The following is a 113,523-nucleotide window of genomic DNA, read 5'->3' as shown; positions in this document are numbered from 1 at the left end:
GTAGACTGAGTGGACATTACCTCTGGCTAAACAATTTCAGGCACAAGCATTCTTCAAAAATGATATTACGCCCACACTCTACAGCAAACCTCGCTGCACTGGGAAGCTGACTGCTCACGTGTAGAGAGGTGAGTGGATTGAGTTTGCCGAGCTCACAACAAGGCGGATGCTTGACAAATGGAAGTTACCAGTGTAATTTTTCTCCAATGATAATTATTTTCGCCCTGTGACAGAACTTTTACACGCTTAACAAAATTTAGGACTATCAGCGATTAATTTTCAACCTAATAGCAGGGGTGCCAGCAGAAACACAAAGACGCGTACACAAGAACGAGGAAGTCGACACGGACAGACGTTGGTGTACGCGTCTTTTTGTTTCCGCTGGCACCCCTGCGATTCCGTTCAACATGCACCAAGTGGCCAAAGAGCTCATGTTATTGATTAATGTTCAGTAACGCTAAAATTATTGTTCAGTAACGAATCAATAGCTGCGAAGACATCGTGAAATTCTGCGCTTGGTCGCTCTCATGTTCTGGGAAAAAATTTGGAAGGCTGAAGATTTATTTATCATTGTAATTATTGTTGAGAACATGCAAAGCAAAATACATGGGTTACCACCAAAACAGGTGCCGGATATCAAGCTATCCTGGAAGAAAGGGAGTTCCTCTTATCATGGGACTATGAATTAGTATTTGTTCCCGAACTACATACCGATGGTTAAGCCCCTATGAAGCTATTTTACTCCCTTGTCAGAAAAAACGAGTTTGCTCGTAAGACAGCAGACACGAAACGTGATTCTAATGATTTAATGGCGACCAGTGCACACTGGTCTATATGCATTATGTAATATTTCGTGGATCAATTGCTGGAAATATTTGGTTTTCAAAGGTTCGAGCATTTCTCTATAGCGAAATGCGTTCACTACCACTGTTACGGATGCGCAGGTTCCTCCAACGAAAAAATAAGAAAGAAGAAAAGAAATGCATATATGGGTTTAAAGCGCCATGCGACATCGGCTATATGACGGATGGTGTAGGGGTGGGCTTCGATGTCGTTGACCACGTGGGAGTGTGTACCGTGCAGCTAAATCCCACATCCGAGGAGCACCTTTCGAAATTACCGAGATCAAACCCCCGTTTTCGAAATCAGCAGTCGAGCGGCCTATCACTGGGACACCGTGACACAGGTTTAACAGCAAAGAAAAAAAAAAGAGCGGTACTGAGACAACTCTATCGTGAATGCAGAAGGCACAGAGTGGCTTGTTAAAACTGGGGTTTGCTCTGCGGTCTGCGGTCGCATGTTTCAGTAGCTGCGGTATTCCCAACATAAACGGGAATATACTATTTTTGAATTATTGCATTAAGCTGCATTCACGGCAGCAACCTGTTTTGCTTTGAAACAGCGCCTAATGACGGCACCGCTTCGTTTGAGATACCGCTTGTCAAAGAATCTCATGCGCCGAAGACCGCGAGTGATGATGTCCTTTCCAGCACGACATTCTCGATATGGACCATTATTACTTTTTTTTTTTATGAAGCGTGGGGTGATAGCCTGTTCCTATTTATTTTGCATGAAGCAGATAGGAAGGCAAAAGCGCACAAGAACTGCGAAACAAATAAAAAGCACGCTTGTACACGTCGCACGCGCACACGTAAATCACTGCGGGCTGGCACGCTACGCGAACATACCTCCACACTAAGTAGGTTTCGCGCGCTATGCCGCTACGTGGCAACTCTGCTCGATCTCGAGGCCAATATTTTGCAGATTTAAGCTAGCCAACTGCAGGGAGCTTTCTGGACAGAAGTACCGATGAAATACGAGTTAGGCGACCGCGGCCAAAAGAGGGGAGTCGTGCGCCTATCCATAACTTATTAAAAAGCTTTCGTGCAGACAGTAACCACTCGGTACATTGCTATATATTGCCTCAGATATATGTTACATAACTGACCTCTTAAGTACAATCCCCATCATTATTGCACGCACAATGTGCTTGAAGTCCTGTTTTGAAAAAGTACTGCCTTAATCGAACAGACTCTTACTTGCAATAATACTTTTTTCGCGTTCGGGGAATGCATATATGGGGGCAATTTAAGCTTCACCCTATGCTATTACCCTAGCAAAAATGAGGTCTGAGAAACACTTACGCAGTGTGTGGAGTTCGCTTCCTCTCAGTTTGCTCACCTTTTCAATCACCTGGAGCGTTAGTATTTTTTATTCTTGTTAAATTCGAGAGTGAGTACCTTTTCTGGCGCTTGACAACTTGTATTTGCTTTCCCCATCATAAAGTGCTTTTCGTTCGCAGTACCAGCGATTCAGCCATTATTATAATTAGCCGGATTATACCTACTGCAGGACGAAGGCCTCTCCCATATTCCTCCACTTAACACGGTTCTGTGCGGCTCCACTTAACCCGGTTAACCCCTGCGAACGTCTTAACCTCATCCGCCCACCTAGCTTTCTGCCGCCCCCTGCTACGCTTTCCTTCCCTTGGAATCCAGTTTGTTACCCTCAGCGACCATCTGTGATCCTCATTTCGCACTACATCTCCTGCTCATGCCCATTTCTTCTTCTTAATTTCCACTAGAGTGTGAGTAGTTATTTCTCCGACTCACTCTGCATGCTTTCTATCTCTTAATCTTAAATGAAGTTGTAGGCAGGATTAATAACGTGATTTCTTTTAGAACACAACATGGGCTCGGGCCAGGCCTGAAAATGACTGTTTTTCCGGGCTCGGGCCGGGCTAGGGCTCGACGTTGCTGACCCTGGCCAGGCTAGAGGTAGCTGTGTAGTCTTCTTTTGGAAATGAAGAAATCCCGGCATTAAAATCGTTCCAGTTGTTTATGAATAAACCACTAAATGTGCATTTGTTAACGCCAAATGAGGGAAAGCTCATGTGTAGACCCAGTTTAATCAGCGGCATCGGTTTGCCCAAGTTACTTTGCGCGCACACGCCTGTTTAACGGCACAAACGAAACAGTTAAAACAAAATACCCAAAACCTTGCAGTGCGCTCTACTACGGTATAGGTCTCATGGACCGCGAAATGCATGATACAAGCATCGTTTATACGAGCACGCGCCTACAAAAGTGGGAATTTTCAGCAATCAATGAGCACCAAGGATGTTATATAGAACTATATAACCTCCTGGGTCAACACACTCCTTATTAGGTCTGCATAAGTTCATTGCTGAGCACACTTCATCGGATCTTGCAGAGGACAATGTAGTATCTTCTCGATTATGTGGTTGAGTTACCTTAGTGAGTGGCAATTTGAAGCCTCAAGCTTTACAGGCAGCCGTCTTTTCAAAGATAGCCTTTCTCTGCCTTAGCCTCCCCCCCTCCCCCTCCAAAAAAAAAATCAACAAAAAAAAAAAAACTCTGCGCTACGATAAACGGCATTGAATAAGCGTGTGCAGCAATAGGATTATTCGGGTATTCAAACACAAATGCATCCACAATAAAGGGGTGTTTTGCTTTTCATCTCCATAGGGATGCGGCGTGCGGCATTGAACACTTCACAAGAATATGTGTTCTTTTTATTCTCCTGCCCTTGCTAACACAGGTTCTTGAGGCATAGTTGCCGTGGACAGCCTGTGTGACTGAGAAAATAATATGCCCAAGGGCTAATTGCTAATAAGAAGCTAAATTCGAAATTCCTGTAATCCATAGCACGTTCAAGCCTTGAATCTTGATTTTTGATTACGAAACATTTAAGCAGCACCATTTATTTATTTTAAATGTACCATCAGTCCTATTCAGGACTGAGGAGTGTGTTGGCTACATCAAAATTATAGTCATAGTAGTAAACTAAGATAGTACACATGAATTTTGTCAAAACCGAAGGAAAAAAAATCGAGAACAGCATACGTACAAGCGCTAATTCAGCAATTCGGATAACATAGAGAATTATGGCTCTTAGCACATAAAATATTATTGATAAATTTATCACAATCTCTCTTCAGACTTAGTGTCTATAGAGCACGTGGAAGGTGCATACAGAAAATAGGTGGGCAGTTCCTCGTATGCAACTATACCCTAATCTAGCGACCAACCAGCTCAGATAAGAGCTTTGATAGTACAGTCTCGCGCTCTTTCGATAACAAAGGAATACTTCATGCCGTCTGTTGGAATTTTTTTCTTCTGCGCGCTTCGTTTCGTAACGCGTTATTTGAATTTTGACTCTTTTATGTATTGTTGCGTATAAATGATGACTAAATCATTTTTATGATAAAATTCATGAAATGGAAGCATTTCTTTTTTCTTCAGAACTGTACATTTTTAAAGAATCCGCTCAAACTGACTGCTGGGGCCTGGGGAAAGGCGAGACTTTGTAGAGCGAGCCCGGTTCGGGTCAGCCTGGGCCCTGGCCAGGCCTAGACCTGGAGCAATGAGCGCGGGCTGGGCTCGATCTTCAAACAATGGGCCCTGGTCGGAAAATTATGCCTGCGCAGTACTCTGGTTCATTTCCTATCCTTCTTGCAGCCGTCATTAGGTGCTGTGGAAACTTAGCACACCACGCCGCCTACATGAATGAAATCTATTACTCAGCTTAGCGAACCATGAAAAAAAAGAAAAAATCAAGAAGCTAGGAATACAAAATTCATATTTCCGGCGCCGCTAGGTTCCACGGCGTCAAGTCAGCGCTTTGAGCTCGCGAGCGCGCGGCTGAAACGCCTGGCGCCGCCGGCAAACGCGTCGGCACGGTGAAGTTTAGTTTGACTGCAGTGCCACTCGCTGCGCAAGGCAGCGGTATAGTGCTCTAGCAGCGGCCCGGAGTTTTTAGACTTAAGCTGGTTCTAGTAAGGTTGGTTCAGAGTCCCGTGATCGCAATCACTCGCATCAAAACATGGGACTCTGTATTCGCTCGCACCGGGCCATACGACCGGGCCCATTCAAAACGAAAACATGACATATAAAGGAAGGTAATCTTGGACGGCAGCCACCCCGGCGCCGACTCGCCGATGGCGGACGCGCTGCAGGCGGGCGTTGACCGCTCAGGTTATAGTAGCGCGGTGCAGCCCAAGGCGCACGTTCCACGTGTGATTCAAGCAAGGGGCACGGGGCCACTGCCCAGGCAGGAATTTCCGACGCAATAAGTCAACTGCTAAAAAGAGCAAGTTAAAATCATAAGAATCCTGGGACTCTTCCTTCAGCCGAAGATGAAGAAGGAAACACTTTTAGAAAGACTCAAGACAACCGTACGCATGACAGTAAGACTTATTAAACGAATTGCGAGCGAACGGATGGGGACGAAAGAAGTCTGCAAAATAGTGCAAGCTTTTTTATAGGTTCCGTACAGTGAGCAGGGGGCGCTGTGGAGAAGCACCGCATAGAGTCACCGCGCCGCACTCACGTCGCCGTGACGAATTCCGCGTTTCGCGGTACAGTCAATCTCGAGGGGCGCGCGCGCTTCTCAGGAAAGAGAGCTCGCTCCCCCTCGAGACAGGCTGTGGCCGATGATGCAGTGGTGCCGGTAGGCTGCCAATGGCCACCTCCCGGCGTTTGTGCACGACTAGCGGGTGCGATTGTTTGTTTTGGCATGCACTAGCCTTTGCATTGTTGCTGTAGATATTCTGTATAGGCTTCGATCTATTAAGGGAACTGAGCACGCGTCTAAAAATTAGCGCATTCCGCTTCGTCTTCGGTTTGCGAGGTCTTTCGTCTAATGTTCAATCTGCCAATACCGAGAAGGCAAGAAAGAAAAAGATAAAGCCGAATCGACACACTCAGCCGCTTAATGCGAAGGCAATAATAGAAGGTGGACTGGAAATGAGGATATGAGGGCCGTAGTGGACAAGAAATGGATAACAGTGTATAATGAACCTTCAACTTCCTCCTACGTGTCGTCACCGCGACGCGTACGCGAAACGACGGTGCCCTAATAATGCACCGCTTCGGGTTATCCAATCTTCCACTGCATGTGTGCAAGAAGTTCACAAGTTCTTCAGTTCACAAGGTATAATTTTAGCTCAAATTTAAACGTTCTTCCAGAACGCATGAGGAGCTCATTAAATGAAATATCCTGCTGTGCAAAAACAGTCAGTGTTGTTTTCTGTATAGCAAACCAGCCAAAAGCAATGGGAAAATACCAGCGCGTCTGTAACAATTTGTTTTCTCACTTTTATCTATCACAAGTAAATGGTCAGCACGAGACGCTTCTTTCATTCGTCGTATCGCATCAATATTCATGAAAGAGGCTGTGCAGCTTCTAATGTGCTGAAAACGTCTTCAGCAGCTGTCATCCGACTAGGAAGGGCTGGATGTTAGTCAGATTAGTTATTAATACAGGTATGCGTAGTATTGGCGCTCATCGCTCATGGTAAATAAATAATTTCAAAAATGGCGATTCAATAAGAATATATTCTTAATTAGTTTATTTACACTTGACTGGAACTGAACTTGAACCGTCTAATATTATGCAAGCCTATATGTGTGCAATGGCTTTAGGGTTATGTTTTTTTCTTTCTTGCAGTATCCTTATTTGACGTCATCTCATGCAAGCAGCGATAACAAGCTATGCCTGAATGTCGACAAGCAATGACTCAGAAGGTACCCTCAATGGTTCAACTGTGCCGTCTCTGTTTTTCTTGTCATGAATTTCAGACTGGATGCCCAAGAAGAGCGCGGCTCAAGGCATTCCCCGTTTAATTCTGTGCAAAGTTCCAAAGCCACTGCCAGTACTGGCCTGTACTGGCAGTGGCTTTGGAAATTTATTGCTACAGAACATTTAAGCCCGGGCTGTTTTGCTACAGAACATTTAAGCCCGGGCTGATTCATTCTATTGCAATAAAAAGCATTCATTGAAATTTGTGCTTGTAATTCCATTTATAATTCACTTTGGAACACAAAGCTCTAACATTAGGCTTGTGTGGAAGTGCTGCATTTAAAGTAAGCTCCCTAATTATGTGAACTATAATTTTTGCATAGTTAGACAACAAACATCGCAACAACGGGGACAAAAGAGAAGAAGAGACCAGCGGTGACTACAAACAGAATATTTTATTGGAAAGAAAACAAATATGTACTCCATTTCCAACCAAGAGCAAGCATGAGCAGAAAGAACTAGCATCACCGATACCTGACAACTTGAACCTTTACGATAAAGATACCGCAGTTCACAATCACGAAAAAGAACAGATGGGGTGCTAACGCATGCGACGCAGTTTTTATGAATGTGAAATGCTTCGCTGATTACCCTGGTCAATTTATCGCGGTGCTTGTACAAGTTTTTAATAACCTTAAAGAGCGGACTACATGGTTCTGGGTTGGATATAGAAGGGTTAAGGTGGCATTCTCTGTAGTGCAAGGCCAAGTTTCGAGGATGGGATCTCATCAAAAGAAGTATTGTGCTCACGTATGCGGGTATTTACTCACCTTCCCGTCTGGCCTATATATCGTTTTCCACACGTGAAGGGAACATTATACAAAGCACGCGTGGCACAATGGTCAAACATCACGCACGTCAGGATTAATCTGGCATGCTATCTTTGTTATTCCTCTTTTTTGTCTTCATTCTTTTTCTTCCCTGGATATCCTATACCTGACAAAAATTCTGCCTAGCTTATTAGTTGCAGAAAAAAGAACATCTACACCATACCTGCTGCCTACCTGCTTTAAACGATGGGACAAATGGTGAACTTAAGGCAAGACAGCGATTTTCTTTTTCTCTTTACTTGAAGGTTCGGGGGCTTCATGCCGACGCGCTAACTTGATCTTTTTATTATCTCATTGCATGCCAGTACTATGGCTTTATCTGGTAATCAGGCCTGCTGCCCTGAGCTTGTGAACTTGAGGGATAAAACTTGGACCGACAGCATGCACACAAGACATCAATCGCAGACCCTCGGCAAGAAAGAGCTATTCCACGTTTGACTATCTTAGAATGCCCAGAACGGTGACTGGGGAACGAATTTTTCGACCTCTGTACGAAAAAATAACAATCGCGGTCCTGCTGCAAAATCAATTTTATATCGTGGAATTGCAGTACTTTGTAGTCCGCAGCTTCAAAGGTGAAATTCAAGCCTTCTGAGCAATCCTGAAAAACTCGAAATCTCATCTACTCTCCCTGAAGGTCACAGTTGTCAACTAATACCCAGTAACCATCTACATACCTAAAAAATCTGTTTTGTTGGGGTACTAAAATGATCGTTAATGGCCTTGTAAACGTAACTAAAAAGAATTGGCGGTAGTTTAGCTTGTGGGCAAACCTGGAGTTACGCGAGAGCTATCTGCATGGCTATACGGTTATGTTCGGCTTGAAAGTAAAGACATGGCTTTTGCACATATTAGTTTACTCTATGGTTTCAGCTTTATTTAAGCCATAGGGGCACTATTGACCACTAAAGTGCGATGAGGCGAAAGCCTATATCGCACGGTGGTCCGAAGCAATCCACTACGGCACATCGTTCTCTGTTTGCACTCCCACCTTCGCGATTACGCGATAGCTTAAGCTACCAGCTAACATATTGCCAGCTGACGGTTCGAGGTAGCGCTTGAAAGACGAAGAAGTTGCAGACTCTAGCTAGGACTGTGGACTCTTGAGCCTGTGTCTCTGTGTTACCGTTTCCCGTGAACCCCTGTCTCTGCCCCTGTTGCCGATTCCCATAAATCCATGTCCTCGTGACAGTTTTGGTGGAGGTGCTGGGTTATTGTCCTCTCAATGGCGCACACCCCTCCGCGAACCAATGACATCGAACTTTTGCCTGTGGACACGCCAGTTCATCGCGTCAGCCAGAGGAACCTGGGCTTTCCTCCTTTAGAGCCTTTAGAGTCCACAGTCCTAGCTAGCCGAAGCGCGCGAGAGTCTGCAACGTCTTCGTCTTTCAAGCGCTACCTCAAACCGTCAGGTGGCATTATTCCCCCAGTTGTGCAATTCGTGCAATTGTACGCGAGGAACTGCAGAAGGTTTGTGGCACGTTCCAACCCAGGGGTGATTCTCTCGCACACATAATCTGCGAAGAGATTCAGCAACTCACGCAGCCATCTCTGCATGTTGCTGAAGCTCAAAGTACCCCTGTTCCTGATTATTCTTGTCCGACTTACGCTGACATTCTCCGACGCGCAGTTCCCGTCCAAGCCCCGTTATCTACATTACCACCAACCCAGTGCATCCCCGTCCAGCAGCCAATGCAATACATTCCTGCACGACAGCCAACGCGGTACGAGCGGCCACTGCGATCAAGCATTCGACGAACGGACGTCTGGCGGGCCCCTCGGAACCGCCGCGTTTGCTACCACTGTGGGGAACCTGGTCAAATTTTCCGGTGGTGCCCTTATCGGGAACTCGGACCGGAGGGGTTTTACACCAACGCACCTAGACGCATGTTCGGTCAACTACCTCGTGACAATATATTTACCTGTGCAAAGCAGATTTAAAAGAACGCTTTAAAAGGCAGCACAAGCCCCCGCCATTCACTACCATGGACCCTTCCGCGCCGCGCCTCGAGCGCAGGCAGGTTCAGCGTGCCGTGCGCAGCGCTCCCGCCGGTGGGAGTGTGAACTCAGAGAATAATTGAGGAGAAAAGCAGCCGAAAGGAGGAGAGTGTCGCTACTTTCCAAAAGAGGGGTTTTAGCATGGTATAGTAAGACGCGCCATCGTGCGAGAGGTCACAATAGCTTAGGCACTCAAACCAGCCAGCCCTGGAAACAGCGGGGGCAGTACTATTCAAACTATTTGTCCAACAGCGAGCTTAACTGCGTGTAAACCTGCAGAACTCCATAGCGATTAAAAGTAAATAAGCTGGTGGCTTCTGAAAAAAAAGATGTAAATCCGTTGCCCCGTATCGACGATTCGCTCGATCGACTTCGCAACGCCAAGTTCGTTTCCTCCATTGATTTAAAAAGTGGTTAATGGCAGATGGAAGTGGATGAGCGCGATCGGACAGCGTTTGTGACATCCGATGGCTTATATGAACTTAAAGTACTGTCTTTCGGTCTGTACCTAGCGCCGGCGCCGTTCCAGAGAATTATGCACACCGTACTTGCTGGTCTTCGTAAGAAACACGACGCCATTGTGTTTTGAGAAACACTTGACCAACATGTTAAGCGGCTGCGAACGGTATTTGACGCTCTTCGCTCGGCCGATTTGACACTCAAACCGGAAAAATGTCACTTTGGATATCAGCAGCTGAAATTTCTCGGTCATGTGGTTAGCGTAACGGAGTCCGGCCTGATCCTGACAAAACTGCCGCTGTAGCCAACTTTCCCATCCCTTCCACGAAGAAAGCAGTCCGACGTTTTTTGGGCCTGTGCGCGTACTATCACCGTTTCATTGCCGATTTTGCCGAAATTGCAGAACTTTTGACCCGCCTGACACGTGATAACGTCCCGCATGTCTGGTCTTCCGAGAAGCAGGAGGCATCCACCAAGCTGCGCCAACGGCTGCACAACCCTCCCGTTCTTGCACACTTCGATGAGGACGCTGCCACCGAAATTCACACCGACGCCAGCAACGTCGGTGTGGGTGCTGTTCTGGTCCAGCATCAGCAAGGCGAGGAAAAATTGATCGCTTATGCCAACCGCACCCTTTCTCGGGCAGAATCAAATTATTCAACTTCTAAAAAGGAGTGTCTCGCCGTCGTTTGGGCCACAATGAAATTCCGACCCTACCTCTACGGCCGCAAATTTAAAGTTGTTACAGACCATCATGCTTTGTGCTGGCTGGCTAGTCTCCGAGACCCATTAGGACGTCTTGCACGGTGGAGTCTTCGTATGGAGGAATTTGATTACTTTATCGTTTACAAATCTGGGCGTAAACATGAAGATGCTGACACACTGTCTCGATCACCCGTGGAGTTGGCCCATGACAGTACGGATGAAGGTGCCCATTTCCTTGGCATTATCAGTTCCTCTGATTTAGTGGCCTGGCAACGGTCTGATTCAGACCTTAAAACTTTGATAGATCATCTGGAGGGTTTCGATTCTACAGTATCTCGACTGTTTGCTAAGAACTTGTCATCCTTTTGTACGCGCGACGGAATCCTCTACAAGAAAAGCGCCGGCAACAGTGACCGAGCCTATCTTCTAGTCATCCCTGCAGATCTCCGGGATGAAATCCTTCATGCTTGCCATGATGAGCCCACCGCTGGACACTTCCGCACTCTTACCAGAGTGCGCCAGACCTACTACTGGCCCAGATTTGCCGACACCGTTCATCGATATGTTAGAGGTTGCCACGAGTGCCAGCGACGCAAGACATCGCCATTGAAGCCAGCGGGTTTCCTGCAGCTTATTCCCCAACCGCTAGTACCATCTGACGAAATTGGTATGGACTTTCTCGGCCCTTTTCCTCTATCGTCAGCCGGCAGTAAGTCGATTATCGTCGCTACAGAGTATCTGACACGGTATACGCGGAAACTATGGCGTTGCCATGTGCAACATCTTCCGAAGTGGCACAATTTTTATGACGCAGATTGTCCTCCGCCATGGCGCCCCTTCATACGTCATCACTGATCGTGGCAAGGCATTTACAGCGCGTCTTCTTGAAGAAGTTTTCCAACTAAGCCAGACACATCACCGAAAAACTACTGCTTACCATCCTCAGTCTAAAGGCCCGTTCACACTCGCGACTAGCAGCGGCCGCGCGACCGTTTTGGTCGAAAAGCGACAGTCGCAAATGGTCGCATCGGTCGAAAAGCGACCGCCGTGGGCCGATCGGACACTGCTCGAATATCTAGTCGCGCGACTACTAGTCGAAAACTATTTCACCAATCAGCGAGGTCCCGGAGTACTCGATCGAGCACCTTCTCAATGCAATTAACTAATACCCCTACCTTTTCAACAAACGGCACCCGGAATTCAAAGGCAGGGAGAAGGATATGGCCTGGGAGGAAATTGGAAAGATATTCAGACTATCCGGTCAGTACTATGAACTTTTGAGAAATGGTTTTTTCACGCAGGCGCAACATTTTATATTGACACGGTTTGATGCGTCACTTTCACGGCACGTCTTCAGAAGACCCATCAGAGCAAACTTGTACAGTTTTCAGCCATCGTGTTTATTCCTCGTTGGAAGAAGGTGGACAGCCTGGCTGCAAGTGCTTCGAGCTGCAGAGGGTGAAGATTTGTGATGACGGCTCGATCGCCGTCGTTACCAGAGATATCCTGAATGGCCCTCTCGCCGGCCGGACTGCAGGCAGGGTGGCACTTTCGAAGCGTTACACGGCTGAAGCGGCGCCAGGCCGAGGAACGATGCTCACGTTCGGCCGCGAAAGCGCCAGAAAGTTTATAGCGCACCTCCTCTCCAACTCACCTCACTCAAGTTTCATCGCAACGTCCACCGGGCGGGCCCAAAGCCCGATATAACCGGCGTGACGCGAGCGCCCTTACGTGACCAGAATGTCTCGTTAGCGGCGGCGGCCGTAATGGCCGCTATACACCGCCCGTCTGCGACACCAGAGAAGGCGGTGGCCCGCGGAACGCGGCATTGTTGCCACTTCGGCCGTTTATTGCCCGCTCTCACACCTCACGACGCTGTGGAGGCTCTCCTGTTTATCCGCCGTGGTGCCAACGCCTCCCCCCCCCCCTACCCCCAGATAAAGTTCTCGCGGTAGAACACGCGCCGCCCGCTTTTGTTCTAGTGACCTCATCGCTTTTAAGGGTCATGAGGCGGTGGTTGTTAATGATGTCATGCTACTTATTTATAGTATCCGAGGCTTGTATTAGCCCCTTAATGGTACTCTTCATTTCAAAATAATATCAGTGACGCCATGCAGTTAACTTGAGCAAGCTCGAGGTATTAGACTGCCCCACGTAACTTGATCGCCTGCCGTGGGATTGAGAATTTCCCTGGCACTTGGGATACTGATCTAATACAGCCACTGCGCTGTCATCCCGCTCTCAGCACGTATGCTGAATCGACTTAGAAAAACAATGGAGAAATTCGATTAGAGCTATGGTTTATATTGGTGTTTGCTATTGCATTTCTATCAGGAAGTTGTGATGAAATAAGTCTGCGATTGCACACCGGCGCTAGTGCGTCGTGCCTGTCTTCTCACTACCAGTGTTACACGTCTTAACCACATTAGCTCATGTGTCTCCTCAGCTAAAAACACTGCGGTTTATTGCATATTCCAGTTTCCCAGCGGAGTAAATCATAAAACTGATAGCTACCTTGACAGCGCCTTGCCGCTGCGGTGTGCATTGTTGAAGCTCGAAAGCCAAGGTAGTTGCCTCTGTCAGCTGTGAAATATCGACGCATTTCACATTATCAGTTTTCTTCCTGGTCAACAGCTGGACAAGGCGAACATTTCCGACATATAGAACAAACTCCAAAAAGAACAATATTTCTACAAAAAGTGACAGAAGCTGTAGGCAGCATATGCCTAGAGCTTTTGTTCATAAATTTCATTATTTTGCTGTAAAGTGAAACAGCTTATAGCGCTGTGCTTTGAAAGCGCATATACGCGATACCGTTTAAGCTTTTTTTTCAGGCGCTCCATTCCATCCCTTGAATGTTTTCTCTCATTTAGGGTACGGTTCTGGCACTCTTGGACTAGACGGAGACGTCCGCGCCTAGCCGCCTTTGCAGCGTTTCCACTAAAGTAACTCCCATCTGGTTCAGTTCAAAACTTCATATTTAAGAAACAATTATGAATCCGAACCTTCATTTTCGTAACGAATAGTGTGCCGAGTGCGCATGGTTGAGAATAATGCTTTCACAGCTTCCTTTTCTTTGCGTGCACACTGGACAGATACGCTTTTCAAGTATTTTTACACTGACGGCAATTTAGCAAGCCAGGCACCCCCAAACAAATTTAGTCGATAACAAAAAGTTCGAATCTTGGCTTTGCTTCATCGCTCTACTTTTCGTCACGAGCTTTGACATCCGTATTTACCGAAAAAGTTCGTTTATAAACGGTTTTTCAATATGAATAAATTAAAAATAGATTTAACGTTATTTAGTTGGTTTCTGAAACACGTTATTTATCTCGAAGTTCTATGCATTGCGGCATATGAAGGAACATCTCCGCGAGGCCGTTCACACAGGGGAACATCTTAGCTGGCACAAATACAGCACATTGATTGCATGTTTGGCTGTATCTCATTAAAAGTCATAGTTCCCCAGCCAATTTTTCAGAAAGCAGCGTCTAAAGCCTTACCGATTCTGCACGTACTTGCCTCCATCGTTTGTTTTTAGCAAACGATGCCACCCATCAGCTACCACGACTCAGTTACCTCCCTTTTTCCTTCCAATAAAACGTTTTCATTATCATTAGCGTGCTTCCAAAATCTTCCAATTTTAGCGCGTGCTAATATTTAATTTTCTTCCTTTCCGCTATTCTGCTTTATATTGTTACAATAAGAATACTTTCCATGATTTGGCCTCAGTGTCTTCGAAGCACTCAGCGGGATTCCGCATAGACGTATAGGTGGCACAACCATCGGTACTTCAGACATACTTGCCTCCGCACACAGCCTGCGCTGTGCCGATGCATGATGGTGGAATTGTCTATATAGGGAGGAAGTTACTGAAATAGTCACCATCAATCGTTCCTTACTTCAAACCCCTTCCTCGTTACATTTATCAAATACGGTGCTTCTTATTATACGTTTGCCCTCTTTCAATTGTTGCACTATAATTAGAACACAGAGAGCTTCTATTTATACCCGCCTTGTCCTATTGTAAGCCCTATTCCTAGCCGGCTATGCTACCTGGCTTTTCAGCCATCGCTGTCGACGTCAAGCGGGGATCTAGGTAGAAGTTTGGGCATGGTCATTTGACATTCTGGGTACAGAGCAAAATACCGGGATTAGTCGAGGTGACAAAACAGTGATTGTGTATTCGTCTCGTCCGCGTCTTTAGTGCTGTACCGATAATATGTACCGGTGCGGGCAAAAGTACACGAGCACGTTATTTCCTTATAAAATTCTTCAAGCATAGCGCAATTGAAACTGGCAGTCGTGGTATGTGCAAACCGGTAGTAGTCGGTATTGCCCTTTCATATGGACCAAGATTGTTTCTTCTTTTCTAAATTGTTTTCTTGTCTCCAGTGCAGAAGGCACGATTTTAATTTGAACGAAAAATGGTGGTCCGCCATGTCCGCACCTGTAAATTCGTCTTTCGAGTTCCGAACTACTTGCTGAAAGATCCAGCTTTCTGCTCGGAAACGAAGTATCTTGATGATCATACGACTTTGCAAGCTCCTGCCATCGTTTACTTTTAGCGGAGGATTCTAACCATCAGTCACCACGACTCATTTCTTTCGCTGTGACGCGGCGCGCGGGCGTTTATCTTCCGGCGTAAATGTAATACTAAAGACAGATTACACAGGTGCGGAATAAAACTCTTTTTCGCGAACGGACCGTGACATGGCTGAATGCCAAGCGTTTTGCAAAGGTCAGTTTGGCGTCGCTATACCGTTCCTGTTCGTAAAGTTCTTCCATGTTCCAGCTCACTGAGCTCGTAATCAGACGAAAGCGTTTGAAAAAACATTTACAAAAAGTATTAGCTGCTCAAGCACACAGCGATTCATTTCCGACTCTTTCAGGATTTCGCGCCGAATAGATCGTGGAACCGGTGAAAAATAATTGAACTGCACGAACAAAAAATCCATGCTTAAGGCTCTGGATGCTTCTGTGTGTACTGATCAAGGCAAGAAAGAGAAGATGTTATATTTCTAACAGCTGCTTGGAAACCAGCTACGGAGCTTGTGTAATTGTTTAACACACGATATCGTTTGCAGGAACACGCAAGGTACTGAACGCGCACAGAGTCTAACTCGATATGGCCAACGCACGGCGCTCCTTTGCAGGGGACTGTGCTGGTATGCAGAACTCCTGCACTGCCCGAGGAAAGTCGAATTCCCGATTCCTGTCAGCAAGTAGTCCGGGACTGTCTGAACCTGAACTTGAACGTACCTAACGATAACTGGTCTTGTCTCCAGACACGTTTTTCAGATGACACTTTCTCACCACGATGTCACCCGAATACTTATAGAGTTTACCTGAGTTTCACACTTAGGTAGGAAAGTCGCTTCTCATCGGGACATCTCTCTACCAAGCGCTTTCTCGCTGGTTTGATTTTGCTTCTTCCCCATCCTCAAGATATCGCAGTTGCAAAGAATTGCGATTGTCACGGACATGTGCAATTTCAAGGCGCTGGATGGCCTGGTGAAGTTAAACGGTGATATGATCAACAAAGACACATGCTTCCAGATTGTGTTCAATTAGCGCAAAAATTCAGTACACCAGAGGTGTGAGTGATGATGTCGAAATAACGTTTCTATATATTTTCTTTCCTGTGAAGATATCACAGGCAATTTTCTTTCCTGGCTGGTCAATGCCAGGAATCTAGGTCTTTTCCTGGACCTGAAAACAGAAATCAGGCACTCTGTTATAGGGTCAGCCTACCGAGAACAACAATAAAAAGGAGATTATTATTGTAACCCGCTTTATAATTTGTAATGATAGTGATTTGTTTCGCTTTCCGATGAAACAAGCTGTTGCACGCCCATCATATAAAGGATTCAAAGCGTTCGTTGGGTTCACCGGCAAAGAGCGGTGAAACACGTGTCGCAGAAATTTATCGCTTAGAAAACATTTGGATCCTAAATGCCCCTCGAAAGGTTTTTTCCTGTCGGACGAGGCGACTGAAACCTTGTCTGCATAGTATTAAATTACTGCCACTACAAGTTTCAAGCAGGCTTGCGCTAAGGAGGCTACCTATCCAATTTACTGAAAACGTAATGAAATATTGATATGGGAGCAACACAATTCCTGTTATTGGTTTGTTTCTGCCATGAAATCTCCGCACCCGGCCGACATAAGAGGCTGCGATGGCACGCCCACTTTGTAGGATATTGAATTGTTCATCTGGTCTACAGCGCATTGAGCATCGTTGAAGTGAGGCTTTATCACACTCATTGAATTATACATCATTTGTTCTTGCCCCCGTTTTATAGTGTTTTTGTAGAGTCCATTAAGAAAATAATGACGATGTCGATGGCCGCTTTCGTTCAGTGGACTTCACGTGTTGTGCTTCACCTCAATATCTTGCATCGTGGACATTCATAATCAGCCAGAGTAGCCTTGCTGGTTATTATGTTAGCTGGTTCTTATGTTATCAAGGCCGAAATTCAAGAGAGTAGAGGTTCAGGTGACACATTATACACGCAGTCTATTGAGAATAGTCATCCCAGTGTCGCCGCTCAGCAATCAAAGCGGTTTTTCTGAGATCGCACCCTCCGTCCTACATTTTTCAGACGCAGTGCTTCTCCTTCAACGTGTGCCCTCTTTCGATCGCCTTCAGTAATTAGAACATGTACAGACAAGATTGTATTTCTGCAACCCTTTTCCCATCGTAAGCGCTGTTTCTACTAAATCTAGCTGGCTATGCTACCTTGTTTTTCGAACAACCTTCTCTATCGTCGTCAAGCGAGGATATATGCTGAAAGGAAGTCCCTCAATACTGAGATGATTCCACTTAATGTAACGAAGATTTTTAAAAAGAAAATCAAGTTTTTCAGGCACACGAAACGAACTAAGTTACGAAGAGATCCGTGCGACCTAGGCAGCAGTTTATTTTTCTGTCTGTAAAACTGTTAAAGACAGAATAGCTAAAGTTAAAAATACTTAAAAATACCTAATTATCTCGCAAAACTCCTGCTGATTTTTCAGCAACAACGTACCGGTGCTGACAAAAGTAAACAGAGCACGATATTTCCTCCTAACAATTTTCACGCTTTTAACTGGCAGTGATGCTGTATGCGAACCGGCAGTAGACGCCAGTGCCTTTTCACCTGGACATATATTGTTTTTTAAACTCCGGTGCTGAAGGTGTGATTTTAATCTAGACGAAAAAGCATGTTCAATTTACTTATAGTATGCGCATCTGTACGTACCGTTTTCCTGGCTTCCTTTATCGCCCCGCCACTAAGAAAGCAAGCGAAATTGAAAACGTACTGTTTGACAGTGGTAATACTTGAGCGCACTAGATGCGCTGCTGAGCAAACAACTCCGGTTATGTTTTAAACGCTAACAGGATGCTTCTTTTTCACTGTACGCAGAATATGCTTAAATTAGGTTCTGTTCTCTCCAACTAAGTGAGGCGGTAGATTTTGACTTTCGCTTGTTGCGTAAAAGCTACGCTTGCCTCCCGTCTTTGGATTTCAAAATTGACCTACAACCTAAAATTGAATAATTTTCATCCAGCCTCTTCTTAGCGGTTGAATATCATTGCAACACCAAAATAGAAAGAACAATCAGAGGATACGATTTGACTAGCACTTCATTCAAAATTTGCTTGCAGGAGCTGGATGCCGTGAAAATGCATTAAAATTTGCTTGCCGCAGCTGGATGCCGGAAAAAATCAAGTAATCCCTAAAATTTCACACATCTGCTGAGAATAAAAAACAAATGCCGCGTCACCCGGGTCAGCACACGGAGAGATGCTTTGAAGCTCTTGAGCACTAGCAGCGCGTTCCGTAGCACCGAACACGAAGTTGGCATGTTATCCAGCTAGCTATTCTAGATAACTGCTTCGTTTATGTTCCTTAGTTCCACATTGTGCAAGATTAAAGTATTTCCCGAGATCACAAGAAAAATACACAGTTTGAACACATTGTTCACCTAAGATTTGCTGCATGCAGCGTGAGGGACATACCACGCATTTTTTGATGAACTTCTGCCGGACGTAACTTTCTCTTAATTAGCAACCATGTTAAACTCTGGCAACCAACGCAGTCCCCATATCTCCTTTGATGGCGCTGGCAATAGCGTAAATTCGTGTATAATCTACACGAAAGTGTAGTGTCCTGTTTGCAAATGTTTATCTTGAGATGCACAAATTTTCCAGAAAAAAAAAAAAAGATCTTTCTTACTCGTCCCTGGCTACACTCCTAACGTTCCCTGAAAATTCCAGACTTCGTTGAACAGGTTGCTGTGTCCGGAGGGCAACTTCAGGAAGAGGTCATCAGTTACAAGGCGCCACACAAGGTTCGGCTGGAAAGAAGAAATATGCAGCCATGAAGCATTTTACACGATTATTTTATTTTTAGCAAAGCGCTGGTCACGGTAAAAAGTATAAATAGAAAATGACGCTCTACACATTAGCACACTTAAATCACCCGGTGATGATCGCCTGCGAACGCTGAGCAAATGTTGGTGGTTAAGTTATTACGTCTTAAATTTACGGTTTGGCGGAGGCCTTGGGGACATAGAACCACAAGCGGATCATCCAGGGCGTGCGTCTTGTCTTGCATCACCCAGCATGCAGCCCGACAACCCCTGCTGCAGAGCGCATCCACGACAGGCGAGTTGGCGCCGCGGTGCATGGGGCTGTGCCATCCGTGTTTACCTTTGTTTGTCATGCTTTGTTTTGAATGGGCCTAGTGCGCAGAGAATATGTTTGGTGCAATTGAGTGCGATCACGGGACAACACGAACGACAGTGCGCAGTAAGTCGTCAACGTGCGCCAACGTTAGACGAGGAAATATTCAAAAGTGCGCGATAAAAATTTAAATTATAACCAGTTAAATTTTTCAATATACCCTTTGTACTTTTTCAACTTGAAGAGGCATGCGGCCTTGTGAAGTTGTCATTTTGACAACTTTTTCTGCTGTGCTCCCTCATTCCGTGTACACATTTGGTGTAAATAAACATCATTATTATCTTTTATTTGTGCGTTCAGTGTTTCCTTTTTTGTTTTTCCTTTTTTTCTAACACAAACAGACTTGAATTTTTTCGTTGAAACTGTGTCTGTTTAGATTTTGTCCGCTTTAAGATGCTGTAACGTGTACAACGTGTATAAGCCGCATGAGGTGCGGACTTGCAGAGCAGTTCGTGACATGTTTAATGAAAAATATTAGTAAGGTTCAACATGGTCAAACCAACTTTATCCGGTGCAAGCTCCGATCTGCACAGTTTGGCAGTGACCAAGCAATGGTGTAACAACATTGTTCTTGACAGTAGCTGTCCAACTATTTACTGTAGTATGTACAATGCTTGAATGTAAATAAACTGCGTTCTTAATGTCTTTTATCAAGTGCGTAACAATGAGGTTATTGTTGATCTCAATACAGCGGTCTAATAATACTGCACTATATTTTGTCCGCAGAATTAATTGCACTGAACAATCATTCCTAATTACTACCAGATTATACATTCCTTCATAAGCAACTACTCAACGATGTATCACAGCGTTCGCCATAAAATAATATTTTAGATGCTTATTAACGTTTAACTATAACTTAATTACCTTGTCACTAATTAGTAACGATCTTGTCTGCCTGCCCTCAACTCTAACTGTGCTGTTCATTTCACACTATAGTCATATGACCACTTACTTTACTCGTTAACCCCCCCCCCCCCTTCTTATGTAATGCCCAGCCCAGGGACAATGAATGATGATGATATATACACACAACACACCTGGCTTAGGCGACTTTACAGAGCGGTAGTCCATTTTACCCCTACCGGATTTAAGGGTCAAAGCAATAAGGTAGGCAGCCGATTTCCGAAATTGTAGCCATGGGGTGTGGAGATCACGTTCTAACAAAACACATAAGCTAACCTGCTTCAAGAGCTTTAATGACAAAAAACGATATATCGGCAGTTATACTGCAGTTTTTGGCATGCTTGACGTGATCCAACTCAGAAACAGATCTCAGAGCAAAGCTAGAGAGTCGACAAGCACATCTTGCTGCGTAGCGGAATATATATTCCCTCCTAAAACTTCAGGAATTGTGCTCTAGATTGCTACATCATTAGAGAATTATTCACGTTACTCTTACATTATGATCATAAAACACAACAAAGAGTGTGGCGTTAGTATTTACAAAATGCCGTGCGTAGTGCAATGGTTCTGCTGCCTGTCGGGAACCCCTTGAAGCATACGCGAGCTGCCTCTGCAGCGTGTTCTTACGACCTTGTTTGTCTTAGCAATGCGCTTGTTTAAGCTATGTAAATACATTACTTCGCGTGGGTCATGGACCAGTAGAGAGTTTTATGTTCCCACAGGCATTTACTGCTGTAGAGGAAAGCGGTTCTGTGCAGGTGGTGGCTCGAAAACAAATACTTCAACTTAACGATAAACCTATAACCAAAACTAACTAAGGCCACATATAACTGAACTAGTCGTTGTCGCAAGATTTCTAGGAAAATGCCCGCCAGTGGCCCAGTAGCCTTGGCTGCATAGACACTGAAAGCTTTCCCCGAATATAGACAGCACATAAATGGGATGGTCATTGGTCGATGAAACTGAATCAACAAGTTACAACCATTCAGCGATAGTATAGGCGAATGTTGAAAGGTCGTCCTTGTCGGCGAGTGTATAAAGTTTCATTTATATAAATAAAGATGACGCAAACACGAGGTGTTTATAGTTGATAAAGGAAAGGCAGTGTACTTTGGGAACATGTGAGCTGAGCAATTTCTAAAGAATGTGTTTAATGCCTGGCCGCTCATATAAAAATATACAGCCGCCTTCGATGTTCAACATACTCAGTGGGTTATTCGGACCCCCTTTACTACGTTAATGCATTGGGGGGATAGGAGGGGGGGAGGCTCCAGTAGAGTTGTGGTTGAATGATCTGGCTAGTCGGTAGTTAGCGGCGTTATAGTCTTTCATTAGTTGCGGGCGCACACGTTTCGTCTGCTAACTGTTCCTGGGTGAAATGTTTAGCGACATGAATTGAATTATTCAGTTTTTGCAACTAGATGACTCACACTTGCAATGTGCATCGCGCCCCGCATAGCCAGTAAAGTCTCTTATGTGAAACCCAAGAGTGAGATACCAGATTCCACAGCCGAGCAGACACACATCTGCGCTCATTAGGGCAACCTTGACGAAGTGTGTAGTGCACACACTAGTTTTAACGGTAACTTATAGTTGCTTGGCTGAGGATCGGCAAACGAAATGGGAGCTGGATATCTTTAGGTAGCTAACCTTGGAGTGTATAAGCAAAGCATGCTGACCACTAGGCTTACTTAGTTCCCGACTGAAATTTTTCCTGCATTGCGCATTCGCACTTTCTGTTGTAATCATAAGGAAGTAAACTGATTATATCAGACTTATTCATAATGAACCACCATAACTCATGCACCCAAAAAAATATTTTTTTAGGGCATTAAAGCAAAAAGATTGCGCAAAATGGAAAATATTTTGCTTAACAGATTTCAAATTGTGTTATTGTCTTTTTATTATATCTCTCACTGAAACGAATGGGTTGAAATTGAATGATTGAAAGGAAGACTCCACAAATGGATCCCGACACAGACCATTGCATTTACGGCTTGAATTGTTCCGAATATTCGAATGCGGCAAAAAATAATGTTAGCCATTCTTTTTTCAAGCGTCATTACATAATAGAGATAAATACAAGTAGCCCAGAGTATAGATGGAGCGTTCAGCGCCATACCTGAAACTTTTCACCCAGACATTCTTTGCCGCCGTAGTGAACCTTCCAAAGCTCAACTTCGCGCCAGCAGTTATCTGTGTTCATTGGGTCGTCCATGTAACCGCGCCGTGCTATCGAGCAGTCAACCGCCTGGCTTGGGTCCGACGCGTCGGTCTGCTCCTGGAGACACTCGGAGAAAAACTGCAGCGAAAAGAGACGCATCTGGTAAATATGGTAGGGCTCAAAAAAGTGGCTAAAAAAAAAGACTATTGCATTTCATGTTTGCAAGACCAAAGGCTATTGTGCAAAAAATGTGTGACGAACTTCCGCTCACTGGCAAATCAAATTTTCCCGCACTGGAACACTTCCATTATCACAGAGAGTGGTCTGGCAAATTGGCATATAAGCATAGAGTTTTACTGTATGTTTGTTTATCCCATCAGGTGGCGACGCTGAGCTCGCGAAACACTGAGTCAAGCTCGCCATCAGGTTGCGAAAGAAACCGGCGTCAAATGCGAGATTCAGCCTCTTAGACTGAGGATTTTTGGAAGATATAAGTAGCGATTAGTACTACCTCGCGAGTTCTAACAGTTTCACTTATTCCGAGCGTCGCTGATTATCCCCAAGCACGCAGCGCCTAATCGGGCTTCGATGTCAAGCTAGACGTAACCACGTTGAAACCCTGCAATTTTTTATTCGCAAAAAGACGTGATAGTTTACAGCTATATGCTATTACGTACTTGTGAGGGAATGGATTCGCGAATTAAGGAATCAGTGATCAATCGTGTAGCAGAGTGCATGTGATGCACATGCACTTTGAAAACACTCAGTCACTAATTCACTAACGAGACTCCGCAAAGGGAGTGAAAACTATTGTTTTTCGAGGCATGCTTTGCTGTCGCAGCGTTTCCAGTTGTGCTTAAATAAGAGATCGCGATTTACTTTTGGGCTCTCGTGACGTTGTTTGCTAAATTCTTCCAATTATTTAGGTATACTGAACGCAGATATGTGCTTAGAATGCAATTACCTTTTTCGTCGTAAAATTTTATTGCGCGAAAATCTGATTAACCTAGGTCACTTACCGCTTTGACCTGGTTTTCTGTTTTAATCGGCGCACCTTCAAGGATCTTGAAGCAAACCCGCATCACATCATCGTACTTCTGCTCCCCAGGTACAAAATCCTGCAATGTAAACCGCTCATGACGCACATACTTGGACTAAGAAATTACCATACGTAAGCCATCTGTAAACATATTTCATGGAAAGTGCAGCACAGGATACTCTGCCACCAGAAAAAAAAAATGTGCATAGCAGAAAATCGTCTCCGGTAACACACTTTAAAACAGTCCCCCTTTTGCCTAATGAAGCCCAGACATTTACAAATTCTTTCGCCGCTGCCGTTTATTGCCAACAAATGGCGGATAGGATTTAGATTTTAGATTTAATTACTTTATTCAAAAGTAAAAATAATCTGGAATCAATAAAATGTGTAAAAATTGCTTCTTTTTCTATTTTAAGCTGTAAAATGAACACCGCAGTGTTATGAGTTTTGGCGTATACAATACTTAACGGTACTGACTGCTGGATATTAGTAAATGCAACTTAGTTTGTACATTGTAATCCGATCAATATCGGCTGCCATAGACATAGGCGAAAGTAGCTGCTGGCAGATTCATAAACAACGCGTTCATTGAAATCTTGTGAATTGTGCCTCTCAATGGTAGTCTATAACATAGAAGTATTGTACAGAAGCCTCTAAAGCGAGCCTAGACGTGCTATAAAATATTCGGAGTGTAGTTAAAGTGGACGGAATTCGCTCTCGAGCCCAATAAATGGCGCAAACGTGACGAATGAGCTTTTTCGTCTACTCGTATAGCTAAAACAGAGCTGCAGAATGGGATGATGTTTGTTGTAATGCAGTGCATTCGTTTTCCATGAACCTCGGCTAGGAGGACCCACATGGCAAGAAAGAAATAAGAAGACATAAGGGGGTTGCACCTGTTAGCAGCCGCTAGTTGACTTTCAATTTGCACATATCAATAGGAAAATACGAAAGCGACGTAGCCTCTCTCTATATAAAGATGACTTTGAGCGGAGCGCGCAATCGGAAGGCAAATGATTGATGTTCATTAGTCCAGATAAAATATTGATTGTCTGTAAGTCAATACTATCGCTGAACTCGGGATTCTCTCGTGAGTATAGTCCGGAAGCTCAATGGAGCAAACGCACAGAAGCTTCATAATGCACAACATTTGAGCAATGTTGCGAACAGCGCTAGAAATAGTCTAAAGAGCTGAACAGAGTGCCCATAGTTCATCAAAAGAAAGGAATACTAAGAGGTTGATAATAAGGTAATAAAAGCGGTGTTGTCACTGCAAACCATCACATTCGCGGGCAAGCCTCAGAACGTTTATCAATCTGTCCGGCAATGGCAAATCGAAATGATAAGTGGCTGCAATAAAAGGCCGACGTAAGATGTAGTTCATGAGCATATCATTCATGTTGCATTATAGAAACGTCCTCTGAAAATACTGTGCACAGCAAATTGGGAGCAGCTATGCGAAGGCATTCCACAATGTGATAGAGGTATATGGGCCCAGGATCCTTGCGTGCTCTCAGGTCAGTGGAGGGCCAGCGCCATTCGCCTCTGGTTGCGTACCGCCGAAGCCGGTATAGTGTTGCTGGTAGATGCAAAGTTATGGACCTTGGAACGAAGGTATGCTTTGGTGCCGTTGGGGTCTTGACTACAACTTCTCAGGAATAACTCAGTGCGGTCGAGCCCAAAGAAAGAAGAGAACCCGGCAACTTGGACACAGTTCCTTCTTCCTCTTTTTTCTACTTCTACTTACTGTTCTGCTACTGCTTGCAAATGCCCACTGTATTTTATTTCTATTCACATCATCACATACTCCATCTGTTTACTCGGTGCCCCGGGATACCGATGGCCTCATGCGGGCACAACACGCTACGATCTCCATTTGATTACTAGAGGCCTGTGCAATACTCACCCCAGGCAGCACAAACTGATCCGTTCGAAATATCCTCATCAGGGCGATCTCAAGCCCTCTTCCTTGCGATAACGCCGATCGGGACTTTTGGTACCTGAAAAAAAAAAAAAAAAGAGAGCAGCTTTAGCTAGAATAGTCTGGCTTCATTCAAAAATTCAGACACTTAAGCTGCGCCATTAAGGGTATGACGCGACAATGCCACCGGCTCCAGTATGCAGCTCCTCTTATGGGCTAGTGTACGCGCACTTTGCTACTAACGGACCAACTAATCAATTGTTTTAGGCATCCTGATAGCCTGATTCTGCTAGCATTCTCATTGGCCCTTAAGCGTAAGAGCATTTTTCTTTTCCCTAAAGAAATCCCAGGGCCGTTGTTTAATCAAGTGTTCTGCAGAGCTACCACGCAAAATGGGACACCAGCCGCTAGAAAATAAGTTTCCCTTGGTGGGTATAGTTGCAAGCCGAGATCCGAAAAGCTGGCAACTTGGTCTGGTCCTGCTCATTTCACAGCTGAGATGGAATTGCATGTCGTGACTTAAGGTTGGTGCGACCGTTCTCTTAGAAGAACACCACTATTGAAACCATGAAATCTATTCGTAAGGTCAAATAAATATTGTGTTGGCTTGCCCGCACATTCCTATATTACCTGGAAAGATTGTCAAGAGTGATAAATTTTCATATTTCTTACTATACCAATATTTCTGGCGATTCCACAGAAAAATATTTGACCATCCTAGACAAAGAAATGAGCTTCAAATTATTCGGCAAAGTGCAATGAGTGGTGGAGTGGTAGTCGCAGTGTCCATTAAGATATGATCGTCTATACAGCCAGTACGTCAGTTTCTTTTTACAATCTCATGATATCTTATAATGCTGAATACGATGGTGCCCAAATTCAATCATGCACACTGACATTTAAATATTGCTCCTTCCCTTATATTGCTTATATCCGCTTATATGAAATCATAGGTGAGTCACAAGCTATGTAAAACAGGTGTTTGTCTTTCTGCTCGTCCTTTGCAGTTAAGTATTTTCTCCACATTTTTAACGTTATAAGATTTCACCGTGTGTTCTTTACGTGTTACCCTAAGCAAAGCAACTATCTATTCCTCAATGATGTAATGAAGGGGACTACGCTCAGGTTAAATTATCTTAACACATGCGCTATAATCCATAAATTAAATGATTGTAGGAGGCAGATATAAGCCATATGGTTCGTATTCTCCCTAGTGCGAGAAAAAAAAAGTGTTGCTACCTGGAGGACAGAGAAGAGTCTTGTTTTGTGGACACATCGGTCATGCTATTGACCAAATAGAGGAAGTGAACACTACCTGCTGATGATGAACAACACGTAATGGTTCGGCCCCCAACGTGGAAGGGCACCTTTTCCTTTCAAGCCAGTTCGTCCAGCAGGATTTCTGGAAAGAATAAAACGGCATGTATAAGGCTTCGGGGCTAAAGCATTTGGGGCTGAAACCGAGGAGACAAGGGGTGGCGACCGCAATGTAGGGCAGACGCTGCTTTTGTAGTGCATGTAACTGCTAGAAAAATCCTAAAATATCAAGATCCTACGTCAGTAACAACCAAATCCTGTTTTGCAATTGTGACGATTCCTAAAGCTGTGTTCCATGTGTTTCCCGTTGCCATGAGCATCTTCTCCACGGCACCCGAACCGGTCAGCGTGGCGAAGAAGTGGAAAGGATAAGTGCCAGTGATCAAGGGCTTCGAAATCCACTGACGCTGTCAATGTTCCTTCTTTGTATCGAACTACATGTGCACGTACAAGCTTAAAAACGAAAACGCCGCATATCTGTTGAGGCGAAATGCATAGCGCCCGCGCGCGTAGGATGTCACTGTACATTCGAGAAGTCCAGGTGCTCGACGTTATTCGAGCAATCCACTTCGTTGTCCATCAAAGCCTGAGTTGGCTTCGGGTCGTTATATCCTATCGTTCCGCTCCGCAATGACAAGGTCATTCAGGTGCCGAAGTCGGCGTATCACGCATAATGAGATAATAAGCGAAGGCGGCTTGAAGCATGCATATATCAGAGAAAGCGTTTTCGGTGCTTCAATAAGGGTGAAAACAACACAGGAGAATATGAGCCTCCACCTAGCGAACATTACACAGTGAATACAACTGCCTTTCGAACTATATTTATAATGCTTTCATATATCACTATGATGCCTCGAAGGTAAACTTGAGTCAATACAACAGTTACTAATGAATACTTACAGCCTATGTCTGTTGTAATCAGCACAAAATCTACTAACTAGACTTTAGATGTTTCAAAAAATGACATCTACGTCATAATATTTCCCTCGCTACTGTTTACCACTCCCATTTGCGATTTATCACCGACACACTGCGTCACAGAGTCCATGAATCAATTTGGAGAGAAGCCCAACACAGCAAACCTTACTACTGCCCTACTAGAATAAAACGACCAGTAAGAGCGTTACCTCCAACGTGTTGCGCTTGTTGCGAATTCTCACTACCCTTTTTTTGTTCTCTCTTCGTCTGTGTTGCTTTAGAGCTTCCAAACATGGCATACCATGCAATATAAAATACATTTGTGAACAGCACATTCATTGTAATTCCCCAAGACAAATACCCAGTTTCAAGAAGCAAATTCGACGCAGTTCGATTCGGACTTCTCTAACAGTTCTGTTGGACAAATATCTGCCCTCTGAAGGTGTATTGCTTTTTCTAGAGAGTGGCAAGGTGATTTCTGTACCTCTGAGCAGCAACTGTCACAGGCGCCACATCGGCGATACTTATATACGTAGCATTCAGTGCTGGAAAATGCCACCTTCAATAATATATGAAGACAGATTTCGATTTTAACTGCGTTTTTCCAAACAGAGCAGCGGTGAGAAAAACTATCATTTTTAATCTTAAACTTTAAAATAAAACGCATTTGATTACTAGGCTCACCTTATAAGGTATGAGAACCTGTACGGCTTCCGCCGACACATCGTCTTCTCGTATTCCTTTTTTTTTTTGCGAGCTAGAGATGTTTTCTAAAATGTCATGCGTTATGCTTCGACGTATCGCAATTTCATACTTTACCTCTGTATAAAGAAACCTGATTATATTCTCAAAGTTTGAGTTCCCTATAATAGACGCTACGTATATTAAGAAAAAAAAACAGGAGTGATATATTCCACCCAGAAGAAAGTAACACTTAAATGCTTGTTCAGCGTCACAAAGGCTTAAAACCGCAGCTACATCCACACCTTGATTTCGGGCTGTGAGGTCACCATTGTGAAGAGGTTTTATTGAAAATATTAGAATAAAGGTTGCGCAAACCGCGGAATCTTTCATTCTCAGGCGTCTGAGCTACGGTGGCGGAAAAAGACGATTCAGAGAGAGTAAGACAAAACAAAAGGAAGTCGCCGTGCTGAATTCACTGACTACTATTAGAACTAACGCAAGTTTTAGTTGCCATGAATAAGGCCCACGTAAAAGAGGCCCACTGGACTGGTGCGACACCGACGATTGATTGATTAAAACTTTAATTTCCACCGATTTAGGAGGCCCTGGCTCCCCGCTCCTGGCACGCAGGCCTGAGGAACGGGGGCTGGAACCTCCGCGACTAAGGACTGGCGAATATACTCTGGTTATTCGCGGCCTCAGCCGCCAGGCGGACGGCTTTCTGCTGGTCAGCGGTGACGTCGCTTCGCAGCACATATTGGACTGACGTCATACGTCGGTGATGTCGGTTATCTGCGTACCGCAGGTCCACGAGCGACACCAGGCCAACCGAAGAACGCGTATTGTAACCCGACAAATTTATCCGGCAAGAAACGTGACGAGAGTGATCAGTGACGGTCGCGCGATCTGCTTTGCCTGCATATTCGGTGGCCGAGTGAAATCGTCACGCACGACCAGGCGATAGCTTGTGTCACTGTTTTTGTCTTTATCGTATGCACATGAGAAACAAAGTGAAGCTATCTGCTATATATTCGTGTTCATTCTTGAAAACTAAAAGACATGAATTTCAGCTGGCTTTAGAATTCATTTGTCTTTTATTTATATTTACTTTTATAAATAAAATAAATGATTTAATGCAATTATTTTGTCCGCGCCGGCCCAGTGGTCCCTTCCTACAGAGGAGGCCTCGGTAGGCAGCACAATATGTGGCGTAAAATCCGGGGCGGGATTTAGCCAGGGTCCTTTGATGAAGTAGCACAACGCCTTAACTGAGGAGCACCCCAGCTTCAAAATCAGTGATTAACTTGGTTCAAAGTGTATGCTGTAATAGTACCGCGTAAACCCGGCTATTTACACTCCCTCTAGATTCTTAAGGTCAGGGTCCCAAAAGAGGAGAATCACCGAGTTGGTAATTTCGTGTACTATGTTTAGGGAATCCAAATTAAAAGAAAAAAAAGAAAAAGGCAGAAATGTGACGCTTTTCGCTCTACCGCCGTCGACGATATGCATGCAAGCTGCTTAGCATACTAAACAACGTCCAGGTACGGCGATGATAAAAAATTATTCCATGATTAAGCTGTTCGCTAAAAAGGAGAAGACAATTCACTGTCATCTATTGAACAAAATATGTTTAAATAATAAAACGATGGATTTCAGGTATAGGGTATAAAGTCGAATGAGGTACATACAATATATTGCAGAATTTGAACTTATGGTCTTTTTAATGTAAGCACTACATTAATAATGCCGAATGAAAGGGAAATAGTCACCTCGGAACTCCCTCGTTCTCCAAGATGTAGATAATGTTGGTGCCATCAGGATCCTCAATCCATGACCTTCGGTCTATGCTAACGCCGCCAGGGGACGTAGACAGGCAGTTCCATTTCAGTGTCGGCAGACTCTTCGCGTTCTCGTTCGTGGTGATCCTACATAACGCAAAGAGAAATAACGCTTTACAAGTGTTTATTGCAACCAACGAGACTTTAAGCTTTATAATCTGTCAGATGTCAATCCGGCATGAACAGTGAAAATATTTGGAAAATCCGAACGTAATCTGCTTTCGCAGAATATGTCACTATATTTCAATGCTCAGTAAATTAGACGCTTCCTTGGGGCTTTTCAAGGAACATTTCACGACAATGTACAATGGCTAATCAACAGTCGCACAAGGACAGGAACTACGTCACCTCCAACGACAGGAAATAAGTTCTAGAGCCTTTAAAATTCTCTTTTATTTATCTTTTATCTTTATCTTTATCTTTAAAATTAGCGAGTTTTTTAGTCTGGAACATTGTGAAAAGAATATGCGTCCTAAATACTACAATTTTTAAGAGATTGCATTTTGCCCTGATTATCGTGGTGAGTCGTGAGTGGCTTTCAGCAGTATAATCCTCAGGGTTATGTTAAAACCGAATATTCGCAGTTGTCTCCCGATAGTGGCCAACCGCATTAGTTGGCATTATGCTTGACGAACATGATAAGCAGCTCTCACAAGAGGATGTCTTCGTCCACATAGACCTGCAGCGGGCCCGGGAACTGCGTACGAGGCCTCGTGTAAGCCACCGGGTCGTAATCGAGCCACATGACCTCCCAGGGAACAAACTTGTCCGGAACGGGGAAGCGTTGTATCTTAGTTCCCGGGTAGGGAGACTGCCGCGAGATGTAATGTAGGGTCGTCTGCTGCTGCTGCATGGATGTCCCCATGGACATGGGATCTGCAAGAGGAGTTTGTAAAGGCTCTTAGCGGGGGCGATTCGATATCAGACTTGATCAGGTGATACTGACGTCTTGACGCATCAGTATTAGAAGACAACCCCCAAGAAGTGCAGCTCAAAACATTCCAGTACAAGGGGCAAATGAGTGGGACAGGACGGCAATGTTGAAATAAAGCGATCAAGTATACTAACTGTACAAATCTGGCTGGCCAGGCACTACAGCCTGCTTAGATACTATAAATATCCGAGAATAGACTACCACCATATACTTCGTAAAGAGTAAATTTAAGTGTCGTTAAAGCTTGCTGTCGGCAGTCCCTGAGGCTGTGATCAATGTCTTCATTTTACAGTTTGCTTAGAGTTGTTCGAGTGCACTTTACTTAAAAAGCCAAAAATGATTACTCCTTCCAGATACGTTATCCTTCGCAATTTGAACCTTATTATTGTTTTTGTCCCTGGCTCGTATATAATTTTGTAACAACCGAAATCGCAGCTCCAATTTCCACAGAACATACAGATATTAACAAATGTTGGGATTGAAGTAAGGAAGACCACCCGAATTAGGATTCCGATTTCATAACGGTTTTGTTTAGAAATTTACGTATTCATTCGATCCACAAAGAAAGCAACTTATCGCGCACATGGGTGTGGAGTCGCCCGCTACACAGTCTCAGTCTACTATCCAATCTGTCCACCACGAAAATCGTCCGTTTGAGGCTCCCATCGGCTGTTCATTTTGTTTGCTCTTGGCAAGAATTGCAATCTTGTGTTTACAATAAAAAAAAAAACGCGCTTTGTATCCTGGCCAACCATGAATTTGAGCGTAAAACGTGTATGATCATCAGCCAAAAGAACAATTCTCACCTCCTTTCGACGAGCACGCCTGCTTCAGCGTCTCCAGATATATCAAGGATAGAGACAATTTCCGCTGCACTTCCTCAACTTGGCCTCGAAGCTGGTCCAGTACGGTGCGCTGGTAGTCCACATCTTCCAGCATCAAGGTTAGGCTGTAAAAAAAGAAAATATTTGGGATCACCCAAATAGTACCTGCAAATGTACCCAGCATAGTTTTCCCATCAAGCCCTCTCTCACCACCGACCATACGAAGGCGATCATGAGCGACTCGCAGAGGCGCCTCTTGATAGGTAAAACTGCAAAGCGGCCGCCCACATCATGAGAAATCAGTTTGTTTGCACACATGATGGACACTCCTGTCGTAGCATTCTACGGATCTCAACCCTCGAAGGCAAATGTGGCAATAAGGCGGCTTAGAGGATAGCTGCAGGTCATATATTCAGAGCCCCGTCACCGTGCAACTCCGAACCTTTGTCTCCTCTAGCATACGGCGAGATCACAGACTACCACTGACTAAGGCGTAAGAAATAAGCAGTCCCCCCCCCCCCAAAGACCTATATGAGGAAACATAGCAGCCCGCACTCCGCACCCAGCCCGACACTAAGATTTGGCACGCGCAAAGCCCCGAAAACTGCATGTCCGGTCTGCGGAGAGATTTCCGGCATTCTCGACAAGGTTTGAAACTGGGCCTAGCAACATAAGGGGTACAGATTACAGGAACACAGCTATGAGCAGGCCTGGAAGGCAGTATTCGCCAGTGGTTCCTCAGACCTGGGTGAATCACTCGCGTAATTACTTTGTCTTAATAAAATTTATTCTCTCTCTCTATTTTGCTTATAAGCTGTAGTTCCGCCTTCCAGCACGGACGGCTTTGCCGATGCATGATTGTAACTACGGGGGAATCTTAGGAGCAACAATACTGTGGGCTGGAGATAACTATTCGGTCACGATTATGACTGCAGACTTACCGTACTTATTCCATGCTGTCCCAGAGACTATCATTGAAGCCAATTATTAAAAACTGGTACCGTGAGAGGTACATAACGAACTGTTCTATTTATGAAAAAAAAAAAATGACATCAAGGCTGTCGCTTTCCCCGGTCCGCATCCGCTTTTACTTGAGCCTCATTTGCCGTTACAACGCAAGTTTATTTCTAGTTGGTTATATCAGAAGTGCAAGATGCCGGGCTAGTTGGCACTTCATAATGAAATAAAACAGCGCAAGCAACGGGACGAAACTCGAAGGAAGGGAGAAAAAGACACAGGCGCTGACTAACAACTGTTGTTAGTCAGCGCCTGTGTCTTTGTCTCCCTTCCTTCGTGTTTCGTCCCGTTGCTTGCGCTGTTTTATTTCATTATGGTTATATCAATACAAGGCCTTCTAAAAATGACGCGGTGGCTTAGTATCTATTGCGCTCATATGCTCAGCTCTTTTAAGTGGATAAGCGCTCCAAACCAGGCTATGACAGCCACATTTAGATGGAGGCGAAATGAAAAATCCCTATTTCCTATGCGGTACATCAGTGCAAGTAAAAGACCCTACCATGTCGAAGATTTCCTGGAGCCCGCTTATTGTTATGTTACCCTTTTTGTTATATACAGCTTTGAGAGGTTAGCCATCACGCATGCCCATATTCAAGCTGTCTAGCTTCCTTCGACATGGGCACGCCGATAATATGACATGTGGTAGCATCAGGAATGAACAAAAGAAAGGGTGCCTTAGACTCCTCCTCCCCACTCCCATCAAGCAGGCTCCCACAGGCAAAAATCACAATCCACATTTAATTTCATTGACATGTTATTTATTGCCCTTTTTCAACGAACAGGTAATAAAACGGTTGGTAAAAAGGTATACATAATTGAGAATTGGAAACAGGGAAATTTCAGTAGAAGAACCGAAATGCGTCGCTAATAAGAGACTATTATGACAAAGGACGGGTAGTACAAAAAGCACGGCAATACTAATCCTGCTATTAAAAAGAGTTGACTTATACGTAACACTAACCATGGCAATGCACAAAATACGCGCTACCCATTTTCATGAAATGTGACAATCATAACGCAATCAATCCTACAAATCAATCAATTTTCTCTGTATTTGCGTTATGCGTAGTCGAAGCTTACAAATTCCTGAAAAGTGACCACTCACAAGCGTAAATGTAATATTCTCGTTACAGGCTCCTAGAGGGCTCTACAAAAGCACTTGCAATGACCCGACAATCACATTAGGCAGATCACGACAAGCTAGCACGGCTGTCGCTGGCCGAGCGGAAGGACACTTTGACTTTGATACCATTTCCGGAGAGATGTGAGCGGCGTCGTACTGCATGGGTTATACAAGTTAATCATCTTGAGGTAACAGCGCGGAACGTGGACGGGAGCACAAGATGCATAACCAACATGCCCAAGCTGCTATTCAAGTTAATCATAGTGCTGAACTCAACTTCCTGGAGGTGTCTATGGCTGGGTGTAAAAGACTGACTTCAAAGAAGGCTATTTCTAAACACTTATGTTCCGGCTATTGCGTTAACAATTATCGATATATAATTGCCAAAGTAAATCCCATGATAAATATCCTCGAGAGCCGAGACAGAGTCGTACTTGTCGGACATCTTCTGGCCAACATTCTCGCTGCCCGAGTCCAGACTGGTGCTGTACTCAAGCGCCTTCTGCCTCCAGTAGTGGTAGTCTCTCTCGGATAGCTTCTGTCCTTTGCTGCTGTCTTTCGCCATAAAGTGCACCGTCTGATGCTGCAAAAACAACATGGACAAGCGTTTTACGCGGAAACAATACAAAAACAACGACCGTCAAAGGTATATGATATGGCGGGAATGCAAAGCACAGCTTGGAATTATTTTTCAATAAGGCGGAGCGCACTTTTGAGCACCGCATGGTTACCGTTTTAGAAACATTTCTGAAGAGCACGGCACCTAGAATTCAAACATAGAAACTTTCTAGGACTAATTCTTAGCAGGAATGCGACAGACGGTGTATACATAGCCCGCCCTCCTCGAAACGTATAGGATGCGGCAAATCATTGGAATTGTAAGGCGTTGTCGATGTCTGCCCACAATAGCACATTATTCAGAATACCACAGGGAAAAACATGGTCCTGCTGCAGTCATATTGCGAGATGACATTTACATATTTCGCGCAATTTCTCACAGAGACGCTGTTCAGATACACAATGTAATACTGAACAGCATGCCAGCCTGCTTTCTCACATTTGAGCATCCAAATTAAAGACGTATTTCCGAAAATTCGGAATAAAGCTTTCTAAGACATTCTTTTGGTAGGAGAGAAAAGGCATTTGTATTGAACACGTTGTTCGGAAACTGTGCTACTGGCTTGAAAGCGTAAACATCATAGTCGGCACCACAAAACACATTTTGGTGGATTCGATAAAAATATGGACGCTTATTTTAAATAGCCTGCCCGATGTAAAATGAAGCCGTTTCGGATGCTCTACAACATAATTTCAATAACCTGGAAGCCAAAGCGGAGAAACGCCATCGCTCGAACCCACTGCGAAATGTGGGGGCCATGCATGGCATGTGTGCGTTATTGGCTTCTATCTGCGGCTCCCTTTTGGGGATGCTCGTTCGCCTACATCCATTGTTCAGCTAACTTTAAAACTGATCTCACTTAATTCGTGCTCAAGAAGTACTTTGGCTTCGGCTAACTGGTTCATAGCTGATGTTGATATTAAGGAGGACGCGAAAGGGACGAGGACAAAGAAGTAACACGAAAACAACGCATGTGCTGTTGTTTCCGTGTTCCTTCTTTGTCCTCGTCACTTTAGCGCCTTCCTCAAAATCAACATCAGTTAATTTGTACCTTCTAATATCATATGCTTATTAGCGTATACTCGTGACCAACGGAATTATATGAATAACCACCTGACAAATCCTCACTTTAACCGATCCGTGCTGACATGCCTACATAGCCCAGGTTTGACTTGAGTCAAACAGCTTAAAAGAGCTGCCCCCTCTCCCATGTTCTGTGGTCTCTTAATGTCACACAACCCGCTGACCAAGCCTCGCCTGGGCACATATTGATCAACTACCACCTTGGAGAAGCACACTCTTTATTTTTAGCTCACAATGTCTACAACGTCGATTTCGGCTTTTCTAGAAACATTTTTAATGCTACTGTGAGATTCGGTGATATTGCGAACTGCGCATTAGACTGAGCAAGCACGTGAAATTGTTTTTTTATATATATTCCATGCCACCAAAGTCATTCTCTCCTTCGTGGGTGTGAATGACGATTGTGAAATATATCGCAGTACTTTCTCAATACTGACCACTGGCATGTTTGGTGCTCAGATCATTTCGAAGAAGTGTTTAGGAGGAATTTCAATTAGACTGTTGATAAGGCACTGCATTACCATGACAAAGAGGATATTTGTACCAAAAGTAAGCTTTCACGCACTATAACTTGCAGAAAATGACGTATAAGTATGCCAGTGGTCAGTTTACCATAACAGCCCATCTTCGACAGTTTATTGAGCGGATCCCAGCGATCAGACAAGTATATATACTCCAGGAGCAGAGAAATAATTTTTCACTCAGATTAACCAAGTATATTTAGTTGCATGTAGTGCGTGTGAAGTAGTCACTTGAACCTTGAAGAGGGTAAGATATATCTGTCAATTATTGATGTCGCTTCTCAGCGAGAAGAGAGTTCAAGTATGCAACCAGGCTTGTTTAGGTCCAAAAACTGAAATGATGCACTCTGTAGGGTTGCTTAATGATCTAAACCCTGTGTTTTCCTGAGAAACACATCGCCACATATAGCTTTACTCAGCCAGTGCAGAGCGAGATGGGGAAGAGAAAAAGAGCAACTTGGATGGAAGAAAACATATACGTTTCGCCATATTAAAAAGGCAGAGCCCCGCCGCGGAGATGCAGTGCTTAGGGTGCTCGTCTACAGTGCCCAAAGATGCGGGAATGAATACCGGCCGCGGCGGCCGCTTTACGATGGAGGCCAAACGTATGCGCCCGTGTGCTGTGCGTTTTAAGTGCACGTCTTCCACTACTGCCTGTCTCATACCTTAATTTGGTTTCAGACGTCAAACTATAAACTGAACTAATTAAAAGGGTAGATTAGTTTTAGGGCGAACGCACTACTTCGCTAGGTCTAACACGCTCACCGATGCGGTACCTCGCTTGATCTTTAACTGACCTTTTCTGCATTGTAACAGATAAACGGAACAAAAAACGTCGTCAGAGCGGAGTTGATTCGAACCCAGGAAATATCGTGGGATCGAGCAGGGACCTCGCAGCTATTACTGCAACGGAACACCCTGCGTGGCTTATACTGCCATTTTCCCAGCTGTGCATCGCACGTCGTCTTCTTCATCAAGTTCCCAACACAAAGCAAAACGATTAGGCGACAAAGCTAAACACATGTTTTTGCTCGCTCATTCGGCTAACTATACTTTAAATCCTTGGGCAAATTTTTTCCTATCAAGCATTCAACTTGAAAGTAACAGCTGCAGTATTATTAGAACGATTTTATTTCGTTTCCTTTTGTATGCGATACGCTGTTCGCACAGACTTGTGCAAAGAGGGAGAAGGGAGAATTTACTTTGTGGTGCACCTTTCTTCAAACCATAAATTGCAAGCCGGATTGCCGCGTAAGGGATAGCTTGTTTTGTCGCTGGCCCGAGGCGCGTCAAGCATTCCATGAACACAGGGTGGGTAGAGCCATAACCACCGACAAATTCGAAAGGCAAGTGCACCCCAGCAGCCTATTCACAACTGCTGATTGGCGATAAAGGGCCAGCGAATGAAGCTGCGAGCTTAGATCTGAGTCGAGCCACATGGTGTCCCCTCGCCAGTTTACCCAAGCTCATGAGCACAAGTCCATTTGCTGACACTTTATTGCCGATCCCTGTCGCGACGTTCGCTGCTAGGAACGAATGTGGTGATCCGGCCTTCCCATATTCACGCTGGTGACGTATAATTAACGCGGAGGTTGTACGGCTTATGTACATTCAAAAACCTAAAGCTCCGCAGAGCCTGCACTTGACAAATGTGAAAGCCTGAGTATTGTTGCTGCTGTTGCGAGACTAGATGCGCATTCGTTTTTTAAATATATTTTCCTTTTTAGTCTGTCTTTCTAGTTATTTTTTCTTTCCATCAACACTCTCAAGCGTTCTTGATTATATACGTTAATAGGAAGTCGACGTATAGTGTATAGCGGCACAACGAATGATGTTAGTCCAACTCCAGCTGGTGGAAATGATTTTTCTTGGTAATGATTTGTAATTTGAGCGGTCACACTCTGCTGACACAAACTGTTGACATGCTCTCCGGACGCTAATGAGACAAGATATGCTTCGGATTAAAAGACAGTGAGATGTCACCTTACTTCTCGAGTCAGCAGAGGAGAGAAGGTTAGGTTTTATTGGAAGCATAAAGCATGCAATTTATCCTTGATTGTTGCACTTATACGGCCAGATTACGCCCGTTTTAGTGCTACGTTCTAACATAGCATTATTGTCAATCTTTAATTAACTAGAGCACCTAAATGGACACTATTGAAAATGTGTCTAAGCACAGAAGGATTTCTACTAAAAGAATACATTTATCTAATATCGGATATGCCTAAACGCAATGACCGCCAAAGAAAACGTCTGTAAGCTGATGAAGCATTCACGTACACGTTTCTTCCTCTTCAAAGCTCGCCAGCACACTTTTAAGCCAGCGGCCACAATGAACCACACGTAGGCGATTGCATTCAGAGGGGGAGGTAGGCAGCGTCGCATGGCAAAGTCCATGACAAGCTCGTACCGCTGGAACTTCCAGATGACGTCAGATTCAGGAGTGACTTCCGCCGCCGTGTTACTGCAGAAACGGCATGCAGGACGCACCCGCAGAGAATTGACCGGTTGCACGAGAAACCCAAGTGATATAAAGTATACATTTTCGGTACTGTACTCTAGTTAATGGCAGTCACAAGTTTTAAAGAGCTGGCCAATGCATAAACGTAGGCCCTCTGAAATCGTTTGCATGCCAAAACACTCAACATGGAACTACAACAACACACAAATGGGACTGACCATGAGTGTTGACCTATGAGCACTCGTAAATAAAGGTTGTAGAAAAACTGCCGGAAAATCATGTGCAAAGAAAAATAAAGAAGTAGATAAGAAAATTATGACCGAGCCATAGACACTTTCAGGAATTCCCAATGAAGCGAACCGCACCTGTCAGAACTACCTTTAATGTTAACAGGAAGATTGCGAGCAAGCCTTAGTCCCATCGAACGAGAAAAGCAGCCTGTTCGGTAAAACGCTGCCGCTTCCTTTAATGCATGCTCTGTACGTGTTTAGTGCGTCATGAGGACGCCAAGCAACCGTCCCAAAATTATGTTTCTTATTTTGGGGGATATAAACCTGTTCGAAAATTGTCCGTTTGACCTGCTGTTTCTTTGTCAAATGCATGATCTTATAAATGAAGTTATAAAAAACGCGCGATAATCCTGGCTAAGGAAAAAAGCGTGCATTATATTTGCAGAGATGGCCTTGCTTAATTAACTGACAGAACCTTCCGTTAGGGGAACTGGGAAATACTTTCTATTACAATTTTAATGCATCTAGAAAAGAAGCCAACAGTAATAGAATGTGAAGCGTAAGGAGATATTTTCTTTTAAACGGGTTATTATTCAAACGTTGATAGCGTCATCTTTTGATGCTTGCAAAATCATTTGTCAGTAGAGCAAAATATAGTGAGATGTCACCGGTGCTCTGCGAACCGAAAATTTAAATTGTGGATTCGGCTGCCACCGGCGGAATTCGTTCTTTTTTTCTTCTTCAACTTTAGAGTCCTGTATGTTGAAGCCTTGAACTCATTACACTGTTAAAATATTTTCACCAAATATCGGAAATAAAAAAAAATTGATTGTGCTAATCTCTATCCTTTCCTTTGTTTGGCGTCAACAAGCTCCTTTCCCTCCCGCGGCCTACTCAATCATCCAAAATATGCGTCATGCAAAGCAACGTTTGTGCCATCTTGATCAGGACATTGATTCTGCAACGTTCTATATAAGCGGGTTCTGATTGGATCTATATTCTTCGATACCTTTTCTTGGCAGTGAGAGTAAAGCTACGAATGTAGAACATCTACAAATGTCTTCCTCCGCCACGTAGCTCGGACGGTCGGCCTCTACGGACTGAATTGTTTTCATTACAGTTTCCGTTTTGTTTCCGCGGCCACAGAAAAGCGCCTCATAGCATCGAGAGCAACGGGGTCATATCAATGAAGCCACGCCTTCCAATCTATATAGTTTTTTTTTTTTTTTTTTTGTTAACACAAGCCCAGATGATGACTTCAAACTACTGGGCTTGGGAGATTACAAACCATACGGGAGACAGCACGCTTACTCACTCTGATGTGCTCACTAACTCTGCGGCATACGGATTGAGATGGAATGATGGAAGATGGAAGCTGATTACTCCTTATGCCAGCATACCATCTCTTTCGCCTGCTCTGACTGCCATGGGGTTTTCAATCGCACATGGACATCCTTTGGCGAAAGGATGTATGGTTTCGAAAGAGAAGACGCGATTGTGTTTTCAGAGTGGTGAGCGTCTCGAGGAACCATGAACCGCGGGAAAGAAAAACGCACTTCACTGCCAAGCTCTAACACTTTAGCAATTTGTGTTAAAAGTGAGCTGAAAATAAAAAAAGCTTTATCATTTAGGGTTTGTTTTAAGGCAGATCTACTAATTTCTATATTCAGCTGCGCAAAGAACTTATGCGTTTCAGCTCCGTAGGCTTCCGGGCACTGCCGAGAAAATTTGACGTGTAGTATAAATGGTGCTTTTGAGAAAATGCAAAGCTGTTAGAAAAACTTGGAAAGTAAAACCTTCGACAAGAGAAGTGTGTAGACTTCAGTTGGTAACACACTGATCTTACGAAATTGTGGGTTTAGAGTAGAATTCACCTAAACAATGAGCACAATCTCTGTAATTTCGTAAACAACTTTTGTAACATTCGTAAACAACATTCGTAAGCAATTAAAAGCAAATGTGTATTTCGTTTCGTCGTATTTCGTGGTCCTCACCAAATATACTCTGCTGTCATTGAAGCGAGAAAAATCTTGATCCCGGCGGGCACGCACCATTCATTCCAAGAGCTGATTGATTGAGCAATGGTAAATGTTATAATTTAGAAACTTATGCTGTAGTGCACGTGTGTGCACAACGCTGTAAGCGCTCACTGTGTAATGTGAAGAGAACGAGTAGGGCCCTCTCTTCCATAAGCGCATCTTCTCTCCTTCACCAACGACTGTCCCCAGTGTGCGCAGCGAGCGACAGCGGCACAGGTTGTGGGGAAAAGGCGATGAAATAAGGTTAGGTGGTTTGTCTGTGAGCGCATGGGGGCCGAATCGCTAGTTGCTGATGCGCACATTTTATCGCGGAAGGCCGTCCACGTTGAAGCCAGCGCCGCATACGATCATTCGATTTAGAGGCATTGCCGTTGCCCAAAAGTCTTAGTGGTCTGCCGGGCAGTCCAGTTTTGCTTTTCTTGTCTTGCTTGTAAGCTTGAAAAACTAAAAACTTGCGCATTTTATAATCTGTATACCATGCTTCCCGTTTTGTATTTCTATCAGATTGAATCGGTTTACTCTTTGTATTATTCATTCGCCTCCTTGTCGAATTTGGAGTTATGTGTGACTGTTAAATACCCTATAGATTCTTTAAGTCCTCTGTTCGTTTTCGTCTTGCTTAGTTTCAACCTGCCAGATACTAAAGGCTTCCTTCATTACAATTGCCTCACCAGGTTCCTGAATCTTGCGCAGGCTGGCCGACGTGAGCAGTATAAAAATTGTCCATGCGTGCTTTTAGCTTAGAGGTAAGCGTAAAGCTGGCTCTTTGCGTCCAAGGTTTGCATGTGACAGTCGATGGTCGAGCAGTCCGGGGTAATTATACTACGCTCTATATTTTCAAACTTTCCAACATACGGTGCCAGAACAATGCCTCACCTACAAAGCCGATTGCTTCCAAAGAGACACAGCAATTATTTCATGAGCAGGATATGTAGTATAGTTAGAATTAACAAAAATTATGGAAGAAAAACGTTCTGCTTACAAGAACAGGGCGACCAGAACGGTGAGAAGTATGAGCTTCAGGTGAACGAAGTACAACACAGCAAAAATGTATGGCCAGAGGCCTGTATTCGGGCAGCTTTCATCCGAGTCTGAAACAGATTTTAAAGAAGAGTGATTTTATGAAGCTCCTTTTATCTGGAGAATGAGGAGTGCGGCTAACAGTCATTTGCTGAAATTGGGTTAACTGCGCAAAAAAGAAGGACAACAGGAAGAAACACATACGACACTTAGAAGCGCACTGTGCTTCTTATGTGTTTCTTCCTGTTGTCCTACGTTTTCGTGCAGTTAACCCAATTTCAATATGAACCAACTAACCCGGCAAATCGTATTTGCTGAGAACCCATCCATAGAGAATTTCACGAAGTATAATATATCTATCATCTCCCTAATTGGCACCAGACCACTTCAGTGAAATGAAATAGATTTCGCGCATTTTATAGCGTTTGAGTTCCGCTGGCCGACGGCGCGGAGATCACGTATTCGTGTAGTTGCCAAAAACTAAGGGTTTTGCCTGCCCGAAATGGCGCGCTGAGGAAAAGCAGCATTTAACAGAGCGCAGACAAGAGGCACAGAGGTCAATTTTATCGTATTTACTGTACATCTGTAGGGTTCAACTTTGGACAGCAGATCATGCTTAGCTCTCCTAGTCTACTTGCTGAATGGTTCCTGGAAATGTAACACTCTATGTTGATCATTTTAATTTAGTTACAAATTAATTATGATCGCAAAGTTCAACGACGTTTATGAGCCTAGTTTCTCGTTCGACTGAAGAATAGCGGTTGCAACTTCGAACCCCATCAGAGGCGCTTCTGATTACTTGTGGTTGAAAGTCTAGGTTTGCATAGTTTTAGCATATCCTGTGCCAAACTTTGAATAACCTCGTTTTGCAACTTAATATCTATTCTTGCCGACGCATTTTTGTCCCTAGCACACGGGGTTTTTTACAGGGTCAACTAGGCTATTTTATAGAGTGAAAATAAATAAATAAAAAATTTATAAACTTATTATAGACATAATTCTGCAGAAGCAGAAAAAATCTACTTTTCACTATTTGCATGCGCCCGATGCACACCATTCACTCTACGCCGAGTTATATTTGCCATCCTTTTTATGTAACAGATACAATTCACAACGCGTCCTGTTGGCTTCTGGAGTGAAACGAGAAGCATGTGGCTCCACTACATATTTCGTAGCTTCAAGACCCACCCATGGATGTCTACTGCACACCTTACGGAACCGTCTCACTGCGTTATGGTTTGCTGGAACTGGACCAAAATGCAAGGAATACGTACATCGACTGACAAAGCATCCCTTGGCCGTGTCTGGGGGAGTGGTTTGAAAACACTGCTTGTCCCCTGTAAAGTACAGAATTAGCAAAACTAAAGGTCACGTTGTAGGAGCAGCAGCTAGTCCCCGCTCAGGTTCACACTCCTCATTTCAGGAAGCTTTTCAGTTCCACCTTTACTCTTGTTAGTCCCCATGAAACTACGAGATTCGCTGCGTTACAATTCGCGATCATGCTGCAGCACTGTTGAATAGACAATTTCAAGCTCAGATTAGTGTAACTTGCTGATGGCTAAACCACCTATTTGGTATTGTCTTCTATATTAGAAATGGTAAGAAGAGATGAGGTATAGGAGATGCAAATATGCATTCCTGGTCTTCTGTGGCCTTAAACGAAACCGTACCTCTTACCTTTATTCGAACTTACGTGCAAATGTTTTTATGGCTATCTGGGTGCATATGCAGCCCTTCGAATATATCAGTACTAAACAAGAACGGCCACAGGTTAAATGTGTATCTAAGAAACCGTCTCGCCAGAGTCAGTTCAGGGTTTTGGTTAGACTTTTTGCTAGCAGTATATGCCTTGGTTACTTGTCACAGAAAACTGTGTCCATGTAGAGTCTAGCGTTATTTCTAGTTGTCGGTCAATATTTTGTATACAGGTGTTATCAGACGTGAAGCCAAGCTAGAATCAAGCACTAAGGAAACTTCAGAGTGACGTTGGAAGGTAATTTGACGTTATATGTTTACAATGTCGGGCATCCATCTTTTAATCGTTGTTCTTCCTTCCGCCGACGTTGTGTCAAGCCTATGTGTTCGTTCAAATTATGAAGTTGATTCACTAAGCGGTTTCCTCTCTTGATCTTCTTCTACGTCTGTGGAAGCTTACGGTACCCATAATGTTATAATATCCTCAGTAAATGACTGCCAGCAAGCATATTCATCAAATATCCCCTGATTCGATATGCGCGTGTCTTGTTCACGTGGATGTACTTTTGAGGGGCTTTCTTTACTATACCGCGCAAAGAATAGCGAAAAATGTGGAAATGACCTTACCTTCCAGGTCCTCGATAAGGGTGAGAAAGAGGGAAAACCAGGCCTTGTGGAATATCCTGCGGAATAGCTCCACCGTGATGGGGTAGTCCGGGTAAAGGACGGCGTGGGTTACGATGCCTCCGCATATAATCACCAGTAACGCCATGCGCATGAAATTGGCGAAATCACGCAGAACCTGCAAAATACCACATGCATTGTTCAAAACTTGCTGTTCAAATCAATGCTGTGCGCCGAGTTTACTCAATAGAAAATATGTACCTTTGTGGATTCGGTATGATAGAGCACTTGACAACGGTAGAGGAGGAGCCTCAGTTCTCAAGCAAAGGAACCGTTAATTTGCACAAGCAGATTAGCCTTCTTCTAAGCCCAGACAAAAGCAAGTCTCCTTGTAGAAACTTTGGCTTGGCTTGAGAACTGACGCTCCCTCTTAACCTTTTCAGGGCCCTTATATACTGTGTAGCCATCATCGTTCTCTCGTTCTGTGTTCGTGGGTTCAAGTATAATAAGTTGATTCAGTACTTTCATACCTCTTCAAGGTTTCCTAAGCAACGTTTATACCCGCAATGTGATACTAAGGGCACAAAATACGGTTAGGTGAGACGTTTTTAACTTTCCCGAAACAACTGGGAATTAAATAATTTCTAATATAATAAACAATATTTTATGCCCATCGCTTCCTTCGGCAGACAGTGACACTGACGTTTGGATTAGGTTGGTTGATTGATTGGTTGGTTCACAGGGAGGGAAAGGCGCAGTATCTGTCACACTTGTTTCTGTGGACACCTGAACCGCGCCGTAAGGGAAGGGAGGAAGGTGGGAGTGAAAGTGGATAGAGAGAAAGAGGAGCCGTAGTGGAGGGCTACGGAGTAATTTCGACCTCCTGGGTATCTTTTACGTGCGCTGACAACGCACAGCACACGGACGCCTCTTCGTTTCGCCTCCATCGAAACGCAGCCGCCGAGGTCGATGGAGGCGAAACAAACGTCCGTGTGCTTGCCTATATGAGGAAAATTGGTATATGAAAAGATAAATCCCAAATTTAACTAAACTGAACACGTGACCATAGCCTGCGAATACCCGCAACAGCCTCTCTTACAACCTCATTATTTAAACTTCCACAAGCATCATCTACCAGCCGAAGTGCGCTTTTAGAGGAACATGTAATACATGTTTCAGCAATTGAGTTATTTTGCCCGTTCACCGCGATGACTCGTTTGCGTCATGTCACTGATGTACGCTGCCGCGAGACACGAAAGCGCAATTGAATTAATTCGTATTCTCCCACCACGCTGACCCTATGGTTAGGGCGCTAGAATGGTGAGCCCAAGGAATCTAAATGATGACGATCACGGCGGACGCTTGTTAATGTAAGGAAAACACAAGGAAGTAGTCATTTTTAAGGTAAAGGCGCCAAAACAACACGCGCCGACGCACAGACGAGGAGAAAAACGGTACAAAACTGGGCAGAGTGGGGACAGTGTGTGTGTGTGTGTGCGTGTGTGTGTGAGTGAGCGCGTGCGAGGCGCCTTTAAATTTAAATTCATCAGCTACGAACTAGTTTAAGAAGTTCTCTTAGACACGTTAGTAGAGTACTATGCAATGTTAATGCACTATAAAGAGATCCGTGAAGTCGACATGCTGGTTCACTACGGCGTCCCACCCGACTCCTGTCGCCTTGGGGCGTTAACCCGCATCAACGAAAGCCAAGTTTAAATGCTCGACGTGATGACGGCACATCGTCGTTCACAAGACCTCGTAGCGGGTGAGTGTAATGTGGCCTTCAATTTCGGTGAGCGACTGACTTTAGGACGAATGAGGGCGACCGAATGGAGTGAGTGAGCATCCAGTCCCTTTTGAAACAAACCAGAAGGTTTTGACAGCCTTTGGGAAGAGAAATAAAGTTATCACGGTATTGCGGAGTTGTTCGTTTTCTGCTCTCTAAGACAGATTTCGTTAAGCTAAGTCACCCTTCAGAGACGCTGGAAGCCAGCGCGTCAGCTCGATTCATGCCTGCATGTGGTCGTGGTCAGCTGTCATAGCATATTTCTTTGTCGGTACAACGATTGGGGTCAGCTCCTTGAGTTATATTTAGCTGTTGCTAACCATAAGTGTCATCGCGAAACAACATTTTCCAACTGGTGCAGACCCGCCGCGGTGGCTCTCTTGTTAATTCGCCTTGCTACCCGGTTCAGTAGCAGAGAAAATTTACACGACCTTTCTTAAGCAGCGTTCAAGGTGCCGTCACAATATTTCGCTTCCCACACACCTTTTATCTGCTACTCAAAGCAGAGACTAGTTCCCAAGAAGGATTCATACCGACGAGATATGTTCCTCCAATTGTACGCCATTCCTTGCCATGTGTAGGTATCCAGCAAGATGTGAGGCAGACAATCCGCTTACCTTCCTCAAAAATGAAACCACCTAAAGACATTCAGCATTTTGCCAAACTCGACGCCAGTCTTTCAATATCTATAATTCGCGAAACGAAAAGCCGGTGATAAAGGTGCAAGCGCGTCCACTCTTCAAGCAAAATTTACGTCGTCGTAATTTTATTCTGAAGCACCTGTGCGGTGGATGTATAGATATCACTTGGCGATGACAGTATATTTACTGTGTTACGACAAATCAGTGCAGAGATGAGAAGACGCGCGGCACAATTCTACGAAAGGGCGAGGCTGCTGCCTAAATAATATATTTTCTTTTGGATCGTAGTGTGGTTATCAGGTTGCTCTTTGAATTATCTCCTGAAAATTACAAACGATCTGAACGCATGTAAGATGTTCACATCCCACGTTTTGAACTTAAAACCCATTCGTGACACGACGTTTTTACTAGTACAACTTATAAAGGCCACAAAAAGGGCGAAAGAAAGAAATACAATACCATTAATTTAACTGTGTAGAGAAGCGGCCCCAGCTGTGGAGATATAGGCAGGTAAATGAGCGTCTGTCGGTAGTAGAAATAGAGGAGGCCAACGCAGATTAGCACTTTCCCGTTGTACGGGTCCTCGAAGAGTCCGATCTTAAGGAGCCGTGAGCACAAGTACGTGACACCGAAGAAGGTGATGAGGAAGACTTCGATGCATTTAGAAAGAAGCGGGACGTTTGAGTTTGTCTGGAAAGAAAATATTCGGCAGCGTATGCGATTAGTGAGTTTTGTTCAGCGGTTTATGAATAGTGTTTGAAAGATGCAGTGGCTTACAAGGTGCAACCGGTATGTTCGATCGAACGTCTCAATGGCGATTAGGAAGATCCAGACGACGCTAATCGTGTCGAGCATTGGTAGCCCGCAAGATGGCCACAATACCGCGATGCTCATTGTCCCCAAAAATAGTATGTAGAATATCTGCAACCAAAAAACGTACAATCCAGAAGCTTCCTAGACACATGCGTCTAAATTCTTTGCTTTACATCACTCCAGTGAACTACTTCCCTCATTTAGGTCTTTTTGGCAAGATTTTACAATATATAGGCGACAAGAGAAAGTGATACGTGCGATATAAGTTTCATGTCCAGGTCTAATTATTGCATAACATTACACCAGAAAACAATGTTCCTCAATGAGATATTTTCGGCACTATTTCGCTATACTGAGGCGCCGAAAATGAAAACGAGATACCAAATCTAGGTCAGATTTAGAGGGCACGCTTTGCACAGGTATCAGTTAAGATTCTACTTGTTCTCACTACGGGCTATCAAGACATTCACCTATAATTTCGCCCACACAATGTCACACAATCCTTAGTACAAACGTAACATCAATGTCTAGCGTTCCTACACATATGACTAAAGGTCCACTATACCTTAACGGATGGAGTGAATAGCCTCACCTGGTAAACCCAGAACTTCGTGATTGGGGCATTCCACATGACATAGACCATTTTGTAAATGGGAGGGTTCTGGTGTATAAATATGCCCTCTTGTCCCATAGTCACTCCCGAGTCATAGCGCTCGCATTTCCTGCGAAGACACTCATTAGTTTAGACATGTCAGTTAGTCTATCGTACGTAAACATCACATTTACTAACGATCATGACAGGCTATAGAATTATACAACTGCTGTGTGCTTTCTCGCTAAAAGTGATGGCCCGAGCTGATGCGGCTGGAACTATCGTCTAAAATGTGCAATGCGTCATAACACACAAGAGAACGATGAAGTTTTATTTTATTCCCCATGGTTACATGCTTTATTCCTTGCAGCAGTGGGCACAAAAGAATACCCGCGCATGGAAATGTAATTGGAAAAAGATTTACAGAGGGAAAACAGCCCTACCGGCTTCCTGGTCTTAGGGATCGGCATCACATAGGAAAAGCACACAGTGTCCTTGAAAAACAAACTACCAGTTTTATTTTTATTTCAACGGGATCGCTACGCCGATTACAGATTACCGTAATCAGAGAGGTGCGTTTTATCAGTTACAGAACTACGAAAACGGGTTTTCTGTATTTTTCTTTATGGGTTACAGGACAGCTCTTTCGTATATAACTTCTAAAACGCCCTTCCTGAGTCTTTGTGACCTATGCATCGGCCAATATTGACCAAAACATCAAAAACGCTCGCGATGTAATGTCCATTTCAGGAGCAGTTATTGCTTGTAACTATTATATAGGTAGCTTTATGGGTTACGAGGAATGGAATGCCATACAGATGGCTACCGCAATAAAAGGAAGGCGTTGTGAGAGTTCAGATAATGATTTCTCCTATTTTGGGTGAAAAGCGTTGTGTTTATATTTTCGGAGTAGACTTTTTTGAAGCACAAGTTTTACGACGACAGTTTTTTTAAATGTGTAGCACAACAGGCTAATTCCATTCATGAAACTGGTGATCCGTATTATAGTGCATATACCACTACATGCCACAAATGCTTGAAACATTTTCACTTCATATCTTTGGAATGGTGGCCTATGCTGCAAGCCATATTGTCAGGATATCAAGCCCACGACAATATCTGTATCGTGAGAATTGTGAAATGTCTAATGACGTTTCATTCAAGGAAAGCTCAACAGCGTCAAGTCCTCAACAGACCTTCAGTATGCAATAATGCCAAGTGATTCAGGAACCCCCCGCCCCCCCCCCCCCCCCCCCCAATTATATTTTGCAAGCCACAGCGCAATTGGTATCTGCGTTTTCGTAAGCATAAAAACAGATAGTGCCTTCACACAGACGAGCTGAAACGCATTAATAAACATGAATGAGTATCTGTAATAGATAAAGAGTTGGCTCATATTATGATCATTGATAAAATGAATATTCTTGAGGCGGGCTTAGGGAAAAACCTGGTATTACCATATACCGTCTGTGTGTAACTTCAGTGCATTTCTAAGGAAATAAGTGGATGTTGGAATCCCTGCAGCCGTGCAATGATCGCAGTGGGATGTCGTAGAGAAAGAGATGTACCTAGAAAATTTACTTTTATTATTTTAAAGGATGATGCCAACTTTTCGTGGCATTTCACAGAAAATTCCAAACTCCTGATTAGCGACGTTTCCCACTATGCATTTTTCAACCAGGCGTTTTTCTTCTGTCGACTAAACAAAATGAAAAATGGCAGAAATGCATCAAGGCCCACTCGTACATTTCTAAACGACGTTTTTTTTTAATATTTTCTAAACAAAGATCCATCCCACAAAGAATACATTGAAGAGAAATTCCAATTATTTTAGTGCAATTTCGAGCTTTAAATATGCAGAAAACCGATATTGGGAGAGAATTCAAACTCCCGTTTTCTTTCCTATTTGGCAAATGGAACTGGAGAATATGCATTTGTAGCCCCGAGTTATTCACAGCACAAAATGATGTCACTCTTAAAAACCATGCCGTTTTTTCAGGCCGCTTTAGCAATCAGATGGAGCACAGGCAAGCTACATGTACTCTGTCGCGCTCAGCGTTCATCTCAACCGCTTGGACGATGCCTCCTGCATGTGTTTGTATATAGGCTAGCTGGCCACGCATCACTTCTGTCGCTACCAGTTACGGATTCTAGAATGCAAAAGTAAACAAAAATTAACAATACTTACACATTCTCTGTTATGTTCTTAGAGCTGTAGTCCTTTTCCGCATCTTCATCTAAAAGAAGAAATCAATCGGCACACTTAAATCAGCACACTCAAGCTAAGCAGCAAAGAAATTCTCTTACCCTCGCCGTACTCCATCTGATGAGGATCACTCTTGAAGCGCACCCAGATGTACATTGGGAACACTGTGAAGGCACAGAGGATCACCTGAAATACAAAGATGATCTAAGTACTGGTATTTCGAGTGTTTGATCAGTGCTCGTTTAATGCGTTCAAGAAGAATAAACACGGGCAATATATTGGATGTTTACAGCGATTGCATGTACGTTAAAAAGCCAGATGGGCTGAAATATGAACGGAAATGTACAGAAAGTTAAACATCTTTTATTAATTTTTCGTCGACCAAAGGCTTTGGATTTGTGGTCAGCGACTAATAAAATTTTTTTATGAATGAATCACGTTCGTATTCTACTCCCCTAATGAAACCATAACGAAGCCACATCCAAAAGTTATGAATTAAGAAAGTTGATTATCGGAGTCATGTAGTGTTGCAGTTGGAGGCTTGTCAAACGCGAACCAGCGTCATCCTTCAGTCACGCAATATGTCATCACTTATTATATTCCGTGACTTTGTTGACCAGTGAAAAACGAGGAAAAAGTGAGCACCCGTAGCGCACCGATCGACTCAGCACACTGTTCACCGCGCTCCGTCGGGAGGGCTTGCGGAGATACTCCCCGCTCAAGCTGCACTGTCAGACGAACTTAGGCGAGTAACCATGGAAACGAGTTGCGATGCCATCACGCAGTCCGCAGTGAAGTAAATCGCCTTATTTGGTTGATGTATTTTCCTAGCATTCTTTCACCCATTTTAGCGTTCATCGCTTCTATGCCATTGCCGCTTTTAATATCTTTTAACACGTGCGATAGCTTGCAAATGCAGTCCTGAATTTGGAACAATGCAGAAAGTTTGGCAAGTTGAAGAATCATCGAAACCGAGACCTTCACGGAGCATTCGCTATTTTCAAACAAGAGAGCCACTCACTCAGCTTACCTTATCTTCGCTTATGCGCGAAGTATATAGTCTTTTCATCTACAGCCTGTAGCATGGAGAATAACGTTCACTTTTGCATTTTGATTTTTATCTGCAAGCTTACTCCATTTATTGCTTTATTGCGAGTTGCCCTCAAATACATGCAGTTGTAAGTTCCTTTCTGTAAATGTCATTTCTTTCTAGTGCCGACGATCGGGCCGTTTCGCTTTAGTTCGTGCTAATTAACTAAAGAAGAAACGTCTTCCTTTAAATTATCATGCGTCGCAGGTCCGCTGGCAGTGAAAGTGTTACTCGATCATTGCTTATTCTGTGTTAAGCTCCCATGACTACTGGAATTTTAGCCGTAGACGAAAGATGTTTTAGTGCATCGAGCCATCGTGACGAATGCATATTAATCATGTTGTTGTTGTGGTTGTAGGAACAAGAAAAGGAAAATGCACGGGCCTGCTACGGCCTCTGTAGCTGAGCCATCTCCGCTGCCTCGTGCTGAAAGAAGAAAAAATAAAGAAAGCAAAAGAAAACGGAGAGAAAGACGCGCTCCGTAACAGCCGTCGTCCACCACCGAAGCGGTGGCGAGTGCAATGACGGCATACAACAGATAAAAATTCGGTGGCAGTCTAGCCACCGCCGCAGGCGGCGGTGACCTACCCATCTCAGCCCCATCAGGGCCAGGACTAGCAATCCTACTCCCTCCACCCCTTTAATCATTTTGATATAGTGGTCTATATATTATTTATGGTACTGAATTCAATGGTATGAGAAGGAATTATAGGCAGATTTTGTTGGAGAAAAAAATGACGAAATATGGTAAGGCAATGCGGAGGGCTGCAATTCGCATGCTGGGATGCGCATCACTGCTATTACACCCGAAGTGTTAACTGCCAACATATCGAGATGAAAAATCGAAAGATTTTTTATTCGCGCTAGAGCGCTGGAGGGGGGGGGGGGGAGGCTGAGCGATGTATCAACGTTACGTGGCGGGAAGAAAAGTTCAATAGGCAGTACACAATGATTCCTAATTTTAACATACAAGCAGCAACAGCAAGCATTAAATGCGAGTCCTACAGACGTCTGCACGCCGCCGCTTAGTCATCTCCCAAAGCTTTCTTAGCCGATCGACGAAAATTTATTGCTGAGGAGCCGCCACGGTTTTCTCTCGGTGCCATCGGCGCGCTGTTTTAGTTTAAAGCGGTACCTTTACTAGCCCCTGTACACGTAACTCTGTCTGCGAATGTTGCTGGCCGCGACGGTTTCTAAAAGTTAGCTATCCCGTTTTCGTCCGGCATAGCGCAGCTAGTTAGTATTGAGGCATGCGGCCCATATCAATACAGAAGGATCAGACGGCGTGGCGTTTTGGGAAAGCTGCGGAAACAACCCTTTCACCGCCAATAGCGCTGACAGGCCGCCCTATAGCCAGGATTGAAGGCAAGATCAGCGAGGCTTCTACAGCTGCTACGTCATCAGCCGCCGAGGAATTCGCCGCTTGCAAGAAATGACCATGATTCCGCCACCTGTCAAATCTGGCGCGGCATTCTTAGACGGCAGAGACTACTTATCAGAAGACTTGGGGCAGGCATCGTGCAATCGGAAAGTTTGGCAAAAAATTGGAAGCCTTCCGGAAAAATCGGAAGGGTTGGCAGGTTTCTTGAGGCGTTCTAGAGCACTGCCGTCCGAGCGCAAAAAAGGAAAAAAAGTAAGAGTGCATCGCCGATTCGGCGTTCGACTGAAATGCGTTAACTCCGTGTCGCGCTCTTTGCATTCCTTGCTTCACTTCAACGCGATGAAGTGGCGTCCCTTTGCGGCCATTGGTTTTTCCGCCATCGCTCTTGAAGATCTTCATAACGGCTTTGACAAGTGAAAGTCGTCGGTGCTAGTCCCTGATTCATCCTGGGTCCTATCCGGACTAGTTATTCTGTGCTACATATTGTGCCAAATCGCCTTTTACTTCCCGGAATCATCTGCGCCAAACGCATGGGCGACAATTTTGACAGCAATGGTAGCTCTAAGCGGCCAAATCTCGGTACTCTTCCGGCAGGCATCGAGGATGACGCGCACGCGAGGGGGGAACCTGTGGTGACGTCATAACATGGTCACCTAGGCATATGATATACGTAACCTAGTTACGTGACGCCTTCACAACATGGACACCCTAATCATATGATACACGTGACAGTGTCACAACATGGATACCCTAATCATATGATATACGTGACGGCGTCACAACATATAGCTACCCATGTCGGCTACGCTTGTTATATGGTGCCGTAACAATATGGCTACCGTAGTCGTATGATATACATACCCCAATTACGCGATGACGTCACAGCGTTGGGCGCGTGGGCACTTCGGCTAAAATGCTGCGGTAATTTGAACACGTGAATTTCGGACGGACAGACGGACACGAAATGTGCGAGCGGAAGTAATAAGACGTTACGTTGCTAAGAAGGGGAAGGGTGGTGGAACTCAAAGTTAAAGAACGCGTCCCTCGCCTATGAGTGTGGTGTTCTGGTATGTGTTCTTTTGTTCGGTAATGACTCCCTTGGTTTTCATACCACCTTCGGAATAAAAGCAGCCAACCTTCCACCCGTAAGTGACGTGAAGATGTGCTTGTTCCTACCATACCGGCCACATGTGCTTGTTGTTTCGCCTACTCACGATAAACTATCTTAATTCCTAACAATGAATGCTGCTCTGCCAATTGCCTCACTCTGATCTACCTAATCACTAAAATACATTCTCTTATTTCACTCGGTCTCAGTTATTCAACTCAGCGCTACTGCTAGCAAGTAAACATCTATCGACATAATCGCAGTCTACCTTGAACAAGGTCTCATTACTGTTCAACACACTTCACTAAGTGACATTCGAAATCGGTCCCTGGTTTATACACTGCTGTTGGCGTGGTGCATTTATGGAGGCGAGAATACGGAAAATGTCTTCGCGTTTCAGCTCATCTGGCCGAAAATGGAAACGTTTGCGTGGATATTGTAGCAGAGTCTGCAGGGCCAGCAAACCCGTCACTAGTGACAACTAAATCACTCGCGAATAGCTTGAAAGATGACACGTGGTCCATAAGATTAAAACCGCGAATTCACGTTACACAATGACCCCTTAATTTTGTATCATTGCGACATTGTTGTTAGCTGTTAGACTAGCGACGCTTACATCAGGCTGCACTGGTCTCTGCCTTCAGTCAAACTATCATTATTGAATCTAATGAGCCAATTGGCTTTTCACATAATTGAAAGGTGCCACAAATTCAAAAGCGAGATAACGTATGTACATCTGTGGTGTATGTACTGATCGCGTTACCCTTTACCGAAAGCACACTCTGTCAAGACTAGCTTTACCTTCCTTAGTCACAGGAAAATGCAATGCAGTAAGTGCAATAAGTACGGATGAGTACAGACGAGCGTAGAGGGAAGGTAAAGCTTAAGCTGTGTTTTGGAAGCTCTTGATTTTTCAACTCAGCCATGTATGGCAGGGTTCCACGTTTCTGCAAAAACTCCAAACATATTCAGTTATAATGTTTTGGTAAAATAAGATATATGCCGTCTAAAACTCAACCCAAACGGCGGCCCTGAAGACCATTCAATCTGAAGGTACGACAATTTTTATTCTCTGTTTGAGGCATTTAGTGCTTCGAGTGTGTTATAGGCGTCTTACTGAACATGTAAATGGAGAACTAATAAGCCCTTGGGCCAGGGTTGTAAATGAGTTTCAATGAAGTAGACGTACCGACAAGGTGAATACTAGAGTCGTACAAAGAAAACATTGTACTACATTCGAAAAAAAAAAAGAAACATGATTAGGAGATTGGAAGTCATTCGCCAGCGGTGTGCACGATTAATTCCTGGATTCTTTGTAGAGTAACTTATTGCTGCAAATAGAACTTCGCATTTATAGGTATGCCGTATATTTCAATCGATGCTTCTGCCTGGTCAATAAGAGGACGGCACGAGGAATCAGTATTTTGAACGTGTCCGGTCCGGATATACGGAAAGGGGCAGCGCGAAGCGAGGAGCAAAAACATGAAGCGGACAAGGTGAGTATTGAAACTCCCAATATAGTTATAGGCAAGAGAAAGCATGTTATCCACCTGCACCTACCCAAGTAGTAGGAGGAACCAACCATAAAGTAAAAACTTAGAGAAAAGTAGGTATCTGCATTGGAGAGATGTGAAAGCATGTGCTTTGGCTGCTCTTTAGTAGCTCCTTTTCTCCTAAGTAGGTCAAAGTAGGTCAAGCAAATGGTTTCAACATACAACGCCGTTGAACTTTGATGGCTTCAACGGAACGCTGGTTGCTTTCTATGCAACGCTCGGTCGCCCACAGCCAACGCTTTCACTCCACGGTCAGCACTTTCGAGCGTCACGACTCAGCACTTTTGAATACCATGACTCGGCTCTTTAAAATGTCATGAATAATACCTTTTGAGTCAATACTTGATTCTGGTCACGGTCACGACTTTGAATGACCTACATAAGTCAGGTACTCCATAGTCATTCACATCGGATATCCGATCTGACAGACTTATGACAATTAACTATGAGTCATTGCTAAACTAATGACTCAAACGACATTACTAGGTGTGACACGATATTATACACCACTTCTCATTATATACACATTCACGACTACCAGTGTCATCTTATTGTGACATCATATCCAACGTTACATTTTGCTTCCACGTCTTGCGGACACGTTTTTGCATAGGCAAGTAAGGCTTTCGCTTTAATGAAAGAAACAAGAACAGAAAGCGTAACCTTCTGGCTGGACCCGAAACACAGCCAGCATTGGTACACCCAGGCACCTGAGTTCACGGCTGTGAAATGTAACTCGAGCCACTGGCAAGTCGAAAACAAGAATAATAAAAACGAGCTAGGCTAACAGGTAATAGAGTACAATTTCTATCTGGTTAACAGCCGCCCAAAGGAAAAGCGTGCAGTGTTTAAAAAATACTTAACCAAACGGAAAACATACGCATTCTCAATACATCGGCGCTTAAGGAGCCAGTCATACAAATTGAAGCGGTACCTCACTGACGGGTCTCCGGCACTGAAATAGAGCATTGCCTCAATTAATATTCTTTCAGTTTTAGTGCTACCACATGACTTCATCGAGTCTTCTTCATGCAATGACGCCCTTTTCACAACTCCTGGAGTAGCCATTACCATTGAGTCGAACATTGTTGCGTAAACACACGCGTTGTTCTGTTTTAGTCATTCATTGAATCACCTTCCGGTTTGGCAAATGTATACTGGTCTGCAGTTCAATTCAGGGCGGTTTCCGTCTTACCCTTCGTCTATGTACTCTCCTCCGCGGCGTTTCGTGTTCAACAGAATGCGATTCATAGCTCCGACATGGACACTCAAGGGGAAATCGATGCATGGAATCATTCGAATTAGATTTCTCCACCGCCTTACCTTCAGCCACAGGGGGACGCTGAAGAAGCCCCAAGTGATGTCACGGACGCTAATCCTGCCCAGGAAGTGGTTCGTCAGCCACTTCTGGCAGCACGGGTGCGACAGAAACTTGCGGTTCTTCGCCTCGGCAGCGATGTCCACGGCCGTTTTGTACTTGTAGTCGGCGCTCTTGACGCTGAGGATGTCGTAGGCGCGACAGATGGAATCCAGGTAGCACAGGTTGAGCACACCATTGGCCATCTGAGCGAAATGCCTAGAAGCAGATTTTGATTATACGTAAAGCATCGGCGTGCTTCAATAAGCAAAGTGCAAATTCGCACAAACTGAAATACAGTAACTATAATCCGAAAATATTTCATGTGCAAGCAAGTTGTCACTATGACTAAAGGTGTACCTATGTGAGGGAACCTTGATTTCAAGCGCACTAGGTTTTGTGATCGCAATTCTTCACCTAAACGTCAAAGTTATTGCGTCTCAAAATGAAAGGTGAAATCTGCGGAGAAATATATTGCAGCTCTTTGTCAGGGACTGAAAACTAAATATAAATTGCACATCTATGAAGAAACTCTCTAAATGGCTGTTTTGAAGTTTGCTGTAACCCATGAAATTTTAGTTTAACTTTTTTTTGTAAGATCTGTTTCTCCACATTTGTTCTATAGTTACCAACAGAAGTTTGTTATCGCCAGCGCAAATAAAAGGTTTGGAAGTTTTTGGCCTATATCGGGGATATTTCAACTGGGAAGTTTGTGATGTCGCTGGATATATGGATGCCGATGGTCACTGTTTCCTAAGGAACAACATTTCGAGATTGCTTTCTTTTTGTAATTTCAGACAAATGAATCAATCCATCAGATTTTCCAGTTTGGCCTATAAAGGTGCCAATGAGAGTATTTTGCTGCAGTTCCTATCACCATAAGTTCTTTTTTAATTCTGTCATTGTTCGGTCGAAACCTAGTTAAAGCTTCCTGATGTAGCTTTTTGTTGTTTTTGTTTTTAACAAAAATACGTTTATTCTTATTTTTAAAAGTCGAATGTTGTACTCCAAGGGGGTTGACTCTACTCCACTGGAGGTGGTTAACTTCCTGATAAGAAACCACCCATGTCACTCATCAGGTAGAAACGGCGCAAAAGACAAGCGATAAGGGATGCGACCTTTTTTATCCGTCTTTTCTGGCGCAAATACTTCAAATGCTATTTGCTCGCGACCAATCTGACAGTAATTTAGGCGCCTTCCCTGTCTGTTTTCGTATTTGTCATCGTGCTCTTGCTTTGTTTTCAGAGCTCAGCGGCAGCAGATAGTTCAATGAATGACGTTGCAGCAAACCGAGTTATAAAGGTATTTCCAGCAACTTCACCCAATAAACAATAATATTTTAATGCCGAATGCTCCACTGAATACCTTCACGGTTGCCATGACGCAGCCGGAGTGCGTCTTGAAAATGCAGAGGGCTCCTGTCAAAGGAGAGCAAAATTGCGTTCCGGAAAGGCAGAGGGGCCTATACCCACCAAAATAGAGCTGCAAAGATGGTAACAAAAGGAGCTTCGCCCACGTGACTGTGCTCCTGTAGACTGCTTAGTTAGTTAGTGGGGCAGAGACGTCGTCAAGCAATCATACCTTTTGTCTCTGCCACCCATAAGAAGGAGCGATTTCCTGCAAATAAAACACTGGCTGAATGACTGACAAAAACGGCGGCGCGGGCACGGGAAGAAGGGGGACGGGGCCTGAAAGGGCGCCGAAGCACGAGTTATTTTTTCTCAGCAGAAGCGGCCGAGCCGTGCGTTGTTTTTCGTAGTCCCCTCGAACACGAGGCGATGACAGAAATGTCTGGTCATGTGACACCGTGCGTCCCTGTTTCTTCCGATACCTAGCGAGAGCGGCGAACAGCTTTGCTGTAATATTGCATTTTTTTTCCTTTTGTATAGGTGTCTTCTGAGATAAATGGCAGGAGAACTTTCTATTGGTACAGGTGTACTGAGAGGATCGCCATTAGCTGAGAAATATGTTTTGTCGGGAAGCGGTCAAGGTCTGGATGCCTGGGGGAGAACGCGGGGAATTGGTGGACTGGCAGCCATGCGGTCCGGTCGCTTGGGATAGGTGACGGCACGAGGCCGTTGGCTCTAAGAGAAGCCTTGGCGAATGTAAGACGGAAGTTCTTGCCGGTGGCCGGTAAAAGTCTCGGCATCGAGTGACCTTAAGGCAGTGTTATGTATATAATCTAGTTTCTTTTCGTTGCATGTAATAAACGTTATTTCGCGTTTAAAGAAAGAATCGGAGTTGATTCATGAACGGACGACCCCGTCCGTCGAAAAGCAAGTCCCCCAGGATTCGTCACTACCCTTCCTTCGCGCACATTACCACCAAGCGAGGCGGAAGCGCTTCCGCCGAGTGAACATCGACAAGGATCGTGTGTTTAAGGTGTTCATGACTACAGTCCTTCCCAACATTGGGCCGCAGTGCAGGACTAATCAAAAACCCAGTTGTCACTTGCCTGCTCGTGTCCAGCAGTTCCTGCTTGATGGTGCCTTCGTTGACGTACATCGTCAGCTTCTCGTAGGTCATGGAGACGAGAAGCGCCAGATGGATTGGTTGGTCGCTGTTCTTCCACAACACTTCGGCCGTTTTACGCCGGTTGGTGAAGGCCGCCCAGAGCGAGAGAATTACGAGGGCTTTTCTCTCCGCTGAGCCAACATCCTGAATAACAAATGCGTAAGAAATGCAAGTGGGTACGTGGCACGACAAAAGACGTTTTTTTCTTTATAAATCCTAATTGAAATCTTATTCGCAAAAGCTCTATTGAGACTTCAAAGTAGCTGGCCAAAATCTGTTCGATCGCTATAAGCTAATTTTTTCATACGGACCCCTGTTGGTTCATTGCAATCTTCAAATAAAATTTTATTCGTTTTAGATTTTAATAACCCTCCAGTGTCTACATTGGAATATAACTGACACAAGTCTATTATATCCCAGTCTATCTTTCCTGATACCATGCAGCTTGCTGTAGGCATTACTATTAGCAGCGAGAGAACGCGTAAATAAGAAATAAGAAAGGCTGCCGGCATATGTTGACAAAATGCATTCTTCAATAACTATATTTGATTGCTTCGTGGTTTCGATCAAGCATTCCGCGTCTGCAGCAAGGAGGTTATAATAGAAGAGCTGGAGTGGAGGAGGCGACCGTGAGCTGAAGCCGCACGCCGCTTTCTTGCCACAGGCAGAAAATACTCCCGTTTTGTTTGGCGCGGTAGCTTCGCATAGTCAGCATCGCATATAAATACGCACGTGGTTTGAAGAAAGGTTGATGGATTATATTTCATATTTAAGTACGCTAAACGAATAAGAACAATGCGTATTTATGTTTATTACTGCGTTGGCTGTTGCTGTCGGCTTGTGCTCGTACAGCGTTCATGCGCAGTTTCATTGAAAGGTTTCCAAAAAACGAATTGTGAAGGTTATGGAAGCGAACCGTTCGATGAGAACACCGGGGACCAAACGAGATAGACAATTTTCGACCTGTGATTGCCCAGCAACTGCAAAAACTTCTAACTACCCGCGCGCATTGCACTCCTTAGTAATTTATTCCGAAAGTGGTACAACACCACTGAGGAGGCACACAAAGTTCACAATTTTGTTTCTTTTTTAGCGGCATATCCTTTGTTCTAATCACTCAACTTTAGCATTACTGTGCGAAGGCTCATCTTAAGTGAAAAATTAACCACAGACAGGAAAGTGTTGAGTGGTTTGCGTTAAAATCCTGCGGACATGAGGTTAGGCGCCATTTGCTTTCCCGTATACTCAAGTGAAGACGAAAAATGTTATCTACTGCTGAGCTGTAATTATACTCAGCGTAAGCTACACAGCGATATAATATCTTCGCGCTGCTAAAGCTTGATTCGGATGTTAATTATTGACACAAGTGAAGGTGACGCTCATTAATAGAGCTGAAATGCGGGAAAAGCTGGAATAAACTATATTTATGAAAGGGTTAAAGAAGGCTTATTGGCTTATGTTAATATCAATGTGAAAAATAGACAGAAATAAATACAGCGCCATGTGCACGCTTGTCACTCTTCCATCCTCGCCTGTTTTGCGCTACAAATATAATATCAATGTATTTTTTCAAGACTTTTCTGGATGAACTTGAAGGTAGCTCTATCTATTTAGTTTAAAAATTCACGCTGTAATTGCACGACAGTGGTTTATATAGAAACCAAGCAACTACCCCTCTCAATAAAACAATGCGTTGGAAAACCGCGATAGATCCCTACGTATATACATGAAAAAGTAATAGAATCATTATTTGAACTGAACAGGCCACTCCACTATCCCTCCCCTCCAAGAGTCACTAATAGATCCACTCCTGATCTGGCAGTATGAGCACGGAAAGAGCTTATATGAGTGCGCTATATACGTTTCCTTGCCTACGGCAATACAGCCGCCACATGCTCGACCAGGCTTCACCTTCGTGCCTACGCCGGTATACATAGGCAGCCTCCACTCCAGCAGTTCTATTATAACTTCCTTGGTCTGCAGATTGGGATATAATCTATTTAGGTCATTAAATCATAGTGTGTCTTTTTTTTTTCTTCAATGACATGCCGGTACACGGCTGTAGGGTCAACTGCTACACGTATGGCTAACGAGTAAAGGATCGAGGAGAGAAAGGTTCCATTCTTAGACATGTTTTAGGCGCGAGGTACAGAATATGCCAGCCAAAGCTTACTGTTTAATGACGTCATAGTTTGTCGATCGAGAATCTTGTAGTACCAAATTTTCTTTTGTTCTCATATGTAAAGTGAACCGGCTACATCCGCTGGAGTACAAAGACTGCACCACTTCAGGTACCTTGTATGCTCTCCACATTATGAGGCACAAGTTCTCCTGCCCCAGAATATTTGTCCTCTGAATTGACTGATCGCATCGTCTTCATAGGTATTCCTAGAAGCAGTGTACCAAGCTTACATTCAATTCTTAAGACTGTAGAGGTAGACCGTAAAGAAGCGGTACCGTTGACATTTTTCTGTACATTCTCATCCGCAACAATGCGGGATTTGCTTACCCGCTTGCTAAACTGTCGACAGAACGCCTTAGGCAGTAGGCGTTTCTTACGTACCTGTATATACATTCCCATCGCGGTGTTCATTGACAGCTCATCAGGGTCGATAAAATCACGAAGTCCAGTAGTCGTCTCAATTAGCCAATTCAGGTCCACCTCGATGAAGTTTTTCCCTATCTTGGACAACTGCAAAATAGAGTGTTCTCCTGAGTATAACCTGCACAAACTCTTACAATTTGGCGGCTAATTATAACTGGACACCCCCCTTACAACACAATATAAAAATCCAGATTAGCACCGCCATTGAAGAAATAGAAAATGATAGGGACTCGCTGTAGCCTTTATTCATACACCGCATTGCGCAAGATTGCGGCTCCTTGCACCATAACAGAATAAACACCACTTTTCATTGTTTTAGTGAATCGAACAGTATTGATATGCCTCGTTTAACAGGTAAGCTTCCTCACTTACGAACCACCATTATATACGTTGCATGCGAATTACATCTCACAAGTGGTTGCTACAGAAGGCACAAAAACGTAGGCAAAAACCACACGGGAGGAACGAATATAACATGCACACAGAGTTATAAATTGTAGTCTTACGGCTATAAAGGAACGATACACAGCTTTTTGAGGAAATTCGTATTTAAAGATTTGTCCTTCACTGGAGTTCGAACCCGGGACCACCATCTTTCTGGGGCAGTGTAGAACCTTTCGTACCGGGTTATTGATCAATTCGCTCTCGTCCTACCATCTGCTAGTCTTCCTGTCTAATTCAGTTTAGAGCGACTGCGCCAGAAAGACGGTAGTGTCGATTCCGAACGCCAGTACAGAACAAATTTTCTTTAAATACGAAGTTTATGAGAAAGCTATACAGTTTTTTGTAGCCGTATGGCTGCGCTTTGGAGGATGGCAATAAAAATTGTCAATGCTACACCATTTTGGGGGATTCCGGTAAGCCTTGAACGAATACACATGAAGTGGAATCAGGCCTCTTCTTCAAAGGGGGGGGGGGGGGGAGATTAATGATTCTAAAGGTGCATTATATATCTCTCGGGCTGACTCTTCTTGGCTTTATATACCACGGTTAATAATTTCCCTTACTTTTTACCAGGCACATTAATGCATGCGATGCCATTGATAAGATACCATAAAAATAAACTGCCAAAGAGACATTGTTGGCATCATCTCTAAAACCCCTATACGCGTCCTAAACATATGCTGATAGACCAACAATTCTATTAAAACTATTAGCTAAGTGCAGACCAGCGATGGAACACGGAGTTGCGGCTATGAAAATAGGTGCGATATGGTTCCGAACGTACATTTGGCCTTTTTTCGTTAGACGGTTTGTTTTGGCACCCTTATAGGCTATGTTCATGCATATCACAAGTGATTAAGAGGACGAAGTGCCGGCAAATACAAGGCGGACTCAAAGGCAAACATTGGCGGTTGCGGCCACAGGAGTAGACTGGTTTGGGCGGGCGGGTATGAATACGACTGGGAAAAACAGTTTCCGAGAAAGTTCTCACAGTAACGACGCCTAGGAATCAGTCTGCGCGACATTCTAACTTCAGGTAAGTGCTTACCAGACTATGCCCTAGTGCTCCTTCCCAGCAAACTGAACGGAAAAATTCTTCATGCTGAATTTTGGAGAAGAGCTGCCGTAGTCGTTTTGGAGACAAGTACTTATGAATCTGGAAGCCCCGGTTAAGAAAAATATGAAGAAACTCTTCTCGTTTTGGCCTAAGCAAGGCGTACTCGAAGTCCTCTCTGTCGACCTGCAAATAAATGCCACGGAAATGTTATACGAATGATAAAGAAGGTTATAGACATGTTTAGCATCAGATAGGACACCCTTAATAATAACTCTATAAATGCCGATATTAGAGTGGGTTGTATAGTTCCATTATATATGACACTTTGAAGGGCATATAGGGTATACTTTGCAGGGTATATAGGCTAAATACCGGGAAGGGCGTTCGCGGTTATGGGCTTGTAAAGTGGGGCTTCATGGTATTAAGAGCCTACACTGCTCAGATGGCACGGTGGTTCGTCAATTTCAGTAAAACTTCTGGGTGCTGCTATCCCTGAGCCAGTAATAAAAGCGTGAAGCGATGATGAAGGCCACGGAGAGCGTGACGCTTTCATAGCTTTCCCTCTTGATGCAATTGGGAAGGCGGCCTCCAATTCTTCATTCTCATTTCATTCTCCCTGCGTATGACTAATTGTTCTAATAGAGGAAGACGGGAAAACAATCCGATTAAAGTGCAAGAAACTTTCATTGCCACTATTAAAACGATTTATTTCATAATTCGGTAAATTTATCATATTTTCGTAGTTCAGCCAACCGTCAGCTGACGCCATAAAGCGCTCACAAATTGTCGAAGCGAATGGTCAGAGTTTGAATTAGCACGCAGATGTTTTCTCAGAGTAAGAGTGAAATCTCTGGCTGCGTAGGGCAAAAGCAAATATGCTCTCATCGTGCAGTACAGTTGTTGATAGAATTTATTTCAGGTTCACAACAGCGATGCCAAGCTCATACGTGCTAAATGGGCGGAATGCCACCTTAGACTTTGCACAGAGGAGGCCATTTAGGCCAATTATAGAGGACATTTCACGTGGTAGGCATCGCCGATATTTTTTCTTGTTAGCCCCAAATTAGAACGGCAAAGCAACTGGTGTTTAGCACACAAGAACAGTGGGCTAGAGATATTAAGAACAATTGTCTACCTTGCAACCGTTATCTATTGCATGGTGTCTTGCAAACCATTTCAAGATCCCTGGCTTTTCCAAGCTTCCCCTGATTATTTCAATTCAAATTTCCTGACGAGTGAAGAGGCTCAAAAATCTAGCTGCTGATGATAATGACCATAGTCAAATAGTTCACAACAACAAAAAAATATTTATTACTGATATCCTGCAATTTACAACAATAAAAAGAACGCCAGAAATGTTAATGGCCGTTAAAAAAGTCACAACTTTACTGAAATTTAATATGTACTGATGCCAGCCTCAGAGGAAGCGAGCTGCCCATTCCGCAAAGAGTGGAGCCAATCCAATCCTATATGGTCGAACGCGCGCCCGCCAGAACAGCCGATCACCTTCGTGCATGGGGCGGTTTACTGCTTTTTGTCGCGCACTATTATAATTATCACGCAGCGCATCGGCATATTTTATTGAGTATCCGCTTCACGTGTGTATTGGTTTCATTTCATTTAATTCATTGCAGCCCTAAAGGCCCGAGGGCATTACATAAGGCGGGGGCAATAACATTGTATAACAGCATACGAACATCAGTTCAAGAAACAAAACAAAGAAAGAAAACGAAACCAACAAACAAACAGTAACAAAAAATACAAGAGCAGACTAGTGTGCATTGTCAAAAAGAACACTGAAGGTGACTCGTTAGTTTTGCTCGGAAAATTTCACGATCTTTGCATGAAGCAATAACGTCCGGGCATTCCATTGGGCTATTGCATCTGGAAAAAAAGAGTTATTCATTGCTGCAGTGCGGCCAAAAATCAGTTTGAACGGGTGATTGTGATTAAGTCGACGGGACATTCTTGAGGGAGGTTGCAGGAGAGAGTGCCGGTTGTGAGGATGGTAAAAAAAAAAAGAAGGAAGCAGGCAGAGACGTGATATAATGAGGCGTGATTGAAGGCTTGGGAGGGAAAGCGTTCGTTTTAGTGCTGTGATGCTGGTTTCACGGGAGTACTGTGACATGATAAATCACGCGGCATGGTTTTGGATGGCCTCTAGATTATTAGCGAGGATGCTTGCGAAGGGTGCCAGATGGATGAAGCGTATTCTAGTTTTGGACGAACATAGGTCTGGAATGCGAGCTGTCTGATTTGGGGTGGTGCTGATTGTAAATTTCTCCGTAAATAACCAAGAGTGCGTGAAGCCTGCGAGCATATTGTTTCAGTGTGAGTAACCCATGATAAAGTTGATGTTAGGTGGACGCCAAGATATTTATAAGATGACGTTCGAGAAATGGGAATGGAACTGATAGGATATGTGCTGTTATCAGAGCTGCGCTTACGAGAGAAATACATGGATTGACATTTGCTTAAGTTAAGCGGCATGTGCCATTGCTCACACCATGATACAACCGTGGCGATGTCATGTTGCAACCTAATGGTATCCTCAGGGCCTTTGATAGCGTTATAAATGAGAGTCGTCCGCGAAAAGTCCAAGTTTTGTTTTTATGTTAGTTGGGAGTCGTTTATGTATATGAGAAATAATCCAGCTCCCTGTGGGACACCTGATGTTACGTCAATTAGCGATGAGTTATGACAGTTGACGGATGTAAACTGTACACTGCCTTTCAGGAAGTGCTGAATCCAGATGAGTAATGTCTGCGGGATTCCAAGGGAGGCAAGTTTAACTAGTAGATTATTATGGGGAACACGGTCAAACGCCTTTGAAAAGTCGAGAAATATGGCGTCAATTTGTAAGCGGTCGTTCATGTACTGAAGGATGTCGTGCGTGAATTCGCCGAGTTGTTTCACATGACAGAAACTTACGAAAGCTGTGTTGAAGTGGTTAAAAGTATTTCAGCGATTCAAGGTGAATGATTAGATTGAGGCAGCTCAGACATGCGCTGGCGTCAAATTAATGTACCGCGCCCTACCTTGCGGCGCTGCCGCGCGCTGTCGAGACATCACAAAAAAAAAAAAAGAAGTCTGCGAAAATAACTTCACCTATTTTGCACCAGCTTAGACTGAAAATGCACTCCAGAAATATATCGTATGATTTTCTCTTACTTGGCGAAATATTTCATGGTTTCCCTGACATTCCACTAGTTTTTCTCCGTGCATAAAATTTCCCTGACTATTTCCGGTTTTCCCGGTTGCTAGACACCCTGAACGGTACCGAAGGATAAGTTTGAATTTAGCATGAATGGTTCGGTCTTAAGAGCAGCGCCTTGTAGGTGTGTTCAGTTTGGCCGTGCTGCTGCGTGTGCTGTACGTTATTTCTGAGCGATTTCGTTCTGCTCGTATTTACTCTAGTAATTAATTTCAGCACAGCGTGATTCGAATATAATTTTTTTTTTCAGACATTTATACCCAGGATTCATACTCACTTGGTACTGTTGAGCAAAATCCTTCGAAAATACTTTCGTCATGGCCACGTGCGGACAGTTCCAGTCTAAGGTCAGCATCAAATCCTTCTTCATTTGATGAGCCTGGTGGTGGCGGACTTGGGCTGAAAATACACAATTAGAATAATTTGAAACCTTTTTGGAAATGGATTTTTGAGTAAATATTTTTACACGTTGCATACTAAGCCATAAAAATGAATGTATCCACCAACCATCGTTCGGTATTCTGGCAGTTTCTTGTTATTTTGCTTTTAATTATGTGCTGAAATTGTTATGATAATGTTGAACCACTTGCTAGCGCCGGAACAAGTTTAAGAGTATGCTTTTGCCCGCATGGGAAGATTTTGTTATTTAGATTATTATGGCTGTTTCGTACGCTAACCTATGGACAGCTGCTCCAGCTGCAGTGCTTCCTTTTTGTTTCCAAGCCGGCCACTCGGAAAGACTGGGGTCTCTCCTAGCAACGATGCACGGACTGGCGAAACACGAACCGCACGGTTCCGCCGAATAAGATGAATTTCTCGGACCGTTTGCGTCACCAAAGCAATTGAACCATTGTATAGAAACCTTCCTTGCGTCTCTCTTTTGCCCTCTCATTAAAATAAAAATTTAATAAACGCTAGTCTCTACCCAGAAACCGTGTTGAGAGTTTCCCCATTCACGGGGTTCCAGAGCCCCGAATAAAGCAATGGTAAAACAAGTGCCTCAAAGTCTTCAACAGTTGCGCATCACTGCGCATCACAAGGGTTTTTACTGGCAGTTTCAAGTAGCTGGTTATAAGAAAGAACAAGACTAAACTGTAGTACGCCTTTCAGCACAGCAAGTTGGTTCATGAAGACGGGACGCTATGTTGCGCGCTCGTGCCGCCCTGTCTTCTCTTGTGACTGCCTTTTTTTGCACAATATATCTTTCTGTTGCGAGGTTTTAATATTTTTTCGGGTTAAACACCGGAACATTAGGCAACAGCTATACGCGTTCCTAACAGCCCTTCAGGGCATCAAGTAGTTCCCATCTGTCCCATAATAAATATTGGTGTCCCAGTATGAGGGAGTAGGCGCAGAGCTTCCGCAGCGTCGTGATCGACAGCAGGCCCTTACATTTGAAGACGGCTTCCAGCAAGATTTCATCAAGGTGCTTCAGGTTGTTTCGGTGGTGGTGGATGTTGATCACCGTGAAATACATCTGCTCTTGAGTCTGCGCAGACAATATCAGTTCAGTTCAGTCGTTCAGTCGTGACCGACTCTTCATGACCTTATGGACCATATCACGCCACGCTTTCCGGTCTCCCACTTTCTTCCTAACATCAAATAACTTCATCTGCAGCGCCTCGAGGATGCCATCTAACCATCGCGTTCGCTGCCTACCCTTTCTCCAGTGACCCTCAACCTTTCCCAACATTAAATCTTTCTCCAGTGACTCCTCTCTTCTCTACAGATGACCAGAGTAGCTGAGCTTTAACTTTAGAATTTGACTCCCCAATGAGCAGTCAGGGTTTATGGCCGACAATATTGACTAATTTGTTCTTCTTGCAGTCCAAGGAACTCTGAAGAGTCTCCGCCAGCACCACAATTCAGACGCATTAATTCTTCGGTGGTTTGCTTGTCTTTTTGGCCTGTCTTGCAAGTACCTGCTCCTTCCAAATAAAATCGATGTATGTGGCACTTCTTGACTCATGCGGGGCCTATTTCTACATCCTAGGTCAGTTCTTTTCGATAGGCTAGTCAAAGCAAAACAGTATGTCTATACATAGCGGAAAGAGGGGTCAAAGCAATTGGTATTATAAAGCTACTCCAAATAATAACTACAGCACATGCATTTCATTCTCTTCATTGTAGGCAAGCGCATTTTAGAGGCTGACTAAAGAACACCGTAAAACTCGCCTGAACCTTCGAATACCGGTTCTTGTGTGCAAATATAGCCTGTTGTATCAATGTCGTGGCCTTTGTGGTCAAATTCGTGGCGTCCATGTTTCATCTAGATCTATGAATATCGTAGGCATACTTGTTCTAAATGTCCTAATAATTTCGTGCTGTCAGTTAAATACATAAAAATACAATTCACCAAGCTACTGAAAAAAAGGGCTGGGTGGCGTACATGAACACATATATCACTGGAAACTGATCTCTCGGTGTTCACACTGTTCATAGATACTGCGTGAAAGCCCCGCGTGGTGGCTGAGTGGAGAGTGCGCTCGGTTGTTTATCCCCCAGACGCGAGCTCGCGCACCCTGCTATGGTGTGCACCAGGCTGCGGCGGTTGTTTCGATGAAGTCGAAAAGAGAGGCATTTTTGTATTGTATTACATGCTATGTAGCTGCAAGTTAAGGAGCCCCAGGTGGTCGAATTTTCTGGAGCCCTTTTCTACAGACTTCTTTAGCTTGAGTTGTTATTTTGTGTTAAACTCTATAAAGCCAAAACCGTATTCCGCGACATATTCCCAACACTCTTGAAAAGTCGTAGCCGCTCTTCAAAAAGACAGTAAGGATGAATTTCTATCGTCCAGAAAAGCTCTGTAGAAATAAATACAGATGTACAAATACAATCTAACCGCTCAGAGTACGTTTATGCAAACAGAACAGCCGAAGCCACCTTGCCTCTACCATACATCCAGGCGACTAGACTGTTGTAGACTGTCATCGCTACCTGGCAAGCAAGTCGCAAGCACTCGATGATCCTGTCCTTGAACACGTTCCTTGAGAGTGCGTTGTCACGAAACTTCGGGAACATCTGGCAAATCCGCGAACTGACTTCGGGCTTCAGCACGGTCTCGATAAATTCCGGATCCCAGAGGGTTGAACCACTGTGAAGCAGAAAACAAGAACATGTATGTTGCGAATTTAGTACATGTTAACGCAGGAACCCAAAAAACGGTCAGTCATTTTGACTCATTATCGCGAAGAAATGTACAGAAAAACGTCAACCTCACATTCACCCAGCGGACACAAGTATAAAAAGTATGCACTGCACGGATCTAAAACGGTACTTTCCATTGTCCGTCAGCTGTCAACTATTGTTCACTTCGCTTAGTTCTGTGCAGCACAAATCCGGTCGGGAAGTTTTATATTAAGTTTAGATTTTAGTAAAGCATATTACCGTGTGCCTCATGGCAAACATATTGTTTAAATACACGCCCGTTCCGATTCTGGAATTACATCCGTTCCCGGTTATATAACCCATCGCACTCGGTATGTATAACTAACGACGCAGTCAGTCACTTCGCAGTCAGGAGCAACACAGGAGTGTTTCTTGGCCCCTTCTGTTTAAAATACTTGATGTTATTAATGAGGTTCAAAGCTTTGCTTCTTTAGCGAAAATAAATTCAAAATGGACAGACTACATTCAATTGAGCCGCGAATTCTGTAGGCGATCGGACGACTAAGGTGGTTGCGGGAGTAAAGTTCAGGAATTCAGTATTTCTTCGCGTCCTTGGCACCTATTTTTGTACACGCATGCCGTCCAGAATAATCCGATCACTGAGTTTGATGAGTAGAAATACTTCCTCACCCTTCCGCAAAAGACAGCAAATCATAAGCCTAAAGACGCGACACCTCGTGGTAAATACCTTGCATTTACTTGTCTAATCCATCTGAAAGTAGACTCAGATGCCACCATTTGAGACTATTTCATTAAAAAGAATATATGCACATAAATAATTGGGCGCAGTGTCGTTCAATGTATGTAATCAATTTGCGGTCGTACAGATTTATTATCTGCTACAATGGCCTCAAATCAGATTCATGCGGGTCAGTCAAGACGGTGCCTAAAATTTTTGCACATATTTAACAGTAAGCCTGCTTTGAACCTTATCCATATTTATACCGTTTAATACATGGGTGACCAGAATATTTCCCTTCCATATATATTTTAGTTCCCAAGGACAAATTGATTTTACCACGCCTCTTTAACTCGCAATACATCAGACTGGAACAAGTTCCCAATAACAATATTCAGTTTTCAGAATGATAGAAGCACATCCCTTGAACAGATTGCGAATGTAACTAATGATTTCGCTTTGTTTCACTGCTTTCTGGCCTCCTTCTACAAGCTTCCTAATGCTTAGATATAATTTCTGTAATCTCCATATTTCATTTCCTGAACAAGATTTTTTTATAAGCTTGTAAAACGATTACTCTCAAAGTTTGTTCATGATATGCACGACCCTTCTTGGGCTCATGCCTGCCATATTCCGCAAACAAAGTGAATAAATAAGAACCTTCTTACATCCCGAGGGCAAGCCAGCCTCCTATAGACAGGTAGCGCTTTACTGACGGCCCCGTTTTTGTTAGGTTTGTAGGAAGGAAGAACCATGAAAGTTCGAGCTCACTGCTCGTACTGTTATTGTCTTGATTATTGCCGGCAGAATGTTTTCATTGAAGTTGCAGCGGAGTATTGTAATAGTCGTGGATTGGTGAATCTGCCTCACCGCCTGTCGATCTCGTTGTAGGCCAGCGCTAGCAGGTCGGCCACCCCTCCGCTGCCCTGGATGACGAGGACGGGCAGCTGCTTCTTGAGGTGCTCGAGGACCATCTTGTTGCAGCCGGTGCCCCCTTGGCACACGACGGCGATCAGGGGAATCTCTGCCGAGTAGAGCAGCGGATGAACCGGAGCCTCCCCGCCACACTGGATGGCCATCGCTGTGGGACCAATCATACATCGGTGGAAAACGGATCACCAAAGCGAAACACTATTTCAATATATTCAAGGATGCTTCGATGGGGGAATGCCCCGCTCTGTGAAAAGTCTCTTAACGGGTATGAAGCCGCATTAGATACTTCTGAAGGACTGATCACGCTAATGGCAGGGATTGAAATTCCCGACTAATTTATTTCGCAGAACCAATGCTTGAGCGCTTCTAGTGATCCAATGGTTTTGAAACTGAGCAGCATTTTCTCCTTGAAATCTGGCCTCAGATTGAGCGCAGTGGTTAAGTGAGTCACTTCGTCTATGCTTTTTGACATTACCGGGAAAAATAGATGTCGCGGGCAAAAAGCTAGCGATTGCTGTAGAAACATGAATGCCTGCCTTACTTACATTTTTTTAGATGCAGTGACAGCTACTGAAAAAAGGTGACCAAGTGCGTGCTTGCGGCTACTGCCGTAGTTACAAGCTAGCTCCTTAGTATATGGTAAAAGGCAAAATTATGTACCCATGCTTTGGGCAGTGAAAATACGGCGTTGCAGTGTTTTCCTGGTTATCCAGCACAAGAATTCGGGGCCCTAATATCCCGGACTAACTTTTTTCTCCTCAACTGGCAAGTTCTGATAAAAAACGGATCTAGATTGTTTTCTAAATTGCTCGCTGACTTTAAATTTACAATTAACCGATGTCAATCCAACCGAAACTAGGTGGCTTTGGATACAATTATAATTTTGAGGAAACTTTTTTGAAATTTTCCGGCTGTACAAATTGAGGTTAAAAAACGTCTCCCACATATCTTGCCTACCAGGGATAGCAAAGAAAAATATGTAGCGCCGGTCAAGCTGACCTAAGACGACAGACAAGGCTTTACGTCTACTTTCTTTTACTGCATGGATCCACAATTGTAGCGGCTGCGCAAGGCATTTAGCAATGTACACCTCTGGAGACAGGCAAGCGGTTTGGGGGATTTAGCACTTGCCTACTGATTGTGGGGTCAATTGCAGCAACCTCACTTCCATGATAATAGAAGTCAGGGACTGCCACGCGCTGTGCCATCTCAGCTCTTGTTAAAAATTCCTGCACAGTAAAAATGATCTGGACCCCCGAACTTCGTTTCCTATGATAGTCTATGCCTCATTTTAGCCCGTTTCACACAACATAAGACGTACCATGAAATCTGAATCGATTATTTAGACAAAGAAAAAAAAAAGGCTGACCGCTGTCATCGTCCGCTGTCATGGACAGATGTTGTTCCAGTTTCAGAATGAAGTAGTTGAGGCCGGTCTTGTTGACCGTGTCGTCCTTTACTATGATGAAGTGAGTGTGGTCCGGATTCAAATCGAATTTGTTCTCTTCGGGACGGCTTCCGGTGTTCTCGATGTAAATGGCGCCCTCCTGCGCAAACAAATATAATAGGTGGCGTATCTCATGCAGTACCATCATTACTATTGTGTAGTTAATTAACCTAACGTGAAACGCCTACCTTAATAGTAAAAAAAAAAAGAGAAACTTTTCGCCCCTCCCCGTAACAACTTGAACCGCCTTCAAATCAAAGCAAATTTCACGCGAATTTATGACTAATAGACTGTGTGAGATTCTAAAATTGTTAAGAGGCGCCTTTAGTCCTTGACCACGGCCTGGAACACAAATGCGGCGGAAACGAAACAAAGACGAAGGAAAAAAAAGAGGAAGAAAGACAAGCACTAGCACAACTAGCCTGAATTACGACCCTTGGTCAGTGAGACGACCGCTTCCTTATTGCTGCTATGGTTTCCAGCTCTTTTTACCTTATTTTACGTCTTGAAGACCTGGCGGCAGCATTACACAGCTCGTGACGTAGGCATTACGCTAACACGGTTGAGTTTCGCGCCATTATAACTTTCTTCTGCTGCGATGTGAATGGAACGAACAGCCACCAGATAAAGAAAGAATGTGCACTGCCATCTCCATGCTCATGTTTTAGTTTCTTTATGTGACAATTTCAACACATTTCATTATGAATGCTTTAGCTACTTTTAGTTAATTCGGTTATTAAAACATTCGATACGAGCACAGATGCAGAACTCATCGTTTGTCAAGCAATCCTGAAGGTTGAAATTAGAACCGCCTGTGTAAAAACGCCTACGGCACCCATCGAATGTGCACGTACTTTGCTGGCCTCAAACTTGTCGGAACAGGTGAGCAGGTCTTCTCGCACAATGCCCAGGAGGCAGAGGGGCGGCAGCTTCTCGAAGTCGGTGTGCGGGTGCCGGTGGCAGCGCATAATCAGCCTTTGCACGAGCTCCTCGTTCACCCACGAACCGATGTCCTTTGCAATGCCCGTGTTGATGCCATTGGTCAGTATCCACATCGCCGTCGTGTTCGCCGCCTGGAAGGAGCCGCGTTTCGGTGGAAATTATAATTATCTACCTTGTTTTCGTGGCGCATAAAAAAAAGCAATTTTGGCACCTGTAATCGATAATCAAAACAAAAGTCAAGCGTGAACGTGAGAATTTTGGCATCTTTTAGGAGAGCGCGACATTGCACGCGACAAATCTAGTGGGGGCTGAGCAGTGGGGTGAGCGTCGACTCACACCTTATCCAGGACAAAGCGGATTAATCAATAGCATAGCTTTGCACAGTTCTATTCGTGCACTAGAGCGTTTATGGGTAAAAGACGTCGCCATGGAAGTCACATAGTTGGGCATGCGAAACATTTTGTCGCGGAACAACGAGAGGCGGAGTTCGGCTCATTGCGAAGGCCATGCGCCATTGGCTCGCAAGCGTCTATTTCTCGCGTACACGCAATAGTCACTCTTACACCAGTCGCGCAGTGCAACTCGTTACTTGTTTGCCCATTGGGCAATCCAGGTGCAATACTGCTGCAGGGGAATTGTCATGATCACTGGGAAGTGGGCGCAAGAAGCGACACTTGTTGGTATTGGCTTATAGTATAAGTTAAAAAATGAAATGAAGCAGTATTAGAGGGCAAAAATATAGAGGAAATTTGGTTGAGAATTTATATCCTGATGGAAGGGTATGGCTCCGCCCCGTTTTCCGGCTTCCTCTGCAGACTATCGTTCGCGTGAATGCATTTCCCTAATGGTAAATCGCTTACCTCGTAATTGCTACTATTATCGTACAATTATAAGCTAGAGCATTATGTAAAAAACCAACCAATATTGATTTAAAGGAGCCTCGGTTTACGCCAAAAGCACTAACATCTCTGCGTAGCTTAGCATATCTAAACTCGTGCAGAAGTTGTCCAAGTATCTTATTACTTTCTACGTTTGACTCAATATTTAATTTCACCGCTTCCATTCCCAGCCGGTATGTTATCGTAATTGGCATTATATCTTTTATATACCGGCTGGCAATAAAAACGGTGAAATTAAATAAGCAGTTATGGGTAGAAAATAATAAGATACTCGGATAACGATAGTACGTGTTCAGAAACGTTGGATTCATAGATGACAGCCTGTTCGTGCTTACCCAGTGCATAGAAATGGTTAAGGCCGAAAAACAAGCCTGTGTATTTAGTATTCCTAGACATAAACGGAACATACGAAAACGTAAACAGGCAACTCCTATGAAACATATTAAGCATTGCGGAAGCACAAACAGGCTATCATCTAATCGCATACAATTTCAAAACTCGTTCTGAAGTTCTTCGAGTACCTTATTACTTTCTATCCCGGCGGGGGCTTTTCAATGGCGGCAAAGAACAACGCGCAGTGCCTGTTAAAAAACCCTAGGTGGTCGAAATTTACGAAGTCCTAAACTACAATGTCCCTTATAGCCTGAGACATAGGCCTAAACCTACGCCTAACCGACCTGTAGGCTTTGATTTGCAACTTATTTTCATTCCTCTTACAAATCATTTTACCCTGCCGTTAGCAGTCCGGAATTTGCCTAAAAATGTTAACTGTTGGGCTAATTGATGATCAGTCTTAAACTTCATCTTAATTAGTGCAGAAGGACAGCCCAAACATTACGAAAACACGTATAATATAAGCACTACTCACAACGTGCACAGCCTCAAGTAATTTCTGAATGCAGTACGCAGAAAGTTGTCACACGTCGCTGAAAAGAAGTTCAATCTCAGTACTGTAAAAAGCAACTAAGGTGCCACTAACAGAATCTTGACCCGCTTTTCTGATAAAGAATGGCTATAAAGTTTCACGGGCGGGTTTTTGCATACTTCTGCCTAGAATCTTAACGCTAAGGAAGCATGGTCTACAACTTGTGCAAGCGAGGCAATGATAATCAAAACGCATGGACTCCCTGCTATCTAGATCTTTTTGCATGCTCCCTGAGTCAGTCGTTCACGCAACGCCTCGTCTGGCCCATGCACGATTTGCCACAGGATGATGGGATTTCACATTGAATGTTCGTGGCGCACCGAACAAAGCACTGTTCATGCTTCTTCCTACATCCCTGCTTTTTGTCTTCGCAAGTGATGCGACAGCTCAGCTGAGCGAGCTTCTTGGGTGCAGAATAAAAACCATCGGCACGTTGAACAGTTTAGCTACCTTCCTAAGGCTGTGGGTGACTTTATGCATACACGGCACAACGTCGTGCCTCTGGTTACCCTCCGAATCTTTTGCAGCTTCACTGCAAGCACCGGGCTTCATTTTCTTCATTATCGTTTCAACCACCGGCGCAACAACCGACCCAGGGTAGCCGGCGGACAAAAGCCTCTCCAATTGTTCATCGAAACTTACTTGCATCTCATGCAGACACGATCTACGAAGCGCGGTGCTCGTGCTTATTCGCTATGACGGTTACAAAGTTTTTAACAACGCTGCTTCTTGGGTCAAGTGCATTATTCAGCTTGATTGGAATTTCGTTATTAACTGTAGATGTGCATTTGGAGCATTCACTTTTGCCTTTTTCCAGTTCGGATTGGTAAATTATAAGCTACTTTCTATCCTGTCCTGCATTGCTCCCTCATGTACGGAAGTTACCTTATTTTCATTCTTAAATGACTCAGCTATAACTGACGTAATGCAATTACAGAATCGTTTCCCTCTAAATAGAGAGGTTACCTTGATGTCAATCTTAATTATTCAGCTATAACTGACGGAATGTAGTTTATAGCATCGTTTCCCTCTAAACATTTTCCGTCAGTATCTAAAATTCGTTCCTGGTTTCTCTGTTTCTTTTTACCTTGTCAGCTTATATCGGTACACAATTTTCTTGGTCCATCTTGACTTGCATCGCAGATTTAAGCCAACCAGCGATGTGTGGACTGGAATTTTTCTACGGACTAGGGACTATATAACAAGTTTGGTTTGTTTATATGTTTACAATTTGTGTTCTATTTCTCCCTGAGATAGCTGCGCCTTCTTTGCATCCCGGTGCTGTTTTGAAACAAACTGTGTTCCATGGCTTTCTAAATGTCACTATTCCACCAGTTCCGTGTCTACCTCTTACCATGCCAACGGATAGCTACCTTTCGTTGTTGTTTTCTAATATTGGTACTTATGAGCATTTTTAACTGATTATAGTCCCGCTTTGCCCTGGGGCGTGTCTGTACTGCTTCCTTTATACGAGCTGCAATCAGTGCTATTGATTCGTCGTTTAAGTGATGGTTTTTGCTTTGTGGCGCCTAACTGCACACTTTTATGATCAACACCCATACTGTACTGCCCCTCTTTGTCTATTTCCGCCTTTGTGAGGTTCCTATAAATTTCCTGCGACATTAGGCAATAGTGAATGGACGCCTGCCAGTTCCGAAATTCCCAAGTGATTTATCCCTCACATTTAGTTTCTGTGGTTACAATAACTCGGTTGTGCAACCCACAAATGTCTAGCATTAAGTTCATGTTGCAATCAGTGTATCTATTCAAATCCTCGATGTTGCTGTTGAAGTCCCCAATAGTATAATATCGGCATCGCCTCCAAATTTGTGGTCACTTGTGAATGACAGTATAACTATGGTAGCGCGCTACCCTGGTCACCATGGTAGACGCATGTTTTTGTCATCAACGTAGCTTACATGAGGTTGGTCAGGGGGTTGCAATGAGGTAACACTAGACTACAGTGCTACGGCTACTGATATCATACTGTGCCGCCTTCTGGGATCTACAGCGGACACGAAATGTACAGAAGTAGTGAAGCCAAACTCCACTGGGCCCCACACAAAACAATCGGACGTCGGCGTACGTTCTTCCGAGATCAAAAATTAGTTTAAACCTGATTGGTGATTCCTCGATGTTTTGGTGCACACTTGTTCTATGCAGCCATTCTGAATTCAAATCGATCCGCAAATCTGCGTTAGATTGACCCACTCGAGCTTAATAGTTGTTGAAAGCCACCACGTGGCACTTGCCGATTCCTTCAAGTGTGTTGGCCACGACTTTAAATCTACTCATCCCCCCATTACGAAAGGGTTATGACATGGTAGTTATTCCTTTCCAAGAACAGCGGCAGTAGCAAAAAGAGCCATAAAATGATTTCCCCACCCAGCCACACAGGATGGATAGGTAGAGGAGAGCCCGAACGGTTGGTTCCCTTTGTCTCAGTAAAGCACTAATGTTAAATTTCCAGCCTCACGTATACTGATATAAAGCATTGCAAACGCGATACCGTATTCGCAGTACATAGCGAGTTTCAGAGCAGAGTGACCTTGCTGTCTAGGAAGATAGGAGACTAGTGGTCATGAGCAGAAGCGATCCTGCTCCAAATTCGCCTACGATCATTGCAAATATCGTACGAACTTTTAGGGGGCTCTAGTGGTTAAATGTAGAGATGTTGGATGCGTAAATGTACAGCAATTACCCCGGTGTAGGCGCTATAGTGACCGACGATAAAGTAGAAATATGCTTATCAGGATAGATACTCGAAGCGCCTCGGTTGCTATCATATGCATGGCTCAACAAGGCAGGTACCTTGATAAGACCCTCTTTGAGGTTCTCCAGCTGCCGCGGGGCGCTCCACTCTTGCCAGGTGGCGAGGCTCGAGATGATGACGAGTACGATCCGAGGCAGCGTGAACTTCCATTCACGGGTGAAGATTGTTAGCACATCCTCAATGTTGATATCGTGGGTTACGCGGATGTACGGACGACCCTACAAAAAAGAAAACGCATGCCGTGTCGTACTTCCTGTACATACATAATAGAATAGAAATAATATTTGTACACCGCCCCCACTTGAATGAAAGTAAAATGAACTGGAGACTTGTGGGCTTGTCTGCAGGCAGTAATGCTTCTATAGCAAAGCAAGAAAAGTGTCGCTGCTCGGGAGAGTGGCATTCATAACGACCGCTTGTAAAGTGACATTCGAATGCATTCGCGATGGTTAAAGTGCGCATCCTTGACTGAACGTATAGTTGCTTTGCATTCGATAGATTGTCTTTATTTCTAATATATTTGGCTGTTCCAGCTATAATATACTGTCACATGGCAAATGGGAAGCATTACACGCGACAGGACAGCAGGAAGGCCCTTTCAGCAAACTGTCATATTTCACTGCCACAGCCTTAGGAGTACCGATGATGTGAGTCTAATGCTCAGAATGCGAGATGTTTGCTGAAGGCATGAGAAAGCGCCTGTGCGGTGAACAGCAAGCAAGCATGCAGGCACGCATGAATTACGAAGAGTGGCAATAAGGCTCAAAATATAGCAAAACGATACCTCTGCCTGTCCCACTTGCTTATATCAGGCATGTGTGATATGATACAAATCTTCAATTCCCGCAATACATTCACTCATATTTATTACTTATGCACTCTAGCTCACGTGTACAATGTCGCAGCAGGCTTACGCATATAGATGGTAAGTATCAACTTTGTTATTGACTTTAGGGAAAAATGAACCTTCCACCTTCCGGGAGGGGAAAAAAAACTACCTGATTGAACATACGGCTAAGTCGGATTTGCGCACTCTGTTGAGGCTGAGAGACAATCCGTTTTGCTGACTGCCAACCTTGCTCCAACAAGCAACCATTCAGTATAAACAGCCGTTCAACAGCCTTGTAGCTCTCAAAATGGTGTTTGCGGTCCGTGCGCTCGATGACGGAACCTTAGCTGAAAATTGCTGCCTCCAACTCTTCGCTCCTGACAACTTGAAATCAAAAGGGACGGTAGGCCACTTAAGGCCGAAAGAAGAGTCTGCAGTCTATCGCGCTGCAAATTTGAGAAACTGATCACGCATAGCCGAGGCAAATGCGAAGGAAATAAGTACGTATTTTCATGTGCTTGATTCGAATGTTGCAGTTCCCGCATTGGAATCCCTCGTAAATTCAATGGTCGGTTACGCTCTATACAACACTTCCTCCCGGCCCTTGCTATGCTAAACAGCTTTATCGCGGCCGATAATTTCAAGCGTTCTCAGGTGAACACATCGCCAAATAGTGCGCTGTTATGCGAACATGCTGGACCAATTTCGTCGTCTTGACTTCTACTACAAGGGAGGCTCCAGAGATTTTGTTTCGTTACCTCCGGTTCGAAAGCAAAATTCTTCCAGAAGTGAATCGTTCCTTTCCCGCAAAGATACCGGGGCGTAGGCTCATCCGCGGTGGCTGACTGGAGCTGAAAAACAGGCAAGCAAGTATGTATGTAAATCAATGCTTCGGCCACCACATCATGACGGCGAATGCAGACAGCATGGAAACGAAAGCAAGGCGTTAACTGCATGCTTCTGCAGCACACGTTATGGATAACAATGACGCCAGTGATTCTCAAGGAAACGCCTGCTAGACGCATGCCACGTAGTTTTTGTTCCTATTATGCGTTTTCCGGCAAAGTATGTACGCACCTAGACCATGTTAATGGTTTGTTTTATGAGTGAAGAAGAGCCTTCAATGCGAAAAGGCGAGGAAGAAAGAAGCGTTTCGCTCGCAACAAAACTGTCTTCGATCGTGACTGAAATAAAACTGTAGCCATTGAATTATAGTATGCAGATAGCAACATATCAGGCGACGCTTCCTTGAGTGTTCACATATGGAAAAAGCTTAGTCGCACACTGCATTCAGTGGCGTGCACAGCTCCTCTGGTAGCATGTGAAGCTAAATGATGCCATGAGACGCATTGCTGTGTCAGATAGTTGTGTATGTAGCAAAAACTACATGGGTTGTAGACGATCACTAAATATCTCGCACTGTTAATTGGGTTATTTTGAGATTGCCCGCAAAATGCTAAGCACCGATGGTTTATAAAGCTGCGGGACATTGATGACACCCCGTGATAGCATGGAAGAAGATCCAGCGTGTTTGAAGGGCACCTGGTAACTATCGACCAAAATTTCTACATTGTGAAATAGAGGCGCTACGCTAGATAAAAGAATATATGACTACCAAACCAAAAATTGCCGAGGAGTAGTGACTGGAGAATTAGTCTGTAATGTGGATGGATCGGAGTTGGAATTTTGGTTCGTTCGCAAGATTGCTTTCTCAGTTTCGATTTTCTTTTTTGTTTTATGTAGTCATGTTATTATATAGCTCTGCACGTTTTTGACAGCCGCGGGTCCACTATGTCTTCAGAAACGATGACCAAAGACCCATACAGTCGATTTGGAATCACAACCCTAAGCGAGTTCATGCTTATTCAGCTTGTACAATAAAGCGGTATACCGATTCCACCATAAAATTCATGCATGGTATTTATTGGGGAAAAAGGATAAGTGCTTAAAGTATTTACTTAATGCGTCGCACAAGTTAGAAAAAGCAGAAACTACACTCTCATCACACATCACATTACATCAACATAACGTCGGTGCAGGCTACGAAACCCTATACGGCCAACAAAAGCCCTAAAAGCTCGTCACTTAAGCGCCTGATAATGAGACTTCGAGTTCATGTCGCGTTCAGAAATAATTTGCGTTTAAACTGACAACTACAAAAACCTTTGACGCACTACGCGCGACAGATGGATGTTCTAAGCACTGCCATTATGTGCAGAATTGTGCTGGTTTATGCCCCTGACACGGCCGTCCAGTGGAGGCGCACAATGCTTAGTGCGTAGCTAATCTTCTTCTGTATCTTGAACGATACAGCCGCTGTATCTGTGCTTGTGTGGTTGAAAGACAAGCACGAAGCTAGATGAAATTTCAGCAACACAGAAATTTGCACAAGCAGAAAGGACGTCTAGTATTCACAGCGCAAAAGGCCACGACCGCAGCGCGTCAAAATACGACGCGCAGCTCACAATCTTTTGTAACTTTATCTGATATCCTTTGAGACGCGATGAACTTCAGCGCGCGAAGCCTAATTCTTCAAAAAACCTGGCCGCAAGCTTCTTTCTCTTGAAAACAGTGGGCACGTAACACTCATGCTGCGAAGCCAACTTCAGGAGGGCTACCCAGCCTCACACTCTTCAAATCTCTCAAACAATGCGCCACGGGACTAGGCCTAAGCAGAGCCTTTGGTTACCATCATGAAAACAAGCTCTTCCTTTCCCCGCTTTGGCTGAGGCACGCACGTTCTACGCAGAGAAATGAAGCCTCACTCACCGTTGGCTCGGCAACGGAATTCTTGGGGTTCTGGACCGTCGACGAGGACCCAGACGGAGCCGCCATCCTCGGCAATAGCACGGGTACTAAAGCTGGCGCGAGCGTTCAGGTGAACGTGCTGCTTCTTCCTTTGCAACCGTGCTCACGCGATACTTTGTCTTCGGTTCTGTTATGTAAAACGTAAGAAGAAATTGGGCAACAAGGAATATGAAATGAAAATATATTATACCCATGGCATCCTCGACAAATGCGGTGTCAAGGCACACCAACAACGGCTGACCTAACTCCAAGGGAGTTCACGGCTATTGCGACGAACGAAACGACTAAGTTTGTGGGGATTCACAATCCCCTATCCTCCTTATAACAACAGCGCGTAATTATAATGCCAGTTACGCGCGCCGTTAACGAGGTTGGCGGTGGTGAGGGCACACTAGCCTCCCCCTCCACAAAATTAAAAAAAATAAAAGTTAATCGGACAAATTAAAGTTTGTTCGAGTGCGCAACTTATGCTTATCCTCTTTGGCCCGAACCCGCCGCAGTGGCGACTACTCGCACCGCGGGTTAGGAGTCAACCTCTGTCGGTTAGGGCTGGCACACCGGGGCTAAAAGCCGACTGTAGCTTCTGCCCCCGTGGCGCATTATTGCGAGAATTAACCACCCATATTCTTGCGCCCGAACGCGGGGCCAGAGGCGTGACAAATCGAGTGTTTGTGTGTCTCCGACTACCGACACACAGACTAGCCATGGCAGTGAGCAGGACTGAGGTTCAGTCTCTTCTAATACTGCAGCGGTGATCGTACAACGGCAACAAACTAAAACCACCACAACTTTTATTACTGCGAGAGCTCAGGTGCTGACGCTAGCCACTGTGATTTTGTAATTTTCTGCGAGAGCAGGAGGTCACACGATTACACCGCTCTACAGCAGGGTGACGCGCAGACGCTGGTGCGATGAAGTGTTTTGACTTTGCCATACTCTATACGGGAGGATAGACCTCTTTGTAGCGTATGCATGTTTGCGCGCGCACGATGATGGCATGAGAAGTAACATTACGATCCGTTATGCCACGCCCGTTAGCCAGTTCGTTGCGATAGCTCGCAGCCTCAGAGAAGGTGCGGACTACCCGACTTCCAAGTGGCAACGACTTTAAATGCATCAGTGCGTGGAGAGCCTAGTCAGCCGAGGGGATCTTTAGAAGAACCAGCTGCAGATTTGTTTTCATTTTTTTAATGTCGACCAGTGTTCGACAGGCTCTGGAAGCCGAACGGAGCGGCCGTGGCGCACATAAGGGCACGCTGGTATTGCTGTCTGTGCGGGCGCTCAACACAGCTTGTATTGCAGTGAGTGGGTTGGATCCCTGCCGGCTGTAGTCCGATAACACTTTACGCAACCCTTCTTCCCCACCCGAAGGATGCACATGACTCCTTCGAGGTTGATCACGCCACGCTGAGACGAGCTGGACCTCTCTGCGTGCGCATCGCTGAACATGCGAGCGGCCCTACGACTGGCTGCAAGTTGTGTAATTTCGCTGCATATTGGTGTGCATGGTGAAGTTGTCGAACGGGTATAACTTTATAAGTTCGCGACAACGCCACAGTTGATGCAGAGGGCACACGCATATGCGCGATAGAACTGCAAGCGAAGATTGCGGAGCTAGACTTTACACAAAGCGCACAGCAATCTGAGCCCTGCTGTGTGGCCTGAGAAAGACGCTCTCCTCCACCAGTAAATAGCTGCAGCGAAGGACCAGGCTCTACATTTCGAGCATCGGACATCATTACGACTTGCGTCCACGGCAGACGTAACTGAGACCAACGCGCAGGGAGTAATTTCTTGTGCTGAATATGGATGAGACGCTCTGTCGATATTCAGCGCATTTTGCTTATAGAGCAAGCACGCGCTTTCTATTTGTAAAATACCGAGTGCGGGTAGATTTGAAAAAAAAAAAAAGTAACAAAGGAAAACCTTGAAGCCAGGGAGGAGAGGAGCCGGCTGAGGCCACGATGACCTTTGCGGTACAGTGTTCTAGAAGGCTGTAGTTGCGGCAACGAAGGGCAAGCCGTCCAGGAAGCGGCCGCGTTCCTGCACTCAGCCTTCTGTAAGCGTCAACCAGGCCAGTAAGAAAAATTGCCGACGCTTAGGTTACTTCCTAATGCGAAATTTGAGCGCAGCTCATCAGCAGTTTCATCTTTTCGATAGATTGAGGCAAATATTTCGAGAAAAACACGTATGTACAATTACAGACAGCTTTTTTTTTAATTTTTCACGCGTATACCTTCAAGAAACACTCAACTAACAGTTCTTGGCTGGCATAAAAGAAGCTTTGGGGTCGGAGAAATGAAGTAAGCAATTAAGTTATCTGGAGTTTGCAGGAGGCAGCGCGTGGGCTCATAGGAACATTGCGCGACGAACAGATAGCAGCGACTGACAGATGCCGCTTACGCCGCTAGCGAGTGAAAAGAACGTGACTCCGTTTCAGCTTGGGGTGCACGCATCGTGATCCGCTGATGGCGATCCGGAATTTCGGCAACCGGAGAGCACCCTAGCCGCCACGCAGGAAGAGGTGGGAGGGGGGGGGAGAGCACGCGCTGCCCCAGTTGCGGAGCTGGTTACAGGGACAACGCCGCCGACGCCGACGTCAACGACGATGCGAAACGCAGGAACGGGCGCCAAAGAGCAGCGCTCTAAACCGGTTCCCGGTCGGCCACAGAGCGAGCGAGCTGGAGTTTGTGGAACGGGCCCCTGCTTCTACCTCAGCGAAAACTGCAGCAAAGAGTCTGCCTTGGTGAAACTCAAGACCCGCCGTCGCAGCTTCACCAGAGTGTGCAGCTGGACCCCCCATGGCGCTCACTCTCGGCTGCATCGGCAACATAGAGGAAAAGAGGCAGCCAAGGGCGAGTGGTCGGCTCCCAGACGGGAGGCTAGCTGCAAACTACGCAACGGGACGACGCCGCTCTAGCGCCTTCGGCAAGCTGCCCCGGCTGACTGTGATTGTGAAGGAGTGGGATCTGCGGTTGCTGCGGTCGCCGCACGTGTGCTCTAGCTGGCTCCATGGTAGTCTCCTGTTGTTTTCGGCCCCGCCCTCCTGCCCGGCAACACTGGCCCTGTGCGGCGGCACTTGCGGCTGTGAGCTGTCTGCAACTTTTATATATTGGCACTCTTCTAAATTGGTTTGCGTTAAACGGCGTATAGCCGGCCCCACTCTGTATATCCCTCGGTGAATGCAGCTATCTTTAGCGGTACTGTGGTTTTAAGGAGAGATGAATGTGGGGATTCCGAGTTACCTGCCCCCAAGGAGTTTGGCGGAGGAGAGAACACACTGCCCCTCCCCCCTCTCCAAGCTTCCCGCGGCTACGCTGCCGCAGGCTTCCCTTTTTCCTCCCGGCTTAAACCGGAGGATCCCTCTCCTCGATCCGAGTCAAGGAACTCGTCTGTCTTATGGCGATTTCCACTAGTCGATCGGAGCTAGGCGCCCGAGCCGACCTACAGCGCTACAGAGCGAATCAGCCTTGGTCGACCAGCGGAACGTGTAGAGCGCGCGGCGGAAGTAAAGCTGAGCCGGTTTCGAAAGTTGTAGCCGCATCCCAGCGCTAAAATGTTTGCGGTTGATAAATAGCCGGGAGTGCGGCCCTCAACAACTTGTATTTCTCATTTTTTAACGCTGCAGGCATATTTCGATAGACGCACTTTGACATATTCGCGCAAAAAACGGTGACGCCCAACGTCTTCTGCCGATGTCGCTGAAACGGTCAAAAACTGCCAAAAGAATCCAGCAGCATCCGGAAGTGACCGGCGTCAGCGACTAGGACCCTAGGACTTCCGGCGAGATCCGACTTCGGTCGGCGGATCCAGCTGGAGCGTACCGAGCTGCCCCAAACGATCAGCGGAATACGCGCAACCTATCTTGGTCTACCAGTGGAAATCGAAATCGTCGTCCCGGAGCAAGAAAACGTGCTCCGTAGCGACCAGTAGAAATGGCCATTAGGCTTCGCCCGAATAGAGCGTTTTTTGCACGCGAAAACGCGTCGTACCCCTGACGCCCGCGCCGGCGTCGAGGATTTCACTCCCGCATGGTCAGCAGCCGAGCGGCGTTTTTCTTGCCGCCCAGTTGCGCGACGCACGCGCCCCCATCCGGGCGAGTGTGTCGAGTTCGCTCACATCTTGTTTTCCCCGTCACCGCGAGCTTCAAGTTGGGGTTTCTCTCTTTCTTCTGGGTCAGGTGTGTCAAGAAACAGGCATCACTTCCAACAGCTATGGATCTAAATACAGAAGCCATACCACAAGGGAGGTATCTGATGTCCGCTGGCAAAGCTAGCAGCTCATAAACAGCCTCCGAGTTCAGCGTTGATACTCGCACGTGGCTCCAGCGGGCGGCCCACCTTCACCGAACTCTTCAACCTGCGAGAGACGTGTGCGACCGCGACTTGAAAATGCCATTAAACTGACCCATCGACAATGCTTCGAGGACTTGATGCACTGTTCTCCGGAAGGGGCCCTTAATATAGAAAAGAAAAACAGGGCACAATATCACACACCAACAAAACTGCTTGTCGCTTTGGCTAGCTAACTTAAAAAATAAAAAGGAAATGCACGGTGCCCGCTGCCTGCACCTTTCTGTCGTCGCCTCGTGCGCGGTACCACTCCGAAAGACGTTTCGGCTGAGAAACTCGAAACCCTCGGCCCCGTCGGAGCGCGAAACCCCCGTATTTCCGCTCTCGCGAGCGAGTCGCTCTCGGCCGGCGAGGCTCCGACCGGAATCACGTGACGGCTGCTCCGGCTATCATTGGTCCTCTGCCGCTGCCCACTTCCGGCGTCAGCGCGTCGTCGGCGTTTTTATCTGCTCAGCCCATGGTTCAGCCAGATCCCGACGATTTGGCAAAATCGTCCTCTCCGGCGGCAAAAGAACACTCCGCTGCCGTCGACACCGACGAATCGCCCGGAAAAACGCTCCATGCGGGCCACGCTTTAACTAACTCGCGGTTCTCTGGCGGTTTAGCTTGCACGCGCGCGGTTCATAATTACCGCCGGGGAGACCACCGCCGTCGCCGAGAATCGCCCGGTCCTCGTACGCACCTACGGTGACGGGCCCTGAGCGTAAAGCTACGTCAGGTGAGCAGAACACTCCTCTCACCCCCTTGCGCGTGCTTCCCATTTTTGTGGGTTTTTATTTCATCTCCGTAGGCGAGCGGGACGTTCGCTCGCTACGGCGGTTGCATTTGTGCGCTGTTCATTTGCCGTTTATGATTACACGGACAAATTAAAGCTTGTTCGAGTGCGCAACTCGTGTTTATCCCCTCTGGCCCGATCCAGCCGCAGTGGCGACTTCTCGCGCCGCTGGTTGGAGGCAACAGCTCTGTCTGTTATGGCTGCGCGCCGGGGCTCGAAGGCGACTGTAGCGTCGCCTCCCCCTTCCCCCCCTCCCCCCCCCCCTGTGGCGATTTCTTGCAAGAATAACCCCCATAAGCTACGTCGTGAAGATAAGCCGGTGTCTCTCCCTCTGGTTGATGTATTCCCAGGAACCTCTATTGCATATGCAGACGCGTCAATTATAGAAAATAGTGGCACAACAGCAGCTACAAGCCCGACTCATGAAAAGCTAAACGTACATAATGAATACGAAGCAGAACATTCGGACCCGCTTGTGATGTAACTTAATGCTATCTGCCATGCAATGATGGCCATAAATAAAATAGAGTCCATAACAGAAACCTATATGTATACCGACTTTTTGGCTGCCATGAAACAACTGAAAAGAGTGACAAAGACACTACGTGTAACCCAAGAGATCCATGCACTTGATAAGAAAGCATACATACGCTTCCAGATACACTGAACACAAGATAATGCTAAGAACGCTGAGCAGGAAAACGTTGACAACCTCACACACCAAATTCCAAATACAAATGCACCTCCTACCAAGCTACCTTTTGATCCCCGCTCCATTGTCCCCATCCTAGCATCCTCTCAGCAGAAACGTACATGTGCCCTCATCTAGCCGTGCCCTTACCCCCTCTCTAAGAACTTAAATAAGCTCGAGGAGGTATCCCATAGAACGATAAGAGCTGGGTAGCCCTTAGCCTTTCGGTCACGTATCTTATTCCAAATGTCATTCTTCCCTTATCGCATCCTTCCCTATTGCGCTTGTCGCCTGACGAAAAAGGGCCCCGGATAAAAAGCAAAAACTGAAAGGTAACGAAGCACCTCAAATACATTAAAACGCTAAAAAAATCATAGATTCGAACACATTTTTTATGGGGCTCCGCAGCAACCTCCGCTAACCACTCGACTACGCCGAGATACTCTAACTAAAGAAATATTCTTGCATTTGATGGTAAGGTCATATTTATAATGTTGGAACTACACGTTTCGAGGTGTACAAGCCATCGCTGCCGCTTTGAAAATTACAAGGTCTCTACCATCGGAGCTTGCCACCTGCTTTCAGGACTTGAAACTAATGTTCTGGATACCTGGGCGCACTATATTGTGCACTGGACTTATTTCAACATGTGGAGTTTCACAGAGCTGGCAAATTTAGGAGCGCCGGCTCTTCGGTCATGCTCTGCTACCGTGGACGTAATTTTCACTGAACTCTGAGCTGTAGCACAAACATTCAAAGAAAAAAGTGCGACGAAGCATCAAAACCAGCAAGCGCAAAAGCGAGGACACCAATTTGCAGGTAACTAAATATTATTTGTATGTAAACATTTCGGGAAGCGTTGCGATGACCGAAGGATCGGTTTGTTTATCGCTGTGCGAGGAGGGGCGCAAAAGCTTGCGAAACACGAAAAGTATTGTGCATTGCAAGCGCTCATGTTGTTCTTTTTCTTTCATGGGCCCATTGCTCGGTAAATTACTCTGTTCCTCGTTTTCTCTGTTTTTTCTGCTGTTTATACTGGGCCACGGCGTGGGCTACAGTCTCTGATGCATAGACCCTGTTTTGATCTTGGAGTGAACATTTTGGCAGTAATCATCGTGTTATAGTGGCCTCAAGAACAGGTGTGAAGATTGTTATGCATGTAGATCACATTATTCAATTCCAGATTTAGTGGTACGTCAATTACCAGTGTGTTATGAGACAGAGCCGCGCCGATCATCGTCTCTCTCGAAACGGTCGAAGCTACGTAACGAAACGTGGAAACTCTCGAAAGAAGATACCACCGAAAAAAGATACACAATATAGCTTCACGGCGCCACGGCATGGAAAGCATTTCGTTTGTGGCAGTCACAATTATCGTGAGCCGATGTTCGATTGCGAGTACGCTGTTGTCATGTTGGCTCCTGAGGGATGCTAACCTGTAGACACCGCCTGCCGATTGGCATAATTTTCTATAGTAGGCCTTATGGGAAGTAAACGAAATAAAAAGAAATAAATTGGCGACCTGAGCGGCGCAGTTAAGGGTACGACGGGATAGTAACCGCTCATGACCGATGATTTTTTACTCGTTAGCTTTTTGTTTCCTTTTTAAATATTTTTCTCTTATAGACTGCCGGGCGATACCATCACCGATAAGCTCGAAAGCCGCTTCTTGAAACTTGATGCGTCCCTGTGCACGTTCAGAAGAACGCGCTGTGCACGTTCACTGCAACGCCGGGGCTCAAGATCTCCAGGGCTTGACGCAATAGTGGTTCAGACACACGGATAGTTTGTTTTTACTTTTAATGCCTTATATTTTTTTACATGACTTGGCATCAGAAAAGAAATGACTTTCGAATTTGAGTATTTTGGCACCTTTGAAAATGTTACGTTTCTAAATTATTTAATTAATTTGCTCAACCACGATCTCTAAATTTTCGTAGCATCATCAAGCATTTGTTTTCATACTAAGAATTTCGCAAATTTGAACCCCCTGTTACCAATTTTTCATTTCTTCAATTATTTATTAGTTTCTTAATTAACTACTTTATATTTTCATCATTAGCAACTTCAAGCATTTTATTTTTAGCATTTTTCACCTTCAGAACCTTTTTATCAATTTTTAATTCTTCAATTATTTCAGTTCATTAATTACTTTACTACACACTTTAAAGTTTTTAAATTTTTATCACGAACCATTGGCTTTCCCTCCCGAGCATTTTAACACCCTTGAACTTGCCTTTTCCGAATTTTTCAATTTCCATTTCTTTAATTCTATAATAACCAATTAGTTACATTGATTTCAGTAACTCGTTACCGCCCAACATACACGAATAAGTCATCAATAAGTCGAACCACAAATTGCCATGATATAATATTTCGCATAGCCCCCGGTATACTACGCGCATACGACGCCGACGGTGTTTCGGCCGAACTGCTTCTTTGAAGTCATGGTGATGTCGAGCTCTTGAAATTAGTTCTGTTGCAAGCTGTTATTTCATGTTGTGTTTTGTTATTTCATTCTTCAGGGCTTTGAGATGGAGACTACACTGCTACGCAATATTAGAATATAGGACTACTCACACTTAATGTTTCGCAAATGTGTCAGTATGCGTTGCACCTGTCATTGAGGATTACATTGTACACACAAGCTACAGCCTCTCTCTTCAGCTAGAATACTCAACACATTTCAATACGCAGCGAGAGTAATAGATTCCTTATGTCACGTGGTTTAGGCTCTGCCCGCTCAGTGCTATATATATCTTTCAATTGATTTCCACCGCCTACCACCTGCAGAAAAACGGGCTGACTGAACGAATTATTTGCGCCCTGGGTGACATATCCCCACGAAGTATGTCGGCTCCAAGCACACGAATGGGACCTTTTTCTTCCTTCTATCTGGTAAGAGTCGCTGCTATGCTATCCCCCACGACTTTCTCTCCTTTCATTTTGTTCGATGGCTGGCAAGCATCAGCTCCCTTTGGTACTGTTCTTCCCCACCACACTGACGCATCTATAATTACTGCTGCTGAAGCTGCCCAGTATGCCAAAGAATTGCTGGTGAAAGAACAGTGGAAGGGACAGGATACAGACACACGTATTTGTGCTTCCTCGTGTCTTTGTGTCCCGTTCCTTGCGCTGTTTCTTCACCATAAAAAACCAACTAGCCCGCGAACTCACTCTTATCAAAGGATGCCGCCAGATCGCCCGGTCGCTAACGACTGATTCTCAGCAGTGCTGCTAGTGGCAAAAATAGGCGGCACCCCGGCCTCTCAATAAACATTCGCTTAATCGAACGAACTTCCCCCACGAACTACATTGTTGAGCCGCTAATGCATCCCACATCTGCGACGCCACAGCCGTGAGATAATGTTTGTGTAGTGCCATAAGCCGTTCTATGAGTGTGTCGTTGTCCTTTTGACATGGACAGTCAGCACTTGTTCAGTATTGGTGTGCGAAAAAGTGAAGAGGTTAGCTGGAAAGATGGAACGAAGCCAGTGCTGAGGGAAGGCTCACCATACGACCCGAAAACAAATACACGTCTCCTTTTCTTTGCAGTGCAAGCTTCACCGTAGATCCACATAGGTTTGTCTCGGAATAGAGCATTTGACTTCTCGAATGCAGTAGCATTTGAACTCAATTCCCACTTCATTTAACAGGAAATACTTTAGGAATATAGCCCATTTCCTGCATAGAACACAGGTAAGACGCCAGCGATGATGAAATACACTGCTCTGTCTTAGGTTGCATTAGCATGCAGACATATGTAAAAACTTTTAAAAATAGGTTAAAATATGAGTCGGAATGCACGCAGCGTTGCCCTTGTCAAACAGTTGAAACTCTGTTCAAAGAATACATGTAATTCCCGCTCACAGTTTTAGTCCCACATCAACTACAACGCCACGTGCAGTGTGAATTTTACCAGTAGAAAACACGCCAGTGTGTCATACCTGTTGTTACCCAGGAGCATATTTTATCAGCCCAGCAGCTTTGCTACTTTTCGAGTCGTTTTAAGAAATGTTCTGTGCAGCAATAATTTAGGCATGTAGAATGCACACAGGGCAAGGCTTAGGGAGGTACCCAATTTCAATGGCAATGATAATTTCGTTTTGCTAAAATAATCATGCACTTTAGCAAACATAGGTTCAAGGTCAAGTTGACATTGAAATATGACAGTAAGACGGAGATTGCGGAGCTGTATATACATTTTCATTCGGTCTTCATATCTGTGAAACGACAGAACGAGGCATAATCTCTTTGTCTGTACTGATTTTTTTATTATTTATTCAGATATCCCTAAACAGCACTCTAGAAGGGGCTATTACGCCAGGGCGGCTACAAAAAACAAATAAATTGTGAAAATGGTAAAGGCAGCAAAGAGAGTAAAGCACAACAAAGCATGCAAATTCCAACATTTCAAATAAGATCAAAGTTCTAACAAAAAAAACACTACTTCAAACACTTAGCATTCAAAATACTAAAAGCCACGCAAATAATAAAATTGCAAAACCAAATTGAAGAAATAATAATTGTATTAGAGATAGTAAAAATGAAATATGTAGATTGAAAAAATATACGTGGAAATAGATGTCACATTCTGTTATACTCATGGATCAGTTTATGGTATTTTTCGACGTCAATTGCATGACAACACCTGACGACAGGTCAGTTAACTTAACTATGGTGCTGTCACTGCTGTGTATAAATGAATGAGCATTAAGAGCTATGATACGCTAGGAGTTTGGCTTTCTGGAACGATTTCGACAAGGAAAAAGATGATTAATTGTAATAAGTCGCCACACAAACGGTAGTGGTAATAAAAGTTATGAGAGAGTCTGCTTCGTAAGAACGTGGTGTGTAATTTGGCACGACCTTTTAAACATACGATAGTAGAGTATGGAGAAGTTTGAAAACAAAAAAGGAAAGAACACTGTAATCAACGAGACCGACATGTTCACCGACTGAGAAACGACTCGTGTTTATTGGCGCCGTACCTGTAGTGTCCGAGCACGTTGGGTTTCCCTTTGTTCTACAGTTTTAGTTCAGTTCAGTCGTTCAGTCGTGTCCGACTCTTCGTGACCCTATGGACCATTTCACGCCACGCTTTCCGGTCTCTCACTATCTTCCTAACATCACATAACTTCATCTGCAGTGCCTCGAGGATGCCATCTAACCATCGCGTTCGCTGCCTACCCCTTCTCCGGCGACCGTCAACCTTTCCCAACATCAAATCTTTCTCCAGCGACTCCTCTCTTCTCATCAGATGACCAAAGTAGCTGAGTTTTAACTTTAGAATTTGACCCTCCAATGAGCAGTCAGGGTTTATGGTCGACAATATCGACTGATTTGATCTTCTGGCAGTCCAAGGAACTCTCAAGAGTCTTCGCCAGCACCACAATTCAAACGCGTCAATTCTTCGGCGGTCAGCCTTCTTCACAGTCCAACTCTCGCATCCATACATCACAACTGGAAAGACCATAGCACGAGTTATACGGATCTTGGTTGGCAGACTAATGTCTCTGCTCTTTACTAGGCGGTCAATGCTAACCATTGCTCTCTTTCCCAGAAGCAGGCGTCTCCTAATTTCATGGCTGCAGTCTCCTTCCGAGGTAATCTTGGAGCCCAAGAAGAGAAAATCTGTCACAGCTTCCACTTCTTGTCCATTGATGCTCCAGGACTTGATAGGGCAAGACGCCATGATCTTTGTCTTTTTGGTGTTCAGTTTAAGCCCAAACTTCTCACTCTCTTCTTGTACGCGCATCAGAAGTCTCCTGAGTTCCACTTCACTTTCTGCCATTAAAGTGGTATCATCCGCATATCTAAGGTTGTTGATACGTTTTCCAGCAATCTTCACTCCATATGAAGACTCGTCCAGACCGGCCTTCCTCATGATGCACTCTGCATATAGGTTAAATAGGCAGGGCGACAGTATGCAGCCTTGCCTCACTCCTTTCTCAATCGGAAACCAATCGGTAAGACCATGCCCAGTTTTGACTGTGGCCTCTTGTCCTTCATACAGGTTCCTGAGGAGACAGATGAGGTGAATTGGAACTCCCATCTCTTGGAGAACTTGCCACAATCTGCTGTGATCTACGCAGTCAAACGCTTTCGCATAATCAATAAAGCAGAAGTAGATGGGTTTCTGGAACTCTCTTGCTTTTTCCATGATCCAGCGGAGGTTGGCAATTTGGTCTCTAGTTCCTCTGCCCTTGCGAAACCCAGCTTGCACGTCCGGAAGCTCCCGATCCACATACTGCTGCAGCCTACATTGGAGGATTTTCAACATCACCTACAGTTTTAGGGGATGCCAATACATCCTCTTTTCTTTGCACTGAGAAACTGACTATACAGTTAGTCCTTCAAAGAACTTACTGCACAGTAAGTCCTTCAAAGAGGCAGGAGTGGTATGCTGCACAACTCATTTTAATTTTGGTAGCCCAATCGACGCGGAGGCCTTGTTATTCTCGATTACCGCCGGCTAGGGGTGAGCAGCATTGTATGTAGGGCACTCAGGTTTTCTGCACTTGCAATATCTGCAGCTGTTTTTGTTGCTCCTCCTGAAGTTGGAGCAGCTGGGTGCTCCGCAGCTTGTTGCCTGGGCGACACTGTTGACTAAGCTGCCCCAAATACTCCAGCTGGTCTAGGAGGAGTGCGAGCCGGGCATTCGACGGCATCCTTTACTCGAACTGCTGGTGATGACGCTTTATGAGGCCCTAGCTATCTAGGCGGTGCACACAGCTTCCTTGATGTGACTGTTGGTTTTGCACTAATAACGGAGTGTCAACAGTCGTGAAGGTCGGTTGATGTCCTGTCGCTCCATGTAACATTGGATTACTCTGCACGCCTCCGGCGCTATGTTCTGTGGAATGAAAGTGGCTCTCTGGTTGATTTGGAAACCTCGTTCATTTTCCGTAATTCTAGACGGTTCTTTGTAAATTTGCTCCCATCCTCTGTTCGTACTCTGCACGATCTGGGGGCCACGAGATCTAAACCATTAGCTTCAGCGTCCCACTTGTTTCTGGGAACTTTGTCTCCCGACTGTATTGGTGCGAGCTGTAGTCCTGTGTGCATATTTTGCTTGTGTTTTCGAGGTTTTGGGAGCTGCTCGGCTGAATGCGGGCGAAGGTCCGGCAGTGGCGTTCTGCTGTTGCGACCCATGAGATACTCGGATGGTGAGACACCGTCCTCCAGCGGAGAAGCGCGGTAAATGATCAGGTTAACCCAGAACTCCTCCTTTGATGATCCTGCCTTCTTGAGAAGTATCTTGATGATCTGTACGCCTTTCTCCGCGAGTCCATTCGATTTCGGAAAATCGGGGCTGGAAACTATCTGCTCGAACTCAAACATCACTGTGAAGTCTTTAAATTCCTTGGCTGTGAATTGGGGACCTCCATCAGATAAGAGCTCGTTGGGGATGTCGTGCCATGCAAATATGCGAAACAGTTTGTTTATGACCTCACTAGTAATAGTGCCGTGTAACTCCTCAACATTTGGATAGTTAGAGTAGGCATCGTACACGACTCTGTAATTATTCCCGACATGTACGCACAAGTCCGCTCTCACCCTGTACCAAGGGCGACTGGGTGTGTCACGAAGTAGCAGAGGTTCAGGATGTTTACATGCATGTATTTGGCAAGCTGAAAACCGTCCTGCCATTTCCTCCATGTCAGCTGCCATTCTGGGCCAGTATATGATACTGCGTGTTCGTGATTTGCACTTTGCTTTGCCTAGATTCCCACGATGCAGCCGACAAAGCATTTCCTTTCGAAGCTCGGAAGTTATGACAACTTTGGTACTTTTCAGCCGTACTCCTTCCACCACTGACAATTCATTATAGTAGCATTTTTCCACTCTCCATCTATAGGCTCTGACGCCTGCAGTTTTGTCATAACTTGCTGCAGTTCAGGCTCCTTACCTGAGCAATCTTTCAGTTTGTGTATTGTTTTCCTGCTCTCTCGATTCTCCAAAATACTTTTGGCGTGTACTTCCAAATCCTTTGATAAGTAATTCGGCTAGCTTTGCCCTTGCATCTTCGAAAGGAGGTCAGCAATAACCAGTCTTTTCCCTGGAACGAACTGCAATAGGTAGGAATATTTCAACAGCCGCAGGAACAGCCTTTGAACCCGAGGAGGTATGTCCCAGAGCCCTTTCTTTTAGATAGATATCAATGGGCTGTGATCAGTCTCTCGCACAATTTTTCGGCCCATAACGAACTCATTAAACGTTTCGCAACCAAACACTATTTAAAGGGCTTCCTTGTCAATCTGTGTGTACCTGCGCTCTGTTTCAGTCAAAATCCTTGAAGCATAGCCTAAAGGCAGCCACTCGGTTTCATGCTGCTGAAAAAGGGCTGCACCCAATGTAAAGGCGCATGCGTCATTGGACAGCTTTGTAGGTAGGAATGGATTAAAAGTAGCAAGTACAGGAGCTTGCGTCTGCATTTCTTTTAGATGGGCCTACTCGGTTTCGTGTGCATTCGGGATCCATTCGAAAATAGAATCCTCGCACAACAGACCACGAAGTGATTCTGACTGACTTGCTAAGTTTGGCAAGTACTTGCACCAAGTAGCCTTCGGATTTCTTTTTTTTTTGTAGCTGGTCTCTGGCAATTGGCTTATGTACTCTACCAGTTCTGGGGGGTTCGGGGGAGAAGAAGAAGAAGTGGAGGTTTCCGAACGTCTGAAGCTAGCGCTCTTCCCCTTTTCTGGATTTTATATCGCTGTGAGCTATTTGTGATCTCGACATCCTTCGGGATGGCGGGCGCACGACCCCTGCGCCCACCCGCCACCATCGAACAGGCTACAGCGTACTCGACGGATCACCTTGACGTCGCGGACGTGGAGCTTCCAGACTCGGCAGATGACTCCACAGTGACTGAGATGGATTCCGACGACAGCTACACGCCTGTACAGTCCCGCCGCCTGAAAAGGAAGCTGCGCCGAACGTCAGTAATGAGTGAGACACCAAAGAAGAATGCTGAGAAGCAAGGGATCTTTTCCGTGGCCTTCGTACCAACAACGGCAACGGCGAATTTGAATGTGATAAACAGACAGCACCTGACCCAGTTTTTCGACCAGCTGGTTCCCGGTGAAGTTGACGAAGTCAGAATTAATCCCTGGAAAAATGTCCTGACCGTGGATGTCAAATCCCAGGCTGCAGTGGACAAGCTGAAAGGAATTGGTGCGCTAGGCAACATGCCGGTCTGTTCCTTTCTTGCACATGGGAAAAAGACTACCGCAGGTGTAATCACCGACGTTGACCCCGAGATAAGTGAAAGCGATCTCTGCACGCTGATCAAATCTACGGCGCGCATTGTGGATGTTCATCGATTCGGCCGCTCAAAGTGCGTTAAATTAGTCTTTGAAACTGAACCCCTCCCATCCCACGTTAAAGTGGGCTACGTGAGACACCCAGTTCGGATGTATGTTCCAAGACCTGTTCAGTGCCACAAATGCCACAAGATCGGACATGTGAGCGCCGTTTGTCGAAACGAGGTATCCTGCCGTCGATGCGGTGGTACACATCCTCATGACGCATGCCAGACGGAGACTGTCAAGTGTGCGAACTGCTCGGGTGCCCATGAAGCGACGGATAAGGACTGTCCTAAAATTCGGGATGAAAAACGTATACTAAAAAAGATGGTGAGAGATAACTCGACTCATCAAGAAGCGGCCGCGTCTATTCGTCGTCGCAAGCACCGTTCCCGACGCCGACACAAGGAATCGGAAGGCAAGCCTAGCCTGGATAAGTCAACTTCAGAGTTAACGTCAGCTCAGGTGCCACAACAGATTGAGTCTAATCCTGTTAAAAGTACTCTTGCTGTAATGTCGCAGACAGTGTCTCAGGCCAAGGATCAGACAGAGGCTGTTGTATTACCTACCGCCTCTGATGCTGAGTGGCCAGCTCTACCACCAAAGGCCAACGCCAGGCCTAATCCCAGTTTGGTTGCCACACGTACTGAAAATTCCGACAATCCCGACAGCCAGCAGGTAAAAGAAATGCTGAAACAGCTGGTTCGTTCAATGCGGGTGCTGCTCTCCAGCATCAACACGCAAACAGCAAAGTTTGCTGTTCAGTTTTTGGACGCATTTGAGCCGCTCTTGGCGGCATTGCAATAATTCACAATGGCGCAACAAACTAACCCCACCTCTGTGACGATGCACTTGCGCCGCAGTGTAGGGATGCATTGGAATGCCCGAGGCCTGCGTGGTCGGCTGAGTGACTTCCGACAGCGGGTACAGAAGTACCGCTTTCCTGTGATTGTGATCTGTGAGCCCAACATGCCGGCTGCTTTCCGCCTTTCTGGATATGTTCTGCTATGGTCTAGAGAAGCAAACGAAACAAGCAAAGTGCTGGTATGTGTACGCCAAGACATTGCGCACGTCCGCCATGCTCTGCAGCCCCACAACACGAACCACTACATTTGTTTGACGTTAACCCTGAAAGGACGAGTATGTTCTGTAATAGGCGCTTATATTCCACCGAGGGATGGCTTGGACAAATCATATCTATTTTCAACAATCCAGTGTTGTGCAGCTCCTCGTATTATTGTGGGGGACTTTAATGCTCACCACCCTCAGTGGGGTAGTGCAATAATGAGCAATAGAGGAATAGACCTGGCAGACTTTATGCATACACAAGACCTCGTCAATATAAACGACGGCTCACCGACGTTTCTACGCGGAACAACCTACAGCAGCTGCTTGGATGTGGCGTTTGTTTCCAGAAGCCTCCATCCCTCCGTTTCTTGGTGTAGTGATGTGGAAACACATGGGAGTGATCACATACCAACGTACATATGCATCAAGTGGTTTGCACCTGCCACTTCACCTCGTGTGCAATACACAGACTGGCCCGCCTTTAGGGCAGCGGTGGAGACTTCCAGCGTGGACCTCCAGTCACCATCTCAAATAGAGGGACTCATTACTTCCTCTCTCAATGAGAACACTCGCTATGTTAGTGTGCCGGTGTCAGTGTCCAGCATCGACGTGGAATTCGAGCGGCTTCGCGCGATCCGTCGGCGGGCTGAAAGGAAGTACAGGAGAACGAAATCCGCGCAAGATCTCGCACTTTCTCGCCGAGCTAAACGAAAAGTTTTGCGTCACCTGGAGAGGTTAGGACGACAACGTTGGAGACAGTTCTGCTCATCACTGGATCCCCATAAGCCCCTGTCGCGTATCTGGCATGTTGCGAGAAGCTTGCGCACACCTCCGCGAGAAAGGCACCCTTTTCGTGCCCTAGCCCTTTACCAACGCCGCAATGAAGTTGACGTAGCTGAAGATTTTTGTAAAATGGTTGTGGGCACAAACCAGGCACAGTTACCAATTTCAGAGGTTTTTGCACCACCTTCGCCGAATGATCAATACGACGTGCCCTTTACAATAGCTGAATTAGACGCCGCTCTTGCTTCTTGTCGGCATTCATCTGCACCTGGTCCTGACGGGATTACATATTCAACCTTATCGAACCTAGGCAAGGATGGTAGAACTGCACTACTTAATTATTTCAATAATATATGGGCTTCTAGTACTGTTCCTCAACACTGGAAAATTAGCCGCCTGGTTGCTCTTTTGAAGCCTGGAAAGCCTCCTCTCGAACTTACCTCATACCGGCCAGTTGCCCTAGCAAGCTGTGTTGGAAAGGTTATGGAGCGCATGGTGCTGGCAAGACTTGAGTGGTATCTAGAGAGTAATGATCTTTATCCGAATATGATGACTGGATTTCGCCGCGGACGCTCTTCCATTGATAGCGTCATCGACCTTGTGGCGACAGTAGAACACGAAAAGCGTCACCGTCGACTAGTAGCTGCTGTCTTTTTAGATATAAAGGGAGCTTACGACAACGTCCTCCATGAAGCTATTCTTGATGGACTTGACGACGTGGGAGTTGGTGGCCGGCTGTACTTGTGGATTGTAAGCTATCTCAGCGGCCGCTCTGTTTACATGACTACGCCTGAAGGAGATACTACCCACTTTCAGGTCAGTCGTGGAGTTCCACAGGGAGGAGTTCTCAGCCCAACTTTATTTAACGTTGCGCTAATTGGCCTGGTGAGTGAACTTCCAACTAACATCCACATAAGTGCATATGCTGATGACATCTGCATCTGGGCCTCTGGTTCGACGCGCCCAAAACTACGTGCGAGACTGCAAAGAGCTGTGTCATCAACATCGATGTACTTACAGCGTCAAGGTTTATTTTTAGCGGCAGAAAAGTGTGCAGTGATCGCGTTTACGGGAAAATGTGTCAGCCGCTACCCGATTACCCTTCATGGAGTCGTAATACCATACGTCTCCAGGCACAGATTCTTGGGAGTAATTATCGACCACCGACTATCTTGGTCGAAACATATTGCTATGGTGAAGAAGAGGCTAATTAATTTTTGCCATGTACTTCGGTACATAGCTGGCATCAAATGGGGTCCAACTGAGCGCTCCTTAATACGGCTTTACGAGGCTCTGTTTGTTGGCTACATCCGGTACAGTCTCCCAGTACTCTCTAGTATGAGCATTTCCTGCTTGCGGACTTTAGAGAGCGTGCAAGCGCAGGCACTGAAAATATGCCTTGGACTGCCTAGATGCACCTCTAACAAAGGCACAATTGAAGAGGCACACGCTCGCCCAATGTCCATATACTTGTCCCACGAACCACTTCGTGTATATTTACGAGCACTTACAAGACACCGTTTTCACCCACTCAGCAAGATTCTGGATGAGAGGCCGGACTGCAGTTTTACAAGTGCACTCCGCTGCCATCAGTCGCAAGTACCGACAGGATATGCCCTCCCATACCGTCCCACCCAACCACCATGGACGATGGATAAACCTTTGGTGCACCTTCGTGTTCCCGGAATATTAAAGAAATCAATGGTACCAATTAGTGGACTCAAACAACTTACTCTGGCACACATCTGGTCAGAATATCCCAGTTATATTCACGTATACACCGATGGATCTGTGTCAGCACAAGCATCCGCTGCAGCTGTGGTCATACCAGCTCAGAAAACGACTCTGCATTTCCTTTTGGGACATACCTCTACATCAACCGCTGCCGAACTTGTAGCCATTCGAGAATCTATTCGCTATATATGGGGGGAACCACCTCAAAAATGGTGTATATTCACGGACTCGAAGACTGCATTACAAATTTTGGAAAACTTCTTACGCCACACTGCCTATCAGTCCCTGGCGCTAAACATTATGGAGCTCATCACATCTGCTCAGCTGCAAGGCCACATGATAATGTTTCAATGGATTCCTGCCCACTGCGGCCTCCATGGGAATGAGCAGGCCGATGTTGAAGCGAAAAGCGCACACATCAATGGCCTCCAAACAGCTGTGCCTTTTTCAAGGGCGGATACGACGTGTCTTCTAAAGAGTTATATGAATATTGCTACAGCAACTTACTGGGCTCAACCAGACGCCCGGCACATCCGTCTGAGAAGGCTCGATCGAACATTTAAATTTATTGTTCCGCGTGATATTCCGCGTCATCAGACATGCTTGATACATCGACTTCGTTTAAACGTGGCTTTCACGCGCAAGTACCTACATTTAATTGGACAGATGGACTCACCGGAATGTTCAACTTGTGGCATCCCAGAGACTGTGGACCATGTATTATTGGTGTGCCCAGAGTATGCGAACGAAAGAAATGTGCTAGCTGCTTCCTTGAAGCGTTTAGACAAGAGGCCTCTGTCGGAGGAACTGCTGCTGGGCGCTTGGCAGGACAAGGGGAAGGGCGTCCAGGCAGTGCGCGCTCTTTGCAGTTATTTGAGTGCCAGCGGACTTGATTCACGTTTGTAAAACAAACTGCTGTGTCTGTATATATATTTCATATACCTTCTCCCACATCGTCACCCATCATGACCTTCTTTCTTCTCTCCTTCACCTTCCCCAGTGCAGAGTAGCAGGCCAGATTTGAATTATTCGGGCCAACCTCTCTGCCTTTTCCTTTCAATAAATCCATCTATCTATCTATCTGGGGGGTTCGGTATGATATACCTTGATAAGTGATATTCTGTCTCCAAGGACGTCTATCTGTTCCGCGCGAAACTTGCATTTGTCCCAATTAAGGGTGAGGGTTGCCTTACTGGCTGTCTCCAAGACTTTGTAAAGACTTTCCTGGTGCTCTTCCCAAGAGGCGCCCCAGACAAACATGTCGTCTATGTAGATGCGTACGCCAGGTAGCGCATCGAAAATTTCAGTCATTGGCCTTTGAAATAATTCTGGAGCAGATGCAATGCCAAAGGGTAGCCTTAAGAACCGGCAACGACCAAACGGGCGGCTAAATGTGCAAATCCGCGAGAACGTTTCGTCAAGGGGGATTTGGTAGATTCCGCTGTTGGCATCAAGCGTGCTGAAATACATTGCTCCCGAAAGTTCACTTTCAGTCTCCTCCCTACACGGGAGTTAAAAGTGTTCTCTTTTCAAAGCCTCGTTCTCTTTTCGCGGATCAATGCAAACACGAAGTTGGCCGTTCTTCTCTCGTGCAATACCAAGTGGGCTCACCCAGTCAGATGGCTCTCGAACCTTGGCAATGATGCCTGCAGCCTTGACATGATCCAGCTCCTCTTTCAGCCGTGATCGAATCGCACGGGGCACGCGACGTGCCGGCTCAGCTAATGGACGTGCGCCATCTTGAAGCGACATGCTGTACTCTCATTTAAGTTTTCCGGTGCCCGCAAACAACATGGCATACTGCCGGTGAACGCACTCGGATAAGTCGTCGTATTTATTGACAGCTCTGATCCTATTGACAAGACCAAATTACTCGTAAGCTTGCGCTCCTAAGATCGCCTGACGACCCATATTCACAACAAAGAATTCCATGAGCTCAATGTCGGCGCCAATCTGAACCGGGAGGCATAGCTTTCCCATATGCGCTTTAATTTCCGCCATAGGAGCCTTGCGCTGGAGTTTTGAATACGGTTGCACCGCATCATAGCGGCCAAGGAAAACCTTATTGGGTAGTCGGCTCTTCCTGTGCTGCACTGCGTATCCTGTAAGCTTTCTACGACGGCTCGCGCTTCTTTCTGCCCCTTTGTCAGCGTAAAAACTATCGTCATGTATGATGGACATCATATTCAGCCGGCAGTAGCCTAAATTAAAAAAAAAAACAAGCTCTGCGGCTGCCTTCCGGCGAAATTGTTCAGACATGCGGCATCGGTCTTGCCGTGCATCCCTCAATCTCGAGACATGGTTTGCAGGATGCCGCGGACAAGTTAACAATTTCATTGTTCCACTCTACTGCTCTATTTCATAGCCGCACGAAACGGGGCTACGGTGTGATTGGTACGGGCGATGAGGTGCGTGCATGCTGCGGTTGAGGAGAAATGCCTTTCGCCCTAGGCAAGCCACTCCATCGACTGAAAGCTAAATATACAGAGTACAGCCAGCTATGTGCTCTTGAGGGAACCGTCTGTTATGCTACTGTTCCCGGCAGCTTCACGAGTAAAAAAACTGCACGTACGGCAAGCAAAGAAAGGTGTGGACGACAAACTAGAGCTCACTTAAAACTTTGCTATATCAATGAAAACAGCCGTTCACTTTCAAGAGGAAACAGCAATATAGACATCATTTAATGCAGTTACGGTTACTAGACAGCCAACAATAGCATTTAGATTGTTATGCACCGCGCGTTCCTGAGCAGACAGTGCACTTCTAATGTGTTTGATCTCCCCATTGCGCCAACAGGCAAAAGCTCTGGCTCGGGAGCTGCAAGCATAAAAGGTATAGGGGGTTGCAGCTGAGCAGTGGAAAGAGATGGGCATGCTTTTACTGATATCTGTAACTAGCGACGAACACCGAAACTCTGCCGCGGATTTTGTCGTTGCTTTCGCGATTCATCTTGGGTTAACCAGCGCTGAACCAAAACTATAATTTTTATCCTCCTACATTCACGAGCCAATGCTCGTCGACGGATGGTCTCCATATTTCATTTCGAGTGACGGTTCTAATGCGAAAGAAATGAAAAAAAAAAAAGAGGGAAATGAGAATGGAAGAGCGTCCTGCAGGGCAGTGCATTATAAAAATCTATATGCCCTACAGAACAACCTTAAGTTTTGAATGCGAAAGTGTCAATATATGCAAAAGCCTTCTGCTCTGCCATGTGCTTCTGTACGTTTGCATTTGTCTCTTCGTTTGCACTGTCATTCATCACGCTGCTCTTTCTACACCCCTCCCAATGCAAAGTATCAGGCCCCATTCAATCATCACTCATGCCGAGCACTCTGCTTCCCTAGAACTTGAGCCTCATTTCCGCCTACATTTTTGTGCGCTCCTCGCTTCATCAATCATGCTATTCATGGACAATCCGTGAGGGATTTTACCTTATCACGCAAATGCAGACGTTCCTCAAATTCCCGAGAAACGGACGCCTGCGAGAGTGCCTCTTCATTCGATTGTCCTCATGGTGTCGCATGCTGGCAAACAAGCAGACCAGGAAGAATAACTCAGGCCTCGAGTCAAACGGGAAATCGTTCTTTTCCCATCCTTTAGAAGTGGCAAATCCGCATTTTTCAATCCTCCGGAAAGTTGACAGCAACAACAAAATTCATTAATCAGTGCAACAAAGTTCTCCTAATTTCACAAAGTACCGAGTGTAACTCCAATCGGAGCTCCAAGTAGTGACTGATTTTTTTGGAGATGAAGGCGTTAAAACTACTTTTTCTAGTGCTAACAGCTGTACTTACGTCTACGGCAACGCCAAAGGACTTCGACCCCTGTGGATATAAAATGAGTAAGCGCACCGTTTTCTGGCAGAGGAATGCACTCTTTTTCTCCTTTACATGCTGGTTCATTTATATTTATTTACTCATTTATTTAAAAATACTGCAGGCCCTTCTCGGGTCAATGCAGGAGGGCATAAAAAAGTTGAAATAGGGAAACAAATGCAGGAAGAAAGATGTGCACAATAACAACTCATCACCATAGCCACGCCATGGTGGTAATGAGATCAATGCAAGGAAATGAAAATAGATGGTTGAACGAGGAAGTCAAAAGGAAATAGGAAAGAGCTGCAAAGAAATAAAAAGCGAAAAGGTAGCACCATACGTTCATAACGGTGATATTCGTGGAGATTCAAAGCGAGTAACATGCTCTGTGAATGTTTCTACTGTGTTGTAGTTTGCAGCAGCAGAGGATAGTTTATTGCAGCAAACATTAGCCGATGGGAACAAAGATATTTGCAGCATTAATGTGGCTGATGGGTTGATAAAGCGCTTTTTCATGGTTAGTTCTCAAAGCGTGACGGAATGGTTCCTGGAGGTGTTTCGCTCGATTTGTTAGGGTGAACGTGACACAATAAGTACAGAAATTTAAACCTTCATGTTGTTCTAAGCTGTGCTAAGCGGTGAAGATCTGCCTAGCGAAGTAGGTTAGATACGCTGGAATGTCCGGAAAAGTTTGAGTATACAGAGAGAACTTTTATGTTTTGAATAGGTTCCAGTTTTCCTATCACGTATATCTGGCGTGGACTCCAGATAATGTCAGCATATTCTAGGGTTCATCTCAAGAGTGGTTTATGTGCATTAAGTTTTACATTAGTAGCAAGTTTCTTAATCGTCTTCTGAGAAAGTAGAACTTTCCTTGGTCTTTATGACATTTGCCTTTAATGTGGTGTGCCCAGGTTACATTGCTTGACAATGTCACTCTTAGGTATATTATATAATGAGTTTTCTCGGCTGTAAGATTACCTAGAGTGTATAAAAAATCTAGTTCTTTTTCTAATTACTAAATATTATGCTCTTTGTCTTGGCGGCATTGAGTCTCTTTGCCCACCTAGTGCACCAAGACGGAATAAACCAACCATTCAATTTTGCATGAGCAAAATAGGTGGCGGCAGAAAAAGGTGTTTTGCTGCTAACGAAACTCCATCCACCCGTATACCAGACATTTTAACAGCGTAGACAGTTGCATGAAAATAGGTGAACAGTCCTTAGTAAAAGTTTCATTGCACAACGCTATTTCAATGTAAACAATTAAAATAAGAAATTTTGTATTGCAGTCATAAAAGGAATAAGGAGTGCCACTTATAAGAACATCTCTAATATACTCTAGCAATGCATTGACAGGATTATCTGTTTGATATAAACTACGAGCGTTGAGTATGTATGGTAGCATGTACTTTATTCTTTGTTTTCCGTATATTGTACGTGATAAGGAAATGCGTTGTCTGACATTTAAATAGGTATGTATTCGTATTGTTCGGAAGATCTGAAAAGGCAATAAATGTGTTTGATTTTTCTTCTACTGCGCTCTTTTAAGTCCTTAAAATGTTATATTTGTACATGTTCTCTATTTTGAGTATCTGATCTTTGTTGAAAAGTGGCCCTGTGTGTTCAAGAAATGAAGTATTTTCCACAATGCGGTCCTGACATGGTCAGTTTGTTTATGCTTGGCTTGGTTCTATCCCCCCTCGACAAATTGGCAGTACCGTAACTGGGAATCGAAAAGGGTCGCATATATAAAGTTCCCATTCAGCAGACCTACCATCCTGCTTAATTTTTGCGACAAAAAATTAACAGGCTCAGTCGTGCTGGCAGAAAAAATGCTAATGATTTTCACGCATGTCTCTAGTTCAAATGTGTACGTGCTGAAAGTTATGGTAGGTGGTCGGCTCGTGTATGCAACCCCCCACCTGGACTTCAAAAAGGCCGATAGTGAAAAATTGAATTGCCTGACAAGGCAGGCATACAAAACGGCTATCGGTCTCCCCAGAAGCACGTCTACCGCGATACTTCTATCACTAGGGGCCCACAACACCATCGAAGAGCTCACTGAGGCACAATTAACATCGCAAGAGCAACGCCTCAGGCAAACCGAGGCGGGACTGTGTGTCCTGAGAAGCTTATGCATAAAAGGCGAGGACCCTTCAAGCCAGGTGATCTTGCCGGTAGAGATGCGTAAACGCATTCGGGTCAAACCACTCCCCAAGAACATGCAAGCGGATCGCCACGAACGTCGGAGGAGGGCCAGGGCGAAGACGTTAGGCAAAACGTATCAAGGGGATGATAGTGCCGTGTATGTCGATGCGGCAAAATACAACATTACAGGAAAGGAGGTTTTCGCTGTGAGCGCGGTGAGCATCTCCCCCAGGGTAGCAGCTACGGTGGTCACGGGCCGGGTAAAATAGGCAGAAGAGGCCGCAATAGCCCTAGGAATTGTTCAAAACAGAACCAGCACTATTCTCGGTGATTCCAAAACGGCCCTTCGCAACATCGCAAGGGGTCGTATCTCCGCCGCTGCATTCAAAATTCTTAGTGCGTTGCCAAAAGATAGGAACATAGTGGATCTCGTATGGGTCCCGGCTCACTCGGGCGTCCCGGGGAACGAGGCCGCTCACCAATATGCTCGAGGTTTTGTCAGCCGAGCTGGTGAGGGGATCTCTGACGCGGCGCCAGACGGAGTGAGACTCTGGATACCTACCAGGCAATTACCACTTACTACAAAGAGCTCAGAGCGAGCCTGCCTCTTCCGCACGCTTCGCTCAGCCGAGACCAGGCTACCAAGTGGCGGCGGCTGCAAACGCGGTCGCAGCCAAACCCTTGGACTTATGCCAAGAGCTTTCCCGATATAGCAAATCCGTACTGCCAACTGTGCGGCGAGCCTGCCACCTTAGACCATATAATCTGGGACTGCGCGGAGGATCCGCCTCCTGCAGATCTAGTACCATCTCCCTCGCTGGAACACTGTTCTCGCCAGCCGGGACCCAGACGCCCAGTCCCGGGCCTCGGCAAGAGCGCAAGAGGTCGCTGACAGACTTGGACTGCCGGCCGCCTGGAGCAGCTGAATGCAGCCCAAGGCAAATACCAATCGATGACAAATAGTTTTTTCTCTCTCTCTCTATGGTAGGTGGTATTAACGAATGGTACACCACGAAAAATACATTTAATTTTGGATACACTTACTGTCAGAGTATTTTTCCGACTCGCTTCACGCAGTCTGTAACAAAACAAACCTGTATCTGTTTTTATTCGAAATTTTTCTGTATCATACAGAGTGTACAGTCATCAACATCGATTGAAAATTGACAAGCTTAGTATATCTCTCAATGTCATTTATATATATGAAAGGAAAATAAGGGGGCCTAAAATGCTCCCTTGTGGAACAGCGGATTTAATTTTCTTTAACAATGGTTTGTTTTGGTATACTTCAACATACTACGCCCACCTCCAAGATAGCGTCGACTAAGTTAGTGTGTAACACCGCGAAAATCGTTTTTATAACAATATCAAATGATTAATGCGGTCAAATGTCTTGCTGACATCCACGTATATTCCTAAAGTTATAAGCGTTTTCTCAAAATCATCTAACGTTGTCTCTTTTTGTTACTAAAAGCGATTTGTTTTGAACGGTACTTGCGGAAACCAAACTAATGATCTATTACCGGATTTTGCTTCCTTGACAAGCTTTCGATGCGAGTGATGATAAGTGTTAAAAATCCTATCGAAAAAAACAGGAAGGATGGGCACTGTTTGATAATTGACTAAGTTTTTCCTTTCCTGTTCCTTGCTAATAACTGTTACTTTGGGCGAGTTGCATATAAATAGGGAAAGCGCCAGTTGATAGAGCCAAGATAAATATATATAAAAAAAGAAATAAGTTACAAATAAAATAAATAAACAAATATATAAAAAAAGAAGTCGCTAACTATAGGCCTATTTCACTTACATCTATACCGTGCAAAGTAATAGTACACATTTTATATAAAGAGGTAATAACAGACGTATCGGCAAACAACTTACTGGCTTCAGAACAACATGGGTTCCGTAAGGGCTTATCTTGAACGGCACAACTTATTGAATTTTATCATGACCTTGTATTTCATCTTGACAAGGGTGGCCAAATCGATTGCATTTTCCTGGATATTCACGAGGCGTTTGATACTGTTTCGCACACCCATTGCTTTTAAGAAAACTTGCTGCACTAAATATTATTACTGCAATGCTTGCCTGGATCGAGAGTTATTTATCTTCCCGCCGAGAGTGCGTGGTATTAAATGGAATGAAATCTAGTTTTGTAGATGTAATATCAGGTGTCCCACAGGGCTCAGTTTTAGGACCACTTTTGTTCTTAATATATATAAATGCATTTGTTCCGGAATCAATTCTAGAACACGGTTGTTTACCGATTATTGTGTTTTATATAGACCAATTAGAAATCAAGACGACGTTGCCCAGTTACAAAGTCCCTTATAATATGTTCTTGAATGGTGTTCTAAATGGGATATGAAGTTAAACACTAAAAACGTGTTCATGTTACGTTTGCACGTAAAAAAATAAGTTAGCCTCAGATAATAGCATCAACGTTATAGTAGTGACACAAAAAGTGGCGCATAAATGCTTACCTGTGACACTTACAGCCGACTGTTCATGGAATACACATGTTGATACCTTAGTTGAAAAAGCCGCCAGGACGTTACACTTTATACAGCGAAATTTGAAACACGTGCCGCCTTGTTTGAAATCAATAGCCTACTTAAGGTACGTTCGACCAATGCTCGAATACGCTTGTGCCGTATGGGACCCTTGACAAACAACACTGAGCAATAGAATGGAAAACATCCAAAATAAAGCAGCAAGGTTTTTCCTGTGTGGGTACTGTAGAACTGATAGCTGCACCGTCATGAAAAATGAATTAGGATGGGATACCCTCTCCTCTCGAAGAAGGAAATTACATCTCAAACTCTTGTACCAAAAACAAAAATACCACAACAAAACAGGCATTCCAAAGCAAATATACTTACATAGGCCACAGTATTCCTCTGCGCGCACAGATCATTGTTTTAAAAGTTTAAAATACCTTGCCAGAACTAAAATGTATGCCAGTTCTTTTTTTGTTGATCCATCACTGAATTGAATCGGCATTCAGGTCATCAAGTGTGCTCCATAAATAAATTCGTGTTTTTTTCCACTCTGTAACCCCCCTGTTGTAGCACCCTCAGGCTAAGCGGGGAAATCATTGAATAAAGAAAAATAAAGAGGACGTAATTTATGGTCCTTGTTTCTGTTCTATCTGAATCTGACAACGGCGTTTCATTAGCGCTTGAAAAATGAGAAATTACTTCTGACACATTTGTAGGCTTAAGAAATAGGCTGCTCGATAATATTTGCACAGACGTCTGTGCTTCTCGGTGATAACTAGCTTTTCTAATCTCTACAAAAAATTGTTAAAATGGTCGGAAAGCTTTGTTCCACTTATTTATACGTCATCGATAACCAGGATCTAAATTACACTTCCTTGTTTATTCCCATTCAGTAACTTATTCAGAATTTTCCCAACCAAGTCAGGATTTTTAGGGCAGTAGCTATCAAATAAGCGCTCATAATACTCGTGCTTCAATTTATTTCGAAATGTCTCGAATTGGCCGTTTCTCGGCGTCACGAGAATCTACAAAGGATTGATAAAGCTTGTGTTTTTTTTTATAAGCCTGGCTAAGTGGCGGGTGATTCATTATTTATGCTACCGCTTACCTATACTATGTGTTTTTAGTGAGAAATATTCCTAATCACCTGCTTTAAATACTTTTAAAACATTTTGCACGATGCATTAGAATCTGAAATTGTAAACATTTTGCTCCAGTCGGTGTGAATAATTGTCTGTAGGAAGTGCTTAAGGTGTGCAGTGTTAGTTCAAGGCACCCAACTTGTTTCGCCGTGTGTGTTGAGTCATTCTGTCGTTTTATTGTTAGAAAAAATGGGCATGTGGCCACTGATGTCGGAACATATGACACCTGATTTAAAATCGTTACCGCGTGAATTTGTAGTGAGCAAGTGTAATGATGACGACGATACAGGTGTTACACGTATCGGGGTATTATTGACAGTCTGAAAGCCATTTCACGCTGTACGCTAAAACAATGAAAAAGTTTGTTTCAGGATCCGTGTTTTCTATTAAATCAATGTTGAAATCACCTCCTGCTTTAAGTAGGAAACCACTATAGACTGCATATAATTTTTTGTTTTCAATATCGCACACCATGACATTACCTCGACATTCACTTGGACATGTGTTTATCTTGTAAAACGTTTTGACTAGTGTACTTAAATGGTGTATTTGCGATGCATACAGTCGTATGTGTGATCACGCTGCCTCTGTACTGGTTTTGTTGTTTCATCTTACTCGTATTTTTTGTCTGTAGGGCCCCAGACATTCCCAATCTGCTTAACAGTAGCTTTTTGTCTGGGATCCATCCTCGCAGTATGTATCTCAAGGTTAAATAATAATAATATTATTATTAATCTATCAATCAATCAATCTTTATTTATTGTGCGCAGGAACAACAATGTGGTCTTCGTGCTGCAGCACAAAAAAAAAAATGACAATGCACACACAAGTTTTACAAGCAGACAAAGAGGACACAAAAGAAGAAACAAATATCACATGAAATGAAACTGAGACGAAAAGTGTCACGGAGAAAAAGAAATCAATGAGTAGCTTGTCTTATATACACAGCCAGAGAATTGTAGAGCACATCACGAGAAAAACAAACAAAAAGAACAATAGATAGATAGAGAAAAAAAGCAAATAAAAGATATTGATTATAGTAAATAGAAATATACATAAAATAAACCATTCCAGGCACAACAAGTGCGTGGTACTTAAAACACAGGCTAGAAATGCAGAGAAATACAATAAAAATTTAGAATTCAACGCGGGACAGTAAGATTCGATAATAAAGTTAAAAGTTAAAATATAAATAAGAAACGAATAAAAAGTAGTACAAGATACTTTAAACTGCACTGAACAGGATAAAAAGCAAAACGTGAAGTAAATTAAATACAGTACTTAGGCTAGAAAGTGGAAGTTATACGTGATAAATACAGTTCAGAGTACAAAGATACGAACGTCCAATATAAATGAAGAGAGCGAGTTTTGGAAGATGTCAAGGTGAAGACAAAAAGAGTTACACAACATCTGCATTCTGTCAAGAGGGGAATGGGAATGGTGAAACGAAGACACTTGAAACGGTCTGAATTCCCTCACTCTCTTTCGCGGAAGGCGCAGAAGAATGTACTCTAAGAGCTGAGGGCACATAATATGGCCATGAAGGAGCTTGTATAGAAAAATTATATCTACTCTGACACGACGCCAGTTAACAGAAGGAAGATTCAGTGGAGTACTCTTGGCGGAGAGAGAGGAGGAAGCTGAGCAAGGAAAGCGATATCGAAATATCCGTAAAAAGTTTTGCTGTACTCTGTCAAACATGTTCCAGTTCGATTTACAAGTGCCACTCCAAACAACCGACGCGTACTCCAAAAGCGGGAAGCATACGGACCGGTACAGCTTTAGGAATGGAAGTGGAGTACGAAACTCTCTCGAACGTCTGCAGACGAATCCGAGTGTCCGCATAGTCCGCTGAGCAATGCATTTAGTAGGAGAGGAGAAGCTGAGGGCTCGGTCAAAAAGTTCACCAAGGTCATGCATTTCATCAACCTTCTGCAACACCACAAAATTCACAGAATAATGGTGGAGAAAGGTGTGCGTTTTACGAGTAAATGAGACAACCCTATAGTTTTGGAAGAATTGAGGATAAGTGGATTCTTCGCACACCAATCAGAAAAAGCAGATATATCCGATTTCGACAACAAGCAATATTTAAAACAATGTATGACCTTGAATATTTTTATATCATCATCATAAAGAAACGACGAGTTCTTGATGATGGAGGAAACGTCGTTAATAAAAACTCAAAAGAGAAGCGGGCCTAGTACAGAACCTTGAGGAACTCCGCAGGTTGCAGGATAAACGACGGAAGTCTGTCCATTGACACTGACACAGCAGAAGCGATCAAGGAGATAGTTACGTAGGAGGGCTACGATTGAGGCTTCGACACCAGAGAGTAGAAGCTTTTCAAGTAGTAATGAGGGAGTAACAACGTCGAAAGCTTTCCTCAAATCACAGTACACAGTGTCAACCTGACCTCTCTGAAGGACTGCTGCAGAGACCTATGTCATAAACGTGACTAGGTTGGTTTAAGTAGAGCGACCCGGTATGAAGCCATGTTGATTCTGTATGATGACATGTTTGAGATGGAAGGAAAGTACATTATACAAAACTAATTCGAAAAGCTTAGAGGTTGCACATAGAAGAGAAATCGGACGATAATTGGAAACATCGGATTTGTTTCCTGATGGAAGACAGGAAACACGCTTGTCATTTTCCCCACGCGAGGAAAGGCAGCATTTTTCAAACAGTTATTAAATATAGCAGTCAGTACTGGTACAAAGATACAACTGAAGGCTTTTATTATGGTGGCTGGAATGCCATCAGGTCCAGGAGACAAAGGTGGAATCAGACGCTCAACACTCGCAGGTATTAACCTCTCGTCAAAGAGAAAGGAATTAAATGATGCATCAGATGGGAGGCATACGGAATCGCAGTGTGGAGGTTTGTATACAGAGGAAAAATGTTGCGCAAAACTGCCGGCAACATCCCCAATTTCCGACCCCTGAGAGTCAACTAAGCTGATACTGGAATCCGATTTAATGGAACGCTTGCGAACGTACCGCCAGAAGTAACCAAGACGATTAGTGGCACTCCTCTCTAAACACTCAAGATAAGAGTCGTGGTCCCGCTTGTATAAGCGTTTGCAAAGAGAACGCTAGCGGCGAAGCTCATCTGCCCAATTGTCAAACCCGGG

At 44.7% G+C, this 113,523-nt stretch overlaps 1 protein-coding gene across 1 annotated transcript; it reads right to left on the bottom strand.

Moving 5' to 3' along the window:
- Positions 1-18,825: 18,825 nt before the first annotated feature.
- Positions 18,826-82,094, bottom strand: LOC146177249 (transient receptor potential cation channel subfamily M member-like 2). The gene is made up of 30 exons (XM_084581502.1): positions 82,029-82,094; positions 80,018-80,110; positions 78,469-78,648; positions 73,746-73,964; positions 72,814-72,988; positions 71,382-71,592; positions 69,602-69,758; positions 68,051-68,144; positions 66,942-67,063; positions 63,442-63,633; positions 61,908-62,036; positions 59,286-59,488; positions 56,797-57,049; positions 50,443-50,527; positions 50,324-50,372; positions 48,136-48,265; positions 47,508-47,651; positions 47,190-47,420; positions 44,307-44,481; positions 41,947-42,055; positions 38,515-38,698; positions 34,446-34,588; positions 31,854-31,996; positions 30,767-30,989; positions 30,045-30,200; positions 26,672-26,758; positions 25,342-25,435; positions 23,416-23,514; positions 22,355-22,534; positions 18,826-18,938 (listed from the first exon to the last, which is right to left on the bottom strand). The coding sequence occupies exons 1-30, from the start codon at positions 82,092-82,094 to the stop codon at positions 18,828-18,830; spliced, it is 4,437 nt and encodes a 1,478-aa protein (XP_084437628.1). The 3' UTR covers positions 18,826-18,827.
- Positions 82,095-113,523: the final 31,429 nt, after the last annotated feature.

Source organism: Amblyomma maculatum, chromosome 10, assembly GCF_055883805.1.
Source record: "Amblyomma maculatum isolate TAMU_Amacu chromosome 10, ASM5588380v1, whole genome shotgun sequence".
Lineage (NCBI taxonomy): Eukaryota > Metazoa > Arthropoda > Arachnida > Ixodida > Ixodidae > Amblyomma > Amblyomma maculatum.
The sequence above is the reverse complement of the archived record's forward strand: the minus strand, read 5'-3'. Positions and strand labels throughout refer to the sequence as shown.

Bases quoted from the DNA above. Each gene is read 5' to 3' on its own strand.
- LOC146177249 (XM_084581502.1), bottom strand. From the start codon at position 82,094: ATGGCGGCTCCGTCTGGGTCCTCGTCGACGGTCCAGAACCCCAAGAAT. The intron at 80,111-82,028 runs GTGAGTGAGGCT...CCTGTTTTTCAG, and splicing joins ATTCCGTTGCCGAGCCAACG to CTCCAGTCAGCCACCGCGGA. The intron at 34,589-38,514 runs GTACGTGAATGC...TTGCAGCATCAG, and splicing joins CTTTGAAGAGGAAGAAACGT to ACGGTGCACTTTATGGCGAA.